Here is a 143,314-nt window from a genome sequence, read left to right as displayed (position 1 = left end):
TTTGGTTTTATCAAAAGTAGTTATAACCATAATATATCTAAGTATAAAGTCAATTCATCAAACTTATCTTTAACACCATTTGCAAAACTCATTTTTGCATGTACTAAGGTTCACAAATACACTCTTGGGACGGAACTAGAAAAATTGAGTCGGGGAATAAAAATTCATTACATGATATGCAAAATTACGAACAAGTTACGGCAAATAATTGTGAGTTTAATGAAAAATGAGATATCATATATCTTACAAAATTACACATGACCTCTTTTAACGCAAGGAAAGACAAAAAAATTGTATGTACTTCATTTGAGTTATAAAGAGCATACCAAGAAATTTGGAAGGAGAAGTACTTTTTTATCTTAGTAATAGTAAAAAAAAATGTATTATCAACACTTATTTTATTTTCAAAGCAAACATGGATATTTTGATAGTATAAGATTTCAAAAGAAAAAGAAAATTGTAATAACATTTGTGTACTTTATATTTATAGTAAGATTACATTGTTATTCTTAGAACTAAAGAAAAAAGAGAACTTCTCACTATAGTAATAGAGATGATCTTGTTCATCAAATAAAGGAGTTAGACTCCTCTCCAATAATGGAGACGACAATTAGGTTTTTAATGTATTTTAAGGACAAAAATATAATAATAATAATGTAAAGTAAGAGAATAAAAATGTCATTAATTTTTTATTTTTTCACGTATTTTTGACTAATTAAGATCTCCCGTAATGGAGAAGAATCTGGCTCTGGATAAAGATGTAACAAATAAATATCTAGTGGTTACTAATTGTAAAGGTCCACTGCTGAACCAGAATACGGCCCAATTGTAATGAGGCCCCGATGAGCACGTGCACGTGTACATATCGTTAGTCTTCTTTCGTGGGGCCCACACGAATCAATCATTTCCATCATTTTCACCTCAATGTTTCTATAATTAAATCTCTTTTTTTCAACGGAAATTTATATGCTGACAAGAAAAGAACACCGTGGGGAAATTTACACATAAGAAACCAGTCACGAACTAAGAAAAAAACATGGTACTTGATAAAGTTTTTTTGTCGTTTTCAGACCTCTTGTGTTTTTAGATTTTCTCATTTTCTTTAATTTCCTTTGGAAGCAACTGAGAAACTAGCTTAGTCAGATTATTTGACCTTTTTTTCGATTCGCTTGTAACAAGGACAAATATTTGATTCCAAAAAGACCCTAAAAGTCCACCGTCTTTGCATTATCATAAGTAGTTATGGCAGTTTGGTTCACCTAAATTTAGCTCTTTCATTATATTTATATTATGCTAACCTGGTATGTTCCCTAATCACTTCATCAAATTGGAAGCCATCGGTTCTATAAAAATGGGAAAAATCATGTAAAGGTTATTAACTAGTTTCGAAAATATTAACTAGATTTGATAATAATATATTTTTACCATTAACAATGTGGATAGTAGAAAGGAGTGAGACTCCCCTCTGTTAAGTGATGTGAAATAGTAAAAGAAAAATAATATATATTGACATTTAGTGGTGGAGCTTATAATGGACAGATGGGGGCATCTGCCACATGAATTTTTAAAATACCTTTTCTTTTTACATTTTTATCTACTGCAACATATATGATGTCCCAAAAAATATGTCACTTCATGTGTTATTTGATGTGTTTGGTTAGAATAATACTTAGTTATTAAAGTTTTAAATTATAAAAATTGACATATAAAGTGATACATTTTATTCGAACAATAGACGTATTTCTGTTACCAATACCCAAATGATGTTTTTATGGAGATATTAGTTGAAGCTCACATATTTATTTAATTTGTTGCTTGATAAATAAATACACCACAATTTGTGTGCTCCTTCTACAAATCATACATAATGAAAGTTCTTTTACCACGTAGATGTTGATATTGTTTATAACAAAATAATTTCATCTGAGTTCATAATGATGCTACACTTGATGAAAGAGATTATATATGTGTCGTTAATATATCATAAGAATGCTTATAAGTTATTTAATATTTGATAATATGTGTATTTTTGTCAAAAAATTATATCCTATTAATTTCAATGAGCAAAAAAGATTTGTCCAAGATGCAAATTTCAAGATTTTGTTCTTGGTGTCATTAGTCATTCAAGTTTGAAAATTCTCAATCATATGTCATTAGTCATATATTGTTTTATCAAGTTATTCATTTTATCTTAGTTATTATAGTTCAGCTACTACATAAAATATCATTTTTAGAAATGAAAACAACTAAACAAAATTAAGTAGTAAGAATGAAGAAGAATTTTTTGCATACAACATAGTGATTTATATTGAAAAATGAAATACCTAAAATTTTAATCTATGATTCAATCATGTATGTTTCTGTAGATTTTTGTTACTCAATTAATTTTACTTATAAATTGTATTTAAGTATTGTTGCTACCTCTAAGGTTTAGATCAAAATTTGCCGTTGTTGACATTCATACCTTTTTTATTTAAAATGACATTACATTTTTACCCTTAAAATTTAAAGGAAAAAAATTAATTTCCTATCCATTAACGGAGATAGTCTCACTTACTAGATAGATAGCAAACTTGGATTTCTACCTTGTGCTCTCTATGCTTCGAAAATGGTTAATCAAATCGAAAATAGTTAGTCTTTGACTAACCAAAGGACGAGCTTCATGTATAAAAAATAGAGATATATATTATTCCCTCATCCAATTAAGATAGTAAAATTTGTAAAAACTATTTTCCCAAATTAAAGTTATGATAATAACTAAAATGCATAAAATTTCATATGTATACTATAGTGTAAGATTGAATAATTAGAGAAACATACATTAGATTATTGTCTTGATGATGGATTGATTTGTTAAAATTTAACTGTAATATTTTTTTGGGTACCTAATTTAACTATAATATGAGAGGAAGGTAGTAACATTTTTTTGTACTCGCAATTTATTCCCGTTCTAGATCGCGTTAGGATTCAGGACTACCAAAGATGTATAAATGTTCCTCCATCTTTCAATAAAAGACCCCGTTAATCAAATAATGGCAATTTCCAACCAAAAATAGTAGGAGGAGTTCTATGGAGATGATTTGAGACATGGCAAAATATATATTTATCCCTCTTCTATAATTATAATTAAGGGTATATTGTACTAAACCATGTCTCAAATTATGTCTTATATTAACGAAAATATATCATATCAATTAAAAAAATAAAACATATATATTTTTCTTCTGTTTTTACTTTATTGTCATTAATTTAGAACATAAATTAAAATATACTTTGGAGTAATATATCATTTTTTATTATATGTTCCACACTAACATGACATATTATGTCAATAAAAAAATTTAAATATTTATTATTTTTACTGTTTTTCTTTCCTTGTCGTAACATAGTTTAGGGTATTCTTTGCAACAACAAATTCTTATCCCTTTTCTGCATCATGCTAAACTCCTATTGAAATCCCTTATTTCACTATTGTTTATGAATTATAAAATAAGGTATAATTATGATATAAAAGAATATAAAAAAAGCAACAACTAGCAATGTTTGAAATAGATTTCGGCACTACTGTTCACATGGAGGTTAGCTTGAACGCATTTCCAAGGCCACCGGTTTTGACTGTACATGCACGCATGGGTTATGAATTTGTAGATATGAAAAGTACAAAAGAGGAGAACAAAGGTGAAAGAGAAGAATCTTCTGACTTTAGGCTCTCATTAAGCAATAGAGACATGAATGGCTCAAATATATTCAATTCCAAAAAGAAACATGTCAAAAGAAATTGTTGATTCATATCGAAAGGGTCGTGTGGCTTATTAATTCCTTTACTTTTACGAGATACCATGATTTTGAAAAACAGGGTCATAGTTTGGTAGGTTAGGTCCAGATTGAAGATTTTATATGAATGTACAAACTAATTTAACATCATTGTTATGAAACAAATGGTAGATAATAAATTTTAAGTAGAAATAATCTCAAGAATTAAATCATTATTGTAACATGTAAATAATAATGTATATGAACATGAGATATTATATTGTTGGATTGGTTTTAGTCCAAGTTATTAGTTTCTAAGAATAAAAATGGGTTAGTTGGTTAGTAAGAGTAGTTAGTATTCTTCTTCCTTTTATAAGATGAATTCATTGTATCCAATTCATTTTAATCAATTCAATAATCATTCGATGAATGATTTTCTTATTTTTTCTTGCTATATCAAGATTCTTGCATGACTCTACCATTTTAACTTGGTATCAGAGCGATAAGTATGAGCTCCCGCTTATCCCTTCCATTTTCTTTTTCTCCATCAACCTTTATGTTAAGGTTAGAGCACAATGCGGAAGCACATGATTGAATCAATTGAGAACAAAAGAGAAGCAAGTAAAGGATAAAGAAAATAACACACAAGATTTAACGTGGAAAAACCCCTCAGTGTGAGAGGAAAAATAAACCACGGGCGATCAAGAGCAAAATTCCACTATGTAAAAAAGAAGAGTACAAGAAATCCTCTTATAATGATGAGGACAAATGACAATATTTTTTCTCACAAATACTCTCTCAAATGGAACAAGAATTCTCACCAAGAATGCACTCACAATATATGTGTAAATGAAAGAGATGTTGTGTGTTGTGAAGATGATTTTGAAGCTCTCTATATGTGTCCTTTTATAGGCAAGCAAAGTCTTGGTATCTTGGATTCCAAGCATTGGATGCTTGGAAACAAAGCCATAAAAGTGACATAAAATGCCCTTAAAGAGAGCCATAAAATTGTCATAAAATTCTTTTAAGGCATAGTAATGAGAGGCATCTAACACTTTATTTTCCTCACCTATGTTAGGCCTTCTCCACCTTCTTCATTGTCATGAGTGGTTAAGTGTTGTTATTGCTTCAAATCAATTACAAATTGAGAGTTCAGAATTTTCACTCTCCAGCTTGAGGGAGACTGTTGAAATATATTGTATCATTTAATAATAGTGTATGTGAATATGAGAGATTATATTGTTGGGTTGGTTTTAGCCCAAGTTATTAGTTTCTAAGAATAAAAGGGGAGACTGTTGAAATATATTGTATCATTTAATAATAGAGTATGTGAATATGAGAGATTATATTGTTCAGTTGGTTTTAGTCCAAGTTATTAGTTTCTAAGAATAAAAAGGGGTTAGTATTCTTCTTCCTTTTATAAGATGAATTCATTGTATCCAATTCATCGATTAAATTGTGTTTTGTGTCTCTTATTTTTCAACTTAATTCATAATACTGCCTTTCATAGTTAACAAATAAAACCACAATTTTTGGCTTTAGCTCACAAAAGGTGTTTCCCTGAACTTTTGCAGCGTGGAGGCCGGAAAGTGACTTGTGTAGCTTCAGTCAAATAATATGTGTGTGTGTCTACAACTATTATATCACTATAGACAAATAAAGTATTATAGCATCTAATAAGTGTATGGAAAATAATTTGTTTCAGAGAGAAAAGTCAAAATATTAGAGAAAAAAATCTCTCTTTTATACAAAAAAAAAAGACAACATAAAAATATCAAAATATTTTAAGAAGGAAGAATGATATAATGCCTTTAATTTAAAAAAATTCAATATCATTAACCTTTATACATGACCATGATAAACTTGTGAAATACAATTATAGAATTGATTAAATTTTCTATATATGTGGAAAATAATTATAGCTCTATTTATCTAAAAAAAGACATAATTGATGGAATGTGGTAAAGAGAAATGTGTTGATTTTATAGGAGGCATAATGTTTTTTACATCACTTTTTTTATCTACAATATTTTTTACTTGAATAAATACATGGTTTCACAGATTGTTTTTTTTATAAATTTAAACTTTAATTCCATCACCTAATTCAGTTAGGTATTAAAATGTTGCAAATCAAATTTTATTCAATAAAAAAAATAAAGTATTCATGCTGCTGGTTTTTTGAAGCTCCCTGTTTACAGGTTAAGTTGCTGCTTGTTTTTGTTGCAGTGAAAGTATACAGTGGGCGAATGATTAGCTAATCAATACATTCAATATATAGCTTATGTTAAGATTCGGTTTCTTAGTACCCTTAAATTAAATTGTGATGCTACACCAAAAAGAGCCAAAAAGAAATGTGAAAATTCTGATGTGGTTTCCTAAAACAAATAAATATAACATGTGGTTTCTACTCTCCACACTTCGTAAGTTTTAACACCTTTAAAGCTAGAAAGGTGCCCGGGTGTGAAAAGAAAAAAAGAAGAAAAATAATTGTATATTAAATGTAAGGGAAAGATTAAAAAATATATATTAAATGACAACTATGCAAAATATTTTTAATATATTGTTTATATTATTTTGCAAACGACAGAAATACGTCGTGCAACTTTTAATGTTAGTTTGAATTGATTCTTTAAGAAACATATTTTTTTGAAAATTAATTTTTCGAAAATAGTTAAAATAGATAATTCAATTCGCTTTCTTATGTAAACTTCAATTACATTAGGTTATTATTGTGGCTAATTCTCTATCTTTTTCTAATTGATCGAGTACTTCTGATAATCCTTTTGTTTGTCGGAGAAGAAAATAATTTTATTAATTTTGTATATGTGAGTACCTCATTTTATTTGCCTCATACTTATAAAACAAAAAAATTAAATTAATATATAATAAAAGTGGATCAATTTGATAAAATTGTTTTTTTATCGGAATTGATTCCATAAAAATTAATAAATGAAATATTTTGAATTGAAAAACTAATTTAAGAAACTAGATAATTTCATATTTCTCACTCATATAAAAAGTTTAAATGATTTAACAAAAAAATTATTGGCTCAATAATATAAATATCACCCAAAATCAATTCCCCCTCCACTTTTCGTTTTCCTTCTAGAATAAACATAAAAAAGAGAGTTTAATAATCACTTAATTGACTCAATAACGGTAAAATGTTACTTCAAAATAATTTATTCTCATCATTTTTTATTTTTTTTTTAAAATAATAAATAAAAGAGTTCGAAGTGGCTTGATGAACATTAATTAGCTAATAATTGAGAGATTCCGCCTAAAAAATTCACGAGTTTAATTTCCTTTTGATTTTCGTTTTAAAATAAAATAAAATAAAATAAAAGGCATAATTTAATTGATCATTAATAAACTCATCAGCAGGGAGATACCAATTTGAAAAAAAATGTGTCAATATTCGAATTCATTCGTGTCATTATTATAAACTTATTTGTTTATTTATCTATTTTAATTTCAATTTTCAAATATAAATATATTTATTATTATTATTATATATTTAAATAGTCATTAATTTGTTGGTTTTAGTTATTAATAAATAATAGTAGTATATATTTTAATTTTGCATAAATAAATAATGATGATTTATTGAATCAATATACTAATTTAGTTCACACTAAAAAGATACCCAATTAAATTTTTTTAGATTGAGCAAAAGAATACACTCTTTTAAAATAATATCAAAGAATTTAAAAAAGTATATATATAAAGGCTATTTATGTTAAAAAAATAGTTACTAGAATGACTTTTGTTTTTATATTGTGAAGGTAAAGTTTTTATATGATTTGTGCATTATCTATTAATATATAAATTATAGATTATATACATAAAATATACAAAATCATTATACTTTAATGTATAGACTATTTTCTTTGATAAAATTATGTAAGTACTCAAAGTTGTAACAAACATATTTTGAGTGATAACGGTTGGAAATCCGAAGGAAAATCACGTAATGCAAAAAGAAATTAATTTTATTAGAATATCTTGAACTATATATTTTAAGTATATGACAAAATTGTCTATATAGTGAAATGTAAGAATTTTTACATTTTTATCGTATTCATCATCATTCAGTCATTTCCCACTCTTAAATAAAACAATAATACATATAGATGACAATAATGATATATTAATTATATTAAAAATGCTACCTCAATAACATATAAATAATAAATTCTATGTGTATAAATTTTAATTATAATTTACATATTTTCATCCTAAAGGAGCATATTCTCCAATAAAAGAAAAAAAGTGAGTCAATCCATATTCAGGTAGCAATATGATTAGTAAAAAATAATTAGTTATTAAACATTTAATATAAGGAAGGAGATCATTTACTCCAAAAGTAAGTTATAAAAATTTAATCCACAGCTAAATTGTTCATTTCATGAAAATCTAATGGTTCAAATTTACTTACTATTTCAAATCACGTGAATAATTAGATTTTCACAATATGAACGTCTAGAATATTTTGTATGTTTTTTTAACTAACTCCTAAAATAAGTGAATTCCTATCTTTAATTTAAATATATGTTTTGATGTAACATATAACCTCACATGGTTGAATTGCTGTTATATGTATGTATAAAAAAGTGAAAAGGAAATAAGACATATAACTAAGTACATATGTTAAATTTTGATCTCAATTAATGAGATTATATTCTATTATTCTTTGGTTTTGGCGTGTTAAAGAAGTTTACAAATTAATTAATTGACCGGCATTTGTGGCTTATTTGTGACTTGAACCAACCAAGGAGTGGAAAGCAAGTACGATTGTCTTTTTCATAGAAACTTTTTTCTATATATAGATCCAATCATCCAAAGGAAACAACCACGTACAATTTCACCTATCTTCTCTGTTTTTTCTACCCTCTCATTTCTTCTTCTATATCCCACACTTTCTACTTTTGCTACCATTTTCTTAGTGCTATATAAGAACTCAGAATAAGCTTCACAAAAACATATATAGATGAAGAATTAGAATGTGGTGCTCCAGTTGTGAAATCACGTGTTAACTAGCTTGTCAAAACTCATTTACCCATAGCTGCTGTAACAGCTTTTCTTGGTGAGTTTTGGGTTCTATACCCCAAAAGGATTATGAAAACGTTGATGGGTAAAGGAGATGCTAAAGTAAACACCTTCATTGATTCAATGAGAGCATCTTCTCCTACTAGAGCAGAAAACCAAGATCAAGTTCCTACTTGGATTGTAAGCATGTTATAGTATATATAATATATCATATGAGTATCTTTCTTAGAACATTGTGTTATGTATGTATCTAATTTTCTAAGTGTTATTAACTGTGTTTTGTTTCATAAACTGTTTGAAGTTTTATAATCCCTCGGCGTTGAAGATGTTTGAGGAAATAGTATATAACTCGAGAGGGAAACAGATTGTGACTTTTTTGGACTATGATGGAACTCTCTCCCCAATTGTTTCAGATCCTGATAAAGCATTCATGACTGAAAAGGTTTCCCTTTTGTTCTTTCTTAATTCCCTTCGACTTGGATCAATTACAAATAGAATATAATTTAATATGATTTTCCTTGTTTTGATTTCCTTATATCAGATGAGAGCTACCCTCAAAGACATAGCAATGCATTTTCCCACCGCCATCGTGAGTGGAAGGTCCGTGGACAAGGTACATTTTTCATCTAAGCAGAATAACTTATATAGATTAATTAAAACCTGGCTATATTACATCATTTTTTACACTATTAATACATTTCTATAAACTATAAATGATCATCCACAAGACGTTCATCTAGTAGTGTAAGACCTCATTATTAGATCCTAAAGTTAAGAGAGTTTGATTTCTGGAAGCGATATTTGTTCGAAGAGGCAACTACAAAATGATAAAAAATATGAGAAATACTCTAGTAGTAAAAAAACTGCCACAGGCCATATATTTATTAATAATTATATATTCATTCGTCTTAACTTTAAGAAAATTAGAACATCAATATATAATCAAATAACTTTAATAATTTCTATATAATTCAAGACATATATTAGGTTAATAATGATGTATAAAATCTATATGACTAGAACTTTCATTCCAAATTTTGTTGATGTAATAATGTTATTTCACAGTTTATCTTTATTTATTTATCTTTCTTTTTAATTTTTCATCATGAGTAACATTTCTCACACACACGTATAGCTAATATTTGTTTGATAACTAATTTTGATTTTCTTTCTAATTTTTCTTTCAGGTATATAACTTTGTGCAATTGACAGAACTGTACTATGCAGGAAGCCATGGCATGGACATAAGGGGACCAACAAAAAGCAGAAGTCATAAGAAAGTGAGAGATATTCTTTGATTCTTTCCTATATTAAAAAAATAAAATTTCTATTATTTTATTAGCTTCTTAATTAAATATGTTGTTTTGTGTCAGATCAATGAAGGAGTGCTGTTCCAAGCTGCAAGTCAATTCCTACCCATGATTAATGAGGTTCATGTCCATTTATTTAACATCAAATATTAATTTGCATCATTTGAGAAACACATAGGTTTCTAACTGTGTCATTATCATTTTTGCCCATGGGGTTAGGTTTACAAGATCTTGGTGGAAAAAACAAAGTCTGTGCAGGGAGCTATGGTAGAAAGTAACAAGTTTTGCTTGTCAGTGCACTTTCGCTGTGTTGATGAAAAGGTACCAGTCAACTAAATATTTAATAGCTTCTTCACCAAACACATGCACAAAACAAATGCTTTGTATTGAAAAATAATATATTTAATTACATTAAGAACTTTAAAATTATCACTTTTAATATATTATTTCTATTTCTACAATAATACCTGTTATATTTTGCACAGTATCTTTTTTGTGTACTTTCAAATGAATTATATTTAAAAAGTACATGGGATATTCACTCATATACTCAACCTAAAAACTACTTGGGGATAGCTATTGCACCTATAATACATGATTATATAATTTTTTCATAGTATCTAATAACTTGTGTTGTTGTTTTTCATAGAATTGGGCAGCATTGGCAGAGAAAGTTAGATTGGTGCTGAATGAATACCCAAAGCTTAGGATTACCCAAGGGAGAAAAGTACTAGAGATTCGACCATCCATAAAATGGGACAAAGGCAAAGCTCTTGATTTTGTGTTAGAGTCATTAGGTAATGCAAAAATAGGATTTAAATTTTCTAACTTGTATTTGTTGTTTGTCTCTTTAACTCATAATTTTTTATCATTAGATTCCCACGGTTCAAATATTAAGAAGTAAAATTAAGTCTTCGTCTACATTTCATGATCTAAACTGTTAAAGAGGATCTAAAGTGAAAGTTGTAACCTAGAGAAATGCAAGTAAATATTGAGTTAGAGTATGATTGTTTCACATATAGTCTTCCTATTTGAGAAATTAGTTGCAAAGTTTATTATGAAACATATACAAATCCTAACGAATTCCATATTCTTCCAGGATACAATAATTCTAATAATGTGTTTCCAATCTATATCGGTGATGATCGAACTGACGAAGATGCTTTTAAGGTAACGAATGCCTCTAACTTAATTACTAGCTTGTTAAAATTATTAGTTGTGCTTATAAAAAAATTCCACATATATACTTATTCTAACTTGCATATATTTGATATAATATAATCAGGTTTTAAGTAGTAGGAGCCAAGGGGTTGGGATTCTTGTATCTCAAATTCCAAAAGAAACAAACGCTTCCTACACTTTACAAGATCCATCAGAGGTAGGTCCAATAATATTTCCCAATCAAGCAAGATTCGTACGACCATAACCTTTCATATAAATGTTTGGTTGGGCTTAATTCAAGCATTAATCTTGTATTTTTCTGTTATTTCAGGTTGAACAATTTTTGCACCGCTTGGTAGAGTGGAGAAGAAAGAGTTCTCACTCCCACAAGTTATACGTTGTAGACAACTTCAAGAAATTAACACTACCCTAGAATTTGGTCAAGGGGTGGGTGGAATTGCATACCTTTCTTGTTGAAAATGGGAAATAGCTAACATTGCTCCCTAAGTTAGATGGTTATTAGTGATATAGTCCAAATAGATTCTCTATTTTTTGGGTTAGATTTATGTATTTTATGTCCTTCACACGTTTGCATGCTCATGTGGATAGTGAAAGGTAAATGTTTTATGGCCAATAAGGTTGAGATCTTTTCTAGTACTAGTACTGGAATGTGAGATACCAATTAGTTTGATGACTTAAAACTTTATTTAAAAACATTTTAAAATCTATATTGATATTTCTTTTTTTTCAGCAATAAAATCTTTATTAATTTAGATATTAAAAAAATTAAATGAACAAGTAGTACTCATATCTATATAATCCCTAAATCAACAACAAGAGAGATAATTTGATAAGTGTCTTACTCAATCTGCAAGTCAATAAGAAAAAAGAAGAAAGCAAAATTTGAGAAGGCTCCAAGAATGCAGAAAAATAAGTTTTATCACCTCATCTATTTAGAACATGTTATTCTAAAAAATAACTTTATATTCTAATGTGCAAATAGTCCAAATTGTGACAAATTAAAGAGTCACCCACCATTTTTGTTTCTTGTTCTCCAACCAAATAGTTTTTTTCATGGGTAGATAATATAGACATGACATCATTATGAATAATAGAGGAGAGTTCAAAAAGCAAGAATAAAGTTTTTGCCAAACAAAATATGCAACAAAACACGAGAAAAACAAATGATTAGTAGATTCCTCCACCTCACCACAAAGAAAGCAAAAAAAGGTGTCTTGAGCATTAGATCCACCTCTATGAGCAAGGTTCCTTTTAGTTCATATCTCATCCAAAACAATTTTTTACACTAGGCACTTCATCTTTGTGGGCACATTACAAGTCCAAAGTCTTTTGTAAAAAGCAATACCACAACTTCCTTTTAGTTTTTATAGAGTTTGATAAACATTCTTAATCGATTATTTTCTATTTGTATCATGAATCCAAGTCAAAGAATCATTAGAATATTGTTTAGGTATTCCTAACTAATATTTATTTTAATATCACATGTTACAATCCCAAGTAGTAACCGTAGAGAATCTAGTTTCCGGTTGCTAATGGCACCTCAACTCTTCTTGCTCTTGTTGTACTTCTACATGTGGACAATGTAACTCTTAATATGATAATCGACAACTTCAACTTGAAAAGCTAATCTAGACCATCATAAATACAAAATCAGTTTAGATACGTATCTGATAATGTTATATTTGGGAATATTAAAAAAGAAAAGGCATAAAGTACGTAACAAAATTGTATTAGATGAAATTGTTCAGAAAATTTGTGATATATATAGAAAACAGAACTAGAAATAATTGAAGCTAAGTATAGATCATAAATTTGAAGAGAGATTTCGCATGCATAATACACCCTTATAATTGTAGTCACGTCATATGCATGTTTTGTAATAACCTCAAAATCCAAATATGACAAATAAATCCATGTTGAGTAGAGATACAAAAGACTAGTTTGATTATTGTGTTTTGTCTTACGTCTTTGTCAATGAGCATGTTTTAATTGTTGAATAGGTACAAAAAATTCAAACTTTAGGTGAGAGCATAAATGCTATATCGAGCTGGCCAAATACCGTGATGGCTCCTCCTTTGGTTATAATTTGTCATGTTTCTATTTTGATTGGCCACATTTTTCTTACCCCAATTATGCATATTGCATAACCAAACTAGCTAACTATATATAAATATAAATACAACTAATATTCTCAAAGGAATAACTGTACACTATAACAGTATAACAGTATAACCCATTCTAATCATCGAATTAAAAAAACCCTAATGATACTTTCCATTATTGCCAACCGTCCAAATCCTTATAGTCAAGGTGGTACATGTACCTGTGCCGTGAAATAAGTTACTCACGCCATTACCAAACATAGAGAGTAGTAAAATTGGAAGCAATATACATGAAAATAATAGTTTCAAGAATGGTAGTACAAAATGTACCTCCCTACTTGTATGCATGGCATCTGTCATAACCCTGTTTGACAGACAAAGTTCGAAAAAGACTCCAACAAGGGTTAATTTTGCAGATCTTATTAGGACTAAGATCACACTTTGGTTCTTTGGATTTTTTTTATCATATATCATTGGAGATAATTTTGTTCTTGTTAAGTGATATTGAGAAGTAAGTCTCACATTATCAATATCATTTTCTTAGACATAATTTAAATATATATTAAATTATTCTTTTTATCTAATTGGTTTGAGATGAAATTTTAACGAATGAGATTATTTTAGTTTGCAAAACTTTTTCTAATATTTTTTATGTAAATACATATTCATTGATTGAATTGTGAATCATTAATTAAACCCGATAAACCTATGCAACAAACTTAGATGATTGGTGGTGGACGTCTTAAGTTTGGAGAAAATATTATATGGTTAATGACTAATAGTCCAAATCAAATCTTGCTGTTGATGATACATTAATAGTTTAAAATTAAATAAATATATTACAAGTCAATGATGAAGATGTGGTTAGAATCATCTCTTAGACTATATAATAATTTCTCCCAAATCTAAATTATGTATTACTAATTCCAATTTTCAAACATCTCTTACAATTAACAAGTGAAAGTCCATCCCTCTTAATTTAATTATATTTTTTTACCTAAACATAGCCTTTTAATTCTTTAGGGGGAGTTGTCACAACTGAATAGAAATATAGATATATAATTGTTTTGGAACATGTAATCTTTATTCTTGTGTTAAACGGGGTTAAGCCCAATCACAAAGTTAATGTCACCAACGTGGTATTTTAAAATAATATTTTTTTATGCAGCATGGAAGTGTGATAGATCTGATTTCATTCAAGTTTAATGTGTTGCGTGAAAGGGAAATTCGCTACTTGATGAATCTTGTAAATGGCTGGAGAGGAGTTGGAATGCACTTAAAGTGGTTGTTTTGAACATGACACATATGGGGATTCTTAATGGGGCTCCAAACATGCTTCTAATAATCGTAGTTACCTATGCCCTCATTTTCAAGGAAAAGAGTTATTTTTGGCCAAATTGTTATTTTTGCACTTACATTGAAAAATAATTATATTATATATTATAATTAAAGGACAAAAGTATTGTTTCTTTATATTTTATGTTATTTAATTATGATATAATTATCTTTTTAGTATCTAAGAGTATCTTACCTCAATTTCACACATACAAGTCAAGATAGGTTACCACTTGATTCAGCTTCATCAAAATCCAAAATTGCACTCATGTTCATGTATCCTTTAAATGAGTTTATTACAAGTCAATCATCCAGATTGGTTAGAACCATCAATCCTAAACTATGTTTATATATTATTGATGTGAGACAAATTTTGGAACATAGTTTAACACAACAGATTTAGTTGACTCCACTTTAGCATTGAATAAGTATTCTTAATATCAGTTATGTTGCTGCCGTTGAAGGGAGCAAAAGTTTGGCTCAATTATAATTTTACCTAAGTCATAGAGAAAAGTATTTGCATTTAAAGATAATAATATTATATCATTATATCAGTGATGATGGTGTCTCATCATCATAATGTTTCTTTTGTTTTTGATGCACTCTCTTCTTTACCAATCAAGATAATTTCCGATATAAAAAATCATTTCTAATAATGGAGAAATAAATTATCATAAAAATCAAAGAGTATTGTTTTTAGTGAAGAATATAAGTCTTCTATAAAAAAAGATAGATATAAAACAGATGAGTGAGCTTTATTAACCAGATGAGTGAGCTTTATTAAGTATAGGCTTTCTTCTGATAAAAAACTAATTATAGGCTTTCGGCTCCCAACAATGCGAAGAAAATGCTTCTGTGGGCTGGCACTTAATATTTCCTTTTCTAGAAGCTGCAACTTTTAATGAGTAGTAGTACTAGCAGGTAAAGACCACCTAATGCTTAAGAATGGAGTTTGGATATCTGCCAACTATTCTAAAACATCCACACACTGTGCAAACGATATATTTATTCTTATTTGGGTTTTACATATTATTTTATAATTTATTACAATTTCCTATGAAATAAAAATAACATATTTTTTTTTCTTGGAATGACAAGTATCATTCTTACTCGGGTCTTACAATATCTATCTTTTTCTCACAAAATTTACCTCTTTCATCCCTTTCCTTTGGTTAAGAACAACCAAAAGTTATTCTTATCTAAGAACAAAAGTAAGAAAATAAGAATGATATAGTGGAGAACAGAGTAAAAATTGTTCTTACTCCGTTAAGAACAATGCTAAGAACGATCATTGTGTTGCTCTAACCTTTTTGCCATTTCCTTTTTCAAGCATCTTTAAAGCAATACCCTCACGTGTTGGTGTTGGACACATATCCAACACGGATATGCTTGGATTCGTGAAGGATACACATTTCTATAATATCCAAAAATTTAAAATAAAAATAAAATAAAAAGTAAAGATGAAAATACGTATTTGATACGTTTTCAACAAAAAAATAGGATAAAATATGATATGTTTTTATCAATTTTATGAATTATTTTACTATATTTTCTAATTTTTGTACTTGAAACTTTGGAAGACATTGATTTACAATTTACATTATATTTCTACTTTTGATATTTTGATTTACACTTGTAATTTTATCATATTTTATGTATTATTTACTACTTTATACATATATCATTGCATATATCGTATCCTATATTTTAGAAAATGTATGTCGATGTATCATATACATATTGTATATTTGTATATGTGCTTCATAATCTAGCACCTCTGGATTGAGGAAAGTGAAAATGTGTACCAATCTGCCTTTTTCATTAAGGTTTTAAATTTGATTTTTTTTATTGAAATTGAGGGTACAATTATCGTTTTGTAAATATTAGCAACAACATCAAAACAAATATTATTGTTGGTACAACAAAAGCCAGAATTTTAACCAAATTCATATCATTAATTTGAACTAATTTTTTTTTAAAATCAAATAATTTTAAAGTAGATCATGTACTGGATATATATTTTTCTCTCATAACTACACATTTTCTTAAAATGGTCCAACATTTGAGTCTCAATTTAAATATTATTTTCAATTGTTGGGGTTAAGCTAGAAAGGTTATGGTGATGATAGGCAAACCCATCCAAAGGTTTCTGATGGTCAAAGTGCTTACTTACCTTTGGAGGGTTAGTTTCAAAACAGGGTATATAGTGAGGGTATATATCTGTTACTCCACTCTTTTATGTTTCTCTGTATATTAGGAGATATAATTAGTCAAAATAATATTTAATAATTTTATTTCAATTTAAGTAATTTTTCAATCAATTGGAGGTAATGATACATAAAGTGATACAAAAAGTAGGATAATAGATGTGCTCTCGTATATTCAAGGTGAATTGGAATAACTTAATCTTTAGAAAGATTATTGTTTGTGACCAATCATATGGTTTGTTATCAAATATAGACGGTTTAAAAATATAATTAAAATGACAAGGCATAATTATGGGTAGCCTTGGGCACTAGCCTTTTAGCCCAATAAAAATAATGTGATAGAAGCCCAGTGCTATTTATGTACATAAACTATGTCGCGTGCAAAACCCATCTAGCCAACTAATAACCCAAATTGATCTACGTCCAAGACCAACACATTGGGGACTTTGTTGGGTTTGTTTGCAATTATTTTGACAGTCCCTGATTTAGTTACAGATAAATCATTCATTTAGAGATTTTCTAATATACACCTTGTGGTCTGACCTATGTTTTTTTGGAGCACATTTGTTGTTCCACTGTTTTGTATTCTATAAGATATGATTAGTCAAAAATATATTTAATAATTATATTTTTAATTTAGATATTTTTTTCAACCAATCAAATATGATGATACATAAAGTTATATACAAAGTGGGACATCATGTGTGCTCCGTAAAAGCGTTAATTTTTTGTGTTCTAGTTGCATAATTTGTATGTGGCTATTGGAAACACATGTTCTCATTGCTGGAGATATCAAAAGCTATGGAGGAAATCAAAGCTACAATCTCAACAAGCAAAGGAACAAGTTTTGAAGATTGAAGAAGTTGAAATCCGTTGGTTAACGGTGAAAGTTATTGAACAAAGTAAAGTGATGTTCATTCATGTGAGTCCGTTTGGTGGAATCGGGTTATAGAGGAGAAAGAAAGAAAACGAAAATTTAAAAAATTATATTTCATGGATATCAAACCTAACATTTCCTTCCTTTTCATTACTTTTCAAAATTTACCAAAAGATATGTTAATGTTTATTAGTCTCAAATACTAATGTAAACAAATATTGTATGAGGTGTAATGTCGAGAATATCAAGAATAAAGTGAGAATGGGGTAAAGTGTTGAAGAGAAAAGTGATAGTTTATTATTAGTCTGTCATTTTCTTAGGATTTATTTAAAAACAAAAATACAAAAATAATAAAATTCATAATACAAAAATAGAAGTATAAAAGCTCCCGAAGTTGAAGATAGTTGTAGAATTAGGAGATTGAATTTCAATCTGAAACGCCCCGTTACAAATCTGAGATCATAAGAATTTCGATTGAACGGGGTGTTATAGCTATCAACAATTATCTTAATCTTAATCTTCCTCATTCTACATCATTATAGATCATCATCATCAAATAAAAACTTTAGGTTATATCCTTCATCTTCGATCCTTAATAATAATAATCAATCAATCAAAAAATTGGGATCAAACACCATGAATGGCATAATAAGCAAGCTCCGTAATTTGGACGCATACCCTAAAATCAACGAAGATTTCTATAGCCGCACGCTCTCCGGTGGCGTCATAACTGTCGCTTCTTCAATTCTCATGCTATTGCTCTTCTTCTCCGAGCTTCGTAATCTCTCTCTCTTTCTACCTTTAGTTTTTTATTTATGCATTTGTGTTTCGTCGTTTTGTTTTTATTCTTCTGCGTTTTGATATGATATCATTTTTCTTCAGCTCTATAGATTTTACCTCTAGTTTTGTTTAGTTTCAATTAATTAGGTTATGAATTTGATAATATCTTATTGTTTGTGTTTGGCACTGGATTTCAGAATTGTATCTCCATGCTGCAACTGAGACCAAGCTTATTGTAGATACTTCTAGAGGTGAAACGCTGCGTATCAATGTAATGTACTTTTTCGTTCTCATTAAACAATAATCTTCATGGAAGGTTGTAATACTATTCATAGGACTGTTACTTTTTTTGTTACTGGATGAAAAGTTTCTTCAATTAGTTCTTGGGATCTTTGTTATTATGTAAATAAAGTGTTGCCTTTATTGCCTAAGTTTATGTGCTAATTTTATCATCATTTATGTATTTAATGTGGTTCAGTTTGTTACTTTCTTTGCTACGTAAAGTAATTTTTCCTTGTCCTTTTCATGCTGGAAGTGCAGTTTGATGTTACATTTCCTTCCCTATCATGTTCCGTTCTCAGTATCGATGCCATGGATATCAGCGGAGAGCAGCATCTAGACGTAGTATGTATCTTAAAAACAAACACTTTGATTATTAATTTGGCGTTTGGCCTAGTTGAAGTTAGTATTTTTGCTAGAGGAATATACAATCATGTCAGATTATACTCTATATTTCTTTTTTTACGCAATGCATATTCACCGAAACACTGAAGAATTCTTCCCCTTGATCGTGTGCTTGTTGCTCAATTTCTAACAATGTTATTGATCTTTTGTTGTAACTCTCAGAAACATGATATAATCAAGAAAAGATTAGACTCTCTGGGCAATGTGATAGAAACGAGACAAGACGGAATTGGTGCTCCCAAGGTCTGTCAATCAAATTTGTTTTGACAAACATCATAGTTATATAATTCATATTTTGGTATTGGGTGGTTGATTACCACTTCTGTTTGATTTAGGCATGTTTAGTTTTAATTTGTTTAGGCTGAGCTAATTTAGAGGAAACCTTGCTCCTTAGAAAATGAGCTTGTACCGCTGGTCATTTATCTCTTGTTACTTATTACCTTTAAGATGCATTTCGTTACAGCATTGCCTTTCCCTTCTTAACATTACACTTGTGGTGCTTTAACTACAGTTTCTTCTTAAATTATAGTTTTAAGATTTTATGTCTCCTTGCCTGCCTCATTTGTAGAATATTTTATTATAACTGTCATTCTGCACAGGTTGAAAAGCCCTTGCAACGACATGGAGGCAGGCTTGAGCACAATGAGACGTATTGTGGATCTTGTTATGGTGCAGAAGTGGTACGGCTTATTTAGAATTATGTTAGTAGTTGTATTTTAAAAAGACATTTTAATCTGTTGGCTTATTTATGCATTGATATTTGGAGAAGAGCGAGTACAGGTCATTCATCACATATTGACTACACTGTAGATATTGGGTAATATTTGTACTCCTGCTTGCATCTAAAAAGTTAAAGTGTTGTGGATAATCAGTTTCCAATCAGGCAGCCATATAAGTCAACTATTCAACTTCCTGCAATTATCTTCCTTCTGTCTAATGTTTTAAATTTTTTCGATTTGGGTTTCATGATGATGGAATTCGTGTGACTTTAATTCATATGTTCCTAGCATCACATGTTTGATGCTCATCTGAGTCTTGGCCCATACTTATATTTGCAGACAGATGAGGACTGTTGTAATACTTGTGAGGAAGTCCGCGAAGCATATCTAAAAAAAGGCTGGGCACTTTCAAATCCAGATATAATCGACCAGGTCTGTCAATTTGACATCTTGGCCACTAATTGAATATCATTCCTGAACACATTAAACAAATTTCCCCCCAATATACTTGTGAAATCTTCCACTGCAAGTGAACTTCTTCATGCTGTTTTATTTGTGTACAGAATCCCCAAAGTTCAATTTCTTCACACAGCACTTGTATTATAGAACAGTTCTTTAACTATAATTGCTAAACTTTATAGTTATGATGCTATTCTTCAATTTCAATTAAAATACTGTCTAACACATGCAATGCGAGAACCGAGAAGTATGGCCAACATTATCTGGTTTGATTTACTAAATTTTATTTATAGTAGAAAATATTTTCCCCACAGATCCTTCCTTTCCATTATTGTAAACACCCTTATTTCAACATGTGAAGTGAGCTTTAACCATTAGCAATTACTATTTTTGTAAAGCAGTATTGTTCTTTGATGAACAATCAATTTTATCTTCCCCACCCCACTTTACCTTAATTAATGATGAGTTGATTCTTGAGCTGTTCATATTTTGACGGATTGTGTTAATTATTGGCATATTTCATATTTTAGTGGAGTGTGGTAATAGCGAGTCAATTCTTGAACCAATATCTTGAACCTTTTACTTCCATTTGCATCAAACCTGGAAAATCTATAGAAATTCCTAATATTTATAATTCAAAGTGACAAAGTATTTTTCATGTGAAGTTGTAAACCATGGATTCAAGGATAGAAAACTAGAAAAGTACTTCTCAATTTTAAGAAAAGTTTTACCACATCACTATAAGACATGTAATGCATTATGGTAATGCTAGGCAGTCAAATGCCCATAAGGCATTAGCTCAATGTTGAAGAGATCGGGATGTTGTATCAGACGAGTGTATGTACATACATGACAAGATAAAGTTAGGAACGAATGCATTAGAGAGAATGTATGGATAGCACCTATTTTGGAAAAGATTTAGCATCTCCTTTGGTAATTTGACCATGTGAGAAGACCATCAGAAGCCCTAGTAAGAAGAGTAGATTAGGTGAAGGATAACCTCAATTTTAGAGGTAGAGGGAGACTGGGACTTTTTGCTGAAATTACATGTCTTTTATTAAGAAGAGTAGATTAGGTGAAGGATGGAGATTACTTTTCTCAGGGATTTGCATCCTCAATTTGTGTATGCAGGGATACATCAACAACTTCACTCAAATATAAATTTGCTATATATGCTACCGAGTTTTCTCTTGAGTATTTAGCATGAGTAGTTTATCATATGTCACTTAGCTGGTTCTTCAACAGCGAGTGTCCTTATCCTCTATTTCTTCCATTCAAACTCTCGGAAGTGCACACTCTTCCCCTCCCCTTAAAAAAGAAATGGTTGCCTATTAAAAAAGAAAACTCTTCTGCCAAAGCCAAATTGTTAATTTTACCTGGTGGCTGATGCTTATTTTGTATATGTGTGTGTCACTTAGTGCAAAAGAGAAGGATTCTTACAGAGAATCAAGAATGAAGACGGTGAAGGATGCAATGTATATGGTTTTTTGGAAGTAAATAAGGTGGCAGGGAATTTCCATTTTGCTCCTGGGAAAAGCTTTCAGCAATCTGGTGTACTTGTACATGAACTGCTGGCCTTTCAAAAGGACTCTTTTAATGTAAGATATGATCTGCTAATTTGGATTCTTTTTGGTAATTTTACTGCAATGTTTGTTGCGTATGTTTTATAGCCCATGTGAAATTTTAAATTTCAAAAACAAGGAAATCTAGTGTTTGGTTATGTTTGGCTCAATAAATTCTTCAACACTTCATATTGCAAGGCATCTTAACTTGTCTATAACATGTAATGCAGTTAAGTCACCACATCAACAGATTGGCTTTTGGAGAGTATTTCCCTGGTGTGATAAATCCGCTAGATAGGTGAGCTCTATATTCTCATAACCTCAAATCTAATCAACGACTTGTCATTCACGACTTTTATATTATGACACATTCTGAGACTTTGTTGATTATCAGCGTGCAGTGGACACAAGATATGGCAAGTGGGATGTATGAGTATTTTATTAAGGTTAGTAGTCCAGATCTCTGCATACTGCATATTACTAAGACTTGTTATGCGTGGCAGTATTTTTTTTAATTTGTGGGTTAAATCAATCGTTAATTTAATTGATCAAGATCGCTTAATTGTATCTATTTACTGCATAAAAAGAAATGTTGCAAATTTTAAGTTGTTTTTTCTTCTATTTGTGTTGGTGTACAATTTTCATCTGAATTCACAAGCTATCAGAATGTAAAACCATGATTGTGATGTCAATTTTTATGTTATGATATATCGGTTAGTATTTCTTGTTTGATACTTGACCGGATGATACTGATGGAACTTTTTGGATACTCTAAATACAATGATGATGAGATGAGCCAAACCTTCTTGTTAAAAGAGCGCCACATTTTATACAGTTTCCATTCATTGCATTTATTGCTATGTAACAGATCTGTAGTTTGAATTTGATTGCATTCAGCAATTCTCCTGTTGCTTCTTATTTGGGAGAATAAGCATATCTGTGATTTCAACTTCAACGTCTCAGTTTATGATTTATTTTTTTTTACTAGCATTTGTGTATTAATTATCTCTTTTATGGAGATTTATAAGTTATTAAGAAAGTAATTTCTATTTAGAGTATATATGACATAAACTATAATCTTTTGCTACCCTAACATAAATTATATGATCTTTCTTGCTTCTTGTGCTATGTCATATATGTTGACCGCCCAAGTCTGATGAAATTACATTTACAAATCCTCTAGTTTTGGAGGATGTACTTACCTCCTTTTTTTATTTTTCTCCGTGTGGGAATGTTTGGATGGGGTTTGTGCCACATGTCTGTAAAATAAAAATATAACGGGCATGCCTCACAAATTCAAAACTAAGATGGATACTATAATTCCTAAAACTAGAAAGATAATAAGTGTATTTTACTCTAAACTCCAGGAAGGTTAATGTGATTTATCTTTTTTATTTTTGTTTAGTTAGGATGGTATTACAGCACACTACGATGTTCTTTTGTTGTGATGTCTGTAGGTTGTCTTTAAAAACTTGAATTGACACTTTCCTGTGCTAGATATATAGAATATTGCACCAACAAATTTACTACTCTTTTGAACTTTTAATCAAATTTTGCTAGTTATTGTGTCATTTTCCAGGTTGTGCCTACTGTATACACTGACGTGAGCGGGCACACTATCCAGTCAAACCAGGTCATTGAACTTATACATGTCACTTTTTTTTTGCATTTCTTTTGCATTCTGATAAGTAAAATTTGATACAAACTAGAAATGTTTTTGCAGTTTTCTGTGACAGAGCACTTCGGGACTGGAGAGCGTCTTCAGTCCCTGCCCGGTGTTTTCTTTTTCTATGACCTTTCTCCAATTAAGGTGGTTTGTCTTTCCCAATCATATTATAGCTGTTCTGGCTGATGTTCTAATATTGAATATCACAATCAATAGTTGCAACAATGCTTCTATTTTTATGGTTTACTTTCAGCAAGGTTTTTTGTTTGTACTTTCTTGTGTCTCATCGTTTTTTCTTGTATTGTATGGCAGGTTACTTTTACCGAAGAGCATATCTCATTCTTACACTTCCTTACTAATGTGTGTGCCATAGTTGGAGGTAAATATGGAACTTCCACATTCCCCTTCAATCTTTTCATACTTGGCTTGAATAAGTTCATGATTCAAATTTCATTTCAATTGTCTGAATCTTGATGATACCGCGTTCCATGTTTGTTGCACTCAGGTGTCTTTACCGTTTCTGGAATACTAGATTCATTTATCTATCATGGTCAAAAGGCTATCAAGAAGAAGATGGAAATTGGTAAATTTAACTGATAGCTGTTCTATTGGCACATGCCATAATGTTATTTGAGTACTTTCCGGTGAATGGCTCTCCAGATACAATCTATTCAAGAGAAGTTCAACTTTCGAATGAATTCCCCTTGGGCATTCTCAGTTTCAGCAAAACAAATTTGCCCTTATCACCAATGAAGGTTGAAAAGCTGGACTATATCTTGTGCAACAAATGTTACTTTCCCATGATTTGTATCTTTTCTGAAACAGCTCTTATAATGCAAATGATACATACTTTCTTGAAAGTAGATGGGCTTTCATTTGTAGCCATTCACTTGCAGAAGCATGAAAAGGAAATCATTTAGGAAATTTAAATCAACAATGATAATCTAAAATTGGATATAACCATGTAGCTGCGTGTTTCTTTTCTGTCTGGGAGTGAAGAAGTTTGAGTACGGTTCTCTTCATTTGTGGTTTTATTTTGTTTCTAGGTAACCTTAATCTATTTTAAATCTGGAATAATTGGTATTAAGATGAAAGTAGGGTTTTTTTGGTAATACAAGATGAAAGTAGGTTAATCAATACTTTTCAATTCTTTCATATATAAGATTATTTGTTAGTTTGATTAGTAAATATATAATAATTTCAAAATATAAATGAGTTAATTGAGTAGTAGTAGCAATATACATATTCGTTATAAATATTGTCTAGCACTAATTGGTCAATATATTAAAATAATCAACTAAATAAATTATATGCTTGAATTTAAAAAGAACAAAAATAATCATTTATGATATATCAATATAGGGATGGAGATCACATGTCCCATTTGATGTATTAAACTAATCACAAAGCTTCATTTATTTAAAAAGAAAAATTATAAAAACAGAAATTAATATTTTAATTATATTTTGTGAAGTTTGATGGATAAGAGACTGAAGGATGTGACAATTATGGAACAAATGATCTTTATCCATCAATATAGAATGTTTTAGGTTTTCCACTTTTATCAATCACTATTTTAGAACCACTTCAATTAGAACAATAATTAAAAAGAACCGAACAAGAATCTAGATTTTTCCCATAGGTTAAAATTAACGAACAAAACTCGAAAAGGAGAACCACCACCTGAATTAGAGCAATCATCTAAGTTACCAAAGAGGATTTTCATTTAATGGGTTTTTCCCAAATCATCTAAGGTTGCCTTATAAGACAAGACGGAGATGTGCTAGTGGAAGGAGATGTGACTGGGTTGGACGAACTGACGAAGACCGGATGAACCGACAAAGACTAGACCGGACCGTGGAAGGAGATACAAAGAAGAAGATGCGAAGACGAACCGATTAGGGGTCTGATTCGCCAATATTTTGGTTGAACCGACTGATATGTGTTGGGTTTATTCAAGTGTGAAGTCTCACATTGAATATGCGTGTATGAGTGAATGACGTTATAAGTAGGAAAAACTCATGAAACTAACGTCTTAAAAGTTTTGTTGTCTCTCTTCACTCTTCTCATACCATACTCATGTAACAATGGAACTCCCCGGTGGTTAGACTCTTGCAGGTCGCAGTATGCTCCAACAAGTGGTATTAGAGTAGATGGTTCAGCTGAGACATGGTGGACTTAAGGGAGAGCGGACCGGAAAGTGTGTGATACCCACACTTGAGGGGACCCACACTTGAGCGAGAGATTATTGGATTTATTCAAGTGTGAAGTCTCACATTGGATTTATGGAGGAGTGAAAGAATTTATAAGTAGGAAAGACCCATGAAACTAATAACTTAAAGTAGTTTTAGTTCAAAATGTTTAAAGTAGTTTTAGTTCAAAACGTGTGTCTCATTTGTGACTCTTCACTCTTCTCATTCTCATGTCTATATAACAATGGTTAAAGACTTTCAGGTCACAGATCCAACAATATGGTCAGGTTTTTATATCATTCATTGTAATTATGGTTTTAATATTATAGTTTTGAAATTTCACAATGGCATGTTCACCGCAATTACAACTTTTTTTTACAATTGTGGCAGAAGTAACAATAAGCACAATTTACAACACTTGATGTCAATTACTAATAAAGACACGTCTAGTACGTAATAGTATCTGTTAAGCAATCGGACAAAGTTCACAAAATTGTTTACCATATAGTATATCTACACACAAGGAATATGAAAGCCTTGGTATATGCTTTTTTGTTTTTTACTTGCAGGTTTATTTATAACTCTGACCATGTATAACAGCAGAGTTCTTGATCAGTGGGGCGTTTTCTGTTTTGTGCGTAAGGTTCATTGAATGGAATAATTTGAAGTGAATTTTTACGGTACGTTCTTAGATTCCCAAGCCAGTATACTATGTTTGCACTTCAGACTCAAATTTACAACATAAAAAAGAACACAGCTTTTAAGACAAGTTCTCATGTTGTTTGCAGAATGTCATTACAAAAATGCTCTAAATGCTAGCGTCACAAGAAAAATCAAACTTATGGCCCATAAATGAAAAATCTTATTATTATTATTATTATTATTATTATTATTATTATTATTATATAGAAATTGACTAATTACATGTAATGATATAATTGAACTTTCATTTTTATTTACATGTGATATATTTATTTTAATTTGACATATATACAGTATATAATAAGAAAAATAAATTATACTCAGTTATAACATGATATTCCAAACAGATAATATATATTTGAAGTATAGGAATTTATTTTTAAGAATTAATTACTTATGGTGCGTGTAATCTTAGAACGGAAACTCTCATATGACGTTATTTGGAAAACAAAATACAAATATCTAATTCTTCTTAAAAATTAAGTAAACTCTACTATTTTATTTATTTATGTATGTTTATTTCTTTCCAATATATTAGATGACACCAATCAACAAAATATTGATATAGTAGTATTAGGTCCTATAAAAGGATATTAAATAAATTAAAAGATCAAATATTCGATTTTAGGAACTATTTATTAAGAGAAACAATTATAAATATTAGTTCGTTACTCATAGATAAAGGATATCATGATTTGATGAATTTTTTTTATTATACTACATGAATTGTTCCCCACACTCAACATGATATTGAAATCGATCTTGACAAATGGCCACGTTATTCGTGTTCACATGGTAGTCACGACTCTCCACTTATATCATAAACAAAACAAATATGGTTAACAATCAATATTATGCATGGATAAGCTAATTAATAATTTTTCTCTTTAAATATGTCTAACTTTTTTTAGAATTAAACTTTAAGTTTCATTTAAGTATTCTAATTTTATCGACGATTTCTTTCACTTTCACTTTTTTTCTGATAACATTCTCTTACTAATTTATATCCATTCACGATCTGTATTTTCAAAATCTAAACTTTGATTATGCTAGTTGCTATTGTTTTACAAAGAAGGAATCAAAATAGCCATTGACCCTCTATTGGATTGTGATTTTACGAGTGCATTTAACTATCAAAGTTCCGGTTTCCTTAAGAATGAGGAAATTGAACTTAGCAAGGAAATACCACATATATAGTTGTGGCGTGAAGGAACAAAATTCAGATGCATTTTTTATGAAGAAATTAAAACATACTCTACATTGTGGATGAATGTAACAATGTAAATATTTTTAAACAGTCAACAAATCATTTATCATTCATATCTTAATCATTATTGACTTTTAAACAAAAGTAGTACAAGACAATGATGGATAATGTGCAGATAATATAAAAAACTTTACATTGACAGTGCGTAGATTTTGAACTCATTCTATTTGTATTTGCATCTGAGTTTAAAATTTGCGCATTTTGTAAAGTTTTTTTACATTGTCAGCATATTATCAACCATTAATTTGTATTACTTTTGTTTAAGAATAATAATAATTAGCGGTACATGAATGATTTATTGATAGTGTAAAAAATAGTTATACTATCAGTGCATATATATTAATTCATTCACCAGATTCCTCTGGCAATTAATATAAAATTATTTGTTAAATTGTGAAGTAGTTTTCACTCTGTTGTGTTGCATGAAAAAGGAAGGGAATACTCTTTTTTCGGGTAAAATAGGAAAAAATAATCGTTCTAAAAAAAGTTGTTTTGAAATGGAGAAGGAAAAGGGTTGAAGTGCATTTTCGGGGATTTTGAACTTGATCATGACTTAGATTTTTAAAGGTTATGAGATTCTTTCTTTGATAGTATGCGTTCGAATATTGATTACTAATAAAACAAGGCAGAATTTATACTTTTGTTTATGTGTACGTTCATAATCTAATATTCTAACGTAGAGAGAGAAAATTGATTCAACGTTTTTGATTAACGACTAAACAAATTGATCAATCCTGTATTCTTAAATCTTCAACTTTTAAAAAATAAAGTTTAGAAAATGAGTGGTTACTATATGTATTTTAAGTTATAGCATATTACAAACTTTAAAGAATATTTGTACTACAGATAACTTCCTTAATAATTTAAATTTTTAAAATAGTTGACTAGTTTTATTAATTGTCAGCCTATTATTATGCACAATTATTAAACGAAATTCAACCATCGAATAATTATCCCAATAGTTAAGTAGTATCAGAAGAAATATTAGAATTGGAAGAATTTTACACATAAGTTTATTTTATAAATAAATCTGCATCGGAAACTAACTTTTTTTATTCAAAGTGAAAAAAATAGTTCTATTGATACTATATTTTTCTATAATGTTCTCATTTGCATGTAGTTAATGAATGTCATTGAGTTATTAACCTTAAATAATAAAATACATGGAACAATTAGAGTATGTTTTTATGAGAGAAACCTCTTTTTCAAGAATTATAACTATATTATTTTCCTATAAAATCTTACTAATACATTGTTTAATACTTGTCTTACACCCACATTAGAAAAAATCTTTTTAATTCCAAATTACCATGACCCTGGTCAATTAACTTAACATAATTTTTTGCTATAAGGATCTTTTCCATTGATCAAAAAATAAATACTATAAAAAACAAAAAATAATAACATAATAAGATATTTTAACCTTTTATATATAATGGAATAACATTTTTATTATTAAAAACACATATAAATTTAAGTAAATATCTCTTCGTTATCTTCTTTAATTTTTTATAGTTAGGTTTGTACCCTAAAGTCTGCGCTGTAAATGATAGGGGCATGTATATTCAACTCAAAAGAAAAGGTGGCGCTTCATAAGTGACATATAATGGCGCCGCAATTTTAGTGTTTGTCTCACGCCCCACTTACCACTCCCACATTCTCTTGTTTAAGTCCTACGCCGCACGCAAACTCAACTATGGTCAACAAAACTCAACCATGGCTAAACTTGTTGCTAAGTTATTTACTAAATTAGTAGTGTAATAATTTAGTTTTAAATATACCATTTCATCTAATCCACACTATTATATAAAATTTCAAAAATTCTAAGATATCAAGAAAAAATATTTTCATGCCTACAACTTTATTCAATTTTTAATTTATTTTCAAGTTATTCTTGGTTAATTGGTCTCTCAGAAATTGATCTCCTAATATATAATTAGATAGGGGTGAGCGTGAGATGGATTAAATATGTCCCTCGCCGTCCTCGCCGTCCTTAAATATTGATCGAATCAATTTTTGAATATGAACTCATCCCTAATTAGGATGAGACGTGTGAATGACGAGTCCAAAATAAGACGGGTCAAGATAGAGACGGATCCGAGTTGGAAAATGACAAACATATATTTTTTTCTCAAATATTTAAGCATGCACAATCAAAATTATCACAATCTTTATATAAATTCAACTAAAACCTGCATCCCACATACATCAGTATATAAACTACAAACTGTAAATTCCATCATTTAAACTAAAAACTATTACAATCACATGACTGATAATTATAGAATACATTGAAAATTTCAGAACAATTTAAACTGTCAAGTGTAACATAAGCTGAAATATTATTGTAAATGATAAAAAACACATGAGAATTGAAATGACAATAAGAAACCAATACTCAAACGTCCGCACAAAAACGAATACAATAATTAGCTATTAACTGGAAAATGAAACTTAAAGTTGAGTTCACACAAAATTCACAAAAACTAAAAATAAACTGATTTTCTATCAATCAAGGTTTATGATTGTATGCTCATCTTTAACTCCTTGTGACTCGGAAATCTTTGCCACCACATCTACAAGAAAACATAGTCAAAATTACATAATGCATATTTTTAATTGAATTAACCAAATAGTAAAAAAGAAGTGAACTCAACATCAACAACTTTATCAGTGACGTCAAATTGATCAAAATCTTTATCATCAAACTTGAAGAAAAAATAACTAACTCTTAAATGCTATAATGTCCTTCATTCTTGTTGCAACAATCATTCACCATATAGGAGAATTAAACAATGAAAAAAAGGTAAAGAATAAGAATTATATGATAAGTGGCATGGATATGTTGTATGAGTTTGTAGGTATTTGAGTTATGTGGACCGAGCATAATGTGAATTGATAAGTACATATTCAAATATTCTTGATATATAACTATAAGGTACGAGCCAGATGACCTAAACATAGACCCTAACCCGTCTCTTTTTAACGACGGGTCTATCTTTTTAATCGAGATCATCCCTTTTAATCGGGTATGTCCTTTATTATTTCTTTGGATGAGTCAGACCTGTCCTTAAATCATCAGGTTGAGACGGATCTACGAGTCGGAACATGTCTTCTTCACCCCTATAATTAGACACCAGCTTGAATCATATCAGTAGTGGTCGTTGTTAATAAAAATAAATGAATTTCAATATAAAAAGGTCTTTCCTACTACAACCATATGAGTTCTTGGAAACAAATTCGATCAAGCTTCTTTGATTTTCTTGAGTAAAGCTCAAGATTCTGTAATAAGACTGGTGAAGGAACCTCCTAATAGGACATGAAGGAGGGCAGATATACAAAAAGAAAAATTGAGATGAAAAATAAACCAGCCCGAGTCATTTTCACATGCATAGTTTTCTGTAGTATATTTAAAAAAACTGTATAAATATAAATGTATTTAAACGTATCTTGTTTGTTATTTACTTATATTTATAATTTTTTACTTATCTTGTTTGTTATTCTCAACAAAAAGAAAATTAGAAAGATATAGACATTAGAGGAGCTATGGAGAATAGAGATCTCAAACGTATCACTAGCAATAAACCTAGCCAATTCTGGAGGAGGATTAAGAATAGAGTGCAATCCATAGTTTTAAGTTAAGCTCCAATTAATTAATCAATTAATCAGTCAGTATTTATGTTCCTTAACCTGAGCGTATGAAGCCACTGAAGGATCATGCTTATAATTTGTTCACTGTACACTTCTATTTTGTAAGCATTGAAATAATAGAAAAACAATGACATTCTACAAGTCTTCTAATACTGAGCTATAAACTTATTCAAACTTATAGTGAAATTTAAAAAAATAATATTAGATTAACAAATGTCCTAAAAGCATTTAAAAAAAAAAAAGAATATGAAACATGAAGGTTAACATTGAAAATTAAGTTTAGGACATTTCAATATAATAAATACACCATTTTTACCCTTATCGAACAAATAAAACAATTACTTTCAGTCAGTTAACAAATGATGGAGCCTAACTTAAATGAGGTGTTTTATTTACTTTTGATATTGATTTATCATTTTTATTATTTTTAATGGTATCGCTACTATCGGTTACTCATGGAAGATGGGTAGAAAACGCGTATCCAGCTGGAGTGTCCGAGTTTTTTTCAAGTTGATGTTTATTTTAATACTATTTTACCGTTGCCATCAGTTACAATTGGAACTTGGAAGATGGATAAAAACCTTGATAAAATGTAACATATATGGATGAAGATTACTTGTTTTAAATGATGTCTGATCCTCTATTTTAGATTAATTACATATTGTTGTATAAATAGATGATAATTTTTAAAAATAAAAAATAATAAAATATAATATTCTAATTAACTCGGAATGGGGCAACATTAAGGATTTAGGGGTAACTGCATAATTTGCGTAACTCATTCACTAATTACAGTTTAACACTGCTAACCAAGGTACCCAGCTCCTATATAATGGAGCTTGCTAGGATTGCCAAAACCAAGAGTGAGTGAGAGATATTCACAAAACCAAACACTTGTTTAGAGCGCGAGAGAGAGTTCACATTTTGTGTGTTGCCAATCATTGTTCTCTGATCTTCAATATACTGTATTCCCCCATTCTATTACTCCCCGCTTCTCTGAATCCCTTTCTGTTAATCATCTGTCTTTCAAGTTTTGATTTTTTTTGGGTTTGTCTCTAGAATCTTATCAAAAATCAAACTTCAAAGCTTTTCCACAAAGCCAGGTGTTTTCAGAATCGAGATCCAGTTTTTTTCAGTAAAAAAATGTTTTTCCTTTAATTTCATAGTTTCCCCTTTTTTCATTTTCAGCCAAAAGGGTTGTTTTTGGTCCCTTGAAGATTTGTTTTTTTCTTTCTAATTTCCTTGTAGGGGTTGTGTATTATATTAGAAAAAAGTTTTCATTTTTAGAAAAAAGTTTTCATTTTTACTGATCTTAGGGGTTGTGTATTATAAACCTCTCCGATCCTAGATTCTATTTTAGAAAAAAGTTTTCATTTTTCTTTGTTTTATATAAATTTTACCCTAAGATCAGTGTAGTTATGGCAGCAAAAATGAATTTCTTCAACAACAGCACACAACTTGATTCAGATCCTTTCAGAGTTGAATTAATGGAAGTTCTTTCACCTTTTGTGAAAACTCCTTCCACAACAACAACTCCTTCTCTAATCTCACCCCCTTCTTCAATTTCATACCTACCTTCTTTCCCTACACAGCCCAATTTCTACACAGAAGGTTGCCCTACAATGATGACCCATTTATTTGACACTGGGTTATCAAACAGCTACAACTTCATAGGCTTTGAGCAACCAAGTTCTGTTTTTGGTCTAAACAACCTAACCCCATATCAGTTTAACCAAATCCAAGCCCATACCCATCACAACAACCACAACATCATGAGCAACAGCAACACACTCAGCTTCCTAAGTCCAAAACCTGTCCCAATGAAGCAAGTGGGTTTGCCACCAAAGCCTACAAAGCTGTATAGAGGAGTAAGGCAAAGACATTGGGGGAAATGGGTAGCTGAGATAAGACTCCCAAAGAACAGAACAAGGCTTTGGCTTGGTACTTTTGACACTGCTGAAGAAGCTGCTTTGGCTTATGACAAAGCAGCATACAAGCTTAGAGGTGACTTTGCAAGGCTTAACTTTCCAAACCTGAAGCATCAAGGTTCTTGTGTTGGAGGGGCTTTTGGAGAGTATAAGCCTTTGCATTCTTCTGTTTATGCAAAACTTGATGCTATCTGTGATGATTTGCAGAAACAAGTGAAGCCAGAGAAGAAACCTGTTAAAAGATCAAAAGTGAGTTCAAAGGAAGAGGTTCAGCCACAGTTGCAGAACAACAACAATTGCAAGGAGGAAACTTTATTGTCTACTGTTGTTACAGATTGTGAAGGATCTGATGGGTCTTCTCCTTTGTCAGATCTTACTTTTGATGATTTCACTGAGCCACAGTGGGAAACTCCTTCAGAAAATTTTAATCTGATGAAGTTCCCTTCTTATGAAATAGACTGGGATTCACTGTGAAGACAAATTTGGTAGTGTGATTATGTGTCAGCTACATATTAATAATTTAGTATATGTGTAGGTGCTAGTGTCTCTCTAGTGGCTACTGCAATTGAGTTTTTTGAAGATTGCAGGGCTTATCTTAGGATTTGGATAATTTGGTTTATTCTTGTTTTTCTTTTGTTTTTTAGATTGTCTTATTGATTATTCTGTCAATATCTTGTAAATCTCTTTAGCTTTGGTCAGCTGGTTTTTTTGTCTTGCTTGGCCAGGTAGAATAACTTTGGTTTAGATGTTATTTAATTTATGCTTTGATGCTTATGAAATATATTATTATTGCTATTAACATATTGTATATATGCAGTAGTGTACCAATGAATTTTTATGGTCTAAATGGAATATGAGTTTTACAAGAAAATGAAAGGTTTCAAACCAATAAAAATACATTTGTGTGATTAAATACTCTAAATGCTTCTTTGCAAAACAGACCTTAATGAATTTTACTATTTTACCTTGATTGAGGGTATTTGGGTAGTTTTGTAAGTGTATAAGTATGTTTAGCACGAAGGAGGATCCTTTATACCTAAATTGTACCAAATTGTATAAAAAAATTACTTTATCTTTTTATAATTTTTTTAATAGATGACAATTTGCTAGTTTTGAAGTACATATCAATTCCGAGTCGTCCTAATTCAACTGAGCTATTGAACGAAATAAAATAAAATAATGTGTATCCGAGTCAATGTTACCTCAAAGAAGCTTATCTAAAATTCCAAGTCAACATCTCTGTTTTAATTTGTTTTGAGACGCTACACGTGATCCATTATATTCTCCACTCGATATTATTTTTGGGTTGTTCAATTGGGCTACATAATCTCACAATATACGTTTATGTTTCTGGTTTTCACTATGTTGAGTTGTCAGGCACAAACCTGTTTTTGAGGGTCGTTCTGTGGTCTTCCGGAATGGTAGGGTGCACCAGTTAACCTTCAATGCCGAACTATTTTGTGCCTTTAACTTGGCAACAAATGCATTATTTGAATTTAGAGTAGATTGTTGATAAAAATATGGGTTGTGTTATGAAGTTTAGGGGTTTTTAGATGTGAAAAAGTAACACAAAATTCATTTTTAGGTTAAAGTTTTCAAATTTTATTATTTTCAACAATGCCCTTTATGGTATGCTTACATGTTAACTTTTGGACGATTTTAGAAGGAAAATGAGGGGGAATTAAAGAGTTATATAATGTTTTTATAAATAAAAAATAAAATGATAGATTATAATGAAATTTATATTATTCATTTCCCTCTAAAACTTATCATATAGGGTCATTAACCACTTAGTTTTTGAATTAGAGGGAATGAAAACAAAAAGTCTGAGAATTATGTTACAAATATATTTTATGACTTTTAAGTTTTTCCTTTTCTTTCAACCCTTAAAAAATGAATAGGCAAATATACCAAGGCACTATTGATTAACACTCTCCTAAGAATATGAATTTAAATAGTGAATTTAATATTGTAAAAATAATTGTGTGACCAATTATATACTTCAAAGTTGTGTTAACAATTAAATTCTTGAATGACATAAAATATTGTCAAATTGGAGCACTTTATATCAAAATGACTCAATTAAATACATGTTCCCAAGGTAACCTTAATTTTAACAATTAACATTACCCCATGGAATAATGTTTCTTCATGTTATAGTTGTGAAGGTGATAATAAGAACAACTCATATCATTCAATAATCATCCCACTGCAAGTTTTGAATTTCGTCCTATCTCCTTTTGTTATATTGCTTGCTGAACACTATATTTCAAGTTTCCCTTCAATGATTGTAGCTATAAGTAAGTTACAATTTAATGCATAACGTTAGTAGAAGAAAGAGATTGACTATGAGTGCTTGGACTCATTATGATATTAGATGACCAGAATTTGCTAGAAACAAGTATGGAGTTCAGAACCCTACATTATGGAAACTTCAATTGATCAAAATGCACGCGTTTTCTCATAAAAAAATAATTGCATTTTGTCTTATACTTGTACTACCCCGTTTTTCAACAATTTCAGCTGGAAAGGTGGGAAAAAAGAGTCATGGGTCTCGTTTATTATATTAAGTGCTTGTGTTTGGCCATTGAATTTTGAGCACCATTCACCAAATGGTGTTGCAACTAGCCATCCTAATGAAACTGTAATTGAAATATTGAATTGTTTTGGCTTATTTTTTCTTTCTATATCTAGAACAATCTATATATTTTTAATTGAATTGATTGAGGTGATGACATGTAGCATGTGGCTAAGTTGCTCTTTTTTGTCTATAAAAAAGGTTGGTCTTTCTTTTCTCATTCAAAACCATTTTTCGTAATCTTTGCCTTTCCCTGTTCTACAAGTAAACGTATCGAATTTTGTGAAGATATTAGTTACATTTGTTGTTGTATTATTATTTTTATTTTTGAAAATTAAATTTCCTAATGAAAAAGGAAAGTAATCCAAACATAATTTGAATATCCATGTCTGTAGTTTTATATGGAACCAGTGAAGAATAATAGTATATTACTAGTAATAATAAACAATATAGGTTATAATAGAGTATAGTTAATAGTTTTTTGATGGAATTTAAAAGAACACTAGTATTTGAAAATTAAATTGAGATTTGTTAAAATAAAAAGGAATAATTTTTTAATTCTTTCTCAAACGTAAACATTTAGCTTATGCAGTTCATATCATTAATTCCATCCGGTAGTTTAGAAACCAAAATAGATTTGAAGATAGACTAATAACTACAAGGTAAGCCATCTCAAAAATTAAAAGGGAGACATCTTTCTCTGGTTCTTATGCCTGGTTCTTATGCCTCTGCTGTAGTGGCATCAGGTGGTTTACTTGAATTCCAAACTCTGAGGTTCTTAGTATACCTCTTAAGCTTAGCAATGCTCCTAGATTCATTGAAGTTTTATGGAAGTATCATCAATGGAACTGGATAAAAGTCAATACCGATGGAGCAGTCCATGGTCATCCTGGTCCAGCTAGTGGGGGAGGTATCTTTAGAGACTCAACAACTGGTTTCATCTATGCCTTTGCTAATTTTCTGAACATGCAAAATTCTATATATGTTGAACTTCATTCAACAATCCATGCAGTGGACATAGTTTTTCGAAACGACTGGATAAACCTTTGGTTTGAAAGTGACTCTATGCTTGTCTTAGACATCTTCAGTGGCAAATTCAGTGCTCATTGGAAGCTTTACAATGAGTGGACAATATGTAAAACTCAACTATCTCGTATGAACTTCAACATAACTCACATATTTAGAGAAGGAAATGGTTGCGCGGACAAACTGACCTCTTTTGGCATCACCTTACAAACCATCTCTACTTGGATCACTACTCCCTCTTTCATCTTAAAGGAGTTTTCTAGGAATATGCATGATCTTCCAAATTATAGATTTCAGAACTTGAAACTTGTTTATTGCCTTCTCCTTGTCAATATATTTCGATGCTCTTCCACCTGGGTTAAAAAAATGTATGTCACTTGTGTATCTGGAATCATTGGCATAAATGAAATGCCTAGACCACAATTCTTAACTACAAAATCTACTCAAAACATGGAAGACTAATTTGTGCACTAATAGAAGGAAATTATTTTTTGCTATTTTGTGAACATTTTTTATAGTAAATAGCTTTTCATTTTGTTTGAAAAAATGCACAATTATGCACTTAAAAACATTTATTCTCACATTAGGGATCCTAACCTATTATAACATTGTTTGACTAAAGTCCAAAAGACCAATATATTGTCAAGTCCAAAATAAGTTCTTGAAACTTGAATAAATTGAAACTAAAACTACAGCCATTTAATACATGATTACATATAATGAAAGTATTAAGATATATATTTTTCAAGCGAATTAGACTAAGTGCATATATAGCTAGCTAGCTTGTGAAGTAGAGGTTGAGATATTATCATTTAGTGAAATATGATTTAATTTTGAATAACAACCCTCCAAAATTAGGATTGCAAATTGATATGAATCTCTAAAATAACATAATCTCATATATTTATAACATGTAAATATTATACATATTAGGAAAATTAGGAATACGGGTTGATAAACCCTGAATACATGTTGAGACGCTAGCCTATATAAAGTATATTATATACAATGGTTTGATATATAAAACAAAAACGGTATCATAACATAAAATTTATTATTCTCATAAAAGAAATTTTTTTAAAATAAAATGCGAAATCAATAATAATCTGAACATAAACATGCAGCCAATATAGAACAAATAATGTTTTCGTTTTTACTTTCTTATCATCTGTAGCACATTCTAAATAATGGAATCTTCAAAAACTTGCAGGGCTATTATATGTAAACGAAATTCTTACTTTTACAAAAACTTTAAAGAATATAAAGTTCAAAATTTGTATGTTTTTAATACTTTTTAATGTTGCAATTAATCTGAAACTACAACAAAAAAATCTATTTTGAAGATTATATCTTAATAAATTATTAAATAAATCTGATAATGCCAATTAAAAAAATTAACTTTGAAAATAGATGATAATATTACTTTTAATTTTTTTTAATTTGAATGTCAAAATATCGATCTTTTAGGATGTGAGATTCAGATAACTAATATTGGCAACAACAAAATAAACGATTCAAAGAAATTCAAATCTTAGGGTTCATGAGAATATGCTACTTGATAAAACTTTTCCTAGAAATTAGAATATACCTTTTTTTGTCCAAATATATTAGGAGTTTTAGTTGATCTTTATCTTAAACAACAGAATCATCTTATCAGAAGATCGAATTTGAACTCAAATTTATAACTTGATAACTCATCAGAATACACTTTATAAGACACAAGCACAACGCAATAGTTGTGTTTCATAACTCACATCTAGGGTTACAACTCTTATATTATTTGAGTTCTGAAAGATGACAAAGTTTTTCACTATTTTTGCATGTTTGTTGCTTACATCTTCAATCTCTCATGCTACTTTCTCAAGTTATTGGTTGTCATCAAATGATGATAATTACATGTTTGTGCCTGCTCCTGCTCCAACTCCCCATTGTGATTCAACTATCGATAATGTGATGGATTGTTTTTCATTTGTAACGAGTGATGATGATTCACAACCAGATAAATATTGTTGTTCAGCTATTGAAACTGCTGCAACAACAAATATTGGGTGCCTTTGTGCCATCATTGAAAGTGATCAATTAATTGAGTTTCGTGCAAAGGCCATGACAATTCCTAGTGGTTGTGGGATGAAATCTCCTTTTGGTCAATGTGATCGTAAGTGAACCCTTTCTATTCTAAATTTTTATATTCCTAATATGATGTCATTTAATCGATGTAGGCGACTTATTGTTGTTCCTAATTTTGTATAAATTGTTTAGTTCTAATAATTTTTTTGCATATTTATAATGCAGTGCCTACTAGCCCAGCACCATCCCCCGGTATGTACATTATATATCCTTTTGTTTATCTTACTACTTAATGGATTCAATGATAGAAATTGCAGATTAGATAATTATTATGTATTAAACTAACTTGTTTTGTTAAGAGCTAGTAAGGTACTAATTAAATGAAAGGAAAAAACAAAGTCTTCATTGATAGTTTTAGTTTTCTAATGATATCTTGCCTTTTTTTATTTGCTTATGGTTTTTCTAATGTGTAACTATATGGTTCAGAGTCTCCAGTGCCAAGTCAAGCTCCTCTCAAGGGTTCAAGTAGAAGTCCTGCACCATATCCAAAGCCAGGACCAATTAAAAGTCCTGTGTCTCTTGCTTCAGTGCCAATACCAAGTCCTATATCATCCCCTTCAGTGCCAAAACCAAGTCCTTTATCATCCCCTTTAGTGCCAAAACCAAGTCCTATATCATCCCCTTCAGTGCTAAAACCAGGTCCTACATCACCCTCTTCAGTGCCAAAACCAAGTCATACATCACCCTCTTTAGTGCCAAAACCTAGTCCTACATCAACCTCTTCAGTGCCAAAACCAAATCCTTTATCACCCTCTTCGGTGCCAAAACCTAGTCCTTTATCACCCTCTTCGGTGCCAAAATCAAGTCCTATATCACCCTCTTCAGTGCCAAAACCAAGTCCTACATCATCCCCTTCAGTGCCAAAACCAAGTCCTATATCACCCTCTTCAGTGCCAAAACCAAGTCCTACATCACCCTCTTCAGTGCCAAAACCAAGTCCTATATCATCCCCTTCAGTGCCAAAACCAAGTCCTGTATCATCCCCTTCAGTGCCAAGTCCAGAACAAGGACCAAGTACAACTCCTGTTGCACTATCCCCTTCAGTGCCAAGTACAGTACCAGCACCGAAAAAATCTCTAGCAGCCTCAACAGAATATCCCATTTCTATATCGGTCATTGCTATTAGTAGTATTTTGTTTGCTTATTTCTGTTAGGGTCATTAGTTAGGTGTTTATTTTAGTTGTTTATGATGTCAATAAAGAATTAGTGTTTTAGTCTAAGCCTCTAGGGTGCTTTTTGTTTAGGGAATAAATGTTGCACTCCAGTTATTATCAACTTTTGTGTGGCTAGCATAGAAGACTGAATGCTTAGTGAATCTTCTTAGTAGAATGAAGTTTATATTTCAAATATTTTCTAACTATTTTTGTGCTTAGTAAATATGTTTTCTGGTCAATTTTCTATTCAATTTTATTTTGGCATAAGTAGGAAATTTTATTCAAACGAACAAAAAGGTGAAATAGGAAGAGTAATTTGGAAGAAAAACATCTAATTAACAAACAGTAACATATTAACAGATTCCTTATAAATAGCAGATAAGATGACTACATTTGTGTGGATAACAACATTATTTGCTACAAACCCAAAAGATCATCAGTTTAGAGATTCAACAATCACTCGAAATCTATAACCACAAAATCAAAACAACCAAGACTAGATAAGAGGACAGGTTAAAGTACTTGAACAATCTTATTCTCAACCCAATATTGTTTTTTAAATACACATAAATCTGGGGATTGGACTTATCACCTGAATAACTTATTTTTTTTATATTTAAAAGTATTTATTATGTTAACCTTATCTATATCAATAAAGTACTAAATGATTATTTGAAAATTTTATCACATAATTTATAGAGTGAATTATATGGACATTCCATATAATTTAGTTTAATTACACTCCTCATTTCTCTTTCTTTTTTTGGAAGGTGAAAATTTTATTAAAAAAGAACATATATACAACAAAAGAAACAGAACAAAACATCTCCAAGGCCTATAACCTTCCCATAAGGACAACTACAAAAACCAGAAAGACCAAAACCTAAGATCACAACTATCGGTAACATTTTAAGCAAACAATCGGATTAGAGATCCATTCAAATCAAGACATAGAATAACTTTTGATTTTACTTTTGGTTCAAAGCCAAGACTTAAACTTTATCTCGTCTAGAACGTCCTCCATACATTTTCTCTTGTTAAAAATAATGTCATTTCTACAACTCCATAAAATCCAAATACCAACCATCCAAAACAAAGAACCAACACCTTTCACTTGGAAACCAACAATATAACTAAGATCGTAAAACCAATGGGATTTAGCAGAAGATGGTAATACTCCCGTAAGCCCCAACCATCAATAAAGAAGTTGCCAAACTCTGTAAGAGAAATGACAAAAGAAGAAAAGATGATCGATAGTCTTCTGATAACTCTAACACTAAACACAAAGGCCATCATTATTAGTAAAGTTACCACCCCTCTGAGCAAGGTTACACTTACTAGGAATCCTATCCAAGACAATTCTCCAAGCAATCATCTGAGTTTTGAGAGGGGTTGAGATTTCCAAATTGAGCCCCACAATACACTATCTTCAGCATTAACCTCTTCTACTTGCCAAATTGCTTTGTAAGCAGACTTGACGGAATAACAATGAGAACCGTCATAGTTCCAAATCCATTTGTCAACACCATATTCTTTTAATTGAACCCTCCTCATAATCCCCATCAAATCATTTATTAAAGATCTTTCTCACTCAAACAACTTTCTTGTCCATGATAATTACCAGTTCCACACCCCTTCTCTCCACACACCTATGACCCACCTAAGCCCTCCTATCAGAACACGTACTAAAAAGTCTTGGAAATAACTTCACATTTCTCTTGTTTAAAGCAATACATTCAATTCTATAGGAAGGTAATTTTCCCTAATTTATGTAAGTCTTTATTCCAATTGTTGGCTTTGTAGGAAACTTATTTTATTGATAATGTAAAATACACATTTAAGATGTAAATCATCTCATCTTAAATAACTATTTTACACAAATTGAAATTTATTAATGATAAGATAGAAGATTAGGAGAACAAGTGAGGTACTCACAAAAATGAAGATAAGTTTATGGTTGTAATACCCACTCAGCATAGGAGAAAAAATCTTCTTAAATAATTATGCTTATATGAAATATAATTTAATCTTAATTAGATTATAGCATAATATATAATTTTGAATTCGTTTCTTATTAAAAAAATTAACAAAGTGTCACATGTGTGACTATGTGACAACAAAAGAATAAAGATAAAAGAGTGGCATGCCTTAGTGATGGTAAAATAATGTGTTATATATTTATAAGTCAATCATTGTAAAATATATTTTTGTAATACATGACTGCATGTTATCATTATGTGCGTATGAGAAATTATGGTTTGATTTTGTATAAATATATGACATTTTTTCTAATCTAATTCTTCATCTAGTTCTATCAATAGGTCCTACACTAAATACTAAGAAGGGCGTCTCAGAATACTTGTACAATTCATGTGCTGTACATTATTTATTTATTTGATTTTTTACATATTTAAGCATTACATACTTCACTAAATTTCCAACATTAAACCGTAAAAACAAAACATGGCACGAGTTGGATTCCGCATACCAATGTCCCCATCCATTGTAGTGTAATTACAATATAAACTCACCTCGAAGAGTTTGTGGTTTACAACACTTTAAAACTTTGTTTTTAATACTCCAAATATGATACTTGTATGACATCCAATTTACATATAAATATAAAGCACCTTAAGCTCAGTTTTGCATGTCCTGATTAGAATATAGTGATTATAAATAATGTTATTTGTACATCAAACTTATAAATTTTCCTTTATATAAAACATACTTTCTTGTTACAATTTTTAAACATGTTTTTTCTTGTTACACTTAATAAGCTGGACAAGTTTTTTATACAGAAGTATAGATCAAGTTGTTAAATTTTGATATACTAAGGCATTATACACATAATATTACTATTTCCAATAGGAAGATTTTATTAACTCTATGCGCACCATTACATTTTTCTTTTATCTACCCCTTTAATAGGATAAGAATCCAATATCACTAACTAGCTAGACAGGGCCAAACTTCTACCAACTTTTTATAGTGATCACAACTTTCTTGATTAACTACTTAGCTTAAAGTATGGGTCTCAACTCAAATTCCATTTTTTTAATCTTGATCACATTTTTCCTATATCCTAAGGTAAGAAAGATTACATTATCTAAATTTTTCATGGGTCTTCAGCCAGCTTTGGAGAACAGTATTCAACAGCCTCAGCAACAGTGAGGAAAATTTTATCTTCACCAAGCAAAGTAGCAAAGTTTGATGTGTGGAGCTTATCTATCACTACTGGACCAGGATTTGCCAGAACAAGCTGTTGAAAGAGGTAGTACTAGTTTGGTTACATAATTGTTACATTATATGATATCATTTAGAATTATTGTAATTAGAAAAGATGTATAATAATTTGGTACTTTGGTTAATTACCTGAATACCTCGTTTCTGAAGACTTCTATATAATTCTTCAAGTGCATGAATGCCACTGGTATCTATGTCAGTAACGGCTGCAATGAACACATGTTATGTGTTTACTTTGAGGTTAAAGATAATCCAAAATTATGTCCTTAGTTTGAGGAAAATGTGACAAATTAATTAGAACATTATAGATACTTACGTGACATATCAACTATCAAAAATTGGATTCTTGTTTGGTAGTTTCCTTTTATTTCTTCTTCCTCATTCACCAGCCATCTTAATATTCTGCAACATATTGAAACTTCTTTAAACATATGTGTAGATATATAACAAAAAACATGATTTTTTCGTTCGAGATCAATCTAGAAGTTCAGGTAACAGTTATAGTCGATTGATTTATATACAAAGGACGAATACATCATTACCTTTCTTTAACATAATTGGAGTTGGAAAAGTATATTGCAGAATCAACTCTTATAATCAACACACCAGGAACCTTAGTGGCCTCTGGATACTGTTGGATGTTTCTATAGACAGTTGTCATCGGTATCTTTCCGAGAATAGCAGTTCGCGGCCTTGTGACTTGTAATAAGATCTTTGCAAAGGATATAGAGACCTGCCACAACATGTAAGGATAGCCAATTCAATACAACCAATCAAAGTCTAGTTTAACATGTTAGAGCGTAAGATAATTGAGCCTTAGTACTTACAGCGATTAGAAGTCCAATCTCAACCGAGGCAAAAAAGACCCCGAAAAATGCTCCCATGCAAGCAACAAAGTCAAATTTATCAATCTTCCATATCAAAATTGCTGCCTGATAGTCGACAAGGTTGATGACAGCAGAAATGATGATAGCAGAAAGAATAGCATTTGGAGTGTATTTGAAAAGAGGGGTGATGAATTGCAGGGTTAAGAACACAACAATGGACATGACAATATTGGAGACTGCAGTTTCACAGCCAGCCATGAAATTTACGGCCGATCGAGAGAATGAACCTGAAGACAGCAAGAAGGTGGATCAGAGGCTATAAACATTCAGTCTATTACATGCACTTGCATGATGAATTATGAAGAAATCTACCATAAGATGATTATAACCCCAATTTCTCTTCATGTCCCTTTAGGCCTTAAAGTAATTGGCCCCTTATATGCTCAGTTTTTTGTTTTTATTTTCGTTATTGATCTATGGCAGATAGAAGAAAATATGCTTACAACTCAGACATCACTGCTTATTACATATTTCTTACCAGTTGCTACATAACAGGAAGTCATTGAACCAACAACATTCATAGCTCCTAATGCCACCATTTCTCTGTTTCCATCGAGTTGATAGTCCTTCGTAGAAGCAAATGTTCTTCCAATTGCTACGGCTTCCTGATAACCGAAATGTAATGGTTATCATAGGCACACCTAAATTTTAAAATACTCTTCATGCGAGAAAATTAGAGTTTAGATCTGCTTACAGTCAATGCTATCATGCCAGCCACGATGCCAATTCTAAAACCTTTGCCGAGGTAATCACCGCTCCAATAAATTTCCTTCACAGAAGAAGGATTGATCCCTTTCTCTATGTGTTTTATCTTCACACATCAACGGACAAAAGCTTATTAGTACTAAATCAGTTTCACCATCACTTAGTCACAAGATTATGATTATAATCTTCCATATTCAGGATCAGAAGGGCAATACATATATACTTACAATTGCAACACCTTCCTTGTCTGCACGAGTTATGTATACAAGAGTAGTCGAGAGTATAACCGATATCAATGGGGCGATTGCTGGCACCCAGAACAATTTCTTGTTCTTCTTCCCCTGATCCACATATCACAAGATACTAACATAAATAATTTACAATCTCGACAATCTCATTAAGGAAAAGGAATAAATAACAATGATTTCAGGTGCTTACAATATATCTGGCAAACAGAAGAAAAGTCAGAAAGCTAGCTCCAATTACTATAGTTTGCCAGTTCCACTGCAATATGTAACATATTAATCAGTTTTAGCAACATGTACACACACATCTTCAGAATAGAACTCCTAGTAACAGTTTCGGTGTGCACAGGAATATATAGAGAAAGAGAAATCATACTCCATGATGGGCTGAAGAGAATACTGATTGCATCACAGAGATAACATCAGTTTTCTTTGTAAACTTTTTAATCCCAAGGAATCCCTTAAGTTGTTGAAGGGCAATTGTGATAGCAGCTCCCCCCATAAAACCAACAATTGCAGCATGGGACAGAAAGTCAATCAAAAATCCTAACCTGATCAAAATATTAACCCAACCAGAATATCATAATGGTATGTTAATAGAAAGTGGTGCCTTCATATGAGGTTGGCAACACTAGACATGTGCAGGGCATAATACTAGAGTGAAAAGTATCATACCTAAAAACTCCAAGAGTTGCTTGAGTAATCCCAGCGAAAAAGGTGGCAGTAAAAGCAAGTCGCCGGTAATCTCTTGGATTTGCATTGGTTACATAATTGTTACATTATATGATATCATTTAGAATTATTGTAATTAGAAAAGATGTATAATAATTTGGTACTTTGGTTAATTACCTGAATACCTCGTTTCTGAAGACTTCTATATAATTCTTCAAGTGCATGAATGCCACTGGTATCTATGTCAGTAACGGCTGCAATGAACACATGTTATGTGTTTACTTTGAGGTTAAAGATAATCCAAAATTATGTCCTTAGTTTGAGGAAAATGTGACAAATTAATTAGAACATTATAGATACTTACGTGACATATCAACTATCAAAAATTGGATTCTTGTTTGGTAGTTTCCTTTTATTTCTTCTTCCTCATTCACCAGCCATCTTAATATTCTGCAACATATTGAAACTTCTTTAAACATATGTGTAGATATATAACAAAAAACATGATTTTTTCGTTCGAGATCAATCTAGAAGTTCAGGTAACAGTTATAGTCGATTGATTTATATACAAAGGACGAATACATCATTACCTTTCTTTAACATAATTGGAGTTGGAAAAGTATATTGCAGAATCAACTCTTATAATCAACACACCAGGAACCTTAGTGGCCTCTGGATACTGTTGGATGTTTCTATAGACAGTTGTCATCGGTATCTTTCCGAGAATAGCAGTTCGCGGCCTTGTGACTTGTAATAAGATCTTTGCAAAGGATATAGAGACCTGCCACAACATGTAAGGATAGCCAATTCAATACAACCAATCAAAGTCTAGTTTAACATGTTAGAGCGTAAGATAATTGAGCCTTAGTACTTACAGCGATTAGAAGTCCAATCTCAACCGAGGCAAAAAAGACCCCGAAAAATGCTCCCATGCAAGCAACAAAGTCAAATTTATCAATCTTCCATATCAAAATTGCTGCCTGATAGTCGACAAGGTTGATGACAGCAGAAATGATGATAGCAGAAAGAATAGCATTTGGAGTGTATTTGAAAAGAGGGGTGATGAATTGCAGGGTTAAGAACACAACAATGGACATGACAATATTGGAGACTGCAGTTTCACAGCCAGCCATGAAATTTACGGCCGATCGAGAGAATGAACCTGAAGACAGCAAGAAGGTGGATCAGAGGCTATAAACATTCAGTCTATTACATGCACTTGCATGATGAATTATGAAGAAATCTACCATAAGATGATTATAACCCCAATTTCTCTTCATGTCCCTTTAGGCCTTAAAGTAATTGGCCCCTTATATGCTCAGTTTTTTGTTTTTATTTTCGTTATTGATCTATGGCAGATAGAAGAAAATATGCTTACAACTCAGACATCACTGCTTATTACATATTTCTTACCAGTTGCTACATAACAGGAAGTCATTGAACCAACAACATTCATAGCTCCTAATGCCACCATTTCTCTGTTTCCATCGAGTTGATAGTCCTTCGTAGAAGCAAATGTTCTTCCAATTGCTACGGCTTCCTGATAACCGAAATGTAATGGTTATCATAGGCACACCTAAATTTTAAAATACTCTTCATGCGAGAAAATTAGAGTTTAGATCTGCTTACAGTCAATGCTATCATGCCAGCCACGATGCCAATTCTAAAACCTTTGCCGAGGTAATCACCGCTCCAATAAATTTCCTTCACAGAAGAAGGATTGATCCCTTTCTCTATGTGTTTTATCTTCACACATCAACGGACAAAAGCTTATTAGTACTAAATCAGTTTCACCATCACTTAGTCACAAGATTATGATTATAATCTTCCATATTCAGGATCAGAAGGGCAATACATATATACTTACAATTGCAACACCTTCCTTGTCTGCACGAGTTATGTATACAAGAGTAGTCGAGAGTATAACCGATATCAATGGGGCGATTGCTGGCACCCAGAACAATTTCTTGTTCTTCTTCCCCTGATCCACATATCACAAGATACTAACATAAATAATTTACAATCTCGACAATCTCATTAAGGAAAAGGAATAAATAACAATGATTTCAGGTGCTTACAATATATCTGGCAAACAGAAGAAAAGTCAGAAAGCTAGCTCCAATTACTATAGTTTGCCAGTTCCACTGCAATATGTTACATGCTAATCAATTTAAGCACATATATATACAGTTATACACACACATCTACAGAATAAAACTCCTGGCAACACTTTGTATGTGCACAAGTATAGAGAGAAAAAGAAATCATACTCCATGTTGGGCTGATGAAAATACTGATTGCATCACAGAGATAACATCAGTTTTCTTTGTAAACTTTTTAATCCCAAGGAATCCCTTAAGTTGTTGAAGGGCAATTGTGATAGCAGCTCCACCCATAAAACCAACAATTGCAGCATGGGATAGGAAATCAATCAAAAATCCTAACCTGGTCCAAAGATCAACCCAACCAAAATAGCATCATAGTATGTTAAAAGAAAGTGATGCCTTCATATGAGGTTGGCTTAACACTAGAGTGAAAAGTGTCATACCTAAAAACTCCAAGAGTTGCTTGAGTAATCCCAGCGAAAAAGGTGGCAGTAAAAGCAAGTCGCCGGTAATCTCTTGGATTTGCAACAGGATCAATCTCATTCTGAAGTAAAGTCCCCAACAAGAGAGAAACCACTGCCACCGGTCCAATTGCAATATCACGAGAACTACCCATGACAGCATAAATCAGTGGCGGAACAAAGCTAGAGTCTGTAATAAAATGTAGAACAAAAGCAAACAAACTCTCAGTCTACGACATCTAGAAAACACATGCAACTTGGGATGTTAATGAGAGACAAGAGTCTTACACAGTCCATACTGTGGATCCAAATTTGCAAGTTTTGCATATCCAATGTCCTGATTTTCAAGTTAAGTATTACAATTAAATCTCCAGAAGAAGAAAGAAGCAAAGGAGAAAAAGTCATAAGTCATAACAGTAAAAAGGCTATAAGAATCAGGGTAGTTATCAAGGTTGCTAGGAGTGTTTGTTAATGTTAGACCAGACCACGATCGGGGGAACCAGTTATCAAGAGACTTCACATTTGAATAAACCCAACAGTTAACTTCTGCAATTAGTCATTTCGTGTATAACTTGCATAGGAAGTCATGTGGTAGTTAATGTTAGTTAGATTGCATAATTGGCAAGTCAGTTAGTTAATCAATTGGTAGTTAGTTATAGAAGCTGTTTATATATGTATTGATCAATACTTCTCATCAATTCAATGAAGCATTTTACTGTTCTTCAAAAGCTCAAAATCAACATTTTAAAGCAAATTTACCTGAGGAATGCAGAGACTTGCAATAGTTAAACCAGCTATAAGATCTCCTCTAAAATTCTTAAGCGTGTAATTTCTCCCCCAACTAAGTATGGGGAACATGGCTTCAATGCCAAGGATGAGCTTCCGGGACTTAGTTTGATCCTTGAAGGAGCGTAAAGGATCATCGGAGAAGAATGTTTCTTTTACAGTAGCTTGGAATTCCTTGAAGATGTTTTGTTTTGGAGGAACTCCCACTCTGTGCACATTTGGTTCTTGCCCATGTGACATTGACAAACTTCTCTCATCCATCTCTTTTGTTTCACGATTTTCATCACCTTGATGATCCATTGAAGACATCAACAATAACCTTTACCTGTAGTACAAGAAACTATAAGAACACTAAATGAAGATGATTAAATTGAAGCATTTAATCACTATAAGAACATTAATGTTGCATGCAAAATAGGCTCATACTCATACACAATTATTCAAGCACTAGTGTACATAACCACCTCTATGGATTATAGATATAGATTAATGATAAAAGAGATATTAATAATTATGGTCAATAATTCAGAAACAATTAGCCAACCTGAATGAAACTGACAGAAGGGTTATGGTCTATGGTTTAAGCTGTAAACTCTTAAGACTTCTGAAGCTGCTTTGGAATATATATATATAACTTAAAAGTCAAAGTTACGTTGTCAACCTGAATGAGAAAACCTACCAAAATTAATGTATGAACCTAAATCCCTCCACTAATGTCACTGTCATGCATAGTTTAAATACACTGAAGCTGTAATTGTGTGCTTATTAAAAACTCAAGGAGTCAAATAAAGATTAAACAAAAGAAAGAAGGTGAACCTATGTGTAGGTTTCAAGAGTGATTTGACTAGGAGAATTTTAGGACAACCAAGTTATGGTATATAAACTACAGATATTAACACCAATTAGTTTGAAGTTTAGGTCTTTAGGAAATTCATAGGGACATTTAGTATTTAATGATGTATTTAAGTGATTATGTTCAGATTAACTCAGGGAGAAGCCTCATTTGACTTTGAGGAAGCCTTTGGTGGCTTCAACCATTTTATAGAAGCTCATAATTTTATATTAATTTTAAATATAAAAATATATATTATGAACTTGGCTATCCCATTGGATGATATTCTTTGCTTAGAGAAGTATTAAATGCTAGTAACATATACTTTAAAACACTCTGCGGAAGGTAATGGGTAACTAGACATGCAAGTAATACTTGCTATCGGTAGGACCTAAATCTATGTTTTTGGATCTGTAAGAAATATATATGTTTTATATTATCATATTAATTATAGTTGCTATCTTATATTATTAATCCATAACTATGTTAATCCATTTATCTATAAATGTAATGTAAAGTTGAAAATTAATAATTGTAATATTATGTTGATTAAACCGTTCTTGTTAAATAATTTTTCTATCATAATTGTGATGTTTTTATGTAGTTAAGCAATAATACTATATTATAGTGTTTCATAAATTGATGTAATGCGATACTCATTAAATAGTTCTGACTTACTAAATAAATTTTCAATCATAATGTTGTTGAAATATTGGCTTTATTTTTTATGTTTGGTTGAGTAAAAGTAATTGTGTTTAATCGACAATTTAAATTTTGCTTAAATTATTTTTTTAATTTATTATTATTTTTTCATTTTAATTATCTAAAATAATATATAAGATTATAGAAAAATGATATAATTAAATAAGTTGCTCATAATTATTTAATATTTTATGAATTTATAAGTATGTAGATATTAGCCAAGTATCCAAGTAACAAACCGCAAGTATCTACATAGATTCAGGACAAATTTGGATACGCATCTAAACTCATTACCATCCATATACTCTTCCAAGTGAGTTTCACACATGGAACCTGCTAAATTACCTGATAAAGTATCAAAATAAAAGTGAGGTGCTTTCCAATAAAAGTACAACACGTCACATTTTCTTTTGAACACCTTAAACATTCTCTTATTTTATGTGAAACCTACATGCTAAACTGATAGAATATGGGTTTTATTTTTTATTTTCCAATGCGTGAGACCTAATAAAAGTAACATATGTGAATATTAAGTAAGTTTTGTAAATAATAGTGTGTTGCTAACATTGAACTCTAGTTAAAAAGTGTGGCTTTGAGATACATTTCCAAAATATCTAAATTCACATAGTGAGTATATACATATTTTGGTTTTATAATATATGAAATAGAATGATAATTGGTTCAGTAGTTGTACCTATTGGTAATGAATTGGAGGTAATGAGTTCAATCCTGCTTCGATAGTTTTGTCCATGTTTTATCCATTATTAACGTGAATAAAAATGAAACAATGCAACCACATGCATTCAAACCAAGGATGTATTACTTACCAAACAGTCTACCTTACCAGTAAGCTTTAGAACTCATTCAAATAATAAGTGAACCGTGTTTGTATATGACTATTCGTGATTTAGTGTAGAATCTCAAAAGTGTTTCTTTTCACCAAGTGACCTTTATTTCTCTATAAATAGAGAAACTTCAAGGCATAATGAGACATCCGATAATCCAAAATTTCTCATCTAAGAAATCATCATTCATTTCTCTAATGCATGAGAGAAGTGTAGGAAACATAAATTTGTAAATTACTATCGAAAGATATACTTGGTGTGTTGGTGCAAAACACATCATCCAATATACTTAAATTGGTGGGGGCGAATCGAACCTAAAGGTTAGTGTGGCAACACACGTTTTGGAGGTTCTACATGTATATCAATCAACCATTTCTTTGTTCAATAATACAATATCTTCCCAACAATTCAAGTTTTTCTCACACCTTTGGATTAACTTTCTTTGCACTTAAACAACTTATCAATCAAAACCACTCAATACTCTGAACCCAAGCAAGTTACTTCAAAGGTGCACCAGATTTCATGTTCAAGGCCCATAGGCACAAAATTCTACTCAGACTTTATTTACGTTGTTTCTTATAAACAATGACAAAAAAATAAACTTTAAAATTGTCAGTCTCATTATAGAGGTCTAAACAGAATCAAATTCGTAAACCTAATATAGCTAGCAATGAATAAGTGTACATGTTTCACCGTTTGACAGAATCATAGCAATGAATAACGCCACATAATTCATCCACATACAATATAAATACGAGTAATAGCAATAAAAAATTGTTATTTCACAACTCATTTGTACATACTTTGTGTTTATTTCTCTTCTTCAAGAAACTAAAGTGTACATGTTTGACCTACATACTAGTGGTACAAATAACATTCTTTTCGAAATAATAATAAATAATAAAGTGGCACACATTCTCCTTCACGTATCTCCGCATAATTTACTTTTCCATTTTATTATGGAAGCACGATAAAAAAACATATCAGAATTGGACACTCGCTTCTATCAGGAACAAGAGTCTTACTTTTCCAAATCCCTCTATTGCCAAAAAGTGTCTAATTAAAATAATGATGTGAGTTTGAAGAATAAAGTCCAAAATAGACTCAAAGTTCGCCTCTCATTTCTACCCATCTCATGAAAACCATTGAAAGTGGAGGGTTCCTATCACACCATCAAAAAAGTCTTCTTTTTAAGCAACCCCACTATCACATTCCATCTTCCAGTATTTCAGTAAAGTACAAATAAAAACAAATGCTAACTAATGTTTTAAGGGCACTGGCACTGATTAAGAATCAAAATATAAAACAATTATATTGAAAACTACAACTTTCTTTCTTTACTTAATATATATACTACATGCATTAATTTTCAATAAAACTTTGCATTTTGATACCTTAAGTCTTAACTAATACCTTTACCATGTTACTTAACAATGCGCAAAAACAAAACAGATAAATGATCAACAACTAATAATAAAAAAAGCAAAAAGAAAATTGTATTTCGCATAAAGAGGAAACTCACAAATAATTATAGCTATGCTTTTCAATTCTGCACAATGGATGGTTCTGGTGGGTTTTCATGAAAAATACTCGATTTTTATTCTAAAATATTGAAACCCCATAAACAGAATGAACACGGACACTTAGTTTAATAAACAAACTAAACGACCCAATCACGGTCCAGGTTCAATGAATCTATTATCTGTATATACTATCCTTTTTTTAAGCTAGGGTTCTGTTTGGTTGCTGAGAAAGTATGTAGCGAACAACCCACAACCATGAATCTTAATCTTAAAGTTGACCTTTACGAGCAGATATAGATTTCGGGAGAACACTTGTCATAAATTGTAAATACTCTCCCATGTTTATAAGTTACTTTTATTTGATTCTTATTAATTAAAGTTGATATTACTCTCAAATTTATTAATAAAAAATACCCCAATATTGATGTAGCTATTATTATTGAAAAACTGAAAATAATTTTATATAAATATCAACAAATCATTCATCATTAATTTATTAATTATTATTGTCTCTTAAACAATAATAATACTGATAGTGTAAAAAACTTTTCACTGTCAGTGCACAGATTTTAAACTCTTTTGCATTAATGCGTTAGTATGATGTATATTGTATCCATTTTTCCCAGATGATTTTGTATAGTGTATACATTAGTTTAACGGATGATCCCACACGTTCAATCATGACATATTATGGATCCTAGGGTGGAAAATATAGTCTCTAATTTATCGAAAACTTCAAATCATGTGAAAGTTTCACATTAAAGTTTAGAAAAAAAATTCTAATTTGAAGGAAATTTTGAGGGATTTCCCCTAGGAACTTTCGTAAAATACTACTAATGGATGTAAGCTTACCCTAATTTAAGCAACTACCAATAAAGCCCCACATAATCTTTTGCAATATCACCCATAATACATGATATCATACCAAGATATACCATTTTTTATTATAATCTTCAGGTAGTGCCTTCGGAAGGGTTCTTCTTCTTGAAGGGGTGATTCTATTATCAACAAATGTTATATGTATACTTTAATTCGACACCATTTCATCTACATCTTTTTGTATAGGAAAATAAACACGTACAAAACAATTCTCAATACATTTTCTCTCCTTGATTTTCTAATAATAGAAAGTATACAATGTTTATATCAAATTCAAATCTACATAATATTTCTGTTCTATTATTCATGCTCTCCCATCCTGGTATGTCACATGTTACGGTTTGCAATGTAGCAGGTTCAGGTCATGCATTGATCCGAACGGGTTTGATGCAGGATCACCCGAGACAATGGGAAGCCTCGTGGGTTTGGGTATGCCTTATAAAGGTTTCGGCCTAACCTTACAACGTTTTCTTTTTAAAAATTGAATATTTAGCTCCATAAAATAAAAAAAAGTAAATTGAATATTTATATATATCTAATTTTATTGGTATGTGATTTAATAAATGAACTATAAAATGAATCATTATACTAACATATCAGTACCAATATTCTGATCGATTTGATGTTCGATATGGCATTAATAACACTGACTAAAATATAGTATAACTACTATCATGGTATAATTTATATTGTCTTATCACAAAAAGATTACTTTTAAATTACTCATATCAACTTAAATTAGACATTGCAATAATAAAAACAAAAAATTATAATTTAATGTATATCCAATAACAAAATGAGGAGAGATCCGTTTACATCTATCTTTAAGTTACACTAGTTAACTCAATCTCAGTCATTCATTTTCTTGGATTCAACGAACCAAATGAGTTAGTTCAATAAATGTCGAGAGAGAAAAATAGAAATCTTAAATAATTTTAAGTTTCACCTATTTGGTCTGTTGGATCTAAGAAAATGAATGGTTGAGATTGAACACAACTAGTATAACTTAGAATGGATGTAAACAGATTCATCCTCTAAAAAATATAATATACAATATACAACATTAAAAAAAACCATTCTAATTATATAAAATGAAATATATAAAACTGAATATTTAATTGCATAAAATAAAAATGTGAATAAAAAGATATAAAGTGTTTGTTAATCGCTTAGGGGTGAGCATGGGTCGAGTTGGGATGGGTTAAGACTTGTCCTTACCCGACCTTAAATATTGGTCGGGTCACTTTTTTGAAACCGGACTCGGCCCTAGACCCGAAGCTAACTCGACCCTAAATAGCGACCGAGTCAGCCTTTAAACTCGACCCGACCCTAGACCCGATTAAATATAATGCATATTCATTTTAGATAAATAGCGTGTCGACAGACACTTCGTGTCTGCCGCACACATTTTTATTTTATGATATTAAGTATTAAATTTGTATTTTTTATTTTAGAGAATTGGAATGTTTTTTATCGGATGTACTTCATGTTATAATTTTTGTATTCATTATAATATCCAACTTAGAGTGAGTGAGATGTATTAATTATAGTTATCTAAGATTATATGATTTTACCTTAGAAATAAAAAAACATTAAGGATAAAATAGGATAGGTGATAGTTATTTCAAGGTTTGGCTTTATATATAATATAAATTTAGAAAATTAGAATGTTTTTTATTGGATGTACTTCATGTTATAATTTTTGTATTTATTATAATATTCATCTTCAAGTGAGATGTATTAATTATAGTTAATTAGGATTATTTGGTTTTACTTCAGAAATAGGAAAATATAATCATAGTGGTGGTTATTTTAAGTTTTGGCTTTATATATATTTGTGTGTTGACAGACACTGTCGTGCATGTCAACCCGTTTTTATACATTTATAATATGTAGTTTGTGTGTCATAAATGACAATATAATATTTTGTGTTAAATATTTGTCATCTATAGTTGAATTTATTCGATATGTGTAATGTTCAATTTTTTAATATTCATATTCTATATTAAAAAACTAATAGTTATAATGTAAGAAATAAGAAATAGTTAATCAATTAATATGAATATACATTGGGTGGAGATGAACATTAGGTTATATATAGTTTTTTTTGTAAAATTAAAAAATAGTGAGGGCAAAATAGGGAGAATCTCAAATTACACCATGATGAGTGGTTATTTTGAGTTTTCCATTTATAAGTAGTATAGATGTAGTGTGATATATAAAATGATATATGTATATATATTATTAATCATGTATTTATTATGGAAAAATTAAAGAATAAATGATACTTTCAACCAAAAGGGCATCATTACTCTACACATTTGAGTAGAAATACATACAAACATGATGAGCGAGTGACCCTGCGATGGGACGGGCCGGGTCATACTTGGTCTTACCCGACCCTAAATATTGACTGAGTCTGTTTTGGAACCTGAACTTGACCCTAGACCCGATCAGACCCGACCCTATTCGGACCCGATCATGATCGGGTCGTGCCGAGTGAGCGGATATGGTCGGGTCCTGCTCACCCCTACTATTGCTAATAAATATAATACATATTTTGTAAATAGGATGATGACCAAATATTATGAAAAAATTGTACACTCTTGCAATGAATCAACCTAAAAATATGTGTAACCTTAAAACTATTTTAGCCTTATTTATTATGACGAAATAGCATTACTCAATTATTATTAATTTAATATTTCCATATTCTAATTGAACCATATAATAAAAATACCATCTCAACTCCATGGACATATAATACACCTTATAAATTTAGCTTACAAAGATATCTAAATTTCATATCTATATTCAAATTTTTATTTTCATAAAAAAAATTATATAAGTGAGAATTTTATTAAAAAGGTTACAAAATATATATTAATATGAGTAATAATTAAATTTACAGTTCACTGGCCTATTTTTATATTTTACAAAATTTATTATATATTAATTTAACAAATATTTTTATCATTGCCTATCTATGAGACCCTTTATTAAGCGTTATTGGATGCACACTATTACTGAAGAAAATCATAGCATAATATTCCATATTTTTTTATTTGATAGAACTAACACATTTGGCTTTTCATTAACATATTTAATTAAAACTATGCACTTTTTTTATGAACCGTGCACTTTATGTTATATATTATATAAACATTTTTAGTTGCTATTACTTTCTATATATATTCATTTATTAATGCCTAAAAAAGCAGGCTTGGCATACTTTTTCACTTTTCTATTTGAATTGAATCTTCCTAACATTGCGTCCAAAATCATCAGTCAGTTCTGCTGACTAGTTATGTTCTGTGCAAAACAAGAGTACACACACAAAGAAGAGTACAAGACCTAACCAAGTTTGGTTACTTGAAAGATGACTTCCACTAAAGCTGCAATCATTCATAAAGTGGGCATCTTTGAATTTATTTGCATTATAAGTTATATGTATCATTGTTCCATAAACTCCAAAATTTTCAATTATAACTAAAATTCTAAAATAAATCCTATTACTATCTAGAAGTTTTACAAACAAATCTTGGCAATGGCACTATAAATCTTCTTTAATATGCCTAAATGAAACCTTGCTCTATATATACCTCACATTAAAAAGCAAAAACAGCTTTTTCCTGTATAAAGTGGACTCTAGATTATCCCTTCAATTTGTGTTTTGGAGATTGGAATAACTTTAAGCATTGGTGGAATGACAAGGAGGGGACAACTTTCACCCATAAACGGAGGTCTTGATCTGCTGGATGTTTGATGCTATTAATTTCGTGATTGTTACAAAGAATGAAATTTGTGGGAGAAAAATAGGAATTAAATTAGCAAAGGTCAAAGATCTGCATATACTTTTAGAGGGGCAACATTTATTGTCTCAAATTCTGTGTTATTTCATGTTCTAAAGTGTAGTGATTGATCTAAACAAAAAAATTGATAACAAATCATAAATTTTGCAATCATAAGAATGTGTAAATCAAAATTTCTACCCCTTTTGAATAATAACAAGTGGGTAGGCTTATAAAAAGTTGTAGATATATGTGAGTATGACTTGTTTCTTCCCTTACTCTAAATGTTGGTCGGATCATTTTTTAAATTTGGACTTGGTCCTAGACCCGAAGTTAACTCGACCTAAATGTCGATCGAATTAGGCTTGAAACCCAAAACTGATCATATACCTGATTTAATATAATGCATATCACTTTTAGATTATGTATTCACAATATTAATTATTGTTATGGATATGTAATTTGATATATGAGATGATATATGTATATATATTGTTAATCATATATATTTAATGAAAAAATTAGAGAATAAATAATATTTTCGAACAAAGAAAGTCATTACTTTATACACATTTGAATAGAGACATACAAATATGATGAGTAAGTGGCTATGAGACGGGTTGGGCTAGATCATGCTTGTCCCTTAGCCACCTTAAATATTGATTGAGTCTAACCAAGTGAGCAGGTTGGGTCATGTTAGTCCTATTTTCAAATATTGTTAAAATGGTAGTAGACATGAATAAGAGAGATTCTTGATGAACAAGAAAGAATGAGAAAATGTTATTGAATTGAATTGAATTCCAAAGTTACATTGAATCATCTATATAAAGGAAGAAAACACTAACTACCCTAATCAAATTAACTAACCGACTAACAAAAACTCAACTATTTTAACATTCTCCCGCAAGCTGGAATGTATCAAGCATTCCAAGCTTGAAATAATTGTGTTGAATACGATGTATACTCTAATACATCCTCTTGCTGGTGAGCGAATCTTCATCTCCCAGTCTTGAAATCTGAACGTGAAGCAATACTGACGCTTAACCACCATTTGGCAGAAGCAATTTCATCGATGCTTAACCATCTATTTGACATAAGCTAACCAATCATAAAGGATGAAAGAGAGAAAAGAGATAGACCTTAATCTTGATCCTTATATGTTGCTTCAATGATAAAAAATTACACACTATAATGTTGTGTGTTTAATGAGAGAGAGGAGTAAAGAAACTAGAGTAATAAAGAAATGAGAAATAATTGGGGGGAATAGATGAAAGAATGTGTAGATTCTTATTGTCATTGAGAAGAAAATATTGGTTTCAAGCTACTCCACTAATCTTGAAACCTGAAACAACTAATTTCAAACACCACAAAGGATTGCAAATAGCATCAGGACGCATCCAGAAGCAGCAAGGAGAATCTAAGGCCTCCTCTGAGCAGCAAATGCACATGCAACATTTCCTTCTGCACTTTCCGGATCTGAGGCTTGTGAAGTTACTCTCTGATGAAATGATGATGGAAGAATCTACTTTTCTCTCTTGCGGCATCTTGCGTGTTGAAGCCTTTGACATACCATGTAAAACATGGTGGATTTCATGATGAGGAGAAGAGAAAGTGAGAGAATCAGAATCTTGAATGTAGAAGAATGAATCTTGAATTATCTTTGAAATAGAATGTATTGATCTTTGAAGGGAACTAATGTGCTTGTTGTTTTTGAACTCATATTATGCAGCAAATTTTCCCTCAAGGTTATTGCCAATATCAGCATGCCATGAGCCTCCAATGTCACAAGTGCCTTATCTTGATATAAAGATTGGGTCTCTGTCAAACTTAATAACACTCATAACTTTGTTGTTTTGTATCTATCTCTCTTACCCTCACATTTCCTTCTTTGTTTCCAAGACTTCATCTTTCTTGAATCTTGGAAGAATTGAGTCACAAGCGGAAGCGATTAAAAAATAATTATGCTATGATACCATGTTAAAATGTGGTAAGAGCCATGAAAAGAAAGTTTCTTGATGAATCAAGAAGTGTATAAAAGAAAGCTTAAAGAAGTTTCAAGAAAGAAGAATGAAAAACAAAGATTGATAATATTCTCAGATTGATAATATTCTAATTGAATGAATTGAGTTGATTGTATAAGAAGTGAGCCAATATGACTTATTTATACAAGAGAAAAGAATAAAAAGAAAGCTTGTAAATCAAGTAACTAACATAAACCTAACTTGCTAATTCCTAACTTTCTAACCAACTATCATCTTCCAAAATAACCTATCATATATATTTAATATCCCCCTCAAGCTGGTGAGCGAACATTTTTACTCTCTAGCTTGGAATTGATTTGAAGCTTGATTTGAAGTAATAATAATGCTTAACCACCTATGGCAGAAGTTATATCATCAAACGTTTAACCATCCATAGCAGAAACTATATATTTGCTTAACCACTATGGACAGAAGCTACCCATCCAATGCTTAACCATCCAATGCTTAACCATCCATGACAGAAGTTATATCCGAGCTTAACCATCATGGACAGAAGTGAACCAACCATTGATGATGAAAGAGAGAGAACAGATCAGAATCTTGATCCTAATGAGATGCTTCTATGATGAATAAGAAAGAGGGGTAAATGATGAAGAATAAAAAAATGATTTAATCTTGTATATGATAAATTGATGATGAATGATGATAAATGTTGAATCTTGGAATGATGAAGCCATAATCGGAAGCATTTCCTTGTAAAAGACCTCCTTGAACATAAGCAACCAGGTCTCGGGTGAAGATTAGTGATTGATCACTTTAACAAGGTAGTCCATCTACACCCCTTGATTTACGCTATGATCATCACCATCCTTAGCCATAATGCAAGATTCCTCACTTTGATGATTGATGCATGACGGTGATCCTTTCTTGAATCTTGGAACGATAAAAGCATAAGCGGAAGCAATCGAATAATTATGCTTTGATATCATGTTAAAATGGTAGTAGACATGAATAAGAGAGATTCTTGATGAATAAGAAAGAATGAGAAAATGTTATTGAATTGAATTGAATTCCAAAATTACATTGAATCATCTATATAAAGGGAAGAAAACTCTAACTGCCCTAATCAAATTAACTAACCGACTAACAAAAACTCAATTATTTTAACAAATGTATTGGTTGCATTTGCAATGACAATAGCACTCTTCAAGTGTTTATCTATATCATTGAAGTCTTTGTTGTTAAGGGTCATAGTGGTTCATGCCTTGCCCCCTATTTTATTGTCTATATATTTATGTTATGCTTCTTAGCAAGTAGAGGATTATCACTATCCAGTCGATTATATATAGCACGCGATTTTATATGTGTCATTAAGGACATCAATTTGGCTCAGTCAAAAGTGTTCATAAAATATTTGGTTTATGTTTTGTTATTGACCTCCATTACAAAATTACTTATTTTGTATGTATAATATAAGCATTCACTAAGACTTCTGATAAATATCGTCTCAAAAGCAAGACAACTTCCCTCTCCTTAAACATTTCTAAAGATACTAGTAAGGACACTTGAGAGGGCTTAATTGTTCTCAAGTTATCTTTTTTAATTGAATAAATTTTTATTTTCTATTTATAGAAATATCAATAATGATAATGGTGACTAATAAGATGTTGACAAGTGGTGTAAGATCCTACTAGACCTTGGAAAGACTAAAAAGTCAAGAGTTCAACTCCTATGAGCAACACTCGTTGAAAGGGATAACTATGCACCCAAAAATAATTAATTCTTTATCCAAAAAATGTGAAGAATATCCTTAGTACTATCAAAAAAAATAATCATGATGGTGCAACAATGTGCCTAGATAATGGTCTTGGAATATATTATCTGATTTGTACTCTCATATTCTGGGAGGATATGATTTTACCCGAAGGAAAAGATAAAAAATTCTTGAAAATTAATTAGTAGTTCCTACAAGCATACATGGTGGGTCTTTATTTGAAAAAGATTGTCTTTTTCTACCCAACCGCATGAGAGAATCCAAATTCCATATTATGTATGGTCTGCAAGGTTGATCGAGATTTTCATACCATTGCTTTCATGTGATATTTGATTGGATGGAATATTTATTTTTTATTTATAAATTAGAATCAAAGTATAAGGGAATTAGCATGAAATCCAATATATAAATTAAAATACAGCCATGTAGAATGTTAAATTGTAAAAACGTTTACCTTAGTTTGGTATTATAAAATATTTATAGAGATGCTTATTTTACTATTGCCATGGAATATATATAAAATCATCATTTTCATCTAGGAATAATTTCCTTTTCATCTCTTTGTTCATGTTCATTTCCTTCAACCAAATGGTCCTCGAATCAAATATGGTGTCGAATCTCAAAGCTGCTTCACTTGTTTATGCGTAAATGCCCCAGGAGAATCCTATGTTTTGATACTGTTCATAGATCCAAGATAACTTGCACCTTCCATCAACATCTACATTTTTATACCCCAACTTTCACGTAAAAAAAAATAAGAAATACTATGCCCCGACACGTGTTTGAATGACTGAGGAGTACATATTAGTTTTAGCATCAGCACTTAATTCCTGTTTAATATTGAAACAGGTAAAAGACTATGTACACAAAAAATAGTATGCTCCAAAACAAGTAAATGTGTTTTTTGGTATGGTTGTCCAAAATCATGTATCAAATCTTATCTTGGACAGATAGAAACATGTTTTGTCAATAAATTGTTTCAAACATTTATTATTTTTTACCCAATGATTTAGATTGTTGAACAACATTTGTTCATTTGGGTGTTCCCAACCAAAAACCAACAAGCTTTTAAATTAAACCTTTGAGATATGGATTGTGAAGTGAGTTAAGGAACTCAGTTATAGCTGTTGAAAACATGAAATATCCCTCCAATACGAGAAATAGTAAATGACACAATGATGCTAAAGGTTAAAAGGTTGAAACTAAATATCATAATACTTTTAGTTGTGTGGTTTCCTACGTCTCATTCTCCTGAAAAACAATGCATGCATTTAAGCATATGATGAATGAGTGCATGACATGAATGCCTGGTTTACCTTGCATACATAAATTACTTTTACAAATACATTGGTCATTCTTATTCTTCACATAATATTTCACTGCTACTACTGATCATAGTCTTTATAATATTTATATTGTTCACTCACCTTAAATGTCATATACCAAACCCACATATTACATATTAAATTCTGCATAAAGTAATTTTATTTACCGGAGTATGGGAAGAGTGGAAAATCACAAGTGAGACATCACTCTTGAACCAAAATCTTAAAGCATTAGTTATATATGTTTTTTCCACTTATAAACCAATTCACTCCTCCCCTCATATCCAATATAGGACTTCACACTTGAATAAACCTAATAATATTAAACACTGATGAAGTTGGGGTACCTAAGTGAACCGCATAGAAGTATAACTATGACCCAGAATAATGTGGTTATATGCAATCCAAGTCAAATTATAATTTAAATTATCAGTCTCATTGATAGTAAGTATATTTCTTTACCCCATATGGTTGATTATATTCTCCTTTACGACATGCAGAATGATATTAGAAACCGAATTTGTGTAGATATATACTGAAACCTTTAATTTTACCCTTAATTTGGAATAGATGCTCTTCTTTAAAAGGAAGCTTTATACCATCAATCAGTCCCAGCTTTTAACACTAGCCAACGAAGGTGCTTCTACAACTACCCTTCATCTAGCATAGCTTTTTATGTCAGTACTCTCTGCATCTTCCTTCAATGCAAAAGTCCAAATAGATGGACCTAAAAATGTCATAATTTAAGTGACAAGATTGTGCATTAAGTACATCTTACAAGAGTTTGCCCAAACACTTCAACAACAAGAACCAATCATGGGTTCAGTGCATCATACTGAGGTTGTTTCCAGTATGAGAGAGCAAGGAGTCTTTAATATTGAGGACAATGGTCATTCAGAGAGGTTACAATGGGTTCTGGATTCTCCAAATCCACCACCTCTATGGATAAAGCTATTTAACTCAGTTAAAGATACCATTTTTCCTAATGGCAACAAGTTTTGCTTTTCTTCAAAGAATAAAACTTGCCAAGGTTATGTTGTTTCATTCTTGCAAAATTTATTCCCAATCCTTAGTTGGTTAAGAAATTACAAAGCCTCAAAGTTCAAAGATGATTTGTTAGCTGGTTTAACTCTTGCTAGCCTAAGCATACCTCAGGTACTCACAAACCATTACTACTAGTTTCAAAGTAATGTAGGAAGTAATAACATTGAAAAATTAACATTGTTTCTGTTTTTCATTATGATGTTGCAGAGCATAGGATATGCAAATTTAGCCAAACTTGATCCTGAATATGGCCTTTGTAAGTATCTGACTTAACTTATTTTATTACACTATAATACTGATGAATCTCAATTCTCACTTATTTCAAATTTCACTGTTGGTTTGGTTTTGTTGCATTCAGATACCAGTGTTATTCCACCTCTTATTTATGCTATGATGGGGAGCTCAAGAGAAATTGCAATTGGACCTGTAGCTGTAGTCTCATTGCTGTTATCCTCTCTAGTCCAGAAAGTGGAAGATCCTGTTGCTAATCCTCATGCCTATAGAAATTTTGTATTTACTGTGACCTTCTTCGCCGGAATCTTTCAAACTGCATTCGGAGTTTTCAGGTAATTTTATCATCTTTTTAGCTGATTTCTTGTTTTCATCATAAACTAAGTAGTTTGTTAATTCTTCAAATTTTGCAGGTTGGGTTTTCTAGTGGATTTTCTTTCACATGCTGCACTAGTTGGATTCATGGCTGGAGCAGCTATCATTATTGGTCTTCAGCAACTCAAGGGATTGCTTGGGATTACTCACTTCACCACAAAAACAGATGCAGTATCTGTGTTTACATCTGTTTATAAGTCACTACATCATCAAATTACTTCTGCTGAAAAAGTGAGCTTGATTTTGCTATTTCATTTATATTCTGATAGAGTATAGTCACTTCCAGACATTAAAAAATTTCCTATCCATAAATTCGGACCGTCGAATTTATATAACTCTTCTTGTTGATATTTGACATTAGTCCTTGTTTATTCCATTGACAGTGGTGCCCTCTAAATTTTGTCCTGGGTTGTTCATTCCTGATTTTCCTTCTAATTACCCGGTTTCTTGTAAGTATTGAAATTTGTGGTATTTATATTCCTCTAGTCCACTAAACCTGTTTAATTTTAAATTTTACTTTTATAATGCATATGATATATATCTGATTTCAGGGAAGAAGAAACAAAAAGCTTTTCTGGTTGCCTGCGATTTCGCCTCTTCTATCAGTAGTACTATCAACTTTAATTGTGTATTTGTCAAAAGCTGATAAGCATGGGGTTAATATAATAAAGCATGTGAAAGGAGGCCTTAATCCAAGTTCAGCTCACTTGTTAGAATTCCATGGTCAACATGTTGGACAAGCAGCGAAAATTGGATTAATTTGCGCGATTATCGCTCTAACTGTAAGTTAATTAGTTAGTTTCCTGAATTTTTCTCCTAATTAGTATCTGATTTTCATAGTAAAGAATTTTCTGCTGCTGATGAAAATCTGAACTTGTGTGATTCAGGAAGCTATAGCTGTTGGTAGATCTTTTGCTTCCATTAAGGGATACCATCTTGATGGCAACAAAGAAATGTTATCAATGGGATTCATGAACATTGCAGGATCATTAAGTTCATGCTATGTGGCAACTGGTGAATACTTTTGTTAACAATAATTGTGCAATTAATCTATTTGAAGTGTATCAAAGTTGTTAAAGTTTCTTGCTGAAAATTTGTAGGTTCTTTCTCAAGGACAGCAGTGAATTTCAGTGCAGGGTGTCAAACAGCAGTATCAAATATTGTGATGGCAATTACTGTGATTGTGTCACTTGAATTATTTACAAGACTCTTATACTATACCCCTGTAGCCATACTTGCTTCTATAATTCTCTCTGCACTTCCTGGATTAATTGACATAAGTGAAGCTTGCTATATTTGGAAGGTTGACAAATTAGACTTTCTTGCATGTCTTGGTGCTTTCCTTGGTGTCTTGTTTGCATCAGTAGAGATTGGTCTTATTGTTGCAGTAAGTTTTTCTACCACTTTCAAACCCTTCTTTTAGTTTTTTATCTATCAGTCTTGTATTTGTATAATGAAAATGTTTTCTTGACACCATTATGGTGGTGTCCAATACTTTCGTATAACCAATGATATCTCCTCAGGGTAAGGAACTAATCTCTTTCAGGAGGATGTGATTATCCTCTCAACAAGTGTTACTCGCAGCAGACATCGAATTTTTGACCTTTTGGTCAGTGTAGGGATTTAGTAGGGCCTTACACTACTGAACCTACATCTTGTTGGTGGTGTACATATATTTTTATATACAATACCTCAATATTCACTTATACACACATAAGAGCCTTATTGTCCTAATCTTATCTAAAGTATGTATAAAAAACATTTTTCTAAAAGATAAATAAGTGAATGAAAAGATAAAGATTCAAGTGTTTGTTTGGTTACAGGTGACAATCTCATTTGCAAAAATTCTAATACAAGCAATTAGGCCTGGAATAGAAGTTCTAGGTAGAGTTCCAAGAACAGAAGCATTCTGTGATGTTACTCAATACCCTATGGCCATAAGCACTCCAGGCATCATAGTGATCCGCATAAGCTCTGGCTCACTCTGCTTTGCAAATGCCAATTTTGTGAGAGAAAGGCAAGCACTTTACACAAATGATTTAGAGACGACTTTAGCCGAAAATTCGAACTATGTATGAATTTGTTCACTTGTTCCAGAATTCTGAAGTGGGTTAGTGAAGATGAAGACCTTAAAGAATCTGCCAAAGGAAGGGTCCAAGCTGTAATCCTAGACATGACAAGTGAGTCTTGTTACATTTTTTTTCATAACTCAGAATTTTAATGCCTAAACATTTATAAATTTTAGTACATTGCAATTATCTTATGCATTGATCCTGTGATTTTATCTTTAATAGACTTGATGAATGTTGATACTTCTGGAATTCTAGCACTGGAGGAACTGCACAAGAGGTTGCTTTCACGTGGAGTAGAAGTAAGGCCACCATTGTTTTATATTTTTGGGACTCAAATTTTGCCTATGACATTATATGTTAATTTGGTTCGTAACTGACATTATAGAATAGAAAATTTCAGCCACTTTTCATAACTGACATTATGAAATAGAACTATGTACATTAAGATAATATGAAAGTCTAGGAATCAAATTGTCATTTTTATAATGTCAAGTACTAAATTGATCGCTAATTATACGAACCAAATCGACATTTTGCTCCTTTCTTTGTACTTGAACCACTATGTTTTAGTTGTGGTTTGGTCTAACCTATAAGCTCTAACACATTTGGTATGTGATTTTTATTTTTACAGTTAGCTATGGTCAACCCAAGATGGCTAGTTATTCATAAGCTTAAGCTTGCACACGTTGTGGACAAAATTGGAAAACAATGGATTTTCCTTACTGTTGGAGAAGCTGTGGATGCATGTATCTCTTATAAGTTTTCTAATGCTTGATATTGTGGGTCTGTGTACTGTCTTTAAATTATATTTTGCTTAGTTTTTGGGTTTCTGTTAAAATGTCATTCCATAATTGCATATCTAATCAAATATAGAGTTTATAATATTATTATATCTTGTCTTACATCAACTCTTACATTGTTAATGCATAAATATTAAACTCGTCTTTTTATCTGTTTTTTTTTCTGCACCTCTCTTAAGCTTCTTCTTACTTGTATGTTGTTCTTCATCGTCTTCTAAAATGGCCCATCATCTCTCTTAGTTTCTCTCATTGATACTGAATCAAACACTCAATGAGACTTTCTTTCATGAGCTTCCTCTTACAAAAGATGGGATAAGATGAAGGTATATTTGGGTTTAACAAATATAGTGGTGTGTGAAAATTGAAACCCACAAGCCTATCCACTTTCAGACTTTGCCTCTGGCTCATCACCTTCATCTTCCCCATTCTATCCAATATCAACTTAGGCCCATAACCAAAGTTATCCCCCCTCTCACATTAAGCCCAACAACAATTTTATCCATACCCATAAAAAACTTTGGTTTCCACAAGTATCCTCGCATCAAAGGCAATCTTGTCCGAGCATGTGAGGGTAACTCTCGTAGTGGATATTTTTTCATTTATAAGATTCGAACCCAAAATCTTGCTTAAAAAAAATCAAACATGTACTACTTAAACCAACACCCGTCGATTCCTTACCTATAAAATATGCATACATGAACACACCACTAATTTCTCCAACACATGAGGTTAAGAGAAATGAGAAGCATGTCTTCTTTTCTACAAAGTATATCATTTCCTATGCTACTTTTTAGGATTAGTTTAAAAAATATATTTAAATTAAAATTTAAGTAAACATAATTATTTTTCTAACCGATAAAGTTACACATTCACACTTTATGAATAGGAAATGTGATCCTGAGAAAAAGCCTCATATGTACATAACTTTATCAATTCAACCATGTTTACCAAGTATCAATCCTACTATTTCCATTATATATACTAGGTGTCGACATACATTTCATTAAGCGTCTCTCAATCTATATTTTTATTTTATGTATCTAAATATTTCATTTTTGGTATATAGTATGGATATATAAATTAATTAAATGTTTTACACTTGCCAAACTAACTTATTAACTTTTTTTTGATGTTATTCACAAGTTCATCCAACTAAGTACTTTAAAAACAGTGAAAGCATAATAATTGACACTTTAAAGGGCTAAATGACTAATTGCTTCAAGTCATCAACGGGAAGAACAATAAACACGGTTAAAGGAGGTTTTAGGTAATTTTGCTTGACAGTTCACTTTTCCTTTTAACATACCCTTTTAATAGATTTGTACCAACAAAAAAACCCTTTTAATACCTTAAAAAAAATTGAGGTATATCTACATGTAAAGATTCCTCATAAAGTTGCGTTAGACTGTATTATTGTAATTTGGTATTACATTGTTATTATTATGTGATGTGGTTGTGGTAACCAATTTAAATAACTACTTCTAACTCAATGAATTCCATCAAATGCCTTACTATATAAAATACCATTTAAAATATATATTACATTATCATCCCATTCAACATAAAATAGCAACTCATTACTAAATAACTTCAAAGGAATAAAGATCCCATAACATAAGCGGTGTCTATGAAACATTATTCTAGATATAAACATATGCAACAATTAAAATGTAGTAGATGCATGTTCCACCAAAGTACGATCACTGGTAACTCCACGCACTTCTCATTGGGAATGGTATTGCTAATGATTCTCTGCATTAAGAACAACAACATAACATTATTATCACAGCCTTAAAGATTTTCAGCTCAATATGTAATGCTCGCTTTTAAATTTAATTACCTCTTGTTAATCTTTCCCATGCTCTGATGTGGGGGTCAAATGTATAACCAGATTTCCCAAGTGTTGGCTCATACAGTGAATTCTTAATTCTCCTGAAAACTCAAAATCATCAAAGCTAAATTTACAAGAGAAGGTAATACAGAGAAGCTTAGAATTTTTGTATATTGGAATGGTGGAGGATAACCTTGAATTTGCCTTATGGGAGGAGCTTTGGCCAATGTTGTTCCCTCCTATCTCTACATTCTCTAGTGGTTGCACCCTATGTAAGATTCATCCATATAAATAAGAACACTAGGTATTTGCTAAAGAGTAAAAGATGGTACTAACTTATATTATCAATTATTCATATGTTTTATCGTTGACTTGAAAATAAAAATTATATATATAAATGACGAATGATCTTACTAACAGTACATACCTTTTAAAGTATTTGCTAATTAAGACCCTATTTAGTTTGTTTCATTTATATATGGATGAGGGAGTGTAGAAAGAAATAAAATACATGATTAGTTTTTTTTATTTTAAAATTTTAGTAAATTGTAAATTGTTTAAAAAGAAGAATAAGGAATTACTTAGAATTCATGCAATAATATTGTATTTTGCTCCTTTCATTGAAAGAATTTACTTACAATTAAAATCTTGCTTTCCTTCTAACTCCTCTATCCAACATACCCCATTTTTTGCCTTCCGGGTTCCATTTTAACCATGAATGTAACACATGCTAATTTATTTGGTCTATATTTCATTAATATGGCTTCTATATATGTTGTATGACTATCATGTACTTAGATTTTGTTTTTGATGAACACTTATAAAGCTTTTGAACTATACAAAAACATAGATAATTGTGAACTCTTACCAAGAAGATGGAGATGTCATTGTTGCCCTGCCAAATTGTGGAGCAATTGTATTTGGCAACATAGGGGCAACTTGCTCAATTCGTGTGCCCATTGGATTCATAGGCCTAGGTAAAATGAATAAATTAGTATCATTAAATTGATCGAAGTAATTGCAAAAATAATGAAGCATGCATAACTTAAGCATTATCTTTGTTATCTAGCATGGATATAAATAAACAAAGTCCAAAATAAGAATAAAATACCTTAAATAGTATTTCAATAAAGGGCATGCCAAAATAGGAAATATGTAGTAAATAATTTTATACCTAATAGGCACCGAAGATTTAGAGGCAAATGAATTGTATGGCATTGTCCCAAATTGGCTATGTGATCCATAACTAGGATACGGTGCAGGACTGCATGTAGAAAATAAATTAGACAGTTCAGTCTCAATAGCAGAATTACATAATACTTAATTGAACTGAGAGTTACGTACGTTGACTAAAATTTCAAATTAATTGTTATAAAATTAAATAGGAAGAATCAGTACCCAAATGGGTGTATCACCAATCTGATGATAAAAAATGATTGGTGACTTTTGGGCAAAATTAGGCTGAAAATATGAATATGCTCCAAGACTTAAAAAGTCTTGTTTTTATATCAATTTCTTGAGTTGGAAATCTCTCTAAGATACTAATATAATACAATACATTTACTTAATTAGAAATGATTTAGTGACTTCTTGCTCTTGTACCCCTTCCCATACATATAAGTTGACTTTGAGTTGGCATAATATATATATATTTATATAATACTTTGCTATTTAGTATATATACCATATTAGCTATTTAATTTTATTAGTTTAGTTCACTTAGATCATAATTTATATTATAAATTAGAAATTGTACTTTGAAAGGTACAAAGTAATTAAACAACATCTTGTAGTGTTAAAAATAGCATTTAAGAATTTATCATCAAACATGTTTCACATGACCTGGTATTGGTGTTCCATGTCCCTGGGTACACCACAGATCTTTGGTTAGTTATGAATTGATCATTCAGTATTCCTTTCCCAGTTCCTGCTCTTGCCTCTACCTGCTATTGAATTAAGGTGAACAATGCAATTAACGTGGTTCACAAGACATAGTGTACTCATGCAAGTTTTAGAGCAATATATATTATGTATGATGATTGTACTCACAGGGTCTGATTGCAACAAAGCTGTAACCGAATTCTGCATCCTGGTTTCATTTAACATTTGATTACCCGAAGCTTGAACCCTACAACACAATATATATGCCAAGATCAGCACAATAAAGGAATAAACAAGACATATAAACTAAAACTTGTTATGATATGAAGTATAGTAACATTAATATACATAAAATAACCTACATGTTCGGAATCTCGTATTGAGATTGATAAGCTGCTCCTTCTGAGAACAATCCCACCTAATCAAATTATTAAAATCTGGATTAAACAAAGTCACATATTCTAGTGATATATATATATAGAGAGAGAGAAATGTATGTATATATGGAGAGAGTTTAATAGGTGTGTAGATCACCTACCATAAATATATATGAATAAGGTGATGAAATGTCACAAGACTCTCGGAGGAGAAATCCCAAGAAGGAATTTAACTCAAGACTCTTCTATTAATGTTATTTAATGCTATGATTGACACACATATTAACTATATAAGTAATGACGGTCCTACATGCATGCTAGTTGATCTACATTAAGTTTATAAACAAATAATGCATATAACTAAAAACATGTGGCATATGATTTATGATGATATATAAGCCAAGTAGCATATATCATTTATGAATTATATTTCACCATAGATGATGGAAGGTCTTGTAGTGCTTCTTTTGATAATGGATCTGAAGAGTTTGGTGACCAGGGTAGTGGGTGAGAATCATCAAATAAAAGTGGTGGAGCCACTAAGTTCCCATAGGTAGCAGACTCAGTTGTTTGGGTTTGATTGTTTCCATAGGCAGCAAACTCAGTTGTTTGGGTCTGATTGTTTCCTGCTACTATTGATTCTAACGAGTCCTGAACCTGAACCATACAATAACAATGAATATTACTTAACAACTCTCACATCTCCTAATTACATGATATAAATAATAAAAAATAATGCGGATGTAGTTGTAATCAAACACTGATATTTGTGTAAATGTAATGTAAGTGCATAGAACTAAAAGATCATGAAATAAAGGTTCTGAACCTTGGAAAAAAGATGCATGCATAATTATCAACTAAGCTAGTTAGCACTTTCCATAATTTGGTTAGATTGAAGTATTGAACTACAACATACTCATCAGAACTAATTTGATTAAGTTGAATTCTTTAATTAAAAGCAAACCAAATAATATGATTAAATTTCCCCCCTTTAAAATCAAATCCAAATAAACATGAAACATTGCTTAAACAAAAAAATGAAGTTGAAGAAAACAAAGCGAGATTGCTAAACTTCTTACATTGCCGTTTAGGAAGCCATCAAATAAACTCTCCTCATCTTGAAAGTTTAAATTCTCTAACTCATTAATCCTTTCCATATCCTGGTCATTACATAGCAATATTGCATTTATTAAATAAATACACAAAATCAATGAATATTAAAAATAGATAATTCAATCTCAATTCCATCTAGGATTTTCTCCATCAATGGCAGCTCCATTGATAGTGAGAGATATATTAAAATTTTCCTTATACAATATTAATTATGAAGTTAGTAATTAAAGTGGTGGTGGTAAGTGACTCTTCAATGGTAATTAACTGCATCACAAAAGTCACAACTAGTCAGAGTTTGACTATCAAAAACCCTAGCTTATTCTAGTTTTGATTATTCACTAGAATAAGGCTAAAAATTAGAGCATAAATTTTACCCAAACTTGTGTACTTTTTTATTAACAAATTATAGTAATAACTTGGAAACTATAATAAGGTCAAAATTTATGCATGAATAAGTGAAACTAAAGTTTTATGTGTTTAATAATTGTGTGGTTACCTCAAAGTTAAGTAGCTCTTGCCTTGAATCAGATGTACCGAATTTAATCCTGTAAGAAAACATAAAAATAAATGAGGCAAAAATAAAAAAACCCTCAAGGAATATAATAGATATATGTTGGTCAAAAATGGAGAAAAGTCTTGAACTGATTCATGCTATTCTCTTAGGGTATACTATGGCTCCTTCGGGGATATGTAAGATCGTTACACCAAAATACTTAATTGAAATGTTCAATCACAAACTAAATCCCCACCCTAAAAAAAGTACATAATCTGAATATTTTGTAGCATACTTTTTCTACTGCAGAGAAAGAATTGATCAATCTTGTGTTAAATTGATGACTAATTATCAAACCAATTATGAATAATCAATCTTCACTAAAATTGACCAATCTCCAACGGTATTGACCAAACTTTGACTTGACTTTAATCATTATGCGAAAATCTAAGGTTGTTCAATTTGAAGAAAAAATGGATTGCTTCATAGAGAGCTAAAAAGAAAGTATGCTACAAAAAATCAACTTATGCAAATAGAGGGTACCGATTGGAATGGAGCAACAAGGAATAATAAGAGAAGGAAAATAGAAAGCAAAGAAAATTATAGCTGAGATAGTGAATACAGAAAAAAGAACAATGAGAGGAAAGTGAAAAAAACACAGACCAAGATTGAGAACACACATAGAAATGTGTTCCTCCTTGTGCTTAAATAGTGAGATTGAGTATAATGTACAACTTAGTATTGGATTTTTTTGGATAAAAAGTTGAGTGGCGTTTACAAGTAACGTCATCAAACATTTCTGATAAACTCAAAATGTGTCAAGGTGAAGTTACAATGCTTTTCTTTTATACAGACAAAAGAAATGAGAAACTTAAATTCATTGATTTAGATTCATGCACTTCAAGCAAAACTTATTTTAAAGTAGCTACCCCAAGTTTACAAAAACAAAGGTATTAGTCTTTTACACAATTTGATAAAGAAATAAGAAATACTGAAAATTAAACTCTTTCAAATATTTATATTTTTGAAAATAATACCCTTCAAAAATTGGTTGAAAGAAATATATTTAATCGATCATTCCTTATTAATTTTCATGCATATATCTAGATACTCTATTTATTAGTATCTGAGATTAAGATATGATTGTAATTATTGTATGTATTCGAATACGTAATCTTAGTTGTTTTTTTGTTCTTTTTTTTAGTATCAGGGTCACGCAATATAATACGGTGGCGGGGTTGCGGTTTTACCGTGGAGGATCTGAGTGTGAGATAAGAATGAATTGAATTGTTAAGCTAAAAGACAAGTGTGATAAAGCTAAAGGCGTTTTAACAATAGGAACTAAGTAAGCAAAGTGAAGGTAACACACTTAACACGCATGAAATTCCGGTCTGATTTTGAGACTGACGGTTTCACTTTCTAAATTCAAGGATCACCTTCTTTTTCCATTTCTCATTTGAGATGAAATGATGACATCTGTTAGTTTTGTTCAGAAAATGAAACTTTTTTTTGGTAAGAAAAACAATTATATTATGAAAGCAGAGATGTTAACTCAATACAAACACAACTACAAAAGAAGAATGTAACCAAAAAGAAGATGCAATATAGGATTATCCCACTTTGTGCTTTCAGAGGTTTATTTTTCTTCTGTGTATGTTTAACATTTAAATTTTCAAATAATTTGAAAAGCAATGGAAAAAAAGAAGTTTTTTGTGTAAAGTAAATAGATTTCCTTCGGTTGCTAAAAAGTAATAGTTTAAAATATATGTATGAAAAATGTAAAAAAAATTATATTATCAGTATATGATTTATTATTTATTATTATATAAATGGTGAATAATGTGTGGACCTATAAAAAGTTTAGATTGAAAATACATCGATACTAAACTTATACAATACTTAACCATCTTTACTTTTCAAAAAATTTATTTTAGGATATTCAATTTTATTAAAATTGTTTACTGGTTAAAAAATTAAATATATATATATAAGTATACTTTAATGACATTTGGGTAAAACTATTGTAAACAAAAAACGTAAAACAAAGGAAAGTCATATTTTATGAGATATAAAATATTAATATGGTATACCCAATAATGCTTTATGCCAGTTTCCCATTCCTTACCTTGCAATGCCTCACATGAGTTTTTCCTTGGAAAAGGAAAATGGTAAATCTTATTTAATGAAGAGAGAAAAACCTTTTCTTTACATTTATGACAATTATTTTATGTATTTTTCATGTTATCCTAGAATCTTGAGTGTAATATATACGCTGACAGTGTAAAGATATGCACAGTCAGTACACCATTCACCATTTGTATTATTTTTTTGTAAAGTCAATGATAATTGAAAATGAGTGATGAATGACATTATATAAAACTCTTACGCTGTCAGTGCATGTATTTTTTCTCTATAATCTTTAGTGAAAAATATATAAAGTTTCACTAAATTTTATGTCTTTACAAATAGTTATTATAAACTATTTTTTCTTACTTATTACCTCTTAAACTTTATCTGTTAGTGAAATTCATTCATATAAATATATTGTTAAATTATTAATAAGCTAACAAGAAAGTAATTGTAATTTGACTCACAATAATAGTAATGCAACAACAAATGTCACTTAACATTGATAAATAGTGAAAACAGTATCAAAATATAAAATTTATTGAGAAAATATTATAAATAAATTTCAGAGATAAAAGTGATTAATACAATAATATTTATATACATAAAAAACAAAATGAAATATTAATGATTTAAGTCAACGTTCAAACAAAATGGATGAATTAGAATTTTCATTGTTATTATTTTAATATTATCTATATGAATAAACTAATTTCACCAATAGTTAAGTTTAATAGATAACTAAGAAGAATAAATAATTTATCATACTTACTTGCAAAAATATAAAGGTAAGGAACCTAAAAGTTAAAATCTTCATAGGAAAGTATTTTTGATAAGTTATAGGAAAGTATGAAGTTAAGGACATAAAAATCTACTTCTTCATAACGATACTTGTTGGGAAGGGCAATTAGACACTCCGAAAAAAATTAGTTTTTTGCCTAAAAAGTGAGAAGATATTTTTGGTAGTACAAAAAAATTTACTAAAGTATTTTCCCAAAACAATATTTATTTCTTCTTAAACTCAGCCATATGGATCGTGAATGGAAAAACTCATACATAAAATATATTTTTTGCGATGCTTTTTTATTACATAAATATGCAACTTTTTATTTTGTCATGGATGGTCTTCATGGGAGATAATCATGGTCACGTTAACTCTCCAAGTAAATGGTTTTTCCGTACTTGAGACTCAAAATTGAGTTTTTCTTAAGAAGGAAGAACAACTTGTACCACTTAAAACAATCATCTATTTTAGTATGCAACTTTTAAAATAAATAAAAACAGTCAAGTATCATTTTTTCTAAAATAATTTTTATCGCTATAATAATTTATTAGTTTGAAACCCACCAAAAATTTATTATTTTAAGTATTTATCAATTGAAAACATGGTAATGTGATTTAGTATTTTAGTATTGATGAAATGTTAATTTTAATTTTTGTGATCTATATATAGCTAGTCATAAACAATGTCATCTTGATGTGTTGTCACCATATTGTAGAAACCCTGGATGTGCATTCTTGGCTATAGATCAATCAGAAAATGAACAAACACACGATGACTTATTCTGTTTGGTTGCTTAATTTGTGCAAATGTCTTATGAGTTTGACTTGATTTTATTTGTAATTTCCATTTATTATTTGTCATTCCCTTGTATTGCTCTTGTATCTTTATAGTATATATTGTTACTTTTCCGATAAAAAATTGTTGTTTTAACTATATATATATAAGTTTGTATTTTTTATCTTTTTTTATTTTTAAAATCACATTTTTCTTAGTGGTAATGCTTATATTTATTGGAAATGATATTAAAAATTAAATAGTAATAATATTAATTAAAATTGAATTCAACAATTTTCTTTCTTCATTGAATAAGACACTACAATCTGCATAAAATAATAATAAGAGTTCTCATTGAATTCTTAATTTTGAATTTAAGGTTTGCTACAGGAATAGTTTTACTAATTTATTCCTAAAACGTAGTTGTTTAAGCAAAAGGAGAAACTAGTATTTTGGTCTTAAAAAGATGGTGTAACTAGGTAACATATATATACTCCTAAAAAACTAGTGAGAAGATAATCGCCACTCGCCATAATAAATGACAAATGATATTTCCCATCTGCTGCTAACAAATGTTCGGTTTGTGGTTTTCTTTTTAGCACACAAAAAAACACAAGAATTTAAGTATCGAATATATGTTACAAGTAAACAACTATAAGATTACAAATTCTCTCTAACAAATATGTGTATCATTAAAAATCATGATATGGTGATGATGGAATTTAAATGAGTAACATGAATCCTTGTTTCATTAAGAAAGTAAAGGGAAAAACACGTGATTGTAATGTTTTTTTATATGAACGTAGCCTGATCCATCTTCTCTTAATATCCATTTGTTGCACTGCAAGGTTACAATAATATAATATTCGAAGACTATTAAACATAATAATGGAGGAAAAACAATAGTCAAAATAATATCATAACTCCCAAATTTTAATATTACTATAAACTTATACTACCATCATAGAAAGAAAAAGAATGGTAAGCATGTATTAAAATTCAGATCACATCTCTATATAAGAACGCCGTAACAGACATTAAAAACACTTAACATCAATAACAAAAATATAGCCAAACTTTTGCCCTTAAACACTCTCAATTCTCAAAGCATAAAATCACCTCATCATAATAGATTTACTCATTTACGAGATCACTTCAAAGAAAATGGAAAGCTTATCACCCTTTTACATGAACTCACATAATTACTATCATTTTCTCCTTCCTCTTTCGTATGTAATTAATAGTAACAATAATCGTTTATGGCAGTACAATCGAACATACAACCCAATTCTGATTTCTGAGTTCAATTGGTAGCGGTATGGATGAAATCAGTGAGAGATATGAAGGGCTTCTTGTTATATCATTTAAGGTTTTAAGCATAATACATCATTTTTGGGAACTTAAACTAATAGATAATCTTATGAAGGATTACAAAAAGCTATTTTGTGGAGAACCACCGAAGATTGTTGTCAAATCTATATATAAGGTTCTTCTTAGACAGGTGAACAATCAAGAGCAAAAATGCAATATGTTCAAACTCTTGTGAATGTATAAATCCTCCTTGAAATTCACTTCTCTTGCATGAAGAACATTTCAAGGCAGATTATCAACCATGGAAGCTTTAAGGAGACACAATTACAAGGAGGAACTAAATACAACTTTTGTAATGAGTAACCAAAAACCTCTCAACATCTATTCTCATGGTGTGGATTCACATATTTACTTTGGTATATGATCTATAATTGGCTTAATTTTAAAATTGCTCTCCCACAAGATACAAGAAGGTATTCCACAATGTACATGAACCTACCCATCAACAAAAAAATATAAGTTGGGGACATCATGTAGCTATCCCCAATATGGCCACTCTAGCTTGAAAGTAACAAGCTCATTTTCAACTCTATCAACACGAATATCCATCAAATTGTCATGACTATGAATTCAAGGAAAAGTATAAAAGTTGTGAATTTAATTTTGAAGGTTAAGATTCTGAAGTCATTAATAATAAAAAAATGATTTTCTAGAATCTTAAGCTTTAGAATTAGATTAATGTTAGTGTAGTTAGCAAAAAAAAATTGACCAACAAAAGATAATATTATAAAAAATGTATATGGATAATACATAAGTGTTTGAAAATCGGATTACACAAACACAGGTATGTAATTGATTATATTGCCTCGAGAACTTGCAAAATCAATTTTCAACTTTCATAAAATAATTTTAGAAAGTATGAATAGCCATAATCGATTAGAATAATTGTTTGTATTAAGTTTGAGTTGACATGAATCTAGAAATTTATGTAAACTAAGCACGAAATAATCAATACATGCAAATACTATTTTAAGGAAGGTGTGGTACAAGAAATATTTTCAAACTCTCTTATTTAGAGCAAATGAGATTAAGAAAAACATATAAGGTGTGGTACAAAAAATATCCACCCACATTCAAATGAAACAACATCCCACAACGGGAATTGTATTTTGAGATTAAGAAAAACATTTTCCAAAATAAACTATCTTTTCATCGGTCTTATCCTCTTGTTGCATTTGGAACGCTAAAGGTTAAAAGTTTCGTTTCAGCCTTTGCCGATTAATTTCTAGGAGAATAATGCAAATGGTAGAATAAATAATATACAAGAAAAATATCAAACAATTACTTGCACTAGCATAATATAATTACATAATGATAATGATATATAGCACAGAAAAGTAGAAGAGGCCCACAAACCAAAAAATATACCAAAAGAAGAGAAGTATATGTCACTAACACTAACCTCAATAGATACAAGAGCTTATAAACTAGAAAAGTAAAACCCCACAATAGTAAGGGCTTGAATAGGTGAGAAATTTACAAGTAGATTAGATAAGCTTAACCATATAGCCATAAATAAAGATCAGTGACAATGAACTTAATAAATGCCAAGAGGTAAGTCTAGATGTGGTGGCTATGGAGGGTTTATGGGAAGTCTTCCCGGCAATGGCAGGTGGTACGGCACGCGTATTGGGGATAGTCTGCTGCTGATTAGCTGGTAGAGGATTTGGTGATCCACTATGGGATGGTGATGTTAAATTCTCTGTATCTCCCATGCTATCTTGACCTGTAGCTTCTGAGTGATTAGCATAAAGTATAGAACTATAGATTCAGACTAGAAAAACATGAAAAAGCTGTGTATAACAGATAAGCATGGTCCCTGAAATAAATGAGAATTTTGAAACCAGCTAGTCATTATGTTAGCCTTGCATGCAAGGAGGGTTATGCTACAAAAAGTCCAGTTAGTCCCATGCCGGAAAGCACTTAAAACTTAAACTCTTACCCATGTGTGTCGAGTTTACACGTGCATTACTTATAGAGTTATGGCCTAAAGCTTTAGTTTTGATATAAAATGGTAAGGTTGATTAACTATTCCTACTCTTTTTCCAAGTCTCTTCTCTTTTCTTCTTTATGGCAAAATAAATAATCAATTCATTAAAAAGAATCCAAACTAAGAAGGTGAGGGTCAGAGTCAATAAGATTTGGGAAAGTGATAGGCTGAAGTTTTTAAGTGAAAGAAGGTCTCACAATTGGAACTAGACCAGCCAAAACGAAGATTCTCCCGATCAAACACCATGCGATAACCCTTCAGGAAGTCCTCTGAAACAAAAACGCCAATTAAAGGCAACAGTCATTATTTGTTAGCACAAGTATGTATTTACATGCACATATATGTGAGCCGTTACATGCATCTGCTCTTGAACTTGTTTGAGCTAATAGATGCATGATTGTTGTAGAGAACAGGGCAGATAAAGGAAATACAAAATATAAAAAATCAGAGAAGCGAAACGAAACAAAATGGAAGCCTGAACAAATGAAATTTGGTTTCAGGTATGGCAGGCGGTGGTATACTCACGTCCAATGGTACCATAATCCTCATCAGTTTGGATCACAGTCAAACAAAATGCAGTATATTCCTGCACCAGAAGTTTGTATTTCATCACAATCATAAATAAGTTACAGATATGACTTCGGGAAGATACAAGAGATCTTGCAAGAAAATCTAATTATTTTAGAAGACTTGAATCTTAACAACATAGCATCAGATTAAAGAATAATTTTATCCATGCACAATTGAGAAGCCACAGTAACCCTCACCACATATTACAAATCAAATGTCAGTGACTTAGATACAAACAAATGGTTCATTTTGTTACCTCACTGGTGAACAATGTTTAAAATTGATTTTTTTTGTAAGTCAGCAATTCACAATTTTCTATCAAATACATTTGCATTCATATCAAACGACAACGGGAAGAAAAAAAAGGTTGAAAGGTAGGCTTACCTGACTGACAGGAAAAGTTAACAGTGGATTTTGAATTAAAAAGGTTTGATTCTTAGAGAAAGTGAATTTCATCCGGGGAATATTATTCAACTCCTGTGAACTGTCACGTAAAAACAGAATGAGTCACAGAGAAGAGTGAAAAGTTTGTAAGCCAAATCATTTAGTACCTAACCTGGCATTATAGCAGTACTCCCATGGGCTTTGTTGGTCGGTAATCCTGGTTGCATTTACGTGTTTGTCAAACTGTATTTAGTGAATATTACTTTTAGCCCATCTTATGCATGATCAAACACCACTAAATAATGATAAAAGGGATTACCTCCACTACAACTTTCTCATAAACTTCATTGGGAAGATAGGTGAAAGAAGTGCCACTGTCGATAAGTGTTTGAAATCCAGTTTGCTTGAGACAAACACTCCTAACACAGATGCTTTCCACTCCAACAAAATAACTGGATCTGCAACAACTCAAACAATCAACATGCAAGTCAAACCAAGACGGCTAGGAATATTTTTTGTAGCATATTACGTTGCAATCTAAAATTAAGCAGCTGCTAAAGAGTATTATACACTACATACAATCTCCCTTCTACAGGCAAGAATGGTGTAGATTGTTGGTCGATATGCCCTTGGTCACCAAAGAGAATTCTCCCGGAATCATTCTCATTTAAACAGATTGAGAATGAATTTGGAATAAGTCCTGCCTTTGCCAGCAAACTTGGAACAGAAATACTCCCAGGTCCAAGCCCCAAAAGGCCATCAGGAGCAGCTCCATCTAAATAGCCACCACTTTGTTTCCTTCCACAACTGCAGCATAAAAATAAATTTTCATGAAAAGTTATATGAAATCAAATTTTCGGCTCATAACTTTTCCCAACACATTAAAGCTCTAAGAACATAACATTTTGATATTATCTGACAACAATAAACATACCCTAAAATAATAGAGGCTTGGACAGAACTTTGTGCTGCATTTCTGCCATCGGATGCCAAATGTAGTTTGTCTTCAATAAGAAATCCAGAGCTTGAGGTATTATCCGAGGCATATTGATCTTTATAAGGGCATGGATCTTTAGGACCTTTGCATTCGGAACTTAGGTCACATAACTGATGACTGCAAGGTAGATGTCTGCTGGTGCTGGACAATGATGGGCTATACTCATTCAGATCCCGATCCTGCATCAGAGATACCCCCATATACAAGGGAGCATCTGCCAATCAATCATTGAAAATAACTGCTAAATCTCTTACGGCTCTTTGTAGAACTATTGAAGAAGTCTAGATAACAAAACTTAAGTATGTTAATATTTACTTCTACGAAATTAGAGCACGCACTACAGGGGAGGAAGGATATCAACAAATGGCCAAGAAGTGCATATCCTCTGACACAGAACATGCCAGTGACGCATTGCGACATACAAAATTTAAAATGTGAGAATACTTTAAGTGGTGCACAACATGATACATGTCCAACACAAACACAGATCCTTTTTCAAGCGGTCTAGCTTGACTTACCAAATATGCAAATACCAAGTAGCATATAGCATGTTTTAATTGATAATGGAAAAGGTAGGCATATATAGGACATGTTTCTTCTTTAGGACCTAATATGTTCTTAAACCTTAACCCTTTCTCCCTTGTCTGCCTGTGTGAAGCTAGAACACAACGGCTGCATAAAACCAGAATCCTATATGCTTACAATATGAATGGTTCACAAAATGGATATGCCATTGAGGGTCAAGGATAAAATCGAGGAAGGAAGCATGTGACGGAATTCGAATATAAATGGAGTAACAATGAAGTCCATTGCTGTAATGGCACAACTCAATAATATAAAGAGACGGAGAAGTTTTAAAAGAAATTAAAAACTTAATTGTCAGTATCATGTACTTACCAATACATTATAATGACCAGCTGACAAGGAAGCACATTCTATACAATCACAAGGAACCCAAAGTAAATCACTTCCAGTATCCAATGCAACAAGAAATGAAATATTTGGAGTCCCAATATCAATCCATGTATAATGCAACCTGAAATTCCACAAAGAATTAGTTCATATGTTCCATTGCCAAACTTATTTGCCGTCTATTTGATCGCCCTTTCTTTCCTCTTTCTAATAGTCTAGTCATTTAATCATCGGATATGAAATTAACCACTTTTATGTTATGTATATAATGCATTACATGACTTCATTCCATATGCATTTCAAGCAAAACAAAAATCATAGGTTTACAGTACAACATTCAAATGCAGAAGTTACATAAAAATCATCAGTTTAGAAAATTAACAACTGAATCTCCAGCTAAAAGAATACACCTCAAATTAACAAATTGAATATCACTGAAGTTCACAGTGTATACAAACAAAAAAACCACGGAAATCATTGCCAAGTTTAGTTACTTATTTTTCAAGTAAACAAACTTACTACAACTGTATAAATTAATTTACAACTCGGGTTAGAAATTTCAACCAAAGAAAAGGGAGAGAGGAACTTTTAAAATCAATGAAGTGAAGCTTGATACTCTATAGTAAGCTTAATTAAGTGAACCAAATTCTACAAGTTGGTAAGATGTAGCAAATAAAGTATGTAGCAAAAGACTCAAACTTTAATTCCCTCTTGATTTGTAGCATTTCTTCATAAGTCAAACAGACCCTAACACACTCACCAATCAAGGACATTGCCAAAGGAGAAGGTCTTGCTTCCTTCTGAAGGATACAGAGATTCATACTGAGAACCAAGCCTCATCTTCTGCCTTGTCATGTCTCTGCTCAGAAGCAACCTCAAATACTCAGAACTGTTCCTTTTGGGCCATGATTGAACCCAAACACTGTTACCCTTTGAGGCCAAATGAACCTTGGCCTCTTCAGAGAACCTATGTATGAGCTTGGAAGAGAATGTTAGTGCATCTATACCTTCAAAGGTGAGACCTTTTGCTAGTAACAAAAAAATGAGAAGCTTAATAGCCATAAGAATTGTTCAGGTTCAATTTCAGAAATGTAAGTTAAATTGACTGAAACTCAAATGGGTATGGGAAAATGAAGTTAGTTTTGAGAAAAATGGGTTCTTTCGGTGAAATTTGAAAGTGGGGCAGTGACAAGTTTGAAGCTTTTTCCCTTAATTCTACTTGAGACTTGAGAGAGAATAGAAGATGGCAAAGTGAGTGAAAACGAAGGAGTTTTAGAAAAGAAAGAGTAGAAAAGATGAGAGTATTATATCTTATGTCTTAATATTGTCACAACTGTAAATTAAACAAGCATAACTTATAACACATGGAGGAATGTTTTTTTTGTTTCCCACGGATATCCCTAATTATGTCCGAGCCGGGAACACATGGAGCAATGTGTGACAAAAGATGTGCTACCAGAAAATATGGGTTGAGGAAGGGTGCGCAGTGCGCACCTTTGTGAATTTCAATAATGTTTTTGCCCGTGAACGTGGCGGAGGGATAGAGGGTGAGGCATGTGTGATGTGTCTATTACATGATGTAGTGTAAGTGTGGTTTTGTAGAGTCTGAAACGAAACTTGTATTGTTTATGTATATTTTGCTATCTTCATGATTTAAAATTTATGTATTGTTGTGGTCCCATGAAAAACAGAGAGAAATCCAAGGCATGAAAAGGCACTGTGGGCGCTGACAAGACATATGTGCATGGCTCTCGGTGTTATTGGCAACCAAAAAAATATACTTATTCTAAAGGTGTGGTCATGGTAAAATATATATGTTGTTCAACTTGGAGGCAGCGAAATTTGATAGCATTGATAATTTTGAATTATGATAAATGTGACTTAAAGGATGTATTAGCTCAACACCATCAATCCAAAGCTTTGTGTGAGAATAAATAATATGATATGTATCAATTGTATTGGAAAGAGTTGAAAAAACTATATGAACCATATTGTTATGTTTATCATATGAGGTGTTGTTCCATGTTATGAATTTGAATTCACTAACTCATGTTTGAAAGATATTAGAAAAGCAATTCTTGTCTAAGTCGCTAACAAACAATTGTACTTGAAATAGTGACTTTGTGGCCTCTTAAAAATGAATGGGGTACTGATTTTCACCAACACACTAGTTTCAATTTGTTATCAACCATTTGCACAAACTTGATATGAAGGTTAATGATAAAGATAAGACATTAATTTTATTGCGTTCTTTGCCCAAATCCTACTATCACTTTGTGACAACATCACATACGAGAAAGAATTTACACCAACAATAAAAAACATGAATCATTATTCTCTATTACATAAAGGTATCCGTTCCACATTCCAAATGATAGAACCACAAATTAGTGGAAACTTGTTAATAAATCTAATTTATTATTATTGTGTTTACTGTTAAATTATTTGCTTGTTCTAAATGATCCATTACCTTTTTGTCCAAAGAATTATATTTTTAATCAAAATTTTAAACGTTAACAATTTATTTATTTTTCATATATTTTGATTTCTTTGATAGAAAATAGATGATCCACACTTTTCTTACAGTGCTTTTTGCCTCTTTACTTCTAAGTTGCTGTATATTTATCCACTACCACATCACCACTTCAAATTGATGTCGTATAGTAATAATAGACAATTAATTTCACAACATCACTTATACATGTTCACCTATTAGGTGAAAGTGATACATTTGGCAGAATAAATTAAGATACTAGAATATTGTGAATTTAAAAATGGATTATGAGATTTAAGCCAATATTTATAAATGATGAAGTGCATAGTAAGGAGATTATTTCTTAAACGAAACCAGCTTATCTTACTCTTGTGATCGGTTCTTTCAATCAATTAGTTCACAGACTTATACATGAGTTTATGACGACCTTTGAATTATCATTAGGATATCTTCGCAAGTTATGGGGAAGATGAGAGAGTAGGCCTTATTGAGTTTTGATAGATTGACACTAATCTTGGATCACTTGGATTCTAGTCTTTACATATCGACCAATTCATTAATTTTCTAGGTTGCGCATAACCGATGTATTGGGTGTTAGATATTTCCTAATGATTGGTGAAATATCAATTTTAAGATCTTGAATCTCATGATTCTCACATATAATATAAAACAATGATACAAAGTCATATCTGAATCCCTGAATTCATGTTCTTTGATCTACTCATTTTGGGACTTTCGTTTTCTCTTTGATGGGGATGTGAAATTTATTTGTGATTTGGTGTCTTGGGGACCATAATCATTCCTTATGTGTTAACTTGTAGGGTTCCTATTATCTCATATGGGCTAACTGTTTGGGTATTCACACATTAAGTTTATATATGTTATCAATTTTAGAAGTCTTATGAGTTGTCAGTAATTAGACCACTTATTTTATAACCCAAAATAAATAGTCGATATAATTGTATTAAATATATGATGTCCACCTTAATTAGAAATTATGAATTTCTAACAATCTCTAATTTGGGCTTCATATTTTCTTGAAACAATTATATCACACATGCTTTAGGAGCACATCTGTATGCTATTTATAGACTCTGGTCCATCTCATATATCAACTATGGAACCACCGTGACTTTCATCACGCTCATGCGTGACTCGACCACGATGATCACCATATTAATATATTTAATAATATAGATCAAATATGGATGAGTGACATAAAAATTTCATGCAATGTGATCTCAAACAAGTCTATTTCCAACTGTCCTTCTTTATTCTTTAGTGAGATCATTCCAAAGTATTTAATTGCAACACAATAGTTACAATGCATAATTTCACAATGGAACAATAAACCATCAACTTTATTATGCATAAAAAACTGCATAAAACATCCAAAGTAAATCATAAAACATATATACTCCCACTGAACTAAAGTATCCTAAGGAACAACATCCATACGAGCAACATGCTAATGAAAGACTTTAGGTACCAAACCCTTAGTTAGTGGATCAGCCAACATAAAATTTGTCCATATATGTTCTATGAAAATTTGTCTATTTTGAACAATTTCTTTAACAACCAGAAATTTGATGTCAATAAATTTTGACTTTGTAGAACTTCTATTATTGTTGGAGTAAAGAACCGTAAATTTATTGTCACAATAAATTCTTAGTGGTCTTTTAATACCATCAACCACACATAAGTCGTGACAAAATTCATCAACTATATGTCATGGTCTAATGTTTCAAAACAAGCCCTGAACTCCACAGTCATGGTTGAAAGAGTTATAAGCGTCTATTTTATAGACTTCCAAGAGATAACACCTTCAGCCAGTATAAACACATATCCAGAGGTAGAGTGCCTATTTTCTAGACATCCAACAAAATCGGAGTCAGAGTACCCAATGATCTCTAAATTCTCACACCTCTGACAAGTAAGCATATACTCATTTGTTCTCTTAAAGTAATGCATAACACGTTTGACTGTCTTCCAATGATGCATTCCAGGATTACTCAAATATCTTCCTAAAACTCCCACGACAAATGTTATGTTAGGACGTGTGCAAAATTGAGCATACATTATACTTCCTACTGTATATGCATATGGAATCTTTTGCATTCGTATCTTTTAATGTCATTTTTGGAGTATTGTTCGAGACTAAACTTATCCTCTGGTTTACTATTTTTGCATCATCTTTATCACGACAATTTTGTCGTGGGAAGTGAATTGGAAGGCTTGAAATAATAAATAAGACAAAAGAGTTTGGATATAGATATAATTGGAAGAAAGATCTATGAAATTGCAAAGTGTCAAGGATAGCACTAGCAATTCTTTGCCTATGTTTTGATGAGGACAAGGTTCTATCAAAGCTTGAAGATGGCTCAACAATCAACATGTCTTATGCCCATTTGGTCATATCTATACTAGGATAATAATTAGAGTCACTATTCTAAGTAGTCTGAGATGTGTGTCGTAGTAAGTGAGTATAGGTGAGGTGAACCTAGGTGCTAGTCTCTCAAACCATCTTAATTGTCATATCATATCCATAAGATATATCATCTAGTTAATTGTATGTTCATGCATTAATCATACATGTTACATATGCATATTAGGCATAATATAATTGTTAGAACATTTATATATGTTGTGCATAACATATGAGAAGTTTACCTTTTGAAACATGTACTTTAATGTGTCATTTAATCGATTAACGTGGTGACTTAATCGCTTAACTCAACTCTTTTCTGTTAAAGCAGTGCTTTCTGTTACAACTGTTTTCTGTGTCATTTTGTTGCATGGTTAATCGATTAACGGGTAGTCTTAATCGATTAACAGGTCTGTTATTTGTTATAACTGATTTCTGTTTTAACCGTCTAACTGTTTGCAACGAATCCAACTGCCAAAACTACTTGCTATAAATAGAGGCAACGTTCAGAAAACCATAGCATTACATTCTATCGGACATGTACACTCTCATGAAGATGGCTCAACAATCAACATGCCTTATGCTCATTTGGTCATATCTAGACTAGGACATAATTTGATTCTATATTCTAGGTAGTCTGGGATGTGTGCCGTAGTAAGTGAGTATAGGTGAGGTGAACCTATGTGCTAATCTCTCAAGCCATCTTAATTGTCATATCATATCCATGAGACATATCATGTAGTTAATTGTATGTTCATGCATTAATCATACATGTTACATATGCATATTAGGCATAATATAATTGTTAGAACATTTATATATGTTGTGCATAACATATGAGAAGTTTACCTTTTGAAACATGTACTTTAATGTGTCATTTAATCGATTAACGTGGTGACTTAATCGCTTAACTCAACTCTTTTCTGTTAAAGCAGTGCTTTCTGTTACAACTGTTTTCTGTGTCATTTTGTTGCATGGTTAATCGATTAACGGGTAGTCTTAATCGATTAACAGGTCTGTTATTTGTTATAACTGATTTCTGTTTTAACCGTCTAACTGTTTGCAACGAATCCAACTGCCAAAACTACTTGCTATAAATAGAGGCAACGTTCAGAAAACCATAGCATTACATTCTATCGTATAGGGCAGATTTTAGAGAGCATTTTACATTATGTTTACTGTTTTTGCAAGAGAGTTTTTATGCTGAATTGAGTTCTGAATTCTTGCATACTATTTTTACATATTTCATATGCTCATTCTTATCTTGCTCACATGTTCATGCATTATATAGATTGATAGAGAGATTATTTGATTTTTGTTTTTAATTAACTCACATGATTCTTGATGGCTTGAGTGATTAGTGAGTGAGTTAGTCTTTAAATTTTTTCTTGTTATATTCCAAGCATTATTGTGCTTAGTATCCTTACTGTTTAATCTATTTTTGTGTATTTTTGGATTAATCTGTTGGTGTCATATCACCATAAAGATTGAGGTTCTTCACCAAGGCTAGGAGGTCTTGATTTGAGGACAAGAATCTTGGCTAGGGCTGTTTCGTGCGAAAGGTTTTCTCAGGCGAAGGGTAAAGTCAACCCAAGGATTTAGGGGTCCTAGATTTCAAGAAAGAAGCGTCTTATGTGCTTGTAATTGAATTGGTGTGTGTATTCATACTTTAACTCAATATTGTGAAGAAGAAAATCTCCCTAGATCAGAAGGAAGGCCTGGATGTATTTGCAGTGGACAGCAAACGAACCAGGATAAAAATCTACTTGTGCATTCTTTTTCTCTCCGAATCTTCTTTTAGTTTCTTGCTGTTATAAATTGAATCTGTAGCTGATATTTTGGATATTTGTTTACTGTCATATGTTTATTGTTTGTGCTTAAAAATATATGTATCATCTCTATTCAATTGACTTTAAATAACTGTGCAATATGCCTCTCTGGTCATTCTGTTCTCTGTATGACTTAATCGATTAACTGGGCTGTTTCCAGAAATTTGATTTTGGTGCAAGAAGCGGAAATTGATAACCGCTACACCTATTCAACCCATTCTACGTGTTCCTAGGCCACTAATACCTAACAATTTATTGTTTCAAATATTGTTATGCATGAACGAAAAATCTATTATGTCAATTAAAAAAATTAAATATATTGTTTTTGTTTCATTATCATTGATATGATAAAAAATTATGATAACACATCCCTTTATAAAGTATTAATATATATGCATTATCAGTATATCATTATCATTCATTTGTATCATTTATATTTTAAAATTAATAATGGTTAAATATAAATGATGGATAAAGTAAAAAACCATAGTTATAAAAACCGTACCGTACCGGCCGATTCAACTGGAAAACCGATGAACCAGGCCCCTAACCGGTACGGTACAGGTGTTGAACCGGCCAAATATCAAAACCGGTCAAAAACCGGTCAAAACCGGTGAACCGGACGGTATTTTACTAAACCGGTTGGTTTATACACATATATATATTTTTTTTTTAAAAACTTAAAAACCCATTACAAGGTACCCATCTTTCCAACTCTTCTTCAACACTTCAAGGCACATGCTTCCAAAGCATACTTAAATTACACATTTTGGTTCCTAACATTTGTGTGTAATCTCAGTGACATTTGTGTAATCTTGGAGTACTGTCTGAAGATAGATTTGGTAGAAAAATATAATATTCATATAAGATAACTTTGACTCCTTGATGTTAAATGTTAAAACTCAAAATTTATTTGTTTTATAGAGTGAGTTGTGAAGTTATGTCATTTATTTATATTTTGTGGTTGTTAAGTGATACTTTTGGATTGATATATGTTTTTTAATTTAGACTTTGAATTTTTTAAAGACTTAAAGTTGTTTATTTATGTGAATTTTGAGTAGATTATAAATATGGATTATAAATTTGAGTATGTACCTATTTGAAATTTTTTTGTTATAGGTTTATATATATATATATATATATAAGTAGGTATGTCCGGTTTAACCAGTATGCGATTTAATTACTGAACCACTTGTTGAACCACTGTACCACTATACCAGTACTCTGACCGGTTTGATAACCGGTACAGTTTTAACAACACTCCATAAAAAAACTCCTATAAAAACAAACTAATCAATATAAAGAGATAGAAGGAGGAGCCCCAAAACATGTAATAATTGATATAAAGACGTGTCTGTACCAGAAAATAAGGTGCTATAATTGGTGGGATTTCTTGTTGACTTTTTAATTGAAAATAGGGAGAAAAAGGGTAGAAAACTATGACTCTTTTGAATTTCGTTTCCAAAGAGGAATAGAAAAGCATAAACAAACACAATGCAAAAGTACTTTTGGCCCAAAGCATGACCTAGGAGCCTCCCATCCTACTTCAAGCAGGGACCACTCAAATAATAGCATCAAAATAAGAAGAAAAAAACACATACATATATTCTCTCACTCTATGTTTATATAAAAGAGTTTCAATACAACACATATTAAAAGTCTATTCCGGAATTTTACTTAAAATGGTGTAAAATAGCAAATGAAGAACTAGGATTGCCACTAGAGTTTTAAAGTTTTGTTGTTTCAAACTTGTTGGGAATGTCAGACACCTTGAAAGAGATTAGTTTCTTATTAAAAATTGATAAAATAATTTTAATAGTGAAAAAAAAAATTAAGATTAAAAAAACTAATGACATAACTTTCACACTCTTCTTTCTGTTTTTCATTAAACACCCAAAGAAATGAGGTGACATGATTTATTTTTTATTTCATTTTATCATGAGTCATTCCTTTCTATTGTTGTTATAAAACATTCAAACACATTCGCGCCTATCATGGTTTCACCATTTCCCCATTGTCGTGCTTCTTTGTTAACTTTAAAATGTTTTTTGTTTGGTTTTTTATGTATGTTATGCGGATTTAAATTACTTTTTTATGGCATTTAGCTAGTGTTGAAAACTTTCGTTCAAGTGTCCAATTTGGAATTTTTTTTATTCACTCTAACACTTAGCTCAAATGTTTATATTACTCAAATTGAGATACCTGTCTAATAGTAAAAAAAAACTAAAATGGAAAAGTTTGGAAGATAAGAGAACTAAACATGAGTTATAACTTTTAACAGAAGATGAATCTAAGTTACTTGAAAGTTGAAAGAGAATTTTAGGAGCAACACTTGTTGAGATGAACAATTATATATCTTGACAGGAATTAATTCTTTACCTAAAAGGTTGAGGAATAATCTTGGCCATACAAAATATATGAGCTAAATGTTATATTTTTCAATTGTGATGAACAAGAGAAGGGGAATGAATGTTTTACGGAAATTAAAATTAAAAATACTCCATTTGTGGTATTGTGATATTCTTAAGCAAAAAACATTTGCCTGGAAAAGCTTTTTACTTGATCTGATGGGCTTTTTATGTGCTCTGTTAACTGATTGGCATGAGGTTTAGTTAGAAAACTCTTATAATCTAAGCAGATTTCTTTATCGAGTAGACCAACCCATTTTGTCCATTAGAGTAACCTCGTCCTATTGTCACCTACATGCACGATACACGTGTAGCAAATCTATAAAAAAATATTTTCTTCCAAACGAATAACTATCCTCTCAAGTAATGGAGATACAGATACTTGTTACTCTTCATGTTTTCAATAGTAAAAATATAATTTCATAACAAATAAAAAGATAAATATAACATTACATATTTTCTTTTATTATTATTATATTGCACTTGTTTCTCTATTCATAAAGAAGATCATTACCCAATAAGAATAAAGAAAAAAATGATAAAAAATATGAATACTTACTTTTTTTATTTTATTTAATATGATATTTTTTATTTAGTTTGTGAGAGGATTTGAGACGAGTAATAAACATAATGAAATCATGAGATGTATGTAGTAATTACTAGGCTGAGATTTTATTTATTGACTGTAATATTTATTATAGTGTATAAATTTATACAGTAATAATATATTATTTTTATTTAAGAATTAATAATAATCTCATTTTCTCTTCTTTATTTCTGTTATCTTTTTCCTTTTCTTAATCTGGACCGTTACTTTATTTTTCTAGTAAATCCAATGGTGATAACTTGCCTAGCTTTACTAAGCATAAGCATTGAAGCAATTGTCTCAATCCAATCCCTAATTTTCACTGTGATCTAATCAGAGGCGCTCCGACACCGACGACGCCGTACATTTGCTTCCAAATCAAATCGTAAGTTTAATCTCGCGTTGGTTTCGTTTGCGTTTTTTCTTCTTCTACTCTTGTCTATTTCAATTTGTTTCTTCTTCTTCTTATGATGATTATTCTGTTTGTTCTACAATCAATTGTTTGTTACAAATGTTCAATGCCCCAACCTTTTTTCCCTCTCTTTCCAGAGCCAAACCTTAAAAGTAAAAGGTCCTTACCTTTCTATGCAGAAACTCGGGCTTTTAAGGATTGTGTGATTTGTTTTATTCCATTATATTTATATATTTAATTTTTTGTGGTCCTATTATATCTTTATTTAAATTTATTGAAGTGATTTGTATCTATCTCATTGTTGGTTTTTGTGCTAATAATGAAAATGATTGTTAATACTGATATGCTGAAGCAAAAGTGGTTTTCTATTTCAGTTCTGATACAAACCGCTTTTGTTTACTTCAGATTGGTTTTTAACAATTTTACATCCTCAGTCATGCTTATACACCAGTGTTTTAAATTGCTTTCGTGGTCACGATTGCGATTATTGCAATGTGGATTGTGGTCATTGCTATGTGAAATATATTTTAATTACAAATATATTTTTGAATTCGATGCGGCCCAATGTGATTGCGCTACGGTCCGATGTAATGCGGTTGTGGCAGTCACCGCAACTGCATTATTCATCACTTGATGGAGTCCACAATTTAAATCACTGTTCTACTAAACAATCACAAGTGAGTTCAATTTGATAGACGATGTTCTCATAATAGCTGTTCTATTTTTACAATCTAATATGTATACTTATCTAGATCATTAATCTCAACATTCTTGGCTTGTAAAATTTCTGTGCTTGGTGATTATTGTAATGGTGAATATCCTGAACTATTAGTCTATTACCATTAATGTCAACTTGTACTGGTACTTATATGTATGCGCATCTTATTATAATCATCTCCGTTCATTGTTTTATGTTTTGGTCACCCTTCATATAACATTACAAGTTGAATCCTTGACTTGGTAAAATAACATTGGGGAAATCTTCGCTATCCTCTATGTTGTTGACTTAAACCAATTCCCCCTTTATGTAATTTCGTCATCCTTTATTCTTCAGAGTATGGAGATGTCTTTCGCCTGAATATGCAAGACTGGAAGACAAAGCATAGTGCTACCGAAATGTGTTATCTCCTACTGCAAGTGCAAATTGCTCAACCCCAAAGTTGGAGCAAGGTTTATGTAGCAAAGGAGGACAATTAGGACTTACCACAGAATAGTTGACCCTACGCAGAGTAACTACTTATTGCAATGGAAAACTTGGCTGGTAATTCTTCTCCACCTCGTTCCAGATGGAGAAAAGTAGCATATGGTGGTATGCAACCTGGTTATGATGACAATCATACTGATGAATCTTTCCTTGAAGGAATGGTTATGAACGCCAGTGTTGTAAAAAGGGACATGCTGAAGGTGATGCTAGACTCAGTTTCGATTTCTGAATATTTATGCATTGTTGCTCTTGTTGTCTTGGTCTGGACCTACACACTAGGCTCAACTCTTGATGAAAATTCTCTCCTGTTTATTGATGCAAGTCTTCTTGTTTCAGGTTTTCTAGTTCTTCTTTTTACTCAGGAAATGCTTTCCCTTGGCCTATTTCTCCATTATCTCCTCAATATCTGTTTTTTTATAACTAGCCTGTATGTTTTAGCTCCCATCTATCAAACTCTTACAAGATCCATTAGTTCTGATTCCATTTGGTCTGTAACTGCATCACTTCTCATGCTTCATCTTTTCCTTCATGATTATTCAGAATCCACTGTCAAAGCCCCAGGGGTTATGAAGAATCCAGCATTGACAAGTTGCATCTCTGTCAATGCTTCTGTAGTCGCTTCTGTTTTCATTGCGTCTCGCCTTCCATCGAGACTACATGTTTTTGCTATCATGTTATTTTCATTGCAAGTTTTCCTTTTTGCTCCACTAGTTACTTACTGCATTAAAAAGTATTCCTTCCGCTTACACCTATGCTTTTCTATCAGTTTAATGGCCATGACATTGAGTTTTGTGTACATGCTGCATCGCTTACTTTTTGTGCTGCTGCTTAGTTTGTTGGTTTTTGTCAACATTGTCTGTCCTTATTGGCTTATTAAGATTCAGGAATACAAGTTTGAGATCAATGGACCGTGGGACGAGGCTAAGCTTTGTTTCGATATTACAGACTGAAATAAAAATGTAAAATTGGTGTGCCTTATGTTAATGAGTATCATTTACTGATTCAAGCAATGCAGATTTTTGTAAGGCATAACTTCTCAAGTACATCAGTTAGCATTTGTTAGATTTATTTAAGAATATGTGGCCCTTCTACCATTGATGTTATAATAGTAAATTAGGAACCATGTCAATGTTGTTAATATAAGTTTTGTACCCAAAAGAATCATTAGAAGTGAAAAGAAAATGTGAAAAGCATGGTGATGTGATTGATTAAGGTTGCTACTATTCATTCATTAATCCCTCTTGACTGAAATGAAATAGAATACTCATGAGTTTGTTGTGGTGATTTCACTAGTGGAATTGAGTCAATGGGACAAGTGCTTTCAAAGTTCTAATTTTTAGAAACGACAATGCAAACTTTTCAGAGAATTAAATAATATTTATAAACTTAGACTTTTCTTTTTATGTTAAGAATTAACCAAAACTTTGATTAGGAGTGCACCTTTTGTAGTTCATCTATTTTTAGAGAAAATTCTTATATAAATCATTATTATAATATATAATGTTTTTCTTGACAAACGAACAGCATTATTATAAAAAATAAAAAAATAACTCGTGTGTGCTAAAACGTCAATGAATACAGATTAATTGTTTTTAATGAGTATGGATAATTAAAATAAGTTTTAGTTATTAATATTTTTTTCGTAAAATTCCTTGAGATTCATATTATAAAAAAAAAATCTGTACTCGGAATTATGGTATTGCATTGCATATTGACAATTAATTTCATCTTTGACATTACTAACAATGGTCAACCTAATCGAATTTTCTTTATATACCAGTGCATTACTTCGACCTTTATATATGGTGGGCTATTACACTTTAACTTAATCTTTTTAAATTAATCGTAAGTTTTAATTGACATATTATAATGTCATTTCTTAAGAGAAAAAGATTAATAGTGTAAGAATTTGTACACTGTTAATATATCATCCACTATTAATTTTTAATTATTATTTACTTTTAAATAAAAGTAGTAATGCAAACGAATGATAAATGATACATTAACTCTGTATCTTTATACTATTAGATTATTAGTGCATAGAAATTACATTTAAATGTTAAAATATTTTAGTGAGACTTGCATGACATATGGGCTATAAGGTTAAGTTAATGATGTTTCTTTTCCCTAATCAATCAATTTGGTAATTGAACCAAATTGACCATGATTAGGCTAAGCAAATTATATTTATTAAAAATGACAATATTGGGCCGGGTCAGTAACGGGCCCAAATAAAACAACTATTTTTTAGATGAACTGTTTAATTAAAAAATAAGAAGAGATAGGAATAGCCGCCATTGCCGCTGTATAATTCAGACCAGATTCTACCCTCCGCCGCTGCGATTTGGATAAGTGAAGAGCCGCCACCAACTTCTAACAACGCACATGCTATAAGGTTCTTCTTATATGCTTAATTATATCATATTATTGTTGTTATTGCTATCCTTGGATGGAAGTGATGTGAGGTAATAAAATGCAAATGGGTTATTGATTGTTTAACTATATATTTTGAGAAAATGCGTATGAACTATATATTATGGTAAAAACAGAAACTTTGGTGGAAACCCAGATCAGTTCTGTAGCCATGATCCTGAGGTTTCAACTTTGCAATTGAAGATAGATAGGTAAATAGATAGATAGATAGATCACCTGTAAACAAATCTGCATGATTTCAAGTTTTTAACTCCAGAGATGTGTCACAGCATAAATGTTTACAGAAAATATGTGAATTGGGTGAAAATGGAGATTAGTTTTTTGGGAACTACCAAGTGTATCCCCTCACTTTTTTGGGTAAGGAACTGAGTACATTGTTTTAGAGACAGAGGTAACATTGAAGGGACAATTCTTTTTTTTTTCTTTTTTTTTAATAAAATGTCATTTTGTGTTTAAAATGATTTGAATCATAGGTATCCCTGAAAATGATGCGTTATATGTTGCTATGTTTTCCTGGCTTGCTAGTTTGTTTAAAGCTAGGTTTTTAATCATTGTGTACATAAATTGTTTCTTCTTTGTGCACAGTGTCTGCTTTTTCTATATATTTTATGGATCTAATGGTAGTGGCTACTTTCTGAAATCTGATTTTTTTTAGAGATGTTTTTCACAAGCGACAGACGTAATTGAATGTGAACCATCTTAGGTATCATTAGAAATGCCATTAAACTAGGAGATGATGATAGTCCACGCTGTTGAGGTAGTGCATATGTAATGGTACAAAGCAAGAAAAATGTCTTTCCCTGGGAGCAGCTAAGTGTTTCTCATTTTTATTATAACTTCGATGCAGGTGATATCTGGTTGAATGTGGCAGGTTGATGGTTCATAATGTTCTAAAAGCAAGTAGATTCCTCTATCAACCTAGGGAAACCCTTGGTTTGCTCATTGCCTTTAGTAGTGACATCTGTCGTTCACGATTTGGCTCGATGAAAGCAATCAATACTAAAGTGGCTTCTACTTTGTCTACTCTTGCCTCGAACAGGGAGCCGGGCATCACAGATTCCATGTCAGTCAGTGAGAACCCAAACACTTCATCTACAAGTGTAAAATCTACCCCCGAAATTGAAAAGAAGTATGTCCATCATGTTTATGATGCTATTGCTCCCCATTTCAGTTCCACACGGTTTGCCAAGTGGCCTAAGGTTGCCACATTTTTGTCATCATTGCCTTCAGGATCTCTTGTCCTGGACGCAGGATGTGGCAATGGAAAATACTTAGGCTTAAATCGTGATTGCTTTTTTATAGGATGTGATATAAGTCCTTCCTTAATTAAAATCTGTGCAGATAGAGGGCATGAAGTTCTGGTTGCAGATGCTGTGAATCTTCCTTATAAAACTGGTTTTGGTGATGCAGCAATATCTATAGCCGTGTTACATCATTTAAGTACTGAAAATAGAAGGAGAAAAGCAATAGAAGAATTAGTCCGAATTGTTAAAAAGGGTGGACTTGTTCTGATTACAGTTTGGGCTGTTGAACAAGAGGATAAGTCGCTGCTTACCAAATGGACTCCACTTTCACAGAAGTATGGTGAGGAGTGGATAGGACCGGGAAGTCCTCGTGCTCGGACCCCTTCCTCCTTGTCATTAGAAAGTATTCCAGAAAGTGAGGAAAGCAGCTCAGGTGAGCACATGAAAGATTTCAATGAGAGTGCAACTAAGAAAATTCAGGAAACTGAGGATCTAAGGGATCAGGATCAACATTATTCAAGGGATTTGAAGGACAACAAGAATATTGAAAATCAGCAGGAATATTTTGTTCCATGGCATTTACCTTATCATCGTGCTGAAGTCAGTGGTTCTTCAGCTCAGGCTCTTGCTAATGGTCTGGCAACTAGAGATGACAAAAAGGGTGCTGTAGTATATAACAGATATTATCATGTTTTTAGTGAAGGCGAACTTGAAAGGTAACCCTTTTCTCCCCTACATTAGAATCTTCCTATGTAAATTTAGTAATAGTCTTTGTTATCCATTTCTTGTCTAGTTGCTCGTGGCTTGTAAATAATTGAACTGTGTGTATTCATATTTATATGTTCTTGTTCCTCTAACAGCTCTTCGAGTATCTTGCCATTGAAAGTTTTCTGTCATCTGTTTCCCATGTGACAGGTTGATAAAGTTACTTCCTCAAATTTTATCTAGCTCCTGGTTGTCAAATGATGAATACTTTTAAATTTGCCCATTTTCCTTTCCTATTTTTGAGATCAAGTTGCTACTTATAGGAAAAGCTTGATTGTTATAATGTTTTTGAAAATATGAGCAATTTTCTTCCGAAGTAATGAAGAAGGGAAGTTAAATAGTGTGAAAATAAAATATTTAGTGTCTTTTGCTCACACGTCTTCTTTACCACATTGATTAAATAACTTAATTTGAAGGTGAATTTTTTGCATTATAAAGGAGTCGAGGATTAATGGCTAGTAGTTTCATTGCTGCTACTCTATGTTTCAGTAATAATTTTTCAACGTTAAAAGGATGTTAATTAAAAACTTCGTTTAGAGGACTTAACATCATTACATGCAGGATGCTTAAGTTCGGGATTTCTTATTGTTCATTCTTTTTGCAGGTTGGTATCTGGAATAAACAATGCTAGAGTTGTTGATCGTTTTTTTGACAAATCCAACTGGTGTATTATTCTTGAGAAGGTATTGTGACCAAGAAAGATACTTAGTTCATGTCTCGGGAGCCTTTTGATTTATGCTGTGTCTGAACTGCAATGGCTCGAACTGAAAACATGGAAGAGAAGATAAATTTGAATAATGACCAACATTGTAGTGTCCCATAGCAATTTTGAATGTTTCTTTTCTAATGTTTGTGGTACTTGATCGTCGTTCCTTAGCAGATGATTCGGGTCAGTGCCTCTTAGAAAGGATCAGATTGCTCATCTTTGCATGTTACAAATTTTAAGAACGTTGATGAGGTTGTATTTTTAACAATGGATGGAAGAATGTGCAATCACTGTAATGATGTATTTTTCCAATTTATAACTCAAGACTAAGTGTGTTGCGATTACACTATTAGTGATTTTTTCAGACTCTGGCTTAAGTTTCATCCCTATTGGTGCTTTCCACCCCATATCCCTTGATCATGATGTGCTTTCCTTACAAGATTCTATTTTTGACCTTATATTATATATATAGCATAGATCATTCCATTTGTGACAAGTCTTTGACATAACTTTGTCTTAGACTAGGACAATATATTGTTATTGGTGTCATTGGTTTAGGTTGTTAGAATCTCATAAAGCAAGTTTTTAAGCAATTTAGTTTTTTTTTGCAGCCATGATGCAAGTTTGTTCTTAAATTCACAAGAAATTGTACCCATCAAAAACTAATCCAATCATGACTTTCAATGCTCAATTGGCATTTGCATATCCTTTCAAAATTGTGGAATTGCCATTATAGACTTTCAATGCTCAATTGGCATTTGCATATCCTTTAATACTCTTTTTCAACACCTGTACACCACGTGGTCTTTACTTCGAATACAAGTGTATGATTATATTTGCATAATGCAAATATTCTCAATATACATTTTCAATACAAGTGTAAGTGTATGATTAAGGAAAGAAAGACTGAAGAAAGAAAAATTAAGAGGACAAAATGAGTAAAAAATGTAATGATTTTTTAGTTATTTGGTATGGTGGAAAGTGGAAAGATAAAATATAATTATTATTAAAATAAAATTGACATGAATAGAAACATAAAAGTATGTGTTCCATCATATTGTTGTATTGATTTGTTTTTTCATTTAAATTTTCCTCTGGAGAAAACATATCCCACCATTTTCTATCTCCTTCCCTCTAATGGAAGCAACAAAACTATAGAAAACAATTCTTCCCTTCTCCTTTTCTTTTCCTCCCTTACATTCCTTCATATTTTTGACCTTGTCACTAGGTTACTTATTATTTATATTTGTTCGTAATTGATTCTTAATCTTATATATAAGTAATATAAAAGAATAATGTATTGATTATATAAAAAAATTAAAATAATGCGTAGATAATAGGAATAATCATTATTGTGTAATAAAAAATAAAATTATGATGAAGTGGTCAAATATTCTCAATACATTTTCTATAAGGAATAATGTCAAAATACTAAAATTTATAGGGATGAGCAACTTGAAAGGATTACACGAACATATATACTCTTATTTAGTCCTCACCCACTAGATTTATATTTTCTGACCTTGAATGTTCGTAAACTTTCATGCCTTTAACAAATAATGGAAACTAATTCATCAATCATAACAAAAAATTGTAAAAGTTGCTAAACTAGAATGTGGTCAAATAAATTCATCAACCATTTTAGATTGGTGAAAGTCACAAAATGGCCAAATTAAGATGCATAATTCAAATCCTCACATATGTAATCTACAATTATCTATTATGTATTTTAAACTTGTTTTGAAGTCTTTTCACGGAAAATAAATCTTTCTAATTGCCGAGACATCAAAGATTTTATACGAATCTTGTTAATGCAGTGGAAGGGTTTGTTACGTAGTGTTGAACACAATCAATCAAATAAAGGTATAGAATAAATAGAAGAGAAGAAACAAGAGAATTTGGTAATAAAGTTCAACTAATTGTACCTACGTCCCCAGGAACATTGAGCGGCTACCAAAATATTATAGAATAAGGATTATAGACCATGAAATGTTTTTATTTGATACTTATATTTGGTGCACATTATAACAAAATATTTGAATCCAATAAATAATATTTGTTACTCTACTCTATTTCAATATTAGACATCATAAGACTAACACACTAACTTATTTCAAGTATCCTAAACAAATGTTGTTTGAGATTATTCAACAACAATCAGTTAAAAAAATTCATTTATTTCATGACCAGTATACCATCAATCATCTTATTAACTATTAAAATGACTTACTCAACTTCTTTACTAGTATCCTTCTCAGTCATGTGTCATGACCATAACTTCTCTCACTGCTATCTGCTTTGATAGCATAAACTGGGAAGAATTTTTACGGATCCTGTACAAGAATAAATGCATGGTCCAAATGTACTTATATAATTGGTTTTAAATTAACGAATTGTAATTTGATATTAATATTTTAAAATAACGATCAAGATGCATCACAAACCATATGGAATATCTATTGTGGTCTAAAACCATATATAATTGAAACATGTAAAAATATGTTGGGGAATCTCTACTTAATTTATGAGAGACTATAATCATTAAGTTTTAATAGGTGATTTATTGAATATATTGAATGACAATTTTTCCAAAGTCTTAAAAGGATATTAGTAAAAATCCAACCTAAAATGTTAAAGATAACATCTTCAATGTGTCTGAAAAATATAATAAAAGTTAATTATTCATTTTCTCTTTAGAGTGTAAAATGTGTGCACTGACAGTGTAAAGATTTATACACAGTCAGTGCATCATCCACCATTCATTTACAATACTTTTATTTAAAAGTCAATAATGACTAAAAATCAATGGTGGATGATGTAGTAACAGTGTAAAAATCCTTTACATTGTCGGTGTATATATCTTTTTCTCTTCTCTTTATTAAGGAGCATTACTCTCCTTCATCATATAAATAGAATTTATGAGGAAAAGAAACACCTTCACAAGCATATGAGAAGAGTAATATAATGAGTAAGTGAGAGAGCTCATATTCATGTAATGTAAGATTAGAGTACTTCTGGTAAGAGGATCAATAAGATTGAGTGTTAAACCTTAGCGTAAGAAATGAAAATTTTGTAATATACTTTTCATAGTTGAGACATTTTTTGGACTAAGTTATGTGATTTTATACTTCTCAATTTTTTTGGAATTACAAAGTGTATTCCTTCACCTTTTTAGATAACGAATTAATCAATTTCATGTGGGGCTGTCACTCCCAAATCATTAACATTTTGGTCTATATGAAGATTTAGTCTATATGAGAATTTAGCCTTACACCATTATATCAACGCCTTGTTGATTATATTTTTTTGAAAAGAGTTTTCCACTATTATACCATTTTGTTATATTTCATTTCTCTGCTTCTATAAGTTTTCATTTTTGTATCACATGGAAGTAAAAGAATTGCTTCTGTTTTGTTTCCAACTATAATAACCTTATATATATATAGTATAATAGTACTTATTATAAAATATAACATCACGGATTGATGCTCCACTAGTTGTCAAATATAAAAACAAAATTGATGAATTTACGTGTATATATAAAATTTGAGTATTGAAATTAACAAAAAATTTCTTTTATTTTATTTTTACTAGTTAATTAATAAGCAAGGTCTATTCTTAATATAATTAAGTGTTGATTGTTGTTTTTGAATTAACAAGTTAAGTAAATGCGAGTAGCAATATTTAAAAAAAAAACATGTAGTACTGGATTATTGACTAATCGTAATTTGTTTCCCACTAATGATTAATTTAAAAGGTATATTAATACTGTAATTTTTTAGTGAATGTGCACAATTAAGTATATTTGCCGTAATAAGGTGGATGAAAATAAATGTACTGCGGAGTTCTTAAATTTTAGTAAAGAAAGTACTAAGTACAGTTTGTTATGCCATGGTATTAATGTTGTGAGTTTGAGTGTTTTAGAAATTTACCAAAACAGTGACTCCCATAATTTGATAGATTTGATGGCAAAAGTACGCAGATGGGTGGTTCAAGTATGTTCCTCACACCATTTTCAAATTTCAGATGGACAAGTAATTCGTCAATTTATAACCAGTAAAAGATGTGGACGGATAATATTAAGAGTTTTCTACTCTATTATTATTTTATTCATATTTTATATTTAATTCTCTTTCACTCTTAAATAAAAGTAATATAATAGATAGTAGATGATAAGTGATTATACCAGTTGATAATTTGTATTTGAGAATAAAAATGTATGCATTGGTAATTTTATACATTGTTAGTATGTTACTGTGTTAAAATGGTAGAAATTATTAACAAATTTTTTTTATGAACAAGAAATATGAGACATTCATGAATGAGAAATATAATAAAAGGTTAAAGCTTGAAGAAATAAAAAAAAGAAGAGAAAGAATAGAATCATAGCTTTATTGAATTGAATAATATTTCATCATATTGAATTGAATGAGTGATAGTTTACCATGAAAGTAAATTATATATACATGTAAAACTAAGTAAAACCACTAAAACTAATTCTAACTAGTCTAATAAATATTAACTCAAATACTAAAATATAGTTTAACAACCCCCTCAAGCTTGAATCTATTATGCATTTCAAGCTTGAAATAATTGTGTTGAACACGATCATATACTCTATTACCTCTCATTATCTCACAGTCTTGAAATATGAATATGAAGCAATATTGATGCTTAATTACCATAGGCAGAAGCAACTTCATCCAAAGCTTAACTATATATTTTGACAGAAGCTTAACCAATCAAACCAACCATAATAGATGAAAGATAGAAAAATGGATCTTAATCTTGATCCTAATATGATGCTTTATTGATAAAAAATACACATCATAATGTTGTGTGTTTAATGAGGGAAGTAAAGAAAATAGAGTAATAAAAAAATAAGAAATATTTGAGGGTAATAAATGAAAAAATGTGTAGATTCTTGTTGTCATTGAGAAAAAAGTTTGATTCCAAACTAATACACTGACCTTGAAACCTGAAACAACTAATTCCAAACACCATAAAGTATTACAAGATAGCATTTATAAAGCATGTGTTGCCAAGCTCTCACATGAGAGGGTGAATGTTCATTCTTTAAAAAGGCACTATATATATATTTCTTAGCTAAGCTCTTCTTTATGGATACTATAAGCAAAGAGCAACAGGGTATGCTTTAGAATCTAATACCTTAGAATGGACACTAAGAATCTCTTTTCCATTGCATGGAAAGAACCAATTGCTATAGTTTCTTTGAAATCTTGTGAGTCATAACTTCCAATACACCATCATCTTGAGAGCCATGAATTAGAATGAAGATTCTTTATTGAATCTTGGAATGATAGAAGTATAAGTGAAAGTCATCAAAACAATAATTATTGTTCTGATACCATGTTAAAATGGTAGGAGACATTAACAAATGTTTTTGATGAACAAGAAAGATGAGACATTCATGAATGAGAAAGATAAGAAAAGTTTAAAGCTTGAAGAAGAAAAAAAAAGAGAAAGAATAGAATCATAGTTTTATTGAATTGAATAATATTTCTCCTCGTCATATTGAATTGAATGAGTGATAATTTACAATAAAGTAAACTATATATACATGTAAAACTAACTAAAGCCATTAAAACTAACTCTAACTAGTCTAATACAATATCAACCCAAATAATAAAATATAGTTCAACAGACTATATTATCTACTATTCATATTTAATTATCAATACATTTTAAAAAATATAATACAAATAAATAGTAAATAATATACTGTTATTATATAGATTAAGATACAATATATAAATATTAATCTCTTTGTCTTAAACCTATTTTTTAATGGCCTAAAATTTAGTAAGTTTCTCTATCAATAATGATTATGTGTTTCTCTGTTCTCCAGCTAACCCATGCCACGTATTAATGTCCATGCTGTTATCTTAAATGCACTACTGAAGGGTAGATGAAACAGCTGTCCTTTAAACATAATTTCCTGTGCCATCAGATAGTGTTAATACTTGTATTTACTAAAGCTACAGGGACATGGATATGCACACTGTTAAGATTATATTCATTAGAAATTGGATTCTTGCCACTTGGTAGGTTTAAATTAAACAAGAGAATTCACAATAGGAATTTTAATGGAGTGATCTCAACCAAGTATTTATTATATATTAAGGGTAATATATATATATATACTAACCTTGTGATGTTTTATTTGTTTATAATGAATATTTTGGATCATAATATACATATAGTCTCAACAATTGTTACTAGCTACTCCAGCAAAGCACGTTTGAATGCATAGCTAACTATAAGAGAACCATGTTGCCCTTAGTTATTTGTAATCGTTCAAGTCATTCATTTTGTCGTTTCAATAAATGTATAAAGTAATGATGAGGTTACCAATGAAGTTGGCGATTTCTTCATTTTTACGCATAAAATCTTGATGGGGAAAGCTGCTATGAAGGAAGTTTAAGCTTAAATGTGTTTTAATTTATGTACCAGAAAAAATGTGTTTTAATTTTAAGTAAGTTAATTAATGGATTGCAGTTTATATAGTTTTAATTTACTAATTAAAATATTACATTCTTCCATATAAATAAAGGTAATTGTGTTTCAATTTGGATTATTGATTTTGATAGAAAAAGTGATTTTCGTTTTCTGAATATGAAACTTACTTGTGATTTGATTCTTTGATTACAATATCAAATTTGATCACTTCTTGTCCAAAAATTATTTGTGCTTGAGATATATATGAGAACACTTTATTTAAAAGGAGATAGCTTTGCATGCATAGAAATGTTGACATTTTGTATATGACTAATATGTGGCATAATGTTATTGTTCTACTTCAATCAATAACTTATACCTTGGGTTAGTGCATATCCTTTTAACTAGACTTTGACGTTGCCCAAATGATATGGTTAGTCACCTTTTCTATTTTAATGATAAGGCAATAACCCAAAATAACTTTACTAGATGTCCCATTATAATCTAAATGTTCAACAAATATTGCTTATTTTAGTTCAACAAAACAAAACATTACATTTTTAGAAGAAACATGTACGTATTAAAAGTATAAGAATTATATATATTGTCATTGTCAACCATTATTTTTAATCATTATCAATTCTTCAAAAAAATAATACAAAAAATAATAAATAATATAGTAATCATATATAAATCTTTTATATTAATAATACATAAATATTATATTTGTCTAACTATAATTATTGATTTCATGAACTATTTTACATCAGAAATAAGATATAAAAGTCCTAACAAAAAATATATACATTAAGATATACACTATTATTACATCATTCATATTTTTATTACTTTGATGTATTTCAAGAATGAAGAGCCAGTTAACTGGTCACTCGTTCATGCAAAGTAGGTGTATGTCACACTGAAGACAGAGACAGTATGAAAAAGATTATTATTAGTATCTTCTACTATATTTGTTACGCTTCTAGCACAACAAAATCCATTTTGTCTTAGTTTCCTTGGCCTTATTTTCTTGCACAATGGATCCTAGCAACAAGGTGAAAGTTGTTTCACTTTTCCACAAAACAACAGAACCAGCAAACAAAACACTAGTTTTTGAGTTTGAGGGTACACTGTTAAGATCTTCTTCTCTATTCCCTTACTTCATGCTGGTTGCCTTTGAAGCTGGAGGGATACTAAGGTCTCTAATCTTGTTTTTGTCATACCCTTTGGTGTGGCTTGTTGGTGAAGATCAACTAGGTTTGGAGATTATGGTTTTCTTGTGCTTTTTTGGTATAAGAAAGGACACATTCAGAATAGGGTCATCTATTTTGCCAAAGTTCTTTTTAGAAGATGTGGGGTGGGAAGGGTTTGAAGATGTTATGTGTTGTGAGAAAAAAGTAGCATCTAGTAAGTTACCTAGGGTTATGGTTGAAGGTTTCCTCAAGGACTATTTAAGTGTTGAGGGTGTTGTTGCAAGAGAGTTGAAGACCTTCAATGGGTACTTTTTGGGGTTGTTTGAGGAAAAGAAGGTAAATAAAATAACCCCTTCATATGAGGGTAAAACTAAAGCATGCAATGACAACACTATTGGTATTGGAGGTAGCCATTTTGAGCATATTGACAAAGAGCTTTTTCCTCATTTCAAGGTTAGGCCATTTTTAAGAATATAGGCAAATGTCCACACTCATTCATATCATTGTCTTAAAGCCTTTTTCTTTTTGTTTCACATGGAATAATTTTAAGTTACGGTTGTGGTAGTTGAAGTGTTTATCAGAATTTTAGATAATTTCAAAAATAATGTGTTTGATGTTGTCATAATTGCTACCATAATATAGCTACAAAGATTACCAAAACCTCAATATTATTACTATAGTTAACTTAAAACCTAGTTATGTGATATTTTATGATTTTTTTATGCTTAATAACTCTGTTTTCTAACTTTCTCTGTTTCTTCTTGAGAAGGTTTACTTATCTAAGGAAAGGAAAAATTGGCATGTCCTTCCAAGAGAGAAGTACCCAAAGCCATTGATATTCCATGATGGAAGATTAGCTTTTAGGCCAACCCCAACATCTTCTCTAGCCTTGTTCATGTGGTTACCCTTTGCACTATTTCTTGCCATATTCAGATTCATATTTGGTACTTCACTACCCTTCAATGTTTCTGCTCCAATATTAGCATTCTCTGGGACAAGAACCACTCTCTCAAAACCCTTCAATGTGTCTTTGGTCCACAACAAAGAAGATCAAAAGAGCATGCTCTATGTGTGTAACCACAGAACCTTGCTTGACCCACTTTACATTGCATATGTATTAAACAAACCACTTTCTGCAGTCACATACAGCTTAAGCAAATTCAATGAGCTAGTTTCTCCTATAAAAACTATAAGACTAACAAGAGACAGAGAAAAAGACAGAGAAGCAATGGTGAAATTGTTGAAACTAGGAAACCTTGTAATTTGTCCTGAAGGTACAACATGTAGGGAACCTTATTTGCTAAGGTTTAGTCCTTTGTTTGCTGAGTTAACTGATGATATTGTTCCTGTTGCTGTGGATGTTAAAGTTACCATGTTTTATGGAACAACAGCTAGTGGACATAAATGGTTGGACCCTTTTTTTCATTTTTTGAATCCAAACCCTACTTACTTCATTAAATTTTTGGAGAGGGTGCCAGAATCAGAAACATGCATGGGTGGTGGAAAATCAAGGATTGAAGTTGCTAATTTTGTGCAAAATGAGATAGGTAAAGGTTTAGGTTTTGCATGTACAAGTTTTACAAGGAAAGATAAGTATTTGGTCTTGGCAGGTAATGAAGGTGTTTATGATAAGAAACATGGCAGCCCTTACCTTAAGGGTGAATAGCCCTAAGCTTTTGTATCTCACATGAAAATCAAATATCTCACTATATGTAGTAAAGTTTTGTGATTAATCAATAAGCTATTTTCTTTTAGAATTTAATTGACTTTTTTGTGTTTTTACAATTACAAAATTATGAGACATAAATGAAATGAGATCATTGATTTGATCTATCTAAGTGAAGGGATGAATATTGTGGGTCAGTTATTGTATGGTGAGGTATGTTACATTTTTTTTAATGAATTATGTCCTATGAACTATTGATCATATAATTTAATATATATGCATTAGCAGTATACAATTTTTTATAATCACTTAATGAATTTAAACATCTACTCCAATTTTATTTATTTATTGGTTGTAACAAGTTCTAGTAGTTGGAATTGTGTGGTAGATATAGTATAGTCTTTGAATAGTACATCACTTGAGCTTAGAGTTTTTTAATAATTTTTTTACTTAAATATATTTTGGTTCCAAAAAATCTATTTTCTCCCATGTACCAAAGAAAGCAGAAGAAAATTTATAGGGATGATGTGTGCTATGAGAATTCCTCGCTTGGTTCTCCACTTCCCTAAACGAACCTCAATTGCAAACAAAATTGAATTTAAGGCATTTCATTGTAATCAATAAATAAAGAAAGCTACTCCTCTATAACTCTAATTGTTCAATCACACTTATAATTATTTTTAACCAAAAAATTGGTAAGTTAGTGTTTATACTAGTACAATACTAAAATTATATTAGGTATACAATTAAATAGGTCAATTAAAAAATACGGATCAAATTGGAAAATATTTATCAAAATCAGTTTATGTATGAAAAAATTGATATTCTTTTAAAATAGTACAATAACTATTTGAATCTTGAACTCAATTATTGTTTATAACATAATCAATTACTGAATCTTGAATGTTTTAAATAATAATATTTATATTCATAAATATATTATATTTATTATAATAAATATAACTTAATTAATATGCATTTTAATTAATGAATTAAGATTGGATTGCTATACTATACTAATGTATTAATAACGTTGTACAGATGAAACATCATTTACAAAAATGAGAATGTTTTATGACATAAAAAGGAATTATTAGAGGTAAATGATCGGGTGGACATCTGTTGTGCCATAAAAGTGTATCATTCAATGTACTACTATTTATGATTGGTAAAAAAAATATTCAATCTTTAATTTTTTAACTTCAATATATTTTTTTCAATCAATTATAAGTTGTGCCATGTAGTGTAATACACTTTGTGGTACAATTATTCCCTAAATAATCATGTCCTTTAAACATGCTCCAAGACATATATACGAAGACATAAATGAAACCATGTTTGAGCAAAGAATTTACGGGAATGCGTTATGGGACAGGCCATATCTAACTATATTGCAATTAATAAAAGAAAACGACTAAGGTTATCATAATGAGAAAGATATTCTATATAGAAACTTAAAAGTTCACTTCCCAATGTATGGATCATTAATTATGGGTCACACAATTATTTTTCAGCTGATATGGTTAACATGAGTGGGAAGGATGAGCCAATCTTGAAAACTAAGACCACCTTCATGAAAATTATACAGATGTTAGTGACAAATACTATATGAAATCTTTTGAAAATTTGATTTTGGTTCTCAAAGAAAATGACACTAACTTCTTGGAGGTAAATTGAAGAACGAGAGTAAGAAGAACACTTGAATGAAATAATACTTGATGCTTCTCTTTATTAATTGATTTGAATACTTGAATACAAGAGATGAATCAAAGCCATGTATATAGTCAATGAAAACTACCATATGGCAGAAACAGAAAAGAGAAAAATAACTAATTAATTATTTAACAAACTTAACTAATTAATCAATATGACTAACACATTTAACACATGTGTAAAAGGCTTAAACTATAACAATTATGAGTTGCTTGCATTGTAGTCAACAACTCTGTTGTCCTTGCCCTTTAGCCAACTCGAATGAAGGTTTATAAGATTGTAGTGAGGACTGTTTTTGTATAACTTGCAATCTGAGTTGCTATCTGAAACATCCTTGCTAGAGTGAACATCCTTGTTGCCTTGGTTCAAGATGTTTGAATTGTGAGTATCCTTCCTTTGATCCAAGCTGCAATGATCCAAGCTGCATTGATCCAAGCTACATATCATTGATTTGGTTGCTACCTGCATACAAGCATGAGTAAAGTGAGATATGTTAATGTTGTGTTCATGGCCTGGCCTAGCCTTAACACCAACATCAGTTGATGTTGTTGTTCTGTTCATCATAACACTAGCTTGCTTGGGTAGCAAGCTAGTTTGTTTAGACATAGGTTTGGCCCGGTTTTGTGTGTCCTTTGATAGATTTCTTTTTATAGGATTATTTCCAAATTATTAAGAGCATTAAATGATTTTTTTACCGAGATATTATCATTAATTAGGAAGTAGTGGAAGAAGAAAATGAATCAAGTACAATAATCAATGTTATGAGAATCAGACCGTCCCCGTTGATTAGACTTAGAAACAACTTTGATTTATAGTCTTAATAAAATGAGAAGTTACACCACTTTGAACTAGAGAAATTTCAGTACAACCACTACGACCATCACCACCCTTACTATCTAAACATGTGGATAGCAATGCTCTTACCATTGAATTTTCTGGGTAACCCATTTCAAAAACAACTGGGTTCTCATAAACTGACACAGAAGAAACACCGAATTGATGTTGTAGCTGCTCTTGTTGATGAATATTAATAGTAGGCACTTGCATTGTCATCATTTGCATTGGCAGTGGCAACCAATGTTGCTGCTGTGACACCATAGCCATGTCAAATGGCATAAGTGACTGAGCATCAGCAATAACATTGTCATGGTTTCCAACATAATAATCTTCTATTTGCCCTACACTTGATTGTTGCAATTGCATGTGGTTGTTTTCATTGATGTCTTAAATTGTGGTTGTTGTTGTTGAACCATTTCCCTCCACATCTCAACCATGCTTTTATTATTACTAAAAGTAGTTCCATTCAAGTCCATTAGAAGTGTTTGGTACATGTTGTCCATTTTCAGCTGATGAGATCACATTTTTTAGAAGCTCGTCAAAGTTGAGATTGTATAGAGGCCCTTCTCTAACCATAGCTGGGAACTGTGGCCCTTGAGCTCTATTAGGAGAAGCCATATCCGTTCAACAAAAGAAAACTATAGAGTTTGGGGGGAAATGAAACATGTATTAAGGAGAAAAAATGAACAAGTATACTATTAAGGTAGTTGCTTCAATATAGTATACTATTAATATGTCAATAATTAATTATGATTATGAAGGATGTAATGAGATTATTGATCATTCAAATGGCTTATCCATCAGCTAATCAATCATACTAATTTGAGATCAATCAAAAGGAAGCATTAATATATATTAAGTAATGTTAATAGTCTCATTAAAATTTATTGGCTACCCTATAATTATATAAAGGAATAGAAGTATCAATATATTATTTGTGTAATATTTATGTACGATGGGTATAAAGAATTATACATAATTATTATATTATTTATTAATCATTTAGATTATTTTGTAGAAAAATTAATAATAATTAAAAATAAATAGTGGATAATACAGTAACAATATATAAACTATTGTTTACTATTATTTTTCTCATTTACTATTATTTTTGTGCATACCTTTGAAACAAACTCATTAATTAAAACAACTACTGTTTAATCTCTGACTTGGCGTTTTGCCTGTATCTCTTTAAAAGAAAGAAACTGTATATAAATTTATTATTATTATTATTATTATTATTATGACATATAAGTGTATAACATATAACATGCAACGTCTATGCATGCGTTATTACGTATTGGAGCCATTACATTCCGACCAGACAAGTTTCAAGGAGACATAGATAGAGAGAAGAGGTTCATTATGAAGACTCGTAGTTCTTCCAAAATCTCTGCTAAATGGGTTCCCATTTTCTCTCTTCTTTCCTTCCTTCTTGGAATGCTCTTCACAATCAGGTACTATTCTTTTTCATAGTTATATGGTTCGCCATACAGTGCGCAATCAGTTTTTCATTCCTTTTACACTATTATTACAACACTTCTTTTATAAGAACGACTATATAGTATGTGGTATGCCGAATTTGATAAGGGTAGGTAGTTTAAAGGAGTGAAGCATGTAGCTATGGCCTTAAGTTTTTTGAAGCTTGTGTATGTGTTTTTTTTTGGCATTTTGTTTTTGTCTACAAGTTCAAATTTTTATGATTGTGTTCACTGTTGTGTTACTTTATAGGATGTGGGAACCACCTGCATTCAACAGTGTATTGCTTTCAAAACATGGGCATGAACAAAAGTTGCAAATGGTCTCAGAGGACTGTGATACTAAAAAGGTATGCTTTACTCACATTAAATTTCTATTTCCAAATTTGTTTTAAATTAGTTTCCATGATTTTTAAATCTTTGGGGATGTTTTGGTTTTTGGAATGGATTAGAAGCAACCTATGCTGGATAAGGATGTAATGGATGGACTATACAAAACCCATGAATCCATTCAGTGAGTGTTAACTAGAATATATTTCCAGTTTTGGGTATATTTGCTTGCAATTGAAGCCTTTGTTGAATAATTGGTGTTTTTCCTTTTTTTTTGGGGCATGTTAGATCCCTAGACAATCAAATTTCCGTGTTCCAGAAGGAACTAGCAGCATCTAGGAGTCCACATGAACCAGGGATCCTGAATCATTCTGGTTCCACCTTGAGCTCTGGGCTCTCTCCTAGAGACCCTTATAGGAAGAAGGTGTTTATAGTGATTGGCATAAACACAGCTTTCAGTAGCAGGATGCGGCGTGATTCGGTTAGAGCAACATGGATGCCTCAAGGTAAAACTGTTTTTTTGTACACGTTCTCTCAAATGTTGCTGAGAGGAATCAAATCTTTGACTTTATGGTATTTTTAGCGGAGCCTTACACCACTAGACTAACTTCTTCTTGGTTATTGAAAACTGTTTTGATCTAATCTAAATGATGACGGATAAACTTTTTGAGAAGCTGTGATTTTTGCCCTCCAATTTTGATCAGGGGAAAAACTTCTTCAATTGGAACGTGAGAAGGGAATTGTCATCAGATTCATGATTGGTCACAGGTACTTTCCTGCATGATTCTGCTTTGGCTTTTGTTACATGAAACTATTGTAAAAACAAAATATGATGTGAAACAGAAGAGGATTACTATCTATTTAGTTTAGATTATATTCTTAATCTAAATAGATAGATGTTTAATGGGTTGCAGTTATACTTAATGGAACTAACATGAGTGATATTTACATGGTTCTCTCAGTACAACATCCAACAGTATTCTAGATCAAACTATTGATTTAGAAGAAGCCCAACACAAAGACTTTCTTCGCCTGGTAATATATCATAATAATTGATTATGTGGGAAAAAACTGGATAATCTAGCAGGAATATGACATTGTTTTTTCAATATCTTGTAGGAACATGTTGAAGGGTATCATGAACTGTCTGCAAAAACAAAAATTTTCTTTTCTACTGCAGTTGCAAAATGGGATGCTGATTTTTATGTTAAAGTGGATGATGATGTCCATGTCAATTTAGGCATGTGCTATCTCAGAATACTCAACACCTTTCTTGTGTTTCATGCCATTTTTTTCCTCACTAGTAAGGTTTATTCTAACAATTGCTTCTGATTAGGTGCACTGGCTGCAACCCTTGCCCGTCGTCGTTCAAAACCCAGGGTCTACATTGGGTGTATGAAATCTGGACCTGTTCTTTCTCAAAAGTAATTCACTGGACTTATAAAGAAAGAGGTTGTTCCCTTTCTATGTGCCTCATTGTGGCTATGTAGTTATGTGAATATCTTTCTGTATATCCAGGGATGTTAAGTATCATGAACCTGAGTTTTGGAAGTTTGGAGAACAAGGGAACAAATACTTCCTACATGCAACTGGGCAGATATATGCTATCTCTAAGGATCTGGCTACATACATTTCCATTAACCAGTAAGGATGTGATTTTCTATGCAGCACTTAATTAACAATCTTCTTATCTCCAGCCATTTTTTTGCTACATATCAGTAATTGTATATTTGCAGCAGAATAAAATTTTATGAATTTGAAATCTTGTGCCAAACTAGATTTTGTTATTGTGGAGAATGATAGTTCTGCCAATTTTTTAAAAGCAAAGTATTTTTTGTGTTTCAGTAAGAACTACATTTTTTGTTTGAGCAAGTTAAAATGTTTCTACATAGGAACTCTTAGACTATTGATCAGTCAAAGTTTCTATAATCAGCAAGAATCTAATTATGGTATATACATTTGGCATAGAATATTCTGTCTTGCAAGAACAAATTTCAGGGGGTTTCTAATTGTGTCTGCAGGCCAATATTGCACAGATATGCTAATGAAGATGTCTCACTTGGTGCATGGTTCATTGGTCTGGAAGTTGAGCATATTGACGACCGCAGTATGTGCTGTGGTACTCCTCCAGGTAAGACATCTGAAAATAAGTAACTAGCAAACATTGTCGAGCTCGAATCTCTTTCGGGTCAGAATGTCACAGAAATAGAGTATCTATTTTTCTTTCAATTACTACTAGAAGTTCTGGCATTTAGCATGTATATATGTTGGTGTCACTAGATGACTTCCACAGGTTTCCATCACCAAACTACTTCTTACAAGGCTCTTCACATTTCTTCAAATTATCCTTGATAAAATTTGTTTCATCATAGGAATCTGACACAATCAGAAACTTCAGTAGTATCTGCATGCCCTGAACATTCATGACTATACAACTTTCATTATCACTTGGACTAATATTTTTTTAGATTGTGAGTGGAAGGCACAAGCAGGTAACGTATGTGTTGCATCATTTGATTGGAGTTGCAGTGGAATCTGCATGGCAGTAGAAAATATTAAATATGTCCACTCAAAGTGTGGTGAAGGGGATGAAGCTGTTTGGAGTTATGTACTGTAGGTTGATTTAAAGCAAGATCTACTTACTGTTTTGTTCCTCATGAAACAAAAGTGGTTTTCTGTGTTGAGAGTGAGTAATCTTTGCAAATAGATGACATGGAAGACTTCATTAGCCTTTTATAGCTACCAGCAAGGATGCTTGTAGAAGCTGTTCTTCTATTTTAACTCATTCCAATATAGCATTTATTGATATCTCATGTAAAGGAAGCCATAGGCTGAAGATAATTATTGAGATTCACTACACAAAACATAATGATATCAAAAAACTATATAATAGCATATTGATATGACAATTAAGGTACTGTTTATTTGTTTAGCATTCAATGGTTCATACCTCCTAGATACACATCTAGGTGATCTTATAAAAGTAGACTTGTGTGTATTAATACCCAAAACAAATTGTAAGTTTTTTTGTACAAAGCCTTAACTATGGTGTTGTTTGTTGCTGATATAGTGAACATATATAATGAGCATGTTGCAAATGCATCACACCAACAAAACCAATTAATGTTCTAAAGGCAAAAACAAAATTGCCATTATATAACATGGGGTAGTATAAAAAAACAAAATTGATGTCAAACTATTTTTTCTGTATGACAACCAAAATTAAAATTTCTGTACTTTATAGAGATTAAAAATATATTGAAGCCTATTTTAAAATCTCCTAAACTGATTTCTTTATGATAGAGCCCAATCTAAACCAGTAGAGATGAAGATAGTTCAACTAGCTTATATGGGTCAATATTCTAAACCCTAAAACACTGTGTAGTAAATTGTGTTATAGTTAGTACAATGATTTTCTCCTGACTATTGGTAATCTATCTCATTTATATATATTACCAAAATTTGGCATAATGGTACAATGTCCTTATGCATTCTCTTGTTAGGTGTCATTTTAATGCGGAATTAATGATGCTATAAAGGCAAACCCTCCACAATTTCACTAAAATCTATGGTACATACAGAGATTTAGACGTGAATCACTATTGGTTGCAGAAGCATCATTTTATTTTGCAAACATGCCTCACCCCAAAAATTGGTTGCACAGGTCAGGTGAAGAGACCCAACAAAATAGCTGGGTTCTCATTCTCACATATACTCAACCTCATTCCAGTTCTCAAGTATTCCAAGCTCAAAAGGCTCGTCTCAGGAAAAAGCTTAAACACCAACAATACTGCTACTGCTTCTAGCTGCGGAAATAGGCCAAGAGTAATAGTTAAAAGTGATGTGATTAGGAACCACAGGTGTAGGAATGAGAATTATGTTCCCATAAGCATTGAAAATATGGATCCTCCTTTGCCTGTAATCAAGAGAATGCAGAAATCAGAAGAAGCAAGCAAGGTGGATAGTCTTTGGAAAAGAAGGTCAGGTGGGGCTGAATTTAAAATTTTACAGTATCGAAGACATCATCTTCAGCTAACAAGTGTGTTTAATGGATGATCAGATGAATGAGACATGCAACAAATTTTGTTTTCTTCAAAATTCTACGTCAGAAGTAATCTAAGGTAGGTGGATAGAGCATAATGTAACATGACAACAAAAAGTTGTCTCGTTCTCTTTGTTCCGATGTTTTTCGTCTTCTTCTGACATGTCTATCAAACGCCAATTAAACAATCTAGCTTTTGTTGCTTGATTTCCTAGAGTATCTCACAAATGTTTTTGTTTTATATCAGAATATCCTCCCTATAATGTATGGGATAAATTGGTAACAGAATATAGATCTATTCTTGTTTAACCAAAACAACCTACAATGTGGTTTCTTTACAAAAATGACTAGTTTTGTACAAAGAAATTATCAAAACGAATTTTGCTTTGTGCACATTCGAATTCAATGTAACAACTTGGCCAACACAAATCAGTAACGTAACATGATGCAGAGAATTGGTCACATTGCAAGGTCAATGTGAGAAAAATGATCAATTTATTTACTAACATTAAAGATTTCTGATGTTGGTTAAACAAGTTTGAGGATCATTCAAGACTTAAATGTAAACATCATGCTGTGTAATAACAATATTTAATGCAGAACGGTCAATCACATCATATATGGTTACAATTATACAACAGGTAACAGTAAAATACAAAATGCAACTGAAATAAATATTTAAATCTTTAGGAAAGATAGAATATGTAGATTAACTAAGTAAGACAAGAGCACAGATATTCAACATTCAGTTACAGTAGTTGAGTCAATCACTTTGACAAATTCATGCATTTAGTCACCCTCAATATCGAAAGCAAGATTTTTTGTTTTGTAATAATGGAAATGCAGTGAGCTTAAATGGTAGTAAATGAGAGTTAACAGTAAATGAGTTAATGTCCAGGATCAAAATCACTAATATCTATATCAAAATCACTATTTCCATCTTTGCAACGATACAGAACCAAAATTTCCTTAAAGAAGGTCCAAAATCAAACTCACACTATAGAAACTAAACATACTTATAACAATGGAAAAGTAAAAATACTGGACATGTAAGGTAGTTACAAAACTTACATGCCCAGTGAATCTAAAGCCAAGCACAAATTCTTTCTATGCCATTTTTGATATATACACAGCTTTACAGAAAAACAAGTCATAGCCTAATTTTCCATTGTATAGATACAAGAAGGAATGCTTTGAAAGGGATACAAACCCTCCTAATACAACTAAATGCAAGAAACGCTCATCCACTGTACAGTTTACTCCACAACGGATGTACAAGAATGCTAAAACACCATTACTGGTAAAGACTGCTTATCCAATGTTGGGTATTTGGGTTCAAATCCCACCCGTACATTTTGGTAATAATAAAAAAAATCCACAAAATGAAATACAGAGACCAGAACCCGTTTGGTAGATACATCTTGCATTCTCTCCTTGAATGTCTGGATACAGAAACTTTTGTAAAATGGTATATGATGCAGTGGATATCCACCAAATGTAGAGAAAGAAAACCATGTTGTGATCCAAAACTCTACCCATCGTGTTCAACTGATCCGTTAGCATCTACGTCCTGGTTAGACAGCATGTCATCATTTGACAAGCAATCAGCAGGAACATAAGCATACCCTTTAGGTAACATTGAGTTCTTCATAGATGCTTCGTCTGACGTCATAACAAGCTCTTTTCCAAATGTCTCTGCGTGCTGCAACTGCAAATAAATCATCAGCACTTGTTCCACTGACTAACTAAACATTTCAAAGAATATAAGTTGTTTAAAAAGAAATAGAAAATAGGTAACTGCATCCATATTCACCTTTCTTGATTTTGATCTCCATCCACCATCATCCAATTTATGTGATATGGCAGAAGCCCTGTGAGGAACCTGCTTACCAAAATATTGCAACTTCTCTGGAATCTTGTGGTTATAATTGCTAGGTGAGGTTGAGCAGTCATCGTCTAATTTTGGGTCAGTGTCCATGGATACAGCAACTCCGGCATGGTTTTTGTCAGGAACTGAGCTGTCCACAGTTATATCATCCGATCTTTGAACTACTTCACTGCATGATCTGTTTCCCTCTGTGTTCACTTTAAGGGATGTGGTAGCTGATTCTGAACTCCCACCAGGAAGGATGAAAGATCTCTGAGCTAGCTCAGACCTAGCAACATGATCTCTTTTAGAGGCAAGCAAGTCTTGTGAGCATAGAACCAAATCCCGCTGTAAATATCCACAGTATAGCAGAAGATAATAATAGGTACATGACTATAAAGACAGTTATGATAATGTAACAAAATGTTGACATGAGAGAATCTGAAGTCTAATTAAAAATGCTAAAACAGAAGGAAACATAACTAAAGTTTATATGGAAGTTGGACTAGTATTGGAATTGCCATAAGATCAGAGAATGTCAAGGACATACATAGTTCCCAATAGTGGAAAAGCTCTTCAATCAGACTCTATTTTTTTGTTTAAGAGAAATGGTTACCTTTATTTTTTCACGCCTGACAGTTCTTTCGCAAAGGAGACGTAATCTCTCTAGCTCAACCTGTAAGCATTTACAGAGAATTACTCAAGTCATTCAATAAACTGAGAAAAGAAGCATCCCATCACTTACCACTAGCAGCAGTTCTAATACAGAGATGAGCTCATGTTACACCAACTAATTTGAACTACTACCCATGAGACTTAATTCCCATTCGACTGTAGGAGCATGGGTGTTAGGTGGTCTCCCACACAAGTTGCTTCTCTCAATTCAAACTCTCGTCCTAGGGGGTTGATGTTGCTTACCACCTCAAGACACAACTGTTTTGGTTGGGAAGTAATTTTGAAGACCCATATATTTTCTCTACATATTATATGTAGAAGAAAATATAATATGAAAAGTGAAATAACAAGCACACAAGTGAGTGTCAAGACATCACTAATTTTAACCAATCAAAATCAATAACCCTGCAGCAACCATTACAGACACAAGATACTTACCAACCCCAAAAGGTCATTAACCCTTCATTTTACTGACTTTTTGGGAGGGTAGATGTACAAAGTCATACCCTCACAAGCGAAGAGGTGATTTTCAGGATAAAATCTGCAATCTCTTTAATTAATTTAACTCAAATAAAAGATGCAACCAATACCACCCTGATACTGATAATCCATCATAGTTCTCAGGTGACCAGCCTATCCCAAATATTTGACCAAAACCAAGCCAACTTATATTTTTAAAAGCGAATTTAGAAAGCTTCATGTTCACACAGAGCTTACAACTCTACAACTAAAAGTACTCCAATTTACAGTGAGAAAATTGTTAATATACCTTATTAATCAAGTTCAACACCTTCTAGATGAAAAAAATTGGTTAAAATACATTGTTAAACATGTGAAAAATAAACAAAGACATGAATCTAAAAAAAAGTAACTCCACTAAAAATGAGGAAGGATCTGAGGAAATGGTCAAGTGGAAGTCTCACCCTAATTTGCCTGAAGCTTTTTAACTCTTCCATTCCATGTTTTTGAGCTTCTGCGGCAACCTGATCAGATAAGGAAGACAATCATATGATATAACTATTCTGGATCAACAAGTACATTTTGCCACCATAAACAAAATAAAATATTATATTTACCCACAACTTCCTCCTACAAATCCTTCTACTACAAAATAAAGAAGGTATTGAATCCTTTTTTATTTAGTAATAAGAGGATTTGTAGGAGGAGCCGTAGGAATAGAAAACCTCAAACTCAAACCTTTGCTCTCTGCTCTGGACCATGTTTTTCACAGTAAGCCTTGTGATGCGGCTTTTTATGTGGCTTGCCAGCTGGAGTACTCACATTCATGTAAAAACCAGCACGTCTAGCACATGATGGATGGAACTTGGTTTGACAATTGCCAAAGCTACACTGTATTCACTATGTTAATACTTGTTTGTAAAGTTCTCACATTCATGTAAAGTTCTGGTGTTCTTATTACCTTGATGCATACACCATGTTTGTGGCAGATGCAACAAATATCAACTTCCTTCAACACAGTCTCCTGGTGATCAACAAATGAGCACAGATGTGTTAAGTTAGATATTAAATGCTAATTTTTTAAATATTGAAAGGAGGGAGGGAGGTGGAGTTCCAAGTTTGAAATCAACACATTTGCAAAAACATTTCACATACCACCCCTTCAACAGCATTTACTTGTCCTCTTTTGAATGTCGACTCAAAAATCCACTAAAACATATTGCACCAGGAAGTCAACACTTCAGCAAACAAAGGTATTAAAAGATGACAGAAGCAGTTGAAAAGTAATCAAGTGGGAATACTTAACCTCAGCACAAAAGGCATGAATCCATTGGCCATCAGAAGACTTCCTAAATGCACCAGAAGAACCACCACAGAGAGCACACTCTGCAATAAGATAAGGCTTCTCCATGGAATTTGTAGCAGATGCCCCAGAGTTTCTAGATGATAAATCTCCACATAATTCACAGTACCAGGGACCTGTTGTTTCTTTTACACTACCATAGCAATCCAAGTGAACTGCAACCTGTAACAGAAAGAAGTTACTAAGGAACACAGTCAAAATTGAACTCATGAAAAAGGAAACCAGGGCTGTAGTCTAAACACCTTGCAACTAGAGCAAACTAGGATAGAGTTTGGCAATGTCTCGGGTTGTCTGCATACATCACACAATCTAGGATGCTCCTTAGAAAGATTTGAAGACGGCAAGCTAAAATTGGAATATTTCTCTGATGAAGTCCTAGTCACAGCTAGTCTTGAAAGTGTCTCTTTGGCTCGTGGCAATGGCTGAGAACAAACACCAGCCCTCCCACTTAATGTATCCAACTTTACCAAATTCTGGAAATAATTATATTCAGTTGTCAACAAGAACAGCTAAAAATGATTTAAAAATTGAAGAAAAATGCAAATATGACCTCCTGTTGCACGGATTCTGCTAAAGAGTCTTTCCGAAAAGAAGAAACCCTAGGAGCAGCAGCAGCAGCAGTTGCAGCAGCTAGAACTGCTTGTGCTTCCTTGTGTTTTCTCTCTTTTCTGCCCCTCTTCTTTGCTTCCCTAAGATCACACGTGTATTGATTAACAAGTACAGCATCCCACATTTGCTGATGTGCTGTATCAATCTCCTTTGGCAAACTCTTGGCAACACTGAAGATTAAATTATCTGTAATTACAAAATCAAGAGCAATCAAATATTGCCATTTGTCACATGCCCCATGGTAGGTACAATACAAAACAAATAATTTCAACAAATTTAAATTAATTTCAATATACAAAGATTTCAAATACAATTTTATTAAATTGAATAGAAGACAAACCTGCAATCTGCCTTCGTTTCACTGCATTCTGCAATAACCTATGCTGAAAATATATAAGTTCCCCCTCCACTTCATCTTCTGGAGAATATTTGAAAACACCCATTTCTCTGGCCCTAACCAACTGCTCCATATTCATTTGATCAGACTTGCAATCATCAAGGCAAGTTAAATACTGATGCTGGTTACCTGATAAATGCTGATGCTGGTTACCTGAATGACCACTGGCCCTCAAGGATTCAACCAAAGAAGAATTTCTATCCCTCCTTGGACCTGCCACATCTAAAATCAATTAAACTATTCCAAACATACTTGAAGAAAAGATATACAAATTTAACTCACATATAATATCCTCTGAGAGCACGCTATTATGAAGCTGAATCAATTGATTGCTGATGTATGGGTGAACGTAACTAGATGTTGCTTCTATCCTTCTGCTTTACAAAAATGAAATTCGGCTTTTTAAAAATTCTAATCTATGCAAACCACATCATAGTGTTCTAGTAACACATGAACAAAGACAGAAACCAGTACGAGCTGCAAATAACAAATATAGCCACTTTGAAAAAGCTCACATGGAACCAGAATCAGGTACTTCTGAATTAGAACAGACAGGAAGGTAATGCTCAGAAGGCATAGAAGGTTTCAACAAACATATAGTCAACTTTTCATCTGAAATGCATCCTGCTAAGCTGCTATGTTCGACTTCATCAGCACAGCCTGCATAATATACCTATATTCTTTAGCTCAGAACCACTCTGCAGCTAAAAATTAAAATTAACTCCGAATCCATATAAACTAGGGATTTCATCATTATATACAACCATGCCTCATCATTCTCTCTAGTGAAAACGGAGTGGGGAAAGAAAACGGCATAAGTTGGTTTCTTGAAAAGATAGTTTTAAGACAGAGCCATACCTTGAACTTCAGGTAAAGTATCCTGAGACGTGATTAAATTCTGTGCAGAGTAAAAGAGGCAGGTTAATAAATTCCCTCAAAACTATAATGTAAAGATAAAGGTGTGTTATAGAAGATAACAGATCCTATTAACCAGGTTTTGAACTTCTAGGAGGGGAAGTAAAACAGCCTATAAATACAAAATCCCAAAACAAGTTTTGGTACTTTTTTTATTCACTTAAAACATTTCAAGATATCTTAGTCACCAGAATTATTTATAATAGTAATTATTCAAGGTGGCAAAGGAAAATAATGAACACAAAATAAACCTTTTCAGATACTTCAGGAATGGATACTTCATTGGAGGTTCCTGGATTTCCACAGTCAGGTTCACCTACAATGCACTTGTCCACTGGCATCCCATTCTCACTAGAAACCGCCTCAGATGAGCATATCACTTCATTATCCTTCAAAATCCTAATGTTGTTGGCGGTTCTTCTCCTTGGTGCTACTACTGACATGACAGCAACAGGATCAAGCAAACCTGGATCTGATATCAGTGAAGTATCAGAACCATCAGTGGCTCCATCTTCATCCTTGGATGAACTGGCTGGTTTGAATTTGACTTTCAAACCTTTATGACATGCATTAGTATATACATGGGCTTTTAGCCAATTGACTATTTTGGTTCGCACATCAGGGTCCATGCAAGCCTCCTGCAAGGATAAAATTAAGGCATCAACTATAACAAATATAGAAAGAAAACATAATACTCTCAAATAATCCTTCTCCACAAATTCGACATGATAAACTTCAATCATTACATAAATATTTGGAGTTAGTTCTTCAGGAGCAATGCCAATCTTCAGAGCTACATCTTTCACATCGATTTTTCCTCTCTCTATCAACTGTAAAAAGAACAATTTTAGACTTGACAAAAGCAAATAATCAGACCAATTACACACATGCTATATATATATACACACACACAGACACACACTTAAGATGCAGAGTACCTTCTTCCAAACAAGTGCATATTTGAGGGTATCAGATGCACTAGCATTCTCATTGGTCCTCCCCACCATCCCAATATTATACAATTGCTGCTCAGCATCACATCCCAACACCTTATGAGCATTTAACCGACTAATTCCATCTTCTGGTTCATTATGGTTCAATTTGTCAGGACTACCATCAGAAATTGCCCCAGTGTTATCTCTGTTTCTGCAGCCACTTTTTAAATTGTTTTCGTTGTTCACAGGAAAACTCACTTGAAGGACACTGGCATCTGAAAATTCACTGCCAGTAGCAACAGAATCTCCTGATAGCAAGATGCTGCTCTTCTCTTGAAAATCTGAGTGCTTAAAGCAAAAAGCCCGCAACTCAACCTGATCAAGCATAACACATGATGATGTTTGGAAGCAATATTAACAATGTAGGAGCTCTTCCTATGTTAATTTTTTGTTTGATTTGTTTTTTACTTTTTTTGGGAAGGTGAAAGGGGGGTTTAGTTCCAGAAAACACATGTAACTTACATTATCAGAACAATCTTTCGCCCAAACCTCCATCCTTTGTCTAGCTTCCCTTGCACATAAAGGATGGAAAGAAAGCCGGCAGGGTCCTGAAACATCACCAACAGTGAAGTGTTAGAAGCTATTAAGTAACAGAAATTGAAATGTTAAAGTATGTAAGATAGTTGAGAATGCTAGCATTCAACACGACTGACATGCCAGAACAAAAGGAATGCATCAATTGAAATATCTACTAGATCAAGGCATGGAAACAATAGCTGCATTGCCCAGAGAATCCTACAAAACAATACTTAACCCCAAATCTTATATCCCAAAACTATCAACATTTGCATTTATGAAATACCTTGCAGGGTTATTAAAATGATCAACCTGAAAGCTTAAACACCCAACTTCCAATAGTAACACTCTTTTGCTCCCATTGATAATATATATCAACCCTTGTTTATATAGGTACAATGTCAAATTTGTAAAGGACTGGGACTTGTCAATCATAAAAAATGAACAACCATCCCCTCTCTTTACTAGCAAATGCAAAACTGGCTAATATGATATCCTGCCATGGTATAGCAAACCAGAAGTAGAAACAGATAAATAAAAAAATCAAATGACTCTGCGTGAAAGCCCACCAGATAAGCTTTCTTAAGCAGCAAAATGTATAGTATCTTTTTTTTCATTTTATGTATACAACTAGGTCAGATACAAAGCAAGTTCTGCAATCCCACTTTCAACCTTCCTAGTGAAGGCGAAGAGGTGACCCGGGACACAATAGCAAATGAACACTTTCATAAGTTTTTCTGTTTCTGATTTGGACTAATCAGATTTCAGAAATCGAAGTATCACTATAAGCCAAACAGCATTAGTATAGAGAAGTGTGTGCTTCAGGAGAAGGAAAATGAAGACTTCCATTCATTAAGAAACAAGCATGATGTTCCTGTTCCTCTGATGTTGAATTGCACTGATACTATGATAGTTTAGCTTAACTATCATTGCAGTAAAAATAAGCACTTGAATCAGTCTGAGAACCACTCAAGTTCTGAAATTTTAAGCAGCATTTTGCATCCATAAATTCTCGGTATTTCCTTAACATGATGTTTGTATGCTTAGCCAGTACAAAAATACCTCTGCAAAGCTATCAAAATGTTTGGTCTGCAGTGCAGTCTACAACATCACAAGCGACCCAGAAAAATGATACAATGCACAAAGCATCAAACTCTAATCAGGCAGAAAATGGAGCCAATTTTCATTCGCTACATAAGTTTAATACACAAACCATTTTTGCAGAAAATAACCTAACCATCTTTTACCTGCCAACAAGAACCATGCATACTAAAACACAAAGTGCAATAGATAAAAACAATAGTGTAACTAGAAACATGGATTTATCATGCCAAGTCAGATGCCAGATGCAGAATCAACTACAGTATCCAAAAACTGGAATGTTCTTCAAAATAGCAGCCTAAATAATGAATAATAATGCAGAGTTCAAGAAGGCAACAAAACATACCGTGGCTACACCGAACACATGCACCAGACTTCACCTTGCAGACATTACACACTAGTTTCCTCCGGCTTTCCTCGATTCCACTCACATTCATAATTGGGTCCATTTTCTTCAAATCATCCACAAAAATTTCAGGTGCCCAAAGGCAACAAAACAAGTGAGCAAACTGGAAAGACTCAGCACCTTCCCCACTTATATTAATAGGTTTCAAAGCACCACCCTTGTTCGGACAAAGCACACAAGGATTCGCTATTTCACTGATATCATCCATTCGCTCGCACCTGGAGCACAACCAAGACCCACCATCCACATCACCCTGCACACCATAGCACTTCCTATGAACCGCAACTTTACAAGAACCACAGACAATTAGCCGATTAGACTCTAAATCTGAATCTCCCCTGCCACAATAATGACAATAAGATAAGTTCCCATCATGGGGAATAGTAATTAAAACTTTTGTCAACCCTGCATCATCACCCAAAACCTTCCTTTTCTTTGAAGGGCGCTCGGAAGTTATAGAAACCTTATTTCTACAACCTAAAAGCCACTCTAAACTAACAGCACAATCAGAATTATCATAAGTAGCTTGATCCTTGTCATTAACACTATCAACCTTGTCATTGAGACTATCAACTCCTACAAAACCATCCTCATTTTTCACAGCCACACTGTCTACATTTTCATCATTCCCATTTTCATTCTCACTACTAACAACTACATTGTCCTTTGGGCCACTTTCCTTAACAACCGGAATGGAAAAACACTCACGAGCAACTAAACTAGAAGGCGAAGACGATGCATCAAACAAGGTGTCAATATCAGGCAATGCCAAATCCCTGAAGTACTCCTCAGTTTCAGTCCAAATGATAGGACCTCGACACTTGGATATATTTTTCCTATCTGCATTGGCATTAGAATGAGACTTCTTTCGGCGCTTCTTCCGATTATCAGAGCCAAAGTTCAAAAAAGCTGCTAGCCCACTAGGCATAGTAGCTTTTCTAGGACTCCAATTCTCATCTTTATCATCAAAAGGGCACCGCAAGCTAAGCGCTTTTCTTGCTTGCGTAAAGCAGTCAATTTCAAGAACAAGACCAGAATGTTCAGAAATCTCAGGTCCGGTCGTCACCGGAACCGGAAATTCAGTCGGAACTGGCATTCCCTGCGTACCAAAATCACGTTCAATAAACATAAAGGTCACGTTGGTAACAATAGATTACAGCACAGTAATAAATGAAACATTCCATAAATTGAAACCCTAGATTCCAGCGAAAAAACCTAACCCTAGATTCCAATCGCGGTTGAGCTTGAGATAAACCCTTATATGCGGTGGTTATGGTTTGAAAGTGGTTTTTCGGATCTGTTTCTTAAAATTATAATAATTTTGTTTACCGGTGAGTGAGTGAGTTACCGAATTTTTCAGTGACGAAGGAGAGATAGAGAATTTGGCGGTTTTAAAAGATACCAAAGGGTGACGAGAGATGACAAAGAATGAGTTTGTGTATAATTCACTATCTTAATTTTTATTATTATTTTATTTATTTCGAAGGGGTTTAATAGGTTTAAGTTAAAGAATTAAACCTAACAATTAAAATAAAATGTATTTTTTCTATCGGCAAAAATAAAAAGTATTAAATGGAATTAAATACATTTAACCTTTTAATGACAAAATTAATGTTTATACCGGCAGAAAAGGCATTTAACCTATTGAAAATATAAAAAAATATAAAAAATTCCCTTTAAGTAACCAAGATAATTAATAAAAATATTATAAATTACTAAATTTTTTGGTACAATATGAGTTTATTTGATACATGTTATACAATAAAACTAAAAGGAATTTAAATAAAAATTCATAGATTAATTTGTATATTCAGAATAATTATATGTGTGTCAAGTTTTCTATGATTGAAAACAACTATGATTTTACACTGATAATGAGATCGTTCGGATTAACTAGGAATAATATGATCGATTGGTGTTATGTTTAAGAGCAGTTGTCAAAACATGATTTGTCTTGCTGAATTCAGACAATGACCAATCCTAGACTATCTTAGGTGGATACCTGAAAGAGACTCTAACATTCAAGTCATTATTTATAAGAGTATATTTAGAGAGAGAAGATATGAAAGATATATTGTCTTTCTCTTATTGATGACTTCACCCATTTATATTGTGGTGTGAAGTGGATTGCATACTAGGAGGATGTGCCATCATTGTTAATTGTGTGGCTTTGCCCTTTCAGCCTTAGTCTGACAATGATGCGGATTTGGACAACCTCTATCGTGTCGATAATCCTAACCTATCCACTACTCAAGTGGTGTCCATTTGCATTTGGCGTGTAAGAAGGTTTTTCAATGCAGTAGGCATTGACATGGCCCTATACTATCGTTGGGATCCTTTCCCTTAACTAGGTTGACCTTCTAGACATTATCGATAGTCGCATAGATCAAGTCATGTCTGTTTGAACATAATAGACAGTCGTGTAGATAAGATCTTGTATATATAGTAGTTTGCCTAATCAATATTAGCACTGACTAGCACTATGATACCGTTTGGAATTGTTTGCTTATCAAAATTCAGGTAAAATGTTGGGCACACAAGAACTAGTCTAAACGATTGTCGATTATGCTAAAACAAACAAGACATAGTCTTTGAAATCATCGATCATGCTCAGAAGGTAGGTCCAGCCAGGGGAAATGGTGACAACTGTATGATAGGGTTAGGTAAATGCATGTTAGGTCGGAAAAAAATTCCTCACCCTAAAGGCAAGGACATGCCACCTGAGTAAGGGCAGATTCACATTGTCCACACAATAGAATTAGTCCAAATCTATATTATTATCAGTATGAAACTGAAAGGACAAGACCATGTTATCCATAATAATGACACTTCCCCTTGAAATACAATCCACTTCATCGTACAATATAAGTAGTGGAAGCTACCCACAAGAGAAAAACAATGTATTCTTTCTACGTCCAAATGTCAAGTTGAGCATCAGAATCTCATTTTCAAATATCAACATAAGACCGTCCAAACTAGACAACTACCTAATTCAACCAATAAACAAAAATTCTAACGTCTCGACCATTGTCCAAATTCAAATAGACTCGACACATAAGAACAACTAGGTTAAGCATGTAAAACAAGTGTCATTGAATTGCGCGCTTTAATTAGAGAAATAAAAATCACTTGAGTTAAGGATAAAGCATAAACACAACATTGTTCAAAAACGTGGTATATAAAACATGATTGGTGTTAGGGCCAAAACGTGATTGCCTCACCTTATTGCCTTCGCACTCCCGTAACAGCTTCGAGTTGATTTGGTAAACTTGTTTGGTCACCTTTGAAGGAAAATGACGAAACTAAAAAGGAACGTAACGACAAGAAAATTTATGGCTTTGTGCACCGAGAAAGAGTGTTTGTGGCTGAGTGAGAAAGAGAATGTGTAAGTGTGTGTCAAATAAATAGCGACAGGAAAGAGAAAGAAAGTGTTTATGTGTGAGAGGGAGAGAGTGTGTGTTATTGTAAGAGCGCAAGTTTGTGATAGTGTATCTGTGTATGTGCGTAACTGAAAATAATTTTATAATCTCTTGAATTTTGAGGATGGTAGTTGAAGAGAAGAAAAGAATAATAGGAATGTAAAAGTTGATAGTTGATCTTAATATATGTAATTCTACTTAATATAAGAGAAAAAAGTGTATACACCTAAGAGATTTTTACACTATCATAATATTATGGACCACTCATTTTTAATCATCGGTGAATGTGAAATGGTGAATGTGAAATAAAAATAGTATAAATGAATGGTGCTACAATAATTGTGTATAAATATTTTCAGTGTGCCACACTTTTAATATAAATATATATTAAAATTTGAGTATAATATTTATGCACTATTAATGTAAAGATTTATACACAAACATCAGTCATCATTCGTTTAGATTATTTCTTTAAAAGGATAATAACAATTAAACATAAATGAGAATGATATAATGACAAAATATAAAATTTATACACTATCAATGTATACATATTTTCTCTTAAAAATTACATGTTATATTTGACTTGGTATGACCACATAGTCAAATTGGTTCAGCCACTATGATAGCACTGATTCGAAGCATTTAGCATGTCAATTTTTTTTTTTTGGTTTTAATGTTTTACCTTAAGTAATTAATATATTTTAATTAAATCATTATTAAGTATTAATATCTTTCCAAATAAAATTAAAGAGTTAAACCAAAATACCATTATAATAATAATTACTAAATGAATAAGAATGTCTATGTATACCGGCCCATATTTTTATTTTATGATATTAAATATTTAATTTTTATATATTTTATTTTAGAAAATTAAAATATATTTTTGTATTGAACATTTTTTATATTGAGTATACTTTATATTTTATTTTCGATTTTATTATAATGTCCAAATAGAAGTGGTTAATATGTATGTAGTGATTAATTAGAATTATATACTTTTTTATATAAATTAAAAAATATCAAAAAATAAAATAGGAAAGTGAAAGTTACTTCATGATGATAGTTAAACCATATTTTACCTTTATATATCGTATAAATATATATAATTAGTGCTATATATATATTATGAGAGCATATATATATATATATTCTCTCACAAAGTGTGGTTTTTTTAATATTAAAATTTTAATTTAAATAAAAAATTAATCAATTAATTGATGGCACATTAATGACACTTTTTAGATACCAAATCTTTCTCAAATATAATACTCTAAAATCATACATCCGCTTCCAATAAATATCATTATTTTTTTATGGAGGTTTTTTTGTTGTTTCTATATGAATATTTCATATTTAAATTAAAGTTTAATATATATGCACTATCAAAAAGATTCATATACAATCCATATTATCTACTATTAATTTTTATTATTTATACTTAAAATGTAATAACAATTAAATATGAACAAAAAATAATGTATAACATCATAAAAAATCTTAAAATATGAATGAATACATCTTGCCCTTTATTAATAATATAGGCAGCTTTCATATAAAAAAGGAATGAGAGGATAACTTGAGATTCTCTGGGCTTAATATCATGCGGCCCTAACAATTTCCAAAAGTATAAAATTGATCTCATCAAGTCTAAGATCTTCTTCCACGTTCTTACCTTTTTTGTAAGATTCTTAATTACTCTGTACAGTTTACATTAGACATCCTTTGCAACATTCTTAATTACTCAATCTTCCTATGAATTTATCTCCCCAACCAACAAACCACTATTTTCACAAATGAATCATAAATTCAACAAGCAATGGATACGTGGAAAGAGACGATATATCTTCCGAATAACATTGAGTTTTTAATGGTAGTGGGTGAAGAGACGATTATTTATAGCAAACTAGCAAGAATATGTATGTTTATGTATGTTGCTCGTGCATTCGCATGGTTAAAACTATATATGTTACCAGTGTATTCATATTGTCAAAAATTATTAATTATATATAAAATCATACGGTCAAACCATACGGTTTAACTGTTTAAATCGGATAAACATAATATGGGTCATCTACTGGTTTAACACCTTGCTCGACTTTCTCAACATTGTTTTTTACACATACATAACATGATATAGTTAGTAATATCCTATTAATAAAAAAATCATCAATAAATTTATAATTTCATTATTATTTGATTCTAAAATAAGATTAGTATAAAAATAAATATTATGTAACTCTAAAATAGCTACGAACAATATGTTATGATTCATATTATTATTATTATTTTAATATTGTTATAGTAACCTTATATTTTAATATTGTATAGGTAATCATATTCCTTTTATTTTTAAATAAATCACATGTCATGAGGACTTGAGAGATTGACACATGTCATGAAGGAGTTCTTGAGTGATTGACACATGTCATTGAAAGATTGACACATGTCATGAGGGACATTTAGTTTTGATGAGAGGTTGACACATGCCATGATGGCTTGAGAGATTGACACATGTCATGAGAGAGTTTTTTTTATTATATAGGTAATAGATATATTCGTAATGTTTTTATTTTATATATACTAGTGTGTCGATAGTCATTTTATGTATGTCGATCCACATTTTTATTTTCTAGTATTAATGTTTAATTTTTATATATTTCATTTTAGATAATTATATCAGTTTTTATTGAGTATAGATAATATTATAATTTATGTAATAGAAAAATATGATAATGAATTGTAATATTACTAAAACTTACATTGGTTATTTAATATTTTTTGTGTATGTAACTTACTCTAACTTCCATTAATATTTCTTTTATTATGTGAGAAAACATTATAGTAATAGTTAATTAGAATGGTAAAATAGACAAAAGAAAATCATGCCATATGCCTATATGTAGGTAGTTGATATTTTTGACTTTATATAGAAGTATAGATATTATTACTTGTATGTATTCCATATGCTCATAAGAAAGTGATAGATATCACTTATAAACCAATCATTAATAAATAAAATATTTATTTATGACCTATGTCATCTTCTTACTTATGTGTAGGAAAATATATCATTTTTTAATGATTAAACTAGAGAAGAAAACTATAAAGAGAAATTTCAAAATGTTGACATAGAGTTGTTAAAAAAATCTTAAAGAGAAACATTTGGTGATTATGATATTAAAAGGACATAATGTCACTGACATGACCTTCCTCCCCACATAAAAGTTTATGAAGTCCAATGAATTAGGGTTGATAATGAACTCGGTATTCGTTCAAAAATGGATTCGTTATTATAGTTTGATAAGACGATAACCTTGACTCATAAACTAAATGAGCTGAACTTGAGTTGAAAATTGAGCTTGTTAAATAAACGAGCCAAACTTAAGTTGGATATAGTTCAACTCGTTTGGTTCATGAGCTGACTCGATATATATATATATATAAAACTTTTTTGAAGTATTTTTTTAAAAATTTAATTAATTATTTGAGTTATCCAAATGAACCATTCGAACTGAAGTGAATTGTTCGCAAACTTTAATCGAGTCGAACTCGAGCTAAAATAATAAGTCATATCGAACTCGAGTTGAGTTTCGACCGAGCCATTCTTTATCGAGTTGAACTCTGGTTCAACTCGGTTCGACTCGTTTCCAACCCTAGTATAAACTAAGGTTTTAAAAGTACATAAAGACCAAACCTGACAACTTATCTTTTAAGGATAAAATATACATAAAGTAAATGAACCAAATGCAATTTTCCAAATAATAAAGGTTACCAAATCTAACATTGCCACACTAATCAGGAGGATAGTATGACTTGGAAAATGCTTAAGAACGAATAATCTGAATCTGAATATTATTGGGGCATCATTTTCTTAAGAAGATGAACTGAAGTATTGAAAGAGATGTCTTTGTTATGATTCTCTTAATCAGAGAAGTATTGGCAAAGTATGTTGGATTAAATAATTCTACTACTAAATCTAACCAAAAAAATACAAATAATAATAGAAGTGTAAATAAATTTAATAGTGAATTCCCACTATCTGATTATCATTCCAGATTTATTGACATTGTACAGTTAGCAATAACATTCCATTGTCATTTCTTCAGCTCTATAATATAAAAGGAAAGAAATTAATTACAGTTAGTGATTCTTTGTCTTATATCTCAATTTCGTTTATATGATTTTTACAGTGCTACGAGAAACTACGAGAATGTGAGCTAGGATATCACCAAAGAAACAAGATACATAAACTTTATCATGTAGAGTCAAGCCCACTTAAAAGAGAAGTAATGGATCAGAATACCCAAAAGATGGAATTCCCAGCACCTTCCACTATAGACAAAATAGCCCCCAAAATAGAATGGAAAATATACCCTAACAAAGCAAGCAGAATTGAGACACGTGTAGCTTATTGTGATATTTGCAAAATGCAGGGTTCCAATCAAAACCCACTCTTTTCTTTCACTCCTAAATCATCAACTTTCTTTCAGAAAAAAAGGAGATAGAACTAACCATTTGTCTTAAAAAATGAAGCTTGGATATAAGTGATTGAAAAAATAAGTACATCATGCTTCTGATCCGGGATCAGCAGAAGCTTCTTGCAAGTTAGATGCATAAGATTCAAACAACTTGGATAGTGGTTGCATGCTAGGGGATAGCTTGAATGTGGCATGGCCCAATCTCATGCACTAAAAATTAAGATATTATGACTATGAACATTGTTTCTTAGATACAATTTTATATACATTGTATATGATGTGTCTATGTCCTACAATAGAACAATTTGAAGAATTTCATCTGTCTTTTTTCCATGTCCTACAATAGTAAAAGTTGATTGACAAAGTAGTTTCGATCCCATTTCTTTTGACAAAGCAAGGCTTTTTTCTTGTCCCTAGTGGCTTTCTTGTCAGGTGCTAAGTTCTTCTGAAAAGTCAAGGCCAAAAACAGCTGTTAGAAATGCTGAGATGAAGCACATTGCTTGTCAATCTGTTTGCAGTGCTAAAGCCAAAGTTGATGCTCCAAATTCATATGGAAAGTTTACTGATCTTAAGTTAGTGGTGTGGGAAAAATGGTTTCCCAGACCTCCAAGGATGTTTCAAATCCAAAAAATCATCCTAACAGCAAACCAGGAAATATGCTAGTTTCAATAATTCTTGTTCTTTACATTTCTTTCTAGTTGTTTGGCCTGTAGTAGGTATCTGGTTTAACCGCATTAGGTATCAGCACCATGGCTTTCAACTTAAATGGTTTCAATTTCAACCAATATGTAGTTGATAGTCAAGGTCGTGTAATTAATATCTGAGCTGATATTATTAACCGAGCTAACCTTGGTATGGAAGTTATACATGAACGTAATGCTCATAACTTCCATCTAGACCTAGCTGCAACATTTTGTTGCTTCAGAAACTGCTGCTTCTGCACCTTTAAGGAACACCAATAACCTAAAATGCCCAGCAGGTTGAAGGCATGTCGCCATGGATATGAAATTAGGTCCCACTTTCGATAAGAAACCTTCCTTTTTACGGCAGGTGGTTAGTTCAATTTTCTTTTTTCTAAAAGAAAGCTGATGAATTAGGAAAGAAAGAATAGAGAGTAGGTTTTGTTTGGAACCCTGCATTTTTCAAATATTGTAATAAGCTACATGTGCCTCAATTGTGCCTGCTATGTCAGGATATATTTTCCATTCTATTTTTAGTTAAAAAGTTATAGAGTTGGTAGGGTTGGGGAATATTTTAAGTGGGGCTTGATTCTACATGACAAACTATGTTTTTGGTCAATTTTACAATAAAAAAGGAAATTTAAAGTTTACTTTATTTTAGAGCTTGATCATATGGTTTATTCTTGTAGTTTCAAAAATCATATAAACGATATTGAGATATAAGACAAAGAATCACTATCTGTAATTTAGTTCTTCATTCCTTTTATGTTTAAACCTGAAGAAATGGCAATGGAATGTTATTGCTAGCTGTACATTGTCATTCAATCAGGAATGAAAATTAGATACAGTGGGGATTCCCTGTATAAATTTGTTTGCACTACTATTATTTGTATTTTTTGGGTAGATTTAGTAGTAGGCTTGTTTAGTCCAACTTGCATTGCCAATACTTCTCTTGTAAAGAGAATCACAACAAAGACATATATGTTTACTTTGATTTCTTTAAAGGTTGATTGTTCAATTCATGTTCTTAAGAAAATGATACCTAATAATGTTCAGATTCAGATTATTCTTTCTTAATCATTTTTTAAGTCATGCTATCCTCCTTATTAGTGTGACAATGTTAGATTTGGTAACCATTGTTGTTATTTAATTACATTTGGGTCATTTACTTCATGTATATTTTATACTCAAAAGCTTTTTAAGGGTAAGAAATTAATCACTATATAGAGATTTATTTGAAATTGTACTTCGTGAAATGTCACTTTAGGTTTGGCCTCTTTGTAGTTTTAAAACCTTAGTCCATCGTATGTGTTTTTTCAAGTGTTGTTTGACCTGATCAAACGGTTCGACTGATCCAATTGTGGATAGAATGTGCAACGACTCTGTTTTACTCAGAAAATTAGATGACCTTATTTAGATGCTCAATTCAGTCAAACTGAGTTAAAACCAAGATAACTCGAGTTATTAGACTGGATGATTGATATACATTAAAAAATAAGGTTGAACACTTGAAAATTGAAAATGCATAACTATATAAAGGAGAGGCGTAGAGTCACACCAGTAATAGAAACCCTAAGAGGTGGAGGTTATATCACTTCAAAGTACTTCATCGTCATCCACACCCCCTCGCTATCGCCACAAGTGCCTCATCGATTCGCCTCTTTGATATTTTAACATCTCTATGGCTTCTTGATTTTTTCTTCATGTTTTTTATTCTTTTGATTGGTTAACAAAGTGTTTTCTCTTCTTGATATCTACTTCATGATTAGGGATTACTAACATGTTTGTAATGTTTTAATATTTTGAAAGGGTATCGTAATACTAGTGGTCTAAGGCATATGTAACGACTCCAAAATGATTACTTGGTGATTAAGGATTAGTAGTGTTGTTTCTGTTAAGAATCAAGAACAAAAAGAAAATTTCATTCTTTGTATGATTGGATTTGAGTATTAAATGAAATGAGTGAATGTTAGGTTAAATGAAAGTAAACTATTTATGCATAGAAAATAAAAACTTACTAAAACTAACTAAAAATATATTTAACATCTTCCACAAGTTAGAATGTATCATACATTCCAAACTTGAAAAGATTGTATTATACTCTAATGCCTCTCTAGGTGATGAGTGAATTTTTATCTCCCAACAACACTTAACCATCATTGGTAGAAACAATTTCATCCAATGTTTAACTATTATTTCATCCAAATTCATGTGCTGAATGATAGAGGTGGTTGGAAGGTCTAAATGTAGGTGATTTGATGGTCCTCTCTTTTCATAGTTGCAGTATTGGAAAGTCATTAAAAATACATTCACTGTGTCTGATTTTCATTCGTGATTTATTGATTTTGTAAGCTAGCAATAGCATTCCATTGCCATCTCATCAGGTTTACATATAAAAGGAACGAATAAATTAATTAAAGATAGTGAATCTGTTTTGTTTTTGTATCTCAATTTAGTTTATATGATTTTTTTACAGTGGGATGAGAAACTAGCAGAATGTGAGCCGGGGTATGCCCAAAGAAACAAGATACATCCCCCAAGAATAAATCATATCACCAAGCTCTATAATAGATTAAACTTTAAATTTCCTTTTTATTGTAAAATTGACCAAAAACATCAGAAAGTTTATCCTGTAGAATCAAGCCCACTTAAAAGAGAAGTAATGGAACAGAATACCCCAAAAGATGTAATTCCCCACTCTCTTCTTTCACTCATAAATCACCAGCATTCTTATAGGAAAAAAGGGAATAGAACTAACCATCTGCCATAAAAAATTGAAGCTTGGAAATAACTATGATTGAAAATAATAATTACATCATGCTTCAGAGACAGGATCAGATGAGCTCAGTTCAGCTGATGCATAAGATTCCAACAACTTGGACAACGGCTGCATGCCAGGGGATAGCTTGAATGTGGCAGGACCCAATTTCTTGCACTAAAAAAAACAAAAGACAATAAAGAATAAGTAAACCAACACCATTTTGAACATATTATAAGCAAGCATCTATAATGACCTCTTGGCCAAACATGAACTGATAACTCCAAAACTTTACTCAGCTGCCACTCACAGTAAGTTCCGAAACAATGGGATTCCGTGGGTCAAGAAAAATCACTCAAACATGTGTCAGACACTCACACTTGTACAACATAAGTACAACATCATCCGATTTTAAATTATTTTTTTTTAGGCTCCAACACATTTAAGATATTATCACTATGAATCTTGTTTCTTAGATACAGCTTTATATACGATGTATATGAATTGTCTGTATCCTACAATAGTACAATTTGTAGAATTCCATCTGTCCTTTTTCCATGTACACATCACTTTATGTGTGATTGACAAAGTAATTCTGAACCCAATTCTTCTAAGAAAGCAAGGCTTTTTAACATTAGAAAGATTAAATTAACATAATATCTCACCTCAATGCATGAGGAAACTAAGCAGGTTTGAACTATAATGATCAAAATAGAATCAATAGAAAACTAAATTAAGATAGGATTTATCACCTCCTGATAGAAGGCATTGATCTCCTCTTCTGTAAGGCCTTCTTCACCCTCATCTGAATTCTCCTCCCAGCCAAGAGAACGAAGTAATGCAGCCTCTTCCTCGTCAGGATATATAGTAGCGGAGGGACTTGAATCTTTATCTTCGTTATCAGAAAATCTGGGAACCTCTTCATGGGCATGACAATTGCCATTGCTGGTCACTTCACCACCATTTCTAAGAGATCGAGAACTTTCAGAAGGACTAACTACTTCCCTATTTTCTTCACCAGATTTCTCCACCATGGATGAACCCAAGGAACCAGAATTTGGAATAATTGCAGAGGAATTCGTCAATGTTTTCATCTTAATAAGATTGAAGAAATCATTCCTACTCTTTACTTGAGACAAGGAATGTTTCTTGTCCGAAGCAGAGCCTAATTTCAGATCCATAGAGCTAGGATTTCGACCTGCTGGCCACTTTAGGTTATTGGTGTTCCTTGAAGGTGCAGAAGCAACAGCATGTTGATTTCCTGGTTTGCTGTTAGATGGATTTGTTGGATTTGAAATATCCTTGGAGGTAGGGGAAACACCATTCTCCCACACCACTGATTTAAGATCAGTAAACTTTCCAGTTGTCCTTGGAGCATCGACTTTGGCATTAGAACTGCGAACAGATTGACTAGCAATGTGCTGCAAGGCACAAGGTTGTTGCTGCAGCACACTCCTGGCAACCAAGTTCATCTCAGCATTTCTGACAGCTGTTTTTGGCTTTGATTTTTCAGAAGAATTCAGCACCTGACAAGAAAACCACTAGAGACTTGAGATCAAAGAAAGCATAATCTTTTATTGGAAACAAGAAAGAAACATCCATAATGGCGATTAGATATAAAATAGTAAGCATGAAAAACCAATGAAAAGGAATCACAATAATGGAAATGTGGTAAGAGAAATTAAACAAATGGCGATTAGATATAAAATGTGCTACACAAGAACATAGGTTTTATGATAAGAAATCAACTTCCCATATACAAGCTAACACTAAACAAAGCTTGCAACAGACAGCTTATAAAAAATATTTCACGAGCCAATTCTCTTACCAAAGCCTTAGGTGTTGATGGTGTTACTGGAATCAACTGTCTTGACTGCTTAATAGCCAGTTCTTCAAGCCTTTGTGTTTTAACCAACACCTGCAATTGATTAAAGCCTTACAAACTGATCGCGGAAATAAATAAAACCATTAGTATTGAAAGAATGAGAATGAGTACGCCAGTAACGGAAGCAACTAGCTCAACTACCTGAGGATCAGAACGAGCTCGAGATGGTGCCTGTGCCAATGCTTCCGCCATATTAAGACCAGGTGTCATACTTGAAGTTACAGACCCAGGAGCTATAGAAACAGTTTGTTGCACTGTGAGAGATCCAGTACTAGTGCTTCCAATTATGTTAGGTACCTCTGCGAGAGCAGATGTCCATCCCTCCCCTCCAATCAAAGTTGAGCTTCCAACAGGTATAGTTTGACTAGCGGTAGCACCCAAACCAGGAGAGGAAACTCTCCCAATTTCAGGTTTCTCTTCCACCCCAAGTGAGGGAAAATCCTTGTCAAATACAACTTTCTGAATGCTACTACCAGTATTACCACCAGAAAGTATGCCATTTACATAGTTCTGGTTTCCACTGCCACCAGATTTTGTATCTACTGTAACTCTACGGGGTAAAATTTCACTCTGGTTCCTGGAAACCGTTGAACGAGAATGTGTCAACATATCTCTCTCTTTCCTTGCAGAGAAGAGGGTGGCCAGTTGGTCAGAACTCTGACGACCCAAGTGGACTCCAAAATTGGATCTATCTTTCTCTCTATCACGCTCCTTGTCACGATGATTTCTATTGAAACTACTGTAGGGATGTTTTGCAGTACCATTGATTGTACTCCTCCGAGAATTCAATGAGGAGGATCGTTCAAAAAACAAAGAATGAGAGCTATCAAAATCAGTATTTGTCTTAGAAGATCTATTCCTTGTGTGATGGGCCTCAGAAGAAGTATCTACACAACAGTAGTAAGGTAGTTATTATTTCTCTCATTTTTCAAGGGCATTAGACAGTCATAAAACATATAGAACTTCACTTCCCAGTTTTCAAACACGCGAATGCAAATAAAACAGAATATGATTCTTCAATATGATAACATACATATATTCTGAATAAATTGAAGTGACATTACAACATTTAAATAATCCATAAAGAATATTCGAAGCACCTGTGTTAGTATATGAGGATGCAAAATGTTGGGCTGAATGGCCAGACCCAGCAACACTTCCAGCACTTCTCAACCATTCTGGAACTAATGCAGGTTCACTTCTTTCCATGACTAACACTGAACATGATCAGAATTAACACGAAAGAGCACGCAAACCTCTTCGCCTCTATTATTGAACAGCACAGTATGGTACTTTATGAAAAATTACCCGCTCTAATTTGCACAACTCATCTTCTATCCCAGATGCTGAAACTAATCTTGAATCAGCTGTCTTTTCCAAATGGAAATAGCAGCAGTCGTGCTACAAAATCCGTATCCTCCAGCAGTTAACTATGCAATGTTAACAATATGATACTTCTCAAATTATCAAAAAATTATCCCACTCGTAAATGCTCCAAAAAATAAATGCTTAACTAAATGGGCCCTTCGAAACCCCTCAAGACACAGAGAGTTTCCTGTACCCTTCTCTAATCAAACAAACATGAAACCCGAGACAATGTTATGAGTGAAGAACTTCGTCTACGCTATAACTCCATTTTTAACCAAAGTAAGAATTTGCAGAATACTACAAATCACTCAGTGATGCCTCATCTCTCCACGAGAGAGTAAAATAAAAGCAATTGCAAAAATCGAACCCCGGTCCAAAACCACAACTATTGCAGCAATGGTAAAACAATAGATATTGTGCAAAAAATAAAATAAACCTAAAATTCAAAATTAAAACAATTGAGCCCTAAAGGCGACGATGTATTCAGTATGGAACACCGATTCAAAAACGGGAAATAAAAAATTAAAAAACTCGAGTTTACGCACGTGATTGATGAGTATCGCTATCAAAGGAACTTAGGGTTGGATTTAGGGAAATTGGATTGTGAACGATCTTAACCCTAATGACGATGCAGTGATTGATGAAGATGAAAGTGAAACGTCGGCGTTTTACGAATAACCGCGAAAAAGAGAATGCGTTGTTAGAATAAGAAGAGAACTTTTAATGCAGAAGGAGAAGGTGCAAAGAGGAAAATGGGGTTGAGAAAGGAATAGAGAATGGAAAAATGAGAGAGAATGAAAGTGCGAAATAAGGAAATAGGGTTTTGTTGTTTGTGGAAGAGAAGAGAGTGCGATGTGTGAAATTGAGAGAAGAGAGGCAAAGAGATGAGAGAAGGGTATAAATATTTTTCTGTTGCTAATGGATGTTAGGCAAGCCTATTAGACCTATAACACTCACTTTGATTCATGTTAAATGGATTAGGCTCTATCTATTTACCTCATTCTCATTTAGGTTCTAACCAGTTTAATTGATCGGTTAACCTAGCTAAATATTATATAATTAAATATGGATTAGAAGTTAATAATAAATAATAGTTTATATAGACAAAGATTTATAGTTTATTGATTTATAGTTTATTTTAACACATTTGTTCTTTTTTAATATTAGCAAAACAGTCAATTAGAAGTTAATAATAAATAATTTGAAGTGGTTTAAAAGTAATATCTAAAATGTCCGACTAGTTTAAAAGTAATTCTAAACTGTTCAGCTGAATTTCCAGGATTTAAAGCAGATTGATATCCAGTATGTACTCGAATCAGTTACACCACTTACTCTAGTCCAAACAACATTGATCTAGCTGAATATGTTAAACTTTATGACATATAAAATGTTTATAAGTCTAACGTAGTTACATATTAAGTTATATTATTTACCAAAAAACTATTATTCTATATTAATATAATCATTAATATTATATAAGTGAAATTTATCATAATCAATATAACTTAATTTGGGTATAAACTGATTTATACTTTTATTATATATCATGATTTAATATAAAAATAAATATAATTATATGAAACCTGTGTGTGGCTTAGTTTTGTTGATTGATTGAGTTGTCAATTATTCAAAATAGAGATGATGATCACCACCTCAATCATGGTATTTTTTGTATATTCATTTTTTGTACTTTTGAGGGTATCATCTTATTTTTTGTAAGGAATTAATCTTTTTTTATATATGTATATGTTCTCTCAATAAATGTCGCTCACATAAATTGAACACTTGACATTTTTGTTATTTTGATATTTAGTAGAGCCTTATACCACATGATCAATCTCTTCACTAAAATTTTTGTTGTATACTATTACTATGTACTCCTTTGATTTGTTTGAGTTCTCATCTAAACCTGAGTGTTTTTGTGTTTAGGTCCAATCCAAATGAGGGCCCAATGTTCATTCTCTACTCCTTCGGTTTGTTTTCAAAGTTGATTTGTGTAC

General features: G+C 31.6%; 16 protein-coding genes across 35 annotated transcripts; 9 read left to right on the top strand and 7 right to left on the bottom strand.

Annotated features, from left to right (window-relative positions):
* LOC109356028 (trehalose-phosphate phosphatase B-like) lies at window positions 8,634-11,902 on the top strand. The gene is made up of 10 exons (XM_019599352.1): window positions 8,634-8,982; window positions 9,104-9,244; window positions 9,344-9,415; window positions 9,990-10,082; window positions 10,176-10,232; window positions 10,332-10,433; window positions 10,762-10,909; window positions 11,212-11,282; window positions 11,398-11,490; window positions 11,605-11,902. The coding sequence occupies exons 1-10, from the start codon at window positions 8,872-8,874 to the stop codon at window positions 11,704-11,706; spliced, it is 990 nt and encodes a 329-aa protein (XP_019454897.1). The 5' UTR covers window positions 8,634-8,871; the 3' UTR covers window positions 11,707-11,902.
* On the top strand, window positions 18,215-24,707 carry LOC109357420 (endoplasmic reticulum-Golgi intermediate compartment protein 3-like). The gene is made up of 13 exons (XM_019601377.1): window positions 18,215-18,593; window positions 18,793-18,866; window positions 19,136-19,219; window positions 19,442-19,522; window positions 19,879-19,959; window positions 20,338-20,430; window positions 21,876-22,055; window positions 22,250-22,317; window positions 22,414-22,465; window positions 23,599-23,652; window positions 23,743-23,829; window positions 23,998-24,064; window positions 24,191-24,707. Exons 1-13 carry the CDS (start codon window positions 18,452-18,454, stop codon window positions 24,280-24,282), a joined length of 1,155 nt encoding a protein of 384 aa, XP_019456922.1. The 5' UTR covers window positions 18,215-18,451; the 3' UTR covers window positions 24,283-24,707.
* On the top strand, window positions 32,658-34,224 carry LOC109355781 (ethylene-responsive transcription factor RAP2-4-like). 4 transcript variants are annotated; one of them, XM_019598995.1, is made up of 2 exons: window positions 32,658-32,662; window positions 32,923-34,224. In XM_019598995.1, the coding sequence occupies exon 2, from the start codon at window positions 32,928-32,930 to the stop codon at window positions 33,897-33,899; it is 972 nt and encodes a 323-aa protein (XP_019454540.1). In that variant the 5' UTR covers window positions 32,658-32,662; window positions 32,923-32,927; the 3' UTR covers window positions 33,900-34,224. The 4 variants fall into 4 exon arrangements, with proteins under 4 accessions (XP_019454540.1, XP_019454542.1, XP_019454541.1 ...); XM_019598997.1 differs by lacking the exon at window positions 32,658-32,662 and having other exon boundaries at window positions 32,759-33,692; window positions 33,732-34,224; XM_019598996.1 differs by lacking the exon at window positions 32,658-32,662 and having other exon boundaries at window positions 32,762-33,245; window positions 33,276-34,224.
* Window positions 38,753-40,505, top strand: LOC109356397 (vegetative cell wall protein gp1-like). Its single transcript, XM_019599724.1, has 3 exons — window positions 38,753-39,184; window positions 39,322-39,348; window positions 39,583-40,505. Exons 1-3 carry the CDS (start codon window positions 38,824-38,826, stop codon window positions 40,308-40,310), a joined length of 1,116 nt encoding a protein of 371 aa, XP_019455269.1. The 5' UTR covers window positions 38,753-38,823; the 3' UTR covers window positions 40,311-40,505.
* Window positions 43,201-43,766, bottom strand: LOC109356316 (sulfate transporter 1.3-like; the record flags this gene model as incomplete). Its single annotated transcript, XM_019599643.1, has 2 exons — window positions 43,201-43,569; window positions 43,683-43,766. Coding segments are annotated over 2 exons (228 nt in total), but the record flags the coding sequence as incomplete, so codon positions are not given.
* On the bottom strand, window positions 44,052-46,143 carry LOC109355851 (sulfate transporter 1.3-like). Its single transcript, XM_019599095.1, has 8 exons — window positions 46,066-46,143; window positions 45,767-45,941; window positions 45,584-45,649; window positions 45,373-45,486; window positions 45,135-45,251; window positions 44,919-45,045; window positions 44,381-44,667; window positions 44,052-44,286 (listed from the first exon to the last, which is right to left on the bottom strand). The coding sequence occupies exons 2-8, from the start codon at window positions 45,890-45,892 to the stop codon at window positions 44,092-44,094; spliced, it is 1,032 nt and encodes a 343-aa protein (XP_019454640.1). The 5' UTR covers window positions 45,893-45,941; window positions 46,066-46,143; the 3' UTR covers window positions 44,052-44,091.
* On the bottom strand, window positions 46,154-49,745 carry LOC109355850 (sulfate transporter 1.3-like). The gene is made up of 12 exons (XM_019599094.1): window positions 49,388-49,745; window positions 48,917-48,965; window positions 48,611-48,818; window positions 48,333-48,507; window positions 48,141-48,206; window positions 47,930-48,043; window positions 47,692-47,808; window positions 47,476-47,602; window positions 46,938-47,224; window positions 46,653-46,843; window positions 46,427-46,512; window positions 46,154-46,316 (listed from the first exon to the last, which is right to left on the bottom strand). Exons 1-12 carry the CDS (start codon window positions 49,721-49,723, stop codon window positions 46,180-46,182), a joined length of 1,893 nt encoding a protein of 630 aa, XP_019454639.1. The 5' UTR covers window positions 49,724-49,745; the 3' UTR covers window positions 46,154-46,179.
* LOC109355743 (low affinity sulfate transporter 3-like) lies at window positions 63,631-67,691 on the top strand. Its single transcript, XM_019598948.1, has 12 exons — window positions 63,631-64,222; window positions 64,319-64,367; window positions 64,470-64,677; window positions 64,756-64,948; window positions 65,101-65,166; window positions 65,269-65,499; window positions 65,605-65,731; window positions 65,818-66,104; window positions 66,541-66,734; window positions 66,815-66,897; window positions 67,012-67,088; window positions 67,421-67,691. Exons 1-12 carry the CDS (start codon window positions 63,884-63,886, stop codon window positions 67,562-67,564), a joined length of 1,998 nt encoding a protein of 665 aa, XP_019454493.1. The 5' UTR covers window positions 63,631-63,883; the 3' UTR covers window positions 67,565-67,691.
* Window positions 69,093-74,034, bottom strand: LOC109356125. Of its 2 annotated transcripts, none has more exons than XM_019599463.1 (12): window positions 73,948-74,034; window positions 73,288-73,336; window positions 72,758-72,838; window positions 72,114-72,335; window positions 71,664-71,719; window positions 71,470-71,548; window positions 71,263-71,366; window positions 70,595-70,684; window positions 70,289-70,393; window positions 69,614-69,688; window positions 69,430-69,521; window positions 69,093-69,341 (listed from the first exon to the last, which is right to left on the bottom strand). In XM_019599463.1, exons 3-12 carry the CDS (start codon window positions 72,833-72,835, stop codon window positions 69,331-69,333), a joined length of 912 nt encoding a protein of 303 aa, XP_019455008.1. In that variant the 5' UTR covers window positions 72,836-72,838; window positions 73,288-73,336; window positions 73,948-74,034; the 3' UTR covers window positions 69,093-69,330. The 2 variants fall into 2 exon arrangements, with proteins under 2 accessions (XP_019455008.1, XP_019455009.1); XM_019599464.1 differs by having other exon boundaries at window positions 69,145-69,341; window positions 71,263-71,363.
* LOC109357417 (aspartic proteinase-like protein 1) lies at window positions 79,626-84,490 on the bottom strand. Of its 2 annotated transcripts, none has more exons than XM_019601372.1 (10): window positions 83,954-84,490; window positions 83,179-83,317; window positions 82,219-82,460; window positions 81,864-82,091; window positions 81,604-81,742; window positions 81,457-81,527; window positions 81,282-81,384; window positions 80,856-80,919; window positions 80,528-80,599; window positions 79,626-80,066 (listed from the first exon to the last, which is right to left on the bottom strand). In XM_019601372.1, exons 1-10 carry the CDS (start codon window positions 84,253-84,255, stop codon window positions 79,828-79,830), a joined length of 1,599 nt encoding a protein of 532 aa, XP_019456917.1. In that variant the 5' UTR covers window positions 84,256-84,490; the 3' UTR covers window positions 79,626-79,827. The 2 variants fall into 2 exon arrangements, with proteins under 2 accessions (XP_019456917.1, XP_019456918.1); XM_019601373.1 differs by having other exon boundaries at window positions 80,856-80,916; window positions 81,285-81,384.
* On the top strand, window positions 93,178-95,763 carry LOC109357027 (phosphatidylinositol N-acetylglucosaminyltransferase subunit C). Of its 5 annotated transcripts, none has more exons than XM_019600714.1 (3): window positions 93,178-93,324; window positions 94,402-94,506; window positions 94,545-95,763. In XM_019600714.1, exon 3 carries the CDS (start codon window positions 94,593-94,595, stop codon window positions 95,499-95,501), a length of 909 nt encoding a protein of 302 aa, XP_019456259.1. In that variant the 5' UTR covers window positions 93,178-93,324; window positions 94,402-94,506; window positions 94,545-94,592; the 3' UTR covers window positions 95,502-95,763. The 5 variants fall into 5 exon arrangements, 4 of the variants coding, with proteins under 4 accessions (XP_019456259.1, XP_019456257.1, XP_019456256.1 ...); XR_002108816.1 differs by having other exon boundaries at window positions 93,179-93,324; window positions 94,402-95,572; window positions 95,626-95,763; XM_019600712.1 differs by having other exon boundaries at window positions 93,178-93,320; window positions 94,402-95,763.
* LOC109357026 (alkylated DNA repair protein alkB homolog 8) lies at window positions 96,817-100,082 on the top strand. Its single transcript, XM_019600710.1, has 3 exons — window positions 96,817-96,946; window positions 97,832-98,944; window positions 99,598-100,082. Exons 2-3 carry the CDS (start codon window positions 97,860-97,862, stop codon window positions 99,683-99,685), a joined length of 1,173 nt encoding a protein of 390 aa, XP_019456255.1. The 5' UTR covers window positions 96,817-96,946; window positions 97,832-97,859; the 3' UTR covers window positions 99,686-100,082.
* Window positions 107,071-109,105, top strand: LOC109355982 (probable glycerol-3-phosphate acyltransferase 2). Of its 2 annotated transcripts, none has more exons than XM_019599291.1 (2): window positions 107,071-107,804; window positions 108,121-109,105. In XM_019599291.1, the coding sequence occupies exons 1-2, from the start codon at window positions 107,196-107,198 to the stop codon at window positions 109,015-109,017; spliced, it is 1,506 nt and encodes a 501-aa protein (XP_019454836.1). In that variant the 5' UTR covers window positions 107,071-107,195; the 3' UTR covers window positions 109,018-109,105. The 2 variants fall into 2 exon arrangements, with proteins under 2 accessions (XP_019454836.1, XP_019454835.1); XM_019599290.1 differs by having other exon boundaries at window positions 108,118-109,105.
* Window positions 112,839-116,264, top strand: LOC109356117 (beta-1,3-galactosyltransferase 7-like). 3 transcript variants are annotated; one of them, XM_019599455.1, is made up of 11 exons: window positions 112,839-113,024; window positions 113,299-113,395; window positions 113,501-113,559; window positions 113,664-113,881; window positions 114,080-114,143; window positions 114,338-114,410; window positions 114,495-114,615; window positions 114,712-114,799; window positions 114,894-115,019; window positions 115,397-115,506; window positions 115,844-116,264. In XM_019599455.1, exons 1-11 carry the CDS (start codon window positions 112,849-112,851, stop codon window positions 115,990-115,992), a joined length of 1,281 nt encoding a protein of 426 aa, XP_019455000.1. In that variant the 5' UTR covers window positions 112,839-112,848; the 3' UTR covers window positions 115,993-116,264. The 3 variants fall into 3 exon arrangements, with proteins under 3 accessions (XP_019455000.1, XP_019454999.1, XP_019455001.1); XM_019599454.1 differs by having other exon boundaries at window positions 113,498-113,559; XM_019599456.1 differs by lacking the exon at window positions 113,501-113,559 and having other exon boundaries at window positions 112,908-113,024.
* On the bottom strand, window positions 118,497-128,153 carry LOC109356638. Of its 8 annotated transcripts, none has more exons than XM_019600060.1 (20): window positions 128,069-128,153; window positions 126,661-127,819; window positions 125,160-125,245; window positions 124,641-125,012; window positions 124,449-124,532; window positions 123,954-124,340; window positions 123,646-123,685; window positions 123,303-123,447; window positions 123,070-123,164; window positions 122,731-123,000; window positions 122,332-122,576; window positions 122,024-122,254; window positions 121,725-121,943; window positions 121,574-121,627; window positions 121,380-121,442; window positions 121,157-121,309; window positions 120,883-120,942; window positions 119,901-119,960; window positions 119,231-119,632; window positions 118,497-119,125 (listed from the first exon to the last, which is right to left on the bottom strand). In XM_019600060.1, exons 2-20 carry the CDS (start codon window positions 127,814-127,816, stop codon window positions 118,949-118,951), a joined length of 4,299 nt encoding a protein of 1,432 aa, XP_019455605.1. In that variant the 5' UTR covers window positions 127,817-127,819; window positions 128,069-128,153; the 3' UTR covers window positions 118,497-118,948. The 8 variants fall into 8 exon arrangements, with proteins under 8 accessions (XP_019455605.1, XP_019455606.1, XP_019455607.1 ...); XM_019600061.1 differs by lacking the exon at window positions 128,069-128,153 and having other exon boundaries at window positions 123,954-124,174; window positions 124,259-124,340; window positions 126,661-128,061; XM_019600062.1 differs by lacking the exon at window positions 128,069-128,153 and having other exon boundaries at window positions 124,641-124,824; window positions 124,942-125,012; window positions 126,661-128,061.
* On the bottom strand, window positions 137,843-142,218 carry LOC109356639. The gene is made up of 5 exons (XM_019600063.1): window positions 141,047-142,218; window positions 140,088-140,833; window positions 139,890-139,979; window positions 138,814-139,587; window positions 137,843-138,238 (listed from the first exon to the last, which is right to left on the bottom strand). Exons 1-5 carry the CDS (start codon window positions 141,153-141,155, stop codon window positions 138,119-138,121), a joined length of 1,839 nt encoding a protein of 612 aa, XP_019455608.1. The 5' UTR covers window positions 141,156-142,218; the 3' UTR covers window positions 137,843-138,118.

The sequence above is a fragment of the Lupinus angustifolius genome, chromosome LG09, assembly GCF_001865875.1.
Source record: "Lupinus angustifolius cultivar Tanjil chromosome LG09, LupAngTanjil_v1.0, whole genome shotgun sequence".
Lineage (NCBI taxonomy): Eukaryota > Viridiplantae > Streptophyta > Magnoliopsida > Fabales > Fabaceae > Lupinus > Lupinus angustifolius.
This window is presented reverse-complemented; position numbering and strand designations above follow the sequence as displayed.

Excerpts from the sequence above, each read along its gene's own strand:
- LOC109356028 (XM_019599352.1), top strand. The coding sequence starts at position 8,872 with ATGAAAACGTTGATGGGTAAAGGAGATGCTAAAGTAAACACCTTCATT. Across the intron at positions 10,083-10,175 it reads AAAGCAGAAGTCATAAGAAA|ATCAATGAAGGAGTGCTGTT; the intron begins GTGAGAGATATT and ends GTTTTGTGTCAG. Across the intron at positions 10,434-10,761 it reads TTCGCTGTGTTGATGAAAAG|AATTGGGCAGCATTGGCAGA; the intron begins GTACCAGTCAAC and ends TGTTTTTCATAG.
- LOC109357420 (XM_019601377.1), top strand. The coding sequence starts at position 18,452 with ATGAATGGCATAATAAGCAAGCTCCGTAATTTGGACGCATACCCTAAA. Across the intron at positions 19,220-19,441 it reads GAGAGCAGCATCTAGACGTA|AAACATGATATAATCAAGAA; the intron begins GTATGTATCTTA and ends TGTAACTCTCAG. Across the intron at positions 23,653-23,742 it reads ACACTATCCAGTCAAACCAG|TTTTCTGTGACAGAGCACTT; the intron begins GTCATTGAACTT and ends ATGTTTTTGCAG.
- LOC109355781 (XM_019598994.1), top strand. The coding sequence starts at position 32,916 with ATGGCAGCAAAAATGAATTTCTTCAACAACAGCACACAACTTGATTCA.
- LOC109356397 (XM_019599724.1), top strand. The coding sequence starts at position 38,824 with ATGACAAAGTTTTTCACTATTTTTGCATGTTTGTTGCTTACATCTTCA. Across the intron at positions 39,185-39,321 it reads TCCTTTTGGTCAATGTGATC|TGCCTACTAGCCCAGCACCA; the intron begins GTAAGTGAACCC and ends TTTATAATGCAG. Across the intron at positions 39,349-39,582 it reads TAGCCCAGCACCATCCCCCG|AGTCTCCAGTGCCAAGTCAA; the intron begins GTATGTACATTA and ends TATATGGTTCAG.
- LOC109355851 (XM_019599095.1), bottom strand. The coding sequence starts at position 45,892 with ATGGGGGGAGCTGCTATCACAATTGCCCTTCAACAACTTAAGGGATTC. Across the intron at positions 45,046-45,134 it reads CTGGCATGATAGCATTGACT|GAAGCCGTAGCAATTGGAAG; the intron begins GTAAGCAGATCT and ends TTCGGTTATCAG. Across the intron at positions 44,287-44,380 it reads AGATTGGACTTCTAATCGCT|GTCTCTATATCCTTTGCAAA; the intron begins GTAAGTACTAAG and ends ATGTTGTGGCAG.
- LOC109355850 (XM_019599094.1), bottom strand. The coding sequence starts at position 49,723 with ATGTCTTCAATGGATCATCAAGGTGATGAAAATCGTGAAACAAAAGAG. Across the intron at positions 48,508-48,610 it reads GCAACTCTTGGAGTTTTTAG|GTTAGGATTTTTGATTGATT; the intron begins GTATGACACTTT and ends TCTTTGGACCAG. Across the intron at positions 47,603-47,691 it reads CTGGCATGATAGCATTGACT|GAAGCCGTAGCAATTGGAAG; the intron begins GTAAGCAGATCT and ends TTCGGTTATCAG.
- LOC109355743 (XM_019598948.1), top strand. The coding sequence starts at position 63,884 with ATGGGTTCAGTGCATCATACTGAGGTTGTTTCCAGTATGAGAGAGCAA. Across the intron at positions 66,735-66,814 it reads GCCAATTTTGTGAGAGAAAG|AATTCTGAAGTGGGTTAGTG; the intron begins GCAAGCACTTTA and ends CACTTGTTCCAG. Across the intron at positions 66,898-67,011 it reads TGTAATCCTAGACATGACAA|ACTTGATGAATGTTGATACT; the intron begins GTGAGTCTTGTT and ends TATCTTTAATAG.
- LOC109356125 (XM_019599463.1), bottom strand. The coding sequence starts at position 72,835 with ATGGAAAGGATTAATGAGTTAGAGAATTTAAACTTTCAAGATGAGGAG. Across the intron at positions 70,685-71,262 it reads ACATGGAACACCAATACCAG|TCCTGCACCGTATCCTAGTT; the intron begins GTCATGTGAAAC and ends TTCTACATGCAG. Across the intron at positions 69,689-70,288 it reads ATGACATCTCCATCTTCTTG|GGTGCAACCACTAGAGAATG; the intron begins GTAAGAGTTCAC and ends AATCTTACATAG.
- LOC109357417 (XM_019601372.1), bottom strand. The coding sequence starts at position 84,255 with ATGGCTATTAAGCTTCTCATTTTTTTGTTACTAGCAAAAGGTCTCACC. Across the intron at positions 81,385-81,456 it reads GAGTACTGCTATAATGCCAG|TTCACAGGAGTTGAATAATA; the intron begins GTTAGGTACTAA and ends TTTACGTGACAG. Across the intron at positions 80,600-80,855 it reads GGATTATGGTACCATTGGAC|AGGACTTCCTGAAGGGTTAT; the intron begins GTGAGTATACCA and ends TTTTTGTTTCAG.
- LOC109357027 (XM_019600712.1), top strand. The coding sequence starts at position 94,593 with ATGGAAAACTTGGCTGGTAATTCTTCTCCACCTCGTTCCAGATGGAGA.
- LOC109357026 (XM_019600710.1), top strand. The coding sequence starts at position 97,860 with ATGGTTCATAATGTTCTAAAAGCAAGTAGATTCCTCTATCAACCTAGG. Across the intron at positions 98,945-99,597 it reads AGTGAAGGCGAACTTGAAAG|GTTGGTATCTGGAATAAACA; the intron begins GTAACCCTTTTC and ends TTCTTTTTGCAG.
- LOC109355982 (XM_019599290.1), top strand. The coding sequence starts at position 107,196 with ATGGATCCTAGCAACAAGGTGAAAGTTGTTTCACTTTTCCACAAAACA. Across the intron at positions 107,805-108,117 it reads AGCTTTTTCCTCATTTCAAG|AAGGTTTACTTATCTAAGGA; the intron begins GTTAGGCCATTT and ends TTTCTTCTTGAG.
- LOC109356117 (XM_019599454.1), top strand. The coding sequence starts at position 112,849 with ATGCATGCGTTATTACGTATTGGAGCCATTACATTCCGACCAGACAAG. Across the intron at positions 113,396-113,497 it reads AGGACTGTGATACTAAAAAG|AAGCAACCTATGCTGGATAA; the intron begins GTATGCTTTACT and ends GGAATGGATTAG. Across the intron at positions 114,616-114,711 it reads TGATGTCCATGTCAATTTAG|GTGCACTGGCTGCAACCCTT; the intron begins GCATGTGCTATC and ends GCTTCTGATTAG.
- LOC109356638 (XM_019600055.1), bottom strand. The coding sequence starts at position 127,849 with ATGTTTATTGAACGTGATTTTGGTACGCAGGGAATGCCAGTTCCGACT. Across the intron at positions 121,628-121,724 it reads TTCATGCCTTTTGTGCTGAG|TGGATTTTTGAGTCGACATT; the intron begins GTTAAGTATTCC and ends AATATGTTTTAG. Across the intron at positions 121,443-121,573 it reads TAAATGCTGTTGAAGGGGTG|GAGACTGTGTTGAAGGAAGT; the intron begins GTATGTGAAATG and ends GTTGATCACCAG.
- LOC109356639 (XM_019600063.1), bottom strand. The coding sequence starts at position 141,155 with ATGGAAAGAAGTGAACCTGCATTAGTTCCAGAATGGTTGAGAAGTGCT. Across the intron at positions 140,834-141,046 it reads ATCCTCATATACTAACACAG|ATACTTCTTCTGAGGCCCAT; the intron begins GTGCTTCGAATA and ends ACTGTTGTGTAG. Across the intron at positions 139,588-139,889 it reads CATCAACACCTAAGGCTTTG|GTGCTGAATTCTTCTGAAAA; the intron begins GTAAGAGAATTG and ends TTTTCTTGTCAG.